The sequence below is a fragment of the Hyperoodon ampullatus genome (assembly GCF_949752795.1).
Source record: "Hyperoodon ampullatus genome assembly, chromosome: 2".
NCBI classification, from domain to species: Eukaryota; Metazoa; Chordata; class Mammalia; order Artiodactyla; family Ziphiidae; genus Hyperoodon; species Hyperoodon ampullatus.
In genome coordinates, this window is record NC_136915.1 from 25,884,825 (window position 1) to 26,021,430 (window position 136,606).

Sequence of the window (136,606 nt, forward strand, 5' to 3'; positions counted from 1 at the left end):
TGACATCTGGGGAAGAGGTGTCCCTTCATGGTGTGGCACAGGCAGTCTCTGCGTAGGTTTGGAGATGTTGAACAGGCAGCGGGCAGTGGGTGGATGCTGCGTGCTTGGGCGGGGAAGGGGAGAGGAGACCAGAGAGTAAGGTGCCATCCTGGCCTCCCCGCAGGCGTCCTGCCTCTGCGGCTCTGCCCCCTGCATCCTGTGTAGCTGCTGCCCCTGCAGCCACAGCTCCACACTGAGCCGCCTCGTCTTCACGGCCTTCCTCTTCCTGGGGGTGCTGGTGTCCGTCATCATGCTGAGTCCCAGTGTGGAGAGCCAGCTCTACAAGGTGAGCCACCGGCGGGACCTGGCCTCTGGCAAAGACTCAACTACCAGGGGCCCCAGGCTTGGGGGCCCAGCTGATCAAGAGTTGGGCAGGAGTGCCAGCACACTGATGATCCAAGCTTGACGATGGAGGGTCGTTTCTTCATATTGGGAGGAGGGTTTGAGCCTTATTGTTTCTCATAAGCCTTGGTCCCCTTGGGAAGTCTCATGAATCATTATCGCCATCCCCGCCAGACACTGGCCCAGGGTAAGCTCTCCCCACTTTAATGCATAAGCCCAGTTTGAGGGTCCTAAGTCTTCCCTACATCTCAGTGTTTCATAGCCAGTAGGATAGTTAGGCCAGAGGTTCTGACATACTAGTGTATAGAGAGCATGAATTCCCTGGGAAGTGTGCTAGTCATGCAGAATCTCAGACCCTGCCTTAGAGACTCTAGTTCTGTAGGAGAGGGGAACCTCCGGGGATTCTGATGTAGCTGGTGGGTGGAGAGCACTTTGGGAAATCCTGCCCTGGACCGTGCCATGCCTTCCGTTTGTCCCTGGGGGGCTCACTCATAGGGCTTCAGCCGCAGAGGTGGGTGGGAATGGAGATGGGCCATGGGTGGAAGTGGGAGGCTCGGGTGGCCCTCCTGGGAGAGCCTCCTGCCTGGCGGCCTGGGCAGAGTCAGCCCAGGTTCCGGGTGGGGTGGGGTCTTCCAGCTGCTCTGTCTGTCTCCACAGCTGCCCTGGGTGTGTGAGGAGGTGGCCGGGTCCCCCGTCGTCCTGCAGGGCCACATCGACTGTGGCTCCCTGCTCGGCCACCGTGCCGTCTACCGTATGTGCTTCGCTATGGCAGCCTTCTTCTTCCTTTTCACCCTGCTCATGATCTGCGTGCGCAGCAGCCGGGACCCCAGGGCTGCCATCCAGAATGGGTGAGGAGGGGTCCCACCTGCACCCTGGGCCCCTCCCGCTGTGGTTTTCCCTATCCTCTGCCTGTCTCCAGCAATCTCCAAACCCTAATCCTCAGACTCAGGAGCCGCTGAAGCCAGGAGGGCACAGCACAGAGGTCAGCTCATTTAGTAGTTCCCATTTCTCAGATGAGGAAATAAAGCTCAGAAAAGGCAACAGCATCCCTAAGGCCACACACCAATTTAGTGACACGGTTGGGGTTAGAACCCAGGTGACCATCCTCACCCATCATTGGTCCTTCCCTTTGCCCCTTGGGGCTTTTTCTAGGCTCAAGACAGACTTTCTGTGCCTGTCAGAGCATCAGGAAGTCTCTCTCACCTCTCCCAGTACCTGCTCTTCAGGGGTGGGGTTCTGGGGGTCCAGCCTTTCTCTCTCCCCCCACTCAGCCTGCTTGTCTGTCCTCCCCCTTTCCCCACCATAGGTTTTGGTTCTTTAAATTCCTGGTTTTCGTGGGCATCACCGTGGGCGCCTTCTACATTCCTGACGGCTCCTTCTCCAACAGTAGGTGGCCCTGGTGGGGAAGGATGGGGGCTACCGAGAAGGATGAGCGTGCTGGGGGCTCCTTTGCACACAGACCCCAGACTACTGGCTGGGTCCTTGCCTCCCACCCAGGAGGACAGGACTCTGGTGCTTGGCCACATGGCCTCTGGGCAACTCGGGGTTGGAGGGAACCCCCCTTGACCCCGACCCACACCCTGACGCAAGGCATCTCTGTGCGTGGCCAGGGGCTCCTGAGGGTGGGGACTTTGCTGCTTCTCAGTGTCCCCAGTGCAGGGTGTGGCACAAATGACTGTTGAATGTATAAAAGTGAGCGTGAGAAGAGACCCAGACACAGGGGCTGCTGCGCCCCTTGCCTCCTTCCCCTCTGCCTGCCTAGTCTGGTTCTACTTTGGTGTCGTGGGCTCCTTCGTCTTCCTCCTCATCCAGCTGTTGCTGCTCATTGACTTTGCACACTCCTGGAACCAGCGGTGGCTGAAGAAGGCTGAGGAGAGGGACTCCCGCGCCTGGTATGCAGGTCAGTGCCACCCAACGGCCTCGCGAGGGGGCTGGGCTACCTGAGGAGTCGGGGCGGTGTGGGGGGGTGGTCCCGGAAGCTGGACGACGGCCTGGAGGGCATGAGCTGCCTCCTAAGGGCAGGAACTAAGCCGTCCGTGTCACGTGGAGGGAAGGGTGTGTGGCAGGGGCCCGCTGACCCGGGGTGGCTGAGGTGGGGTCAGATGAGAGCTGCACTGGAGAGTTCAGAGGGATCTGGTTGAGCGAGCCCTGCAGAGCGAGCCGCGAATGACACCTGGTCATTGAAACCCCAGTGGCAGAACGGGTCCCTTTTCAGTTCTTCTGAATTGATCAAGAAGAAAGGCGCTCTTCAGGGTTGATTTGATTTTCACACCTCCCTGATCACCAGGCATCTAGTTCACTTTTTGAGAGATTGTTCTCTATTCATTGTCTTGTTTTTGGCTGCACTGGGGCGGCAAGTGGGGGCTACTCTTCGTTGCCGTGTGTGGGCTTCTCATGGCGGTGGCTTCTCTTGTTGCGGAGCACGGGCTCTAGGCGCGTGGGCTTCAGTAGTTGTGGCGCACGGACTTAGTTGCTCCACAGCATGTGGGATCTTCCCGAACCAGGGATTGAACCCGTGTCCCCTGCACTGGCAGGTGGATTCTTAACAACTGCACCACCAGGGAAGTCCCCTCTATTCATTGTCTTTATTTTTATGGTGACTTTTTTCTGCGGCAAGTGAATCATTTTAGTTCAGGGTGGGGCAGGAGCTCACAAAGCCTGGGTGAGGGACGGAAGTTTTTTTGTTTTTAATAAATTTATTTATTTTAATTCTTTTTGGCTGCGTTGGGTCTTCATTGCTGCGCGCGGGCTTTCTCTAGTTGCGGTGAGTGGCGGCTGCTCTTCATTGCGGTGCGTGGGCTTCTCACTGTGGTGGCTTCTCTTGTTGCAGAGCACGGGCTCTAGGCGCGCGGGCTTCAGTAGTTGTGGTGCACGGGCTCAGTAGTTGTGGCTCGCAGACTCTAGAGCGCAGGCTCGTAGTTGTGGCGCACAGGCTTAGTTGCATGTGGGATCTTCCCGGACCAGGGCTCGGACCGTGTCCCCTGCATTAGCAGGTGGATTCTTAACCACTGCGCCACCAGGGAAGCCTCCAGGGACTGAAGTTTAGTAGACACTCCTTGGAGGAGGAAGTTGGGGCCCGAGACCCAGTACACAGCTCGACAAGGGATGGGGGTCCTTGCACCACCTGACCCACCTGCCGCTGCCTCCCCCTTCCCAGGCCTCTTGTTCTTCACCCTCCTCTTCTACGCGCTGTCAATCACGGCCGTGGCACTGCTGTTCATCTACTACACCCAGCCCGGCGCCTGCTACGAGGGCAAGGCCTTCATCAGCCTCAACCTCATTTTCTGTTTCTGCGTATCCATTGTCGCTGTCCTGCCCAAGGTCCAGGTGAGCCTGCCTGTCTCTGCCCAGCCTGAAACCAGGCTCCACGGTGTGTGGGACTTCTTGTAGGAACCTTGGGGTCCTGGGGCCAGGGCTGTCAGCACAGAGGATTGGGCCAAGAGTGTGGGCTCCCAAGTCAGCCTCCCTGGGTTAGAGTCTTGACTCTCGCATTTATATGCTGGTTGTCTTTGGGAAAGTGCCTTAACCTCTCTGTGCCTCTTCCTTCTCAAATGTAAAATGGGAATAATAACACTATTTGGAGTTGTTCTCAAGATTGAGACCATGTTTATGAACACTTAGAACAGTGCCTAGCATATAGATATTAGAACAGTGAACACTTAGAACAGTGCCTGGCATATCCATCAGACATTGGCTATTGTTATCATTATTTTGATGTCATCATTGTTTTCATGCAAATCAGGAGAATATTAGGAAGGGTCACCGAGTGATGATTCCTAGATGCCTCAAGAAGTGGTGTCAGAAGGTGCAATTCCACAGTTTCCAATCCCAGACTATCTGGGATGGTGGGTGGGAGTTCCCAAGATAATCACTTGTTCTTCAGAAGGGAAGCCTTCTGAGTCCAGTGGTATTTCACAGTTTGGGATATCAGGCCACCAGGTGTTTCAGAGGTAGCTTAGATAGTCTTTGGGGGTCCTTAGTAGAAAGGTTGGGAATCTCCCTTCTGGCCAGAGCTTCCATTTCCCAGTAAGAAAACGGAAGCCCAGAGAGGGTGATGCCTCTGTTCCAGGTCACACAGCAATCAGTATTCATTCAGCAAATACCTCTTGAGCATCCAGTGTGTACCAGGCACTCTTCTAGATGTTGGGGGTACAGCTGTGAGGAAGAGGAGGAATAATAATAGCTAACAGTTAATGACATTTGTCATGTTATTTGGTCCTTGCACCATCATCATCCCCGCTTTCCAGATGAGGAAACAGAGGCTTAAAGGAGTAAAGAGACTTGCCTAAGATCACACGGCTAGTAAGGGGTGGAGCTGGGATTTGAACCCAGGCCGACTGGCTCCAGAGACTGTGCTCCTAATCACAGAGTTCAGATTCATATTTTCAAGCGTGTCTGTGTGGTGAGGAGTGGGAAAGAACAACCGGTAGGAGACGAGGCCAGGTGAAGTAATTTTGGAGAATACGTGCTATGTGGAAAATAAAAGAGGGTATGGGCTGAAAGGGAGGTGGGCAGGCCGGGCCAGGGTCTGCTGCAGTCAGGGTTTTCAGAGCCTTTTGGGGGGTCCTGTTTAAATATAAAGACACTGCTGGTGCAGAGATATGGGGGAGGAAGATGTCAGGGAGAGGGCAGGGTGAGTGCAAAGACCCTGAGGTTGGAGAGGATTTGGCAGGTTCCACGGACAGAGAGGTGGCCACCGTGTTTGGGGAGTAGTCAGCAGGGAGGGCTGTCAGGTGAGGATGCAGATGGGGTACACGAAGGAGGGCGTTAATTCAGAGTGTGAGGAAGTGCTGCCCTTGAAGGATTCTCAGCTGGGGAACAAGTCGGGTAATCTGTTAAGAGAAAAAAATCAAGACTCTACCTTTGGGTGGGCGAAGTGGCAGTGGGTGGCCCGGGTGGTATGTTTTCCTGAAGGGTGTGGGGTGGGATGGCCCTAGGGTGGTGGGGGTTTCTGAGGTCCCCCGGTTGGGCGTGGCTGGGCTGGGTGGGGGTGGGGTGTACCCAGGTTTGGCAGGAGTCACACTGTGGGCTGCTCTTGCCAGGATGCCCAGCCCAACTCGGGTCTGCTGCAGGCCTCGGTCATCACGCTCTACACCATGTTTGTCACCTGGTTGGCCTTATCCAATGTCCCCGGTGAGTAGAGGCCTGGGTTCCAGGTGGCCTGGTCTTCCTCCTGGGCTGGGGACCCTCAAAGATGACGGGGACATTCCCAGCCCATTCCAAGACTTAGTCCTTCAGGGAGGTGGGAGGACCCCATCTGTTCCTGGAGCTGTCTCTGTTGTTTTGTCTGCTGCGTGCTGTCGCTGGGACTTGAGTGGTTGGTTGTGTGTCTCTCTGTCCCTTGGCTGTCCATCTGAGCCCATCCTCTGGGCTCCCTGGCTACAGACCTGGCCTGCGTGGGCTGAGGGTGACCATGCTCCCATCCCCAGACCGGAAATGCAACCCCACCCTACTGACCCACTTTGGCAATGGGACGGCCCTGGCAGGCCCAGAGGGCTACGAGACCCAGTGGTGGGATGCACCGAGCATCGTGGGTCTCATCGTCTTCATCCTGTGCACCCTCTTCATCAGGTAGGGTGGGGGGCTGGTTTCTGGGAAGGAATCGTGATTGGGAGCCCCGAGGCACAAATGACGGGAGGATGTGGGAACTGGGACACCAAGCTGGAAGGCGCGCGCAGCAGGCAGCACATCCAGCCCCTGCACTGTGCTGGTGGGGAAACTGAGCCCCTCAGAGGGCACAGACTGACTGGGCAGCGGAGGCGGGGCTGAACCCTGCCTCCTGGCCCAAGGCCTTTCCTGAGCCCGGGTTGCCATGTGCCCAGCTCAGCTGTGGTGCCAGGGCAGGAGCCTGGACAGGGGCCAGCGGGTCCAGTCTCTATCACTCACACCTGTGTATGGCCGCTTCACCTTTCCAAGCTTCAGCTTCCTTTTCAGTTGAAGGATGATAACCTCTAATGCCCAGGGTGGCTTGTGACCCCACAGTGTCCCTTGAGAAAGAGCAGCTCATTCTTAAGATCACATGTGCTCTTAAGAGCACATTCTTTAAGGGGGTGTCTTAGCAAGTGCTTATCAGTGTGGACTTGAGCCAGATTGCCTGCAGTTGAGCCTGGCACCTTGGGCAAGTCTCTCAACCTTTCTGTGCTTCAGTTTCCTTATCTGTAAAATAGGAATAAAAATACTACTTACTGCATTGGATTTTTGAAGAGTTATGATGAGTTAATATGTACAAGGCACTTAGAAAAGAACATGGCAAGTAGTAGGTGCCAAATAAGTGTTTGCTATTATTGCAAAGAACTATTAATATTTGCACAGCTGGATGGCTGTGAGTGGCTGTTTTGTGTCACCAGATGGTAATATCGAGTATACTTATTATTGACACTGGCAGACTCAGGTATTGCCTCCCTGTGGCCTGGCATTTCTCCAGGTGCCACTTTGTTTGTCTGCACCTCTGCCCTGATCTTTTCTCCCCCAGTCACCCTTCCTGGGCAGTGCCCGTTTGCCTGTAAGCAGCACACCTGCTTCTAGGCTCCTGGGCTAGAACATTTTGAGGCTGTTTCACATTTCGTTTTGTTTTCACCTTTTTCAAAACATTTTCTCCTAGTTGAGTTGGGGCAGTTCACAAACATCTCTCTTCTTTGTCCTCTCCTTTGATTTCTTTTCCAACCCGGAGGGGCCCACATCACCTCCATCTTACAGATGAGGAGACTGAGACTTGGTGAGGAGCAGCCACTTGTCCGAGGCCATGAGCGCACAGTGGCCGTGGTGCTGGAGCTCACTTCCCTGCCCCCGAGCTCTATCCCTCCCCATCCCCAACGTGGGCACAGAGCTGTGCTTCCTGATGCTTCTCATACTCACACCTTCCTGGCCTGTAGTCACTGGGCTGCACCTCAGAGAGCCCACAGATCCCATCTGTTCTTAGCACAGTTCTTAAAACCCAGGAAGCAAAGAAGCATAAACAGCCACGAGGGCAGGGACCACTGATGATGGCTCTTGCCTCCGGCTAGATGGCCCAGATCTAGGCTCATGTGCACTAGATATCAGCACAGTATTTGGTGATTGGGGTCAACTGAAGCTCAGCAGGGGGTGATTTTTCAATTTGATGGAATGGGCTGGAATCCAGGCCTTTGTTCACTTTTTTCAGGATACAAGTTGGATCTTCAAAATTGTATATGTGTCTCAAACTATTAAATGTAGTTAAAAACATCAAGACCTCATTGTAGAAAAACAATGACAAAAATCATTACTATTATTCTCTCTTTATTATAAACATAGAGAAAGGGGAGGCAGTGGGTAATACTACTTAGCTAAAATGAATAAAAGGTAAACAAATGTACCAGCAAATGAGCATTATTATGAACATTTTAAATGAATGTAGTACCTGGTATGATCCTTTGCAGTACTAAGTTCTCAACACGTGTTTGTGGAAATGGCAAATAAACAACCAGAATAACAGGGGCCGTTTATTTGGTTTCTACTCTGTGCCAGGCACAGTGCTAGGGGCTTCAAACACCATTACTCCATTTAATCCTCCCAGCAACCCTATCAGGGAGGTACTATTATCTCTGAATTTACAGACAAGGAATCAGAGGTTCAGAGAGGTTGTGTCTTGCCCAAGGTCACACAGGGAGGAGGGGTAGAGAGAGTCAAGGCAGTTTGTTAACTCCAGGGCCCAGGGCCTAACCTCCAGGCCACCGGCTCCCGAGGCTCTGGGACCCTGGTGCCCATGGTCATCGTGGCCAATGCCGCGATGCGTGAGGCCCCCTGGCGCTGCCCACCCACCCACCTCAGTGGGGACGGCCTGACAGCCACACACACATCCTCCCCCTGCCTCCCCCAGTCTGCGCTCCTCGGACCACCGGCAGGTAAACAGCCTGATGCAGACGGAGGAGTGCCCGCCTGTGCTGGAGGCCACGCAGCAGCAGCAGGGGGCAGTCTGCGAGGGCCGGGCCTTCGACAACGAGCAGGACAGCGTCACCTACAGCTACTCCTTCTTCCACTTCTGCCTGGTGCTTGCCTCTCTGCATGTCATGATGACGCTCACCAACTGGTACAGGTGCGTGGACGGAGCCGCAGTGTCCGCAGTGCGCGTGCCGCTTCCCTTCCCCTCCAGCCCTGTGCTGGGGTTTAAGACTTGGGCATGGAGGTGTCTCTCTAGGACCCTCCAGGGAGCCTGCCTCATCTGTGCCCCAGTTTCCCTGCCAGTGCCTAGTCCATGCAGTAGCTGGTACCTTTGCTAAGTGCTGAGAAGTGGGGATCACGGGAGGTGAGGCTGGGCCTGTGCAGGGCAGACCAGGTTTACAGATCAGGGGTGGTGATTTGGGTTATGGGGTCGGATTTGGGATTCATGGTTTGAGGGTTAGGAGTGGGGTGTGGGGTCAGAATCAAAGTCACAGGGTCAAGAATAGGAGTCATGAAGTCGAGAGTTGGGATTGGGGCCATTTAAAGTAACAAATTTGGTCATTTGGTTAAAATTGGTGTTACAAGTCCAGAAAGCCAGGATTGAAGTGACCAGGTCAAGGAGCTAAGATCAGAGTAACTAGGTTAGCGGCCAGAACTGGGGTCACAGGGCCAAGGGTCAAAATTGAGGTCAGAGATATCAGAACTGTGGTCATAAGGTCAGGGAATGGGGTTATGGGATTGAAGGTCAGAGTCAACGTTAGAGGTCAGGACTAAAGTCAGGAGCTTCTGGGTCCCAAAGTCAGGGACCAGGAGTGCGGTCACAGAATTAGGATCACAAGGTTAGTGACCAGAATCAGGTCACAATATTATGCCTAGGACTGAGGTCAAGGTTGGAATTGAGGTCAGGGTCAGGTCTATGGTACAAGGCCATGAGCTCTATGTAGGGTCTTAAGGCCAAGTGTCAAAAATATCAGAGGGCTTCCCTGGTGGCGCAGTGGTTGAGAGTCCGCCTGCCGATGCAGGGGACACGGGTTCATGCCCCGGTCCGGGAAGATCCCACATGCCACGGAGTGGCTGGGCCCGTGAGCCATGGCCGCTGAGCCTGCGCGTCCAGAGCCTGTGCCCCGTGACGGGAGAGGCCACAACAGTGAGAGGCCCGCGTACCGCAAAAAAAAAAAAAAAAATCAGAGACGAGGCTAGAGTTTACAGGGTAAGAGCCAGAGGTGAAGTCAGGGGTCGCAGCTGGATCCTAAGGTCGGGGCCAGGACTGAGGTCACAGCATCAGGGACCAGGCTCACTGGGATGATGGTGTGTTCCAGACCCGGTGAGACCCGGAAGATGATCAGCACGTGGACCGCCGTGTGGGTGAAGATCTGTGCCAGCTGGGCAGGGCTGCTTCTCTACCTGTGGACCCTGGTCGCCCCCCTCCTCCTGCCCAACCGTGATTTCAGCTGAGGCAGCCCCCTGCAGCCAGCCCACCTGGTGCTTCGGGGCTCAGTGACAGCAGGCTGAGCACCCGCCGCGCCTCCAGGACTTGCCCCTGAGCTGGGCCCCTCTGTTCTTAGTGCCTTCAGGGAGGTGGAGCATCAGGCCCCTCCCTCCCACTGCCCCCCCACGCCCACCGTGGAGCTGCCTCCTCCTTCCCCTCACCCCCATTCGCCCACACTTGCCCTCTTGGGAAAAAAGGACCCCTTGTTCTAAGGCTCCCCAGGAGAGGGTCCTGAAGGAGAGAGACACTGAAAGCTGCTCAGAGAGCAGGAGTGCTCCCCGCGATGGGGCGCCCAGCACTGGGGCCCGGGTATTCCTGACCATGTACTCCAGGACACCCCGTCCCCTTCCTGGGCTCCGTGCCTTACTGAGTCTCTAAGACTCTGCCAATAAAGAAGCCGGTGTATGTGCCTCCCATGTCTGTGCCCTTCCCCCTTGGCACGGCCCCCATCCCGTCTGGGCCCAGTGCAGGGGCTGGAACAGAATGTCAGGGCAGAGGGGGCTGAAGGGCCAGACCATGAGGGGCCTTGAAGGTCAGACAGAGGGGCCCTGGCTCTGTCCTCTGGGTCACGGAGAGCCTGCGGGCTGGGGCTATAGCGGAAGGAGGGGCTCTGGCAAAAGGGAGCCTGGGGGTCAGAAAAGGGGGCTCTGGAGCAGTGTCCATATGCGGGGTGATGAGGCCAGAGTCGGGGTGGAGAGGGGGCTCACATGGGGAGGCTAAGAGGCTGGTCTTCGGGCCATCTTACCAGCGCCCATCCCGAGGTCCTGCCCACCTCTGACCTGCCTCTAGGGTCCTCCTGAAGAACCTGTCACCACCCTCCACTTCCCCCTGCTGTAGACATTGGCCCCTGCTCTGGCCCCAGGGTGTGGTGGGGAAGAGTGTGTGCTCTAAAGTTGGCCAAGCTGCCTGGATCCGCTGAACTGCAAGAGCCATGGGGATCCTGTGGGGCTCCGGGCAAGTCCTTCCCTCTGGGCCCTGGCTCCTCATTCAGCAGATGGAAAAACGCCACCTGTACCCAGGCTGCTGTGAGGCTCAGATGAAACAGGTTACCCATTTCTGAAGGCGCACAGCGATGTGCAGGGGACGGACGGGCTCCTGGCTGGGACCTCCTGAGCCTGCTCTTGACGTTGTGATGTCCATCCTCAGGTCATAACAGAAATCGAGGTGACGGGGGTTTGTTGGGGGCTGGGATGCAGTGGCCAGGGACGCAGCCCACTTCTAAGAAGCTTTAGGGTCATGGGGGCAGCACGGGTGCACCAAGGAGGTGCCTGCCGCAGCCCCTATCAGGACAGTGGGAGTCGGCCAGACCAGGGGGAGCGAAAACGCCCAAGGGACAGGACTCGGCATGTGAGCAAGCAGCAGGGTGTTTGAGGACCAATGAGAAACGTGGGGTGGTTGCAGTGCAGAGAGCATGTAGGGGTCAGGAGGTGGTGAGCTTTGGAGAGTTGGGCCGGGCCTGAGTCACCCAGGCCCTCGAGGGCCATGGTGAGGAGACCAGATACTGTCCTGAGGGTAGAGGGGAGCCATGGAGGGTTTCTGAGCAGGGGAGAGGCCGTGAAGTTGTGAGCTGACCAGGGGGTGGTCCTGGACGGTTTAGAGCAGAGTAGTGACGTGGTCAGATGGTTATTTTGGAAAGATTTTCCTGGATGAAGTGGAGGGTGCAGCAGCTAGAGGCAGGTACCAGGGCCCAGGGCGGAGTGGGTGGGGGCCTGGAGTCGGGCAGGGGCCGAGGAAGCCTCCTCTCACCTTGAGACAGATCTTGTGGATGCTTTTGTCCCCTGGTAGCTTTCAGCTGAAGGAGACCTCTCCACGGAGCAGCCTGAGCTTCCTCCCCGCAACACATGAGATTTCATTTCTCTCCTTATTTCACTTTAGGGAGAAAAAGCCCACTTTGTGCTCCCGATAACCTTTTTCAAAGGTTTGTAGAAGTGGGCACTTTTATCCTGCTTTTGTATCCTTGTTGCTCTACAGTTTTTCAATTATTCATTCAACAAACATGTACTGAGCATGATTTGTGCCAGGGTCTGGGCTGGGGCAGGCCTGGCAGGGAAGGAAGCCGGAACCAGACTGAAGAGCCTGAATGCTGGCTAAGGAGTTTCAGGTCCCAGTTTGGCTCTGAGAAGCCACCTCCTATCCCCCAGACAGGGAGCTCTCCCTCCGTGTTTCCTCAGCCCCTGTTCTCTCTGGCAAGACAGTGGTCACACTCCTGTACCTGGTGGTCGATGGGGGTGTCAGGTATCAGGCCTGACCCACTGCCCACCCAGGGGCTAGGAAGCCCACTCAGCCTGCTTGCTGTATCCCCCTCATCCCCTGCTGCTCAGCATCATGGCTTCCACACATCCTCCCTCCTCCATCTTTCCTCCATCACCTCCTTTCTCATTTCCTTCATATCCTCTTCTCTGTCCCCTCTCTTCTCTCTCACTCTCCTTTGTCACCTCCCTTCCTTTGCCAGTCTGTGGGACAGGCTGTAGGACCCCAGCTCTTTTTGTCCGCCAGCGCTGACAGGCTGGGCTTCCCTGCTGGACTGCTAATGGGGAAGCAGCTGCCCTCATCCCTGGAGACCTGTGCTCTGTCCCTGGACACCTGCTGCCCGACACCTGCTTCCCAACACCTGGGCTGTGGTCCCTGCAGAGATACCACCAGCAGCCTCAGCCCAGCCTGCTCTGGAGCAACTTTGGACAAAGTTGTAGAACAAATATCTGGGCAGAGTGGGTGCAAGACCTGCAGATCACGTGGGGAAACAGGCAGTGTGGTGCGCTGGAAAGGGCTCTGGGCTCGGCTCCAGTTCTGTTTCCATGGCTATCTCACCACTTTCTCGTCACCTGAAGTTAGGCAACTCAGTTGCTCTCTCTGGGCCTCAATTGCAGCTTCCGTAAAATGGCAATAGTAGCTGTTTTGTAAACCATAAAACATGGTGCTTTCATGAGACAAACACTGGTTAACCAGCAGACATTCCCAAACCCCTTCTCCCTTTCCTGCCTCTGTCACAAAGGCAGGAAAAGTCAACTGTCACTTTGCAGCTTCCCTGAGAGTTAGAAGTGGGTACCTGAAAACATTCTAGCTAAGTAGACCCAAGTGGGGATGCTAAGGAGCAATTCTAGAAGAGTTTCTGATTTTCTTTTACAAGGCACTACTCATTCCCCCTTTTCCTATGTTAACACAAATACGATGCCTGGAGCCACAGCAGCTATCTTGGGACAATGAGGCAATGAGCCCGAGGATAAGAAACCAACATGGTGAGGATTGTGGTACAGAAAAATGGAAGCAGTCTAAGTCCTTGATGCAATTTTGAGCTGCTACATCAACCCTACTGTACCTGACTGTACCTGACTGTACCTGACTCCAGACTTCTGTTGTGTGAGGAAAACAAACACCAATAAATTTAAGCCCCTATTAGTTGGGCATTAAGTTCCTTGCAGCTGAATGCATTTCTAAGTGATATAACATGTGAGATGTTTAGTGATAATAAAAATAATAAACAGGAGAAACTTACCTCCATTCCTCAGGACTATGGGCTAGCAACAGTATAGCACCCCCCATATATATGTGTATATTTATAAATAACTATATTGTATATGTTTATATATACATACATATATGTTTAGTAGCAGGAGAAATAGTGACAAGACAGTTGGTTTTTTTTTCCTGCCCCTGCCCTGGACTTCAGCCCTGCTCCCATGATCTGACTAACTTGGCACCTCTGCTTTACTCTTTCCCTCTTTCCCATGGGCACTATTATACTTTGTGATATTGTGATCAAACATATATCTGGTCTTTGCCCGTTTCTGGCACAGAGCTCCTAAAACCCCTGGAATTTCCTTAGTGATAAGAGTGAAAAAGTGGACAAGACAGTTTTTTGAGATATTAAATTTTCTCTCCTCTGCCAAACACATGGGAGAAGAAGGTTCTGGACCTCCTTGTCTTGGGGGAGGTCTGAGGAAGAGTGGGAATCAGAAGAGAGAGGTTACCTGCAAAATATGCTTCCCCTTCTGCCTTTGGTATCCAAAAGTCCAAGTTTGTTGAGCAGCTTCTGGGCAGTGGGGGAGGCGGGGTGTGTGTGTGATGGGAGCAGCAGAGACACCTCCTGGACGGAGAGGAGAGAGCCCCAAAGGAACTTGATTAGGGATGGGGGTGGTTCTTCCCAGACCCCAAAGAAGTTCTCTATGACTGGAAGAGGAGGCCGAGGGCTGTGAGTTCTATGAGCAAAGATGGGGGCACCCGTTCCTGCTGAGCTGGGGGAGCCAGGCAGAGCCCGGGGAGCAGGTGAGACCTCAAAGGGTGGAAGCACAGTTCCCTGACCTGCCCGAGCTGCCCACCCCATACCAGATCTTTCTTGCTCTGCCCACTGCCTTGCTGCTACATGCAACCCCAGGACTTTTGCACTATTTTTTTGCACTTTTGCACAGGAGGGGTCGTGTGTGTTGGGGAGGAAAAATGGCTGAGGTTGAATTTCCCACCAGCCTGGCTGGTTGGGGCTTTGCATAGAAAGAAAGTTGATATAAAACAAATGAACAGGGCTTCCCTGGTGGTGCGGTGGTTAAGAATCCGCCTGCCAGTGCAGGGGACATGGGTTCGATCCCTGGTCCGGGAGGATCCCACATGCCGCGGAGCAACTCAGCCTGTGCGCCCCAACTACTGAGCCTGCGCTCTAGAGCCCGTGAGCTACAACTGCTGAGCCTGCGAGCCACAACTACTGAGCCCGCATGCCACAACTACTGAGCCCGCGTGCCACAACTACTGAAGCCCACGCACCTAGAGCCCGTGCTCTGCAACAAGAGAAGCCACCGCAATGAGAAGCCTGTGCACCACAATGAAGGGTAGCTCCCGCTCGCTGCAACTAGAGAAAGCCCACGTGCAGCAACGAAGACCCAACGCAGACAAAAAAAATGTAAAAATAAAAAATAAACATTCTGTTTCTTGCACACCTGTGAATTGAGCTTGATACCCCTTTAAAATAGCTGTAGATATAGGCTGATTTATGGCAACCCCGTCCCCCCAAAAAACAGTACAGGAGTGTGGAAAGCACTCATCTATTTCATTTTTTCAAGCAGCAGCACAGGATTCTACTGAGTGGATATTCTATCATTAATTTAATCCTCAGTTAACAGGCATCCACATTGTTTTCAGTGGTTTTTTTGTTTGCTTTTGTCTTTCTTACTACCAGCCGCTGTGTTTATTCTGGCAGCTTGCTGAGCTGCAGGAAGAACGTGGACTCCAGAGCCAAGATCCTCTAGGTTCTTATCTCAGTTTTGCCCATGAGCTACCCTCACCTCTCTGGGTCTCAGTTTCCCCATCTGCAGAATGGGGATTGTACTAGCACCCACCCCATGGGATGTTGCCACGGTCAGTGAAAACACATCCGTAAAAGGCCTGGCACCATGCTCGGCTCACCGTAGGAGCCAAAGAAAGGGTGACTCCTTCCTTTTTCTGCTTATCAGTCCTTGGGGACTGAGTCAAAAGTCTAGGCGAAAAGATGAGGTCACCTTAGCCTTCCCTCTACCTCCAGAGACACCTGTCCTTTGCCTCTCTGGAGGAGGATGTGAGTGACAGGTGGCAGGAGGTAGGGAGAAAAATTATAACAGGAGCTAACATTTATTGAACAGTTCCTGTGTACCGAGCCTGGAGCAAGGAACTTCAACGCCTATAGCAAGTCTATTAGTGTACAGAGAAAGAAATTCGTAAGAGAAAAAGAAGATGGAGACCTTGACTCCCCAATCTTCTCTGATCCCCAGTCTAAATTAGCCTTCCCATTTCTCTTAGTTTTCTTTAAAACTCTACACTTCTCTGCATACATAACCTTTATTACAGTGTGTGATTATGTATCTATTTGTGTGATGATCGCTGTATTGTCTGACTTCCCCTAAGGTCAATGAGGGTGAGAACCTACTCCTGTTGTTTATCATCTCCCTGGTGCCTAGAACAGAGCCTGATCAACAGAAAATGCTCAATAAGAGAAAGGTTAGTTGATTGACTGATCATCTGAATGAGTATTAGTTGATTCTGGAGTAGCCATGAGAAAGCCTAGGGGACACAGAGTTTATAGCGGAGTAGGAAGGGCCAGAGCCCTGGGCTGAGGTCAAGAGGCCTGGGTTCTGGTACTGAACGTGCAGGGTCAGAGGAAAATTCCGAGGGATGGCTTTGAAGCTGAGACTAGCAAAATAGGTGGGAATTGGGTGGTTCAAAGAGCATAGGAAGACTGCCCAGGGCAGAGAACTGCATGGCAGCGGCTCTGCAGTAAGAGGACAGGACCATCCAGGAGCTGAGGAGCTCGAGCAGCATGGTGAGGGGTCAAGTGGTGGAGGTGGGGAGGTTCAGGCTATGCAGTTCAGAGGTCTCAGACTGGTGACCGGAATGCATGTCTGGTTTGGCCTTTGTTCTATGTTTAAAACAACAAGAACCTCAACAAAGATTATGGTGCCTTGCTCTGGAGCGCACCTTCTGTCTACCTCAGCTTCTGCTCCTCCTCAGCATCCCCCTGCTGCTTCATCTTTTTTTTTTATAAACTTATTTATTTTTTTATTTATTTGTGGCCGTGTTGGGTCTTCGTTGCTGCGCGTGGGCTTTCTCTAGTTGCAGCGAGCAGGGGCTATGCGGTGCGCGGGCTTCTCACTGTCGTGGCTTCTCTTGTTGTGGAGCACAGGCTCTAGGCACGCGGCCTTCAGTAGTTGTGGCATGTGGGCTCAGTAGTTGTGGCTAGCGGGCTCTAGAGCGCAGGCTCAGTAGTTGTGGCGCACGGGCTTAGTTGCTCCGTGGTATGTGGGATCTTCCCGGACCAGGGCTCGAACCCGTGTCCCCTGCATTGGCAGGCGGATTCTTAACCACTGCGCCACCAGGGAAGTCCCTGCTTCATCTTTTAAGTGACCTGGCTGACCATGAAGATATCTGAGTTGCAGCCTGATGCAGGGCCAGGTAGGCTGTGGACAGGGCACTGGGAAGGCCTGAGACCTGCCCACCCTCCTCTGAAATGCCTCCGGGGCTGCAGGCTTGGTCTGTCTTAGCCCTTCTCTGTTCTGTTTCCCAAAGGGTCCTGGGCTGGTGAGGTCCTGGCTTGTGAGGGCGGAAGGGCCCTTGGGGGGGGGAGGGGGTACCCTATGGTGGTCAGATCCTGAGCTGGAGTCCAGAAGGTTTGGTTCCCATCCTGGCCCCTCCACTTGCTTCACCTCTCTGAGCCTCAGCTTCCTTGCCTGTGAAAGGGGTGATAAGAGTCCCTACCCCAGAGGCTTAGGGTAGTTGTTTGACTTTGACTATGAGCAATTTAGGACAACCCACTCGCTTATTCATTTGTTCAACATGCCAGTGTGTGAGTTTAGTCCACTGTACAGTTTAAAGACAACACAGGCCACAAGACCACTGTCACTTCTGACACCAATTGCAGGTTCAGGGGTTTCCAAAACTGCCCTTAAGTTTGATCATTCACTAGAAGAACACACAGAACTCAGTGAAAGCTATTGTACTCACAGTTACAGTTTATTACAGGGAAATGATAGAGTAAAACCAGCCAAGAGAAGGCAGGAATAGAGTGGAGTCTGGGGACATATCCGCTGCTGAGCTTCCACTGTCCTGTCCACATGAAGTCAGGGTGTGTTCATTTCCCTGCATCCATGAGCGACAATATGCACAGAGCACTGCCAACAAGGGCAGCTCACCTGAGCCTCTGACACTCAGAGTTTTGATTGGGCCTCCACTGGGTAGGCATGATCGATTGATTCATTGATTGATGACTGATTGGTCGATGGATACTGTGTGACCCAAAGTCCGCCTCCTAAGTCATGCGGTTGGTCTTTCTGGTATGGCCAGCCCCCATCCTAACTGAGCAGAGCGGTGTGAGGGAGCCGGGCAGGAGCACACGGCCAAGCCCCCGCACAGGATGACGGCCCTCGGTAACGTGCAGAGTGGTGCAAGGTGTTTGTTTGAGAACTGACCCCTTCCCATCCCTCTCCTCAGGCGTGAGGCTCTGCAAAGGGAAGTCAGCACCCTGGCAGGACCACTGCCCTGTGGGTGAGCTTCCTTTAGTGGATGCAACCCACCAGCTCGCCTCCTCATCTCCCGAATGGACGGTGCTTGCAGGCTTTGCCTGCAAGCCCAGAGGCTGCTGGCCCAAAGGAGGCCCCACTGGCCCTTCTTCGAATCCTTCATCCGGGCCCTCATCATCTTGTGTGCCCCTCTGTCTGTGGTCCTCTCCTCCATCTCCATCTGGGATGACCACTGGCTCCTGGCCGACAACTGCCTCTTCCGGCTGTGGCGCTTCTGCACCGCCTCCAACCAGACTGGGCTGCACTGTCTCCAAGACCTGAGTCAGGCCCACGTGCCCAGGCTGGCCTCAGGCATGGCCGTGGCCCACAGCGTGGCCACCTTGGCCGTGGGGGTTGCCATCTTGGTCCTGGAGCTCCTCATGGTGTCCCAGGTGTGTGAGGACCCCCATTCATGGTGCGAGTGGGCCATGGGCTCCACCCTCTTCCTTGTCTCATTCATCTTCTCTTTCAGGGGCCTCCTGAGCTTCCTGATCCTTCTCAGGAACCAGGTCACGCTCATCGACCTCACCCTGATGTTCTGGGGCAAGTTCACGGCCTCCTTCCTCTTTTTCCTGAATGCCATCAACAGCATCACCCATTTCAACAGCATCACCCATCGTGGGGCTTGCCTACAAAATTTTAGGCCCCCCTCTGAGAATATCGAATGCTGCCAGAAAGTGTGGTCAAGATGGCACTTCTCCAATGTGTGACATTAAAACTGCCACCTCTTAGCCTTTGTCTGGTTGGGCCAGTGGTCCAGGGGCCTTTGCAGCTGGTCCACCAGCCCTGGGGTGCAGCTGGCTCTGTGCCACCAGCTGCAGTCCAGCTGCACTGGCTTAGCCAAGTTATTAGGATGTTGATTTTACAAGAAAAAGCATATTTTTAAGAAAAATCACATTGTTACTATCTGGCTAGTCCCAGACCCCCCAGGCAAACAAAGATTACCGTCCAGAAGGTGAGAGCAAAGGTCAGACCTCTTTTTGGCAAGGTTAAGTTTTATTTTATTTTTTCAGCTTCACTGAGATATAATTGGCACAAAACGTTGTGTCGGTTCAAGGTGCATGTGTCGATTTGACACATTTATAAATTGTAAAATGATTACCACCATAGTATTAGCTACCACCTGCATCCCATCAGATAGTTATCATTTCTTTTTTATGGTGAGAATACTTAAGATCTACTCTCTTAGTAACATTCAAGGATATGATACAGTATTATTAGCTATAATTACCAAGCTGTGTATTAGACCCCCAAACTTGCTAATCTTATAACTGGGAGTTTGTACCCTTTGACCAATACCTTCCCACCCCCAGCCCTTGGTAACCATTAAATTCTCATTACATACAAGGTCAGCCTGGAAAAGAGACGTGACTTCTGCATCTAAGAAGATCCAAGAAGAGCCACCTTGCCTCTATGCACACTTATAGCCTGAGCAGCCTGGAGCCAGTAGGTTGACTTAGAATAAACAGAGCTAGCACTTATTGAGGATTTCCTACGTGCATGGGCTCAACCGTTTCCGTGCATTAACTCACCTAACCTTCCCACCTTTTCCACAAGGAAGAAATATTCATGGCCTCATTTTATGTATGAGAAAACCAAGGCAAGGAGAGGTTTATAACTCACCCACCACACACAGCTGGTAAGGGGCTGAGTCTAGGATTTGGACACAGGTCTAGGAGACATCTAAGTCCACACTCTCTGCTACTTGCCTCCTATATTCTAAAATCACGGGGTTCGATTCAATTGTGAAAATTAATGAAAGAAGGGAAACCTCACTAAAATGGAGTCGGAAGCCAAAATGGGGAGCTCTCATAAGGGTATCACTCCATCAATACTGATTCCCAATGGGAAGAGACATACCTTGCATCTCAAGCAGGAAATGAACTACTTTACTATCTGCAGCAGGAGGAAGAAAGATTTTCTGCTCCAAAACAGCTGGGCCAATGAGAGACTGACACAGCTCAGCCAATGAAAAGCCACTATTCTTTGAACTCCCAGTTTCCTCCAATGGACTTTTTGTTTATAACAGCCCCTCCCAACTTCCCCTTCTCTATAAAAGTTTCCTCTCCTTCCCTTTACCTGACTTGCCCGTGGTTTACCATAGTTGCAATTCTTTGCTGCTTCCCAATAAACCCATTTTGCTGGTAAAATAACTGTTCTGTTGTTTCAGATTAACAAAATATATTGAGTCCAAATTCTGGGCTCAGCCACTTACGGGCTGTGTGACCTTGGTCAGGTCAGGGATCCTCTCTGAGTCTCAGTTTCCTTATTGACAGCAGTTAGGATGCCCCCTCAGTGCCCCCTCCCTCCCTTTGACCTCCTGACTCTGTCGAGATTATTCACCCGACTTGCCCACAAGGCTACGGACTGCTGGAGGGAAGAATCGCAACCTGTGTGTTCATACAGCTCCCACTGCCACCTGCCACCTTCCACACTGCCTGGCTCAGAGGAGGCGTCTGTAAATGTTTGCTGTTATCGAAGTACATTGAAATGTGCCCCGGAAAGACCAGAAATGAATCCTGCTGAGCAGGGGGAGGGCTGTGCAGCCAGGCATCCTCATCACTGGGTGCCCAGGGCAGGAGGAGCCCTTAGGTGATCCTCCCTGGGAACCTGGTCACAACTCTAGTGGAAAACACAGACTTTAACCCCCAGGGACCTTGCTGGGTTTAGGCCAGTGTCTCGACTTGCAGTGTGGCCATAGGCGAGGACATAACTCCTTTGGCCTTGCTTTTCCCATTAGTAAAATAAGGAAGTAGGACTAAACCATTGGACAGTTAAAGCCTGTTCTCCCACCTCGGCTGAAAGGCCCTCAGGAGCTCTGGTCCGGGTCCTCACAGAGGAAATGTCTGTGATGGTCTTTTTGAGAATGCCTCTTTCTCTCTGGTCTTGATGGCCTGTTCCTCCTCCTACTGTGCCCCATCACACACATGCACGCATGCATGCATGCATACAAGGCACACACATGCATACACACGGTGATGCATACAATGGACTGTCACTCAATATCCATTCACCCCTCCTCTCTGGACCTGCCTTAGCGCAGGAACTAGAAAGCTGAAAACACACTTCCCGGACGCCCTTTCACCTACAGCTAGAGTTCTGCATGTGACTTAGCTTCAGCCAATTGGAGACACTTACATGACCTTTTGGAAGGTGGAAGTGAGTTTCCGCAGACAAGCATTGTCTGTAGATGTTTGTGTTTTTTCCTGTGGCCATTTCCAGCATGTGGGCACCAGGTTCAGGTCGGGTGAGAGGTGGGGCTGGGCTGTACAGATGCTCGTGGTGAGTCTGCTGGCAGTGCTGATCCACTATGACAGGCAGTGGTGGCAGCCGGGGCTCCCTGATCCTGGTGGCTTCAGCAGGGGTGGTGAGGGTCTGGAGCCAGGGGCAGCTCTCTTGAAATAATCAGGTCTCCTGATTATTTATAATACATAACACTCTGTAATGGATCCCTTTCTGTTTAGCTAGAATACTTACTTTCTGTTCTCTGCACCTAAATCCTTCAAGTCTTAGCTCAGCTGTCCTGACCCCCAAGCTAGACCGAGTCCTCTGTTAGGTGCTTCCCATTCTCCAGTTACACCTGATATCTGACCAATGTCTCTTCTCTCAGAGCCTGGATGAATTCACATCCTCTCATCAGATATTTAATGGGCATGTGTAGGCTCTGTTCTTGGTGCTGGAGATAACAGCCCTTCATAGTGTGAAAATTAATAAAGGAAACCTCACTGCAATGAAGTCCGGAGGCCAGAAGGGGAAGCTCTCAAAGTACCACTCCAGGTCAATTACAGACCCCAACAGAATAATATTCAACAGGGAAGAATCATCAATTACAGGCCCCAACAGCAAAAGATGCACCTTGCATCTCCTATAAGAAATCAACTACCCTAGCAACTCAGCCAATGAGAAACCATCATCACCCTGAACTCTCACTTTTATCCAATGGACTTCGGTTCAAAACAACCCCTTCCAACTTCCTCCTTTATCTCTATAAGGTAAAGTTCCTTTCCTTTGTTTGCTGGACTTGCCTGTGGTTTTGGCTGCAGCTTGCTTGTCTGGACTTGCAATGCTCTGCTCTTCCCAAATAAACCCACTTTTGTTGGTAAAATAGCTGACTGTTTTATTTTTAAAGTCAACAATGTGACAGCACAAAGTAGGGGCTCAGTAAATATTAAGGAAACACACAAACAGGTCAACAAATTAATAAATCAGGTAATTTCAGATAATGAAAAGCATTATGAAAATAGAACAGAGTAAAGGAATGGATGGATAGTTGGAAAGCTATCTTTCCAACTATGTATACATTTCCTGAGCCAGGGTTAGGAAAGAGCTAGGGGAAGCCTCTTTGAGGGGGTGACATTTGAGCTGAGACCTGAAGGAGAAGAAGCCAGGCATAGGAGGGTCTGGGGAAGAGAATTCCAAACAAGTGTAGAGGCCCTGAGGTTGGAAGGAGCTTGGTGTATTTGAGGAACAGCCGTCAGGACAGTGTGGCTGGAGCAGAGTGATTTGGGGCGGTGGTGGAGCGGGAAGGGAAAACATAGGCTGAGTCACATCAGTTAGGGCCTTGGAGGCCATGCTAAGGAGTCGGATTTTATTCTGAGTACAATGAGAGGCTGTCAGAGGCCCTGTAGCAGGGACATGATGTGACTGGTTTATGTTTTAGTATTTGTTTTAGATTTTGGTTTTTTTAAAGGAACTAATTTTTTTAGATTTTAAATTAATTTATTTTTGGCTGCGTTGGGTCTTCGTTGCTGTGCGTGGGCTTTCTCTCTAGTTGCAGCAAGCGGGGGCTACTCTTCGTTGTGGTGTGTGGGCTTCTCATTGCGGTGGCTTCTCTTGTTGCATAGCACGGGCTCTAAGAGGCACGTGGGCTTCAGTAGTTGTGGCACGTGGGCTCAGTAGTTGTGGCACACAGGCTCAGTTGCTCCGTGGCATGTGGGATCTTCCCAGACCAGGGCTCAAACCCGTGTCCCCTGCATTGGCAGGTGGATTCTTAATCACTGTGCCACCAGGGAAGTCCCTGGTTTATGTTTTAAAAGACAGTATGATGTCAGGGGGTGGAAGAAGGTCAGAGTGGGATCAGGGTGGCCATTTGGGAGGTGACCATAGGAGACAGGGAAGGAGGTGACTGACTAGTGTGACAACCCAGGAGATGGTGCAATGTGAGCTGAGCTGGGAAATTTTTTGGAGATGAAACCAGTAGAAATTGCTGATGGGTTAGACATGGGGGTGTGAATAAAAGAGAAGAATCAAGGATGAGCCCTGGCTTTTGGCCTGAGCAACTGGGTGAATGTGATCTATTGCAATGTGGACAACTGGAGTTGGATTCGGAGAGGAGAGGTCATCAGATTTCTGTTTGGGATGTTAGAACATCCAAGGGGAGCTACTGAGAGGCTGCATAGTTCAGGGGTTGAGAGCAAGGGCTCTGGAGCCAGACCGGCTGGGCTGGATTCCTGGCTTTTTAGTAACTGTATGGCCAAGTTAGTTTAATCTACTTTAAACCAATGCCTTAATTTTATCATCTGTAAAATGAGAATAATTATGGTACTCATTTCATAGGATTAATGAGGATGGAATGAGTGAATTTATGTACAGTGCTTGGGACAAGTATGCATTATATGTGTTGTTGTTATGATTATGATGAGGCCAAGCCAGCAGTTAGATATAAGAGTCTCGAGCTTAGGAGAGACGCCAGGGCTGGAGCCATTGACTTATAAAAGATACATGTACAATTACTAGACTGGATGATTCTTCCTGGGGGAGAATACAGAAAAGTACATGGACATGCATGTCATTGTATTCACCACTGTATCCCCAGTACCTCACACAGTCTGCATATGATAGGTGCTCAATGAATGTGTGTCGAGTGGGTACGTTTCCCTTGGCAGAAGGCTCCTCTAGTGGCCAGACTGACCATGTCTGACCATGTCTGTCTCCCAGATGGAGTCCCCACCACCCTTGGGCCCTTTCACTGCTATATTCCCAGGGCTCAGCACGGGTCCTGGCACAATAAGCCCTCAGTAAGCACTAGTAGTAGTTGGAAGAGTAAAAGGATACCTACAGGTGTGCCTAGCTCAGGGGTGAACACAGAGTAGGCCTGACCTTGGAACCTGTGCATGAACGTGACAGTTGGCACTGGGTAGCCGTGCCACCCCATTCTGTGTTCTCACTGGGTTCCTGGGCTCTAAGCTCAGGAACTAGATGTTGCAGACTCTTTTACTGGCAAGATTATGGGTACAGTTCAGAGTGTCCTGAAGAAACGTGTTCACGTGATATTTAGAAGGTGGAAGAGGGTAGAATCCATCTTTCCTTCTTTGGCAGCCATGATAGATGTGTGGCCTTCTGCAGATGTAAGTTTTTACAGCAGCAGGATGACTCCATCCCCCGTCCCACTGCCAGTCTTCGGCCTCGGGACTGCAGGACAGCACTGACTGCAATGTGGGCCAGGATTTACTATAGTTTCTCCACTCCAGGCGGCAGCAACAACATTCTAACTCTTCATATCTAGCTACACTGTGACTCTTTTTTTTTTTTTTTTTTTTTGCGGTACACGGGCCTCTCACTGTTGTGGCCTCGCCCGTTGTGGAGCACAGGCTCCGGACGCGCAGGCTCAGCGGCCATGGCTCACGGGCCCAGCTGCTCCGCGGCATGTGGGATCTTCCCGGACCGGGGCACGAACCCGTGTCCCCTGCATCTGCAGGCGGACTCTCAACCACTGTGCCACCAGGGAATGTGCTGGGCTCTTTTCTAAGCACTTTACATGTATTAACTCATTTCCGATTTAGTTTATTACATTACATATAAACAAAAAAAAATCAAAGAAAAATGGTGGGAAATGGAAATGCAAAATAATATGGTATGTTTTATTGTATAGAAATTAAATCTCCATAAAGCCACATGAGACACAAAAATATAAGATAGTAGAAATAAATACATGTTTGTCATTAATCACAATAAATGCAAATGAATTTAATTAACCAGAGTTCTCTGATAAGATTTTTTTATAAAGATACATCTATATACTATTTTCAAGGGTCACACCTAAAACACAGTGGCACAAAAGAAGAAAGTACAGGCATATCTCAGAGATATTGCAGGTTTGGTTCCAACTACTGCAAAAAAGTGAATATGCAGTAAAAAAGAGCTACACAAAGTTTTGGTTTCCCAGTGCATTTGAAAGTTATGTTTATATTATACTGTAGTCTACTGTGTGCAATAGCATTATGTCTAAAACACAGTGTTTATACCTTAATTTAAAATACTTTATTGCTAAAAAATGCTAACCATCAGTGACCAAATGCTGTTGGAAAATGGTGCCAATAGACTTGCTTGACTCGGGGTTGCCACAGACCTTCAATTTGTAAAAAAAATGCAGTATCTGTGAAGCACAATAAAGCAAAGCAAAATAAAATGAGGTATGCCTGTAAACTGGTGGAAAAGACATAATAAGCAGACACTAACCTAAAGAAAGCTGGTGTGTCAATATCGATACAAACAAGGTAGATTTTAAGGCAAAAGTCTTTGTTAGGTATATAAGAGAATCATCATTTAATGATAAACAACTCACCAGGAAGTTATAATGAACTTAAAGCTCTATGGACCCAATAATGTAGCCTCAAATTATACTAAAGCAAAAATTAACAGACTAGGAGAAATCTACAAATCTACAATTAAAATGGGATTTTTAGACATGCTTTTCCAATAAATGATGTATGAGACACTAAAAAAGTAAAAATAGAGAAATTGGAATAATAAATTCAACAACTAGTGGGGATAGAGGTTGGGAAACAGATTCCTTAAAAATTAGTCTTTAAGGCTAATGACATTTGTGTTGGTAAGATGTGGAGAAACAGGAACTCACATATTTCCAGCAAGAGTGTATATTGGAGCCATTATTTTGGAGGGAAATGTGGCAATATTGGGCAAGCTTGAAGATGAGAACAATGATTGAGCAATTACATCAATAGATGTTTGTCCTAGAGAAACCTCATCCACATGCACAGGGAGACATGTACAAGGATGTTCATTGCAGCTCTGTCCATAATAATAAAAAGTGCAAAAAACCTAATCAGCACTCTGTTAAGGATGGGTAAATAACCTGAGGTTTGTTCAGATAGTGGACTATCCTATAGTATTTGAAATAACTTAAGTAGAGCTACATAAACCAATAAGGATAACATAAAAACACACTGAAGACTGAAAAAAATCAAGTTGCAAAATGATATGGTATGACACGATTTATGTTAGTTTTTTTGAAATGCACAAAATAATACCCTATATTGTTTGTGGATATATGCATATGCAGTAGAAGTACAAAAACATGCATGGTATTTTTTTAAAAATTATTTATTTATTTATTTATTTATTTTTGGCTGCGTTGGGTCTTCGTTGCTGTGTGCGGGCTTTCTCTAGTTGTGGCGAGCAGGGGCTATTCTTCGTTGCGGTGCATGGGCTTCTCATTGCAGTGGCTTCTCGTTGCAGAGCACGGGCTCTAGGCGTGTGGGCTTCAGTAGTTGTGGCACGCAGGCTCAGTAGTAGTGGGCTTGGCTTAGTTGTGGGCTTGGCGTGGGCTTAGCTGCTCCGAGGCATGTGGGATCTTCCCGGACTAGGGCTCGAACCCGTGTCCCATGCATTGGCAGGCGGATTCTTAACCACTGCACCATCAATTTGAAGATTTCCCTGTGAGGGATAAGGAAGAGGAATGGGGTTCTGGCCACGAGACCACTAACCGTAGCTATAACTCTAACCAGGACTGGGTCTCGAGCCTGGTGGGGGTCGGGGGAATCCCTCCTCATCCTTGTTGTGTGTTAGTTAGACTCCAAGATGACCCTTGCGCTGCTGTCCGTCACGTGGGAATTTGGGCTTGTGATCTTGAGCAATTCCCAGGATCTCTCTGGACCTCGATTTTCTCATCTGTGAAATGAGCTAAAGGTATTTTCCCTAGAGGTGGACTCAATCTTGACCTTCACATTGTCAGAGGCTTGTCACAGGGAATAGAATTTAGACTGATTTGTACTGTGTGGTTTCAAAGAGCAGAGCTAGAAGCAAGAAGTGGGAGGTCGAAAAAAACTGCTATCAGTCAGAGTTGCTGTTCAAGAACTGAAGGGGAGTGAGCTCTCTGTCTTCAGGAGTGTGCAAATAAAGTCAGCTAGATGAACATGTGGAAAGGAAGTTGGAGAGGGAATTCCTGGTCTGGGAGGAGTGGCTGATGTCCCAGGGACCGCCCCCACCCCTCCAAGGTCCTTGCTGGCTGAAAGCTTCCTTGATTCTAAGTTTCTATGATTATAAGCACCTGCCTACCTGCCAGGTAAATTTTATTTACCCCTATTTTGCAGATGGGGAAACTGAAGCTGAGAGAACACAAGAAACTGTTATAGGAAAGCCCCTACATGTGGCTTAAGATTCCCTGTCACCGTCACTGTCAAGTGACAATTTTCCTCTGCAGGGGAAGCACATGGAATTAAAAGATTGTGAGTGGCTATTGCTGTTATGCATCTTTTGCAAGGGCTGCTGCACCTCTTCTGTGAAGTCAGTTGAAGATCTATGATGGGGAGAATTATGTGGTGTCAAGGGCCTTTGTTGGAGATGTCTTTCTGCTGGATAAGTATGTGGTGGTGAAACATTCGCCCTCACCTCCCTCTGGTTTAGTCATCATGCTGGCTAAGTGCTCTGTTAATGTCCACGCTGCCTTCCAAGAGCTTGCACATCAGGGTCCCAGTTCAGGGACACAGGGGATCTGCGATGTCACCACAGGACTGAACTTCTACTCTGAGTGAAACAGTGAAAGGGAGGTGGCCCTGTTCCCCCTCCCCCACCCAGTCACCTGGTTGCTGCAGCAGGGGTTTGGCTGTGGGTGGTGGGTAAGAACCTTTGTTGGCTTCTGTGGCCATGTGGACTACACCAGCTCTGGGGATTGGATGCTATCAGGTGACTGAAGACCCCCACCTTCAGACAAGAATAAGAAAATGTGGGTAGCAGTTTGCATTGTAATTAACCGGGACTAAAGTGTTCCTTGTAGCTCATGATTTTTTGTTCACTGGAACCAAAAACAAAGTATAGTCCGGAACCGAGGGGGAGTTAGTCCCTATTTGGCTGACCCTAAAACATTTGGAATTGCATTTGCTGAATCTGGGATCCCAAAAGATCTTGAACCATTGGGTGGGTAATCACCAAGCTCAGATTCTTGTTGGATGGACTTGATCAGTGGGAAAGGGGCTCCCCCGCCCCTTCCTGCTGCCACCAATAGCTGAAGCTGGTGGTGGGGAGTAAGAGCCCAGGAGTCAGTCTGAGGCAGGAGGATAGAGGCAGCATGAGAAGCTGCCCTCAGTAAGATCTTCTCTCTGCCCAGTGGCCCCAAATGGACCAGAGTTCTGGTTTTTCTTAATTGTGGTAAAATATGTATAACATAAAATTTACCACTTTAACCCTTGAGTGTACAATTCAGTGTTATTAAATACACTCACATTGTTGTGCAACCATCAGCCCATCCACCTCCAGAACTTTTCTGTCATCCCAAACTGAAACTCTGTACTGGTTAAACCATCACTCCCCATTCTCCAGTCTCTTCCATGCTGTCCCCATCTAGCCCTTGGCAACCACTATTTTACTTGCTGTCTCTATGAACTTGACTAATCTAGGTACTTCCTATAAGTTGAATCGTACAATATTTGTCCTTTTGTGTCTGGCTTATTTCACTGAGCAGAATGTCTTCAAGGTTCATCCATGTGTCAGTGCTTTATTCCTTTTTACGGGTGAATAATATTCCACTGCACGGATATACCACATTTTGTTTATCCATTCATTTGTTGATGGACATATGCATTGATGGACTTTTGGCTATTGTGAATAATGCTGCTATGAGCATAGGCATACAAATGTCTGTTTGAGTCCTGCTTTCAATTTTTTTTTGGATATATACTTAGGAATTGCCAAATCATATGGTAATTCTGTGTTTAATTTTTTTTAGGAACTGCCATAATTTTTTTACACAGTGGCTGCCCCATTTTACATCCCTGCCAGCAATAGACAAGGGTTCCAGTTTCTCCACATCCACACCAACACTTGTTATTTTTTATTTTTTTGGTAATAGCCATCCTAATGCGTGTGAAGTGGTATCTCTTTGAATGGACCGGGTATTTAAACTATGAACAGGTACTTACCTTCCCTGAAAGTGCAGTAAATTTGGCTGTGGCCAGAGGACAATTGCCGTGGGCACCTGGATGGGGAGTAAGGAGACTGGCATAGTGAAACCCCTATCCTGGTTTTGGCCACCTGTCCAGTGGGTGGTTGATCATGGAGGGATGGAAAACCAACTCTGCACCTTGAAATCCCCTGATTGGTCAAACCATTTGTTATTGAACACAAGTTCGTGTGCCTGATGCACAGCAAGGCCAAACAATACAGAAACAATGAAGTTTGGAGCAGAGAAAGGTTTATTGCAGGGCCATGCAAGGAGAATGGGTGGCTCATGCCCCCCAAAACCCAAACTCCTTAAAGGCTTTCAGCAAAGCATTTTTAAAGGCCAGGTGAGGGAGGGGCATCCCAAGGTATGTGAACAGCTCATGCTCTGATTGGTTGATGGTGACCAATCCTTAGGCGCCAGAAGGTCTGGGAACTATGTGCTCGTGATCATCAAGTAGTTAATTTCTTCCATTTGGTGGTGGTTTTAGCATCTGAAAAACTCAGGAACTATGCATGAAATACTCTCTGGGTACTTCAGAGAGGAGCTACTGCAGAGGATATGGGGGAGGGGTCCATCCCAGGAAGGCCCCATAGGGTCCTGCTCAGTTATGTATTTACAGAGAGTCCTCCACAAGCCAGTGCAAAAAGACGTTGGGTCTAAAATGAAGTGGGGGTTTTTGTTTTTTTGGTTTTTTTTTTTGTTTATTTGTTTTTTAGGTCTTGATTTGTCAAGAGAATTTTGAAAAATGCTGAAGATCTGGTCCATATTGTCCCTCATGTTACTATTCCCTATGTATCTAGTGCATGGAGACTATTTGTGACACTAGGTGCCCTTGTTCTCCACCTTCTCTGGGGTTCCCCACAGTTCTCCCTCTCCTGTTCTGAACAGTTCAGCTCCTCCCCTCACTTGCAGCTACAGAGGAAAAGCCCTGCCATTACCCATGTTCAAGCATGGTTACCACTCCCACAAGTGACTTATCAATGCACTTTTTCCAACTACTCCAATGTGAGTTCCATGAAGGAGGAGACGTTGGTTTGTTCACTGCTGTATCTTCAGTGCCTACACTGTCCCAGGCCCATGGTAAGTGCGTGATAAATATTTATTGAATGAATGGATTAATATAGGAATGAATGAACAATGCATTGTACGTTCCTGAATAGTAATTCTGTAAATACCATGTTCTTAACCTTGTCACATTTCAGGTGGTATTTTAGTCCCCCTTAAAAATCAGCAGCTTCCTGACTGGTCAATCCCTGTGCAGTTCTGAGCACCTCCCGCTGTCCTCTGTCAGCACAGTGAAGTCTTCCAAAGGAGGTGTGTATTGAGCTGGACAGTCTAGCTTAGGCTGCAGTAACAAACAACCTTCAAACCTCAGTACTTAAACAATAAGGTTGTTATTTCCTCAAACTACATATCCAGGAAGGGTTGGCTGGGGGCTCTGCTCTACACTGTCCTCACTCTGGGACCCAGGCTGATGGAGTAGCCACCATCTACTGATTGCTCATATAGAGGAAAAGACGGCGATTCACACTGGCTCTTAAAGCTCCCTACTGGAAGTAAGGTATTGCTTTAGCTCACATTTCATTAGCTGAAGCAAGTCACATGGCCATACCTAACTTCAAGGGATGGGAGGCTGTGATAGACTGTATTATTGCCAAAATGTTTGCTGTCTCTCCCTGTAATCCTCTCCCCACTGACATCAGGCTTGGCCATGGGACTTGTTTTAGCTACTGATTTTTAGTAGAAATGTGCCATGAGGGTCTGCTCCTTCAGCCTGAATCCTGGAATGATGGCACAGAGCCAGAGCTGACCCACAATGGGAGCATAAGATGAGTGAGAAACAAATCTTTATAGTTATGAACTTGTATGATTTGGGCATGCTTTGTTATTGTGGCATAACTTAGCTTAAATGGATTGATGCAGTGGGGAAGTGTAATTTTACCAATTACAAGAGAATTGCGAATAGCCTATGGGGAGCGCTAATGACTACCACCCAGAGCCATTTGAGTTGGACATCACTGGAGATGAACAGTAGCTTAGCAGGCTGGAGGGAAAGGGTTTCAGGCAGAAGGAAACTTCTGCAAAGGTTTGGAACAGAGAGGGATGTGATAAGTGGGCTAGGTGGGACTGGAGAGTCTTCTGAGGTTGGTTGTGTGGTGGGAAGGGGGAGACTGGCAAGGACAGAAGGCCATTTTATTCCCCCAAGACTGGCTGTTTGTCCTGGTCTCCATCAGACCCAGATCTGAGGTCATCCTTCGAGATGACTTCTGTGAGTTCTGGAAGCCATTTTGTTGGGTGAGGTCCTGCTTCTCTCTGACCTTCAGGTTTCCATCTGTAAAACCAACATAATAATATTCACTTTGCAATGTTGTTGTGACTATTCAGTGACTATTTTAACTAGTAGTGGAAGAAGCCTGGGATCTGGAATCATACAGACCCGTGTTTGAATCCGGCTCTGCCACTTACTGAGAACCTCAGGAATTTGTTGTTGTAGTTTTTTAAAAAAATTTTTAGGAATTTTTTTTTAAACATCTGTGAGCCTCTGATTTCTCATCTGTAAAACAGAGATGGTACACAATGCTGTAAATCAACTATACTCCAGTAAAAATTAACTTTAAAAAATAGAGATGGTAATTAGTGTTTCATGGGGTTGTCATGAGGACTATAAGAAATAGTGAAACCATGCAATGCATAGTAGGAGTTCCATAAATATTCATTAACCCAACTGCAGGGCTCATAGAAATGTTGGGTCTGACTTATCTTTCTTTGATTCTAGACTTGCTACAAACCAGATGGTTTTGATGTATTTAAGGCAAGAGAATGTGGGCTTCATGAAGCTTCATGGCCTTTAACAGCACAGTTAAAGAAAATCTGAGGTATCTTGGTATTTAACCACATGGCCATCCCAGGATCTAACAGGACCTAACCCCAGTTACTCACCGAGGTCGCACCCTGCATTTCAATCCCATTCCGAGTCCATAGGATCAAACTATGAATGTTCCAGAAGAAATGTGCATATGATCAGGCAGGCTGTGCTGAGAGTCATGTACTCACCTGACCTCTGCACGAGCAAGTCCCAGCTCTCAGAGAAAGGTAGGGCTGTCAGAGCCATCTGCGGAGCACCTGCTTGTACTAAACTGTGTACCAGCCTTTAGAGGCCAGGTTATGGCACAGAAACAGTCCTCAAATCCCAGTAATTTAAACCAACAGGGTTTAAGCTAAGATCTTGATTTGGTTGTCTCATTCAATCCTCAAAATAGCCCTAGTGTCCTATCCTAATATTATTTCCATTTTTCAGATGGGGACATAGAGGATCAAAAAGGTAAAATAATTTGACCAGAGACGGAATTCAGATGAAGACCTTAAATTGTCTCATTACACTGCTTCTTGGGTTTTACGGTTGAGAGACTCAAAACCTGAGAGGGTAGACTTACTCAAGTCACACGGCCCTGTTAGCTAATCTCCATGTCAGCACCATGTCACAGGTCTCCTGATTCCTAGAAAGAATGAGTTCTGAGTTTATGAATGTACATAATTTATAAATCAGATGCCATCAAATCTGAATGTTTACACTATGATCTCTTTGGTCACATCCAAGCTTAAAACATCATCCCCCCTCCCAAAGATATGATACATAATTGACTATATTTTAATGTATTTTATGGATTGTTTAAAAGCATATATTTGACACTTTAAATCATTTTATATTTATATCAGTTAGAAGTGAGGTTCTAAATACATTTTATTTTCCAAACTGCTCACCTGCTGTCTGAACACCATTTGTTCTATAAAATTTTTTTTGTTTTTTTCGATGATTGGTGACTTTTTTTAAGAATTTAAAAAATTTTTTATTTATTTTTGGCTGCTTTGGGTCTTCATTGCTGCGCGTGGGCTTTCTCTAGTTGCGGTGAGTGGGGGCTACTCTTCGTTGCAGTGCGTGGGCTTCTCATTGCAGTGGCTCCTCTTGTTGCGGAGCATGGGCTCCAGTAGTTGCAGCACACGGGCTCAGTAGTTTTGGCACGAGGGCCCTAGAGCAGGCAGGCTTCAGTAGTTGTGGCACACGGGCTCTGTAGTTGTGGTGCACAGGCTTAGTTGCTCCGCGGCATGTGGGATCTTCCCGGACCAGGGCTCGAACCCATGTCCCCTGCATTGGCAGGCGGATTCTTAACCACTGCACCACCAGGGAAGTCCCTGGTGATGTGTTAAATTCTTTTGTTCTGAGCTTTGTTTCTGGCCTGTCGGTTCTGTCCCATTGATTTTCCTCTTCTTGATCCTGAACAGGTTGTAGAAGCAGACACACTTTGATATATATTTCCTAGATCTTAAGTGTCTTAGCTGTGACATCCTATATTTACTTATGCTACAAATATTCACTGAAGTAAACTCTGTGCCAAGTCTTATACTAGTGTGCATCACTGGAGACCCAGAAATGCAGAAGATGTGGTCCCTGTCTTCAAGCCATCATAATCTGGTGGGGACAATTCATAGGGACAGAAACGCAAGCACAAATACCAACAGTAAGAGTGAAGCACTTCATGTACATTATCTCACTTAATCCTCATCACTGCCACTTGAGGTCACTGCCCCTCATTTTTCAGAGGAGGGAACTGAAGCTCAGAGCTGTCAGGTAATTTGCCCACAGCCCCACAGTTAGTGAGTAGTAAACCAGGGTGATTTCAAGCCCAGGAGGTTAACACCTCTGCTATACCAGGTCACTTGGCAAACAGGAGGAAAGGAAGAATACTGTCCGAGTCACACAGCAGGTTATCTTCTGGGTAGAGACCCACTTCTTTGCCACTCAGACATAAGAGACTTGCCATCTCTGCCATCCTTGGGTCCTCCCCACCCTCCTGCCCAGGCAGGGCTGGTAGAAGAGAAGAGTCAGGGCAGGAGCCAGCTCCTTGATGAACTACCTTCCTGGAACAGGCAAGGAGGCTCTGGTTACAGTACAGAGGTGGGGCGTAAGCCTGCAGGAAGTGTCAGCTGACATTCCAGGGGCAAGGCAGCCTCAAAGTGGTGGCTTCAGCCTGAAAGGGCCAGCAGGTCACAGAGACCTCAGCAGCTCACATGGAGAGGGAGGGTGTGGCCAGGGAGGAGAGACGTGACTGGACACTGAGTGACATAGATAGGCTCATTTTTCCATCTATCAGGGTGACTAAGACACTCTTTTTGCAACTCAGCAACCTCTTCCATCAACGGCTAAGCTCCCCCAAGAAAGTCAGAAAGACTTGCAACCTCTTTCTGCCTTGGCCACATACCTCCCCCAAGGGTATAAATTACAGAAATAGCCACTGGCATCAATGAGGAGGAGAGAAGAAGGGAAAAAAATAGACCATATCTCAAAACAGACTGACATACAGGTCTCAGCTGAAGCCGTTCATTCTTGGGATTGAGTCTCAACTGTGCTGCTTCTCAAAGGTGAGAACTTGGGTGAGGTACACCTGCCCTCGGAGCCTCAGTGGCCACATCTGCGAAATGGGAATAATTTATACAGTACTTCTGCCCACACCACCCCCCGCCCCCGGCACAGTGCCTGCCACATGGTAGTTGCTTAACGAGCACATGTTGCATGAGTTCATACTTGTCTCCCTCTGGTTCAGTTGAGTAGGAGCTTCAAAGGGCAGGGATTTTGGCTTGGACTGTTCACTGCTGTTTCCCCAGCACCCAAGCTAGAGCCTGGCACAGAGTATGTGCTGGAGAAATCTTTGTTGAATGATTATAGAATAAGTAACCTAGAGCCTTCCCTAGCCCAACAGACTTCTCCTTCCTACTGAGGAGAGGGGCGTAAGTCGAAAGGGAGTAGAGAAAAGTGGTTAAAAGCAAAGCTCCCTGGACTTGGGAGACCTGGGCTCAGATTCTCTCTTTGTCATGCACTTGCTGTGTGACCTTGAGCCAGTAACTTCCTTTCTCTTTTTTATTTTTATTTTTTAAATTTTATTTATTTTTAGCTGCGGTGGGTCTTCGTTGCTGCGCGTGGGCTTTCTTTAGTTGCGTGAGGGGGGCTACTCTTTGTTGGGGTGCATGGGGTCCTCATTGCGGTGGCTTCTCTTGTTGCGGAGCACAGGCTCTAGGGGCACGGGCTCAGTAGTTGTGGCGCACGGGCTTAGTTGTTCTGCGGCATGTGGGATCTTCCTGGACCAGAGATCGAACCCTTGTCCCCTGCACTGGTAGGCATATTCTTAACCACTGCGCCACCAGGGAAGTCCCTGACTTCCTCTTTCTGAGCCTTCATTTCTCCATCTTTAAGATGGGACTTAAGAGTTATTGTGAGGATTAGCTGAGATAACCTGCTTCCCAGGCTTCCCTCCCTCTTTCCCTGTCCTGGCAGGACTGCCCAGACCCCTTCACGGTGGCCGACCTGGGCATACTGGCCAGCTGCCATCGGGTCTTCCGCCAGGCCCTGCCGTGGGTCTCACCCTTCTGTGTGGTGAAGTGCAACAATAGCCCCTGGGTGCTGCGTGTCCTGGCCACCCTGGGCACCATCTTTGACTGTGCCAGCCAGGTGGGTCTGGGCCTGCTAAGGGCCAGACTGGATCAGCCAGGTAGGAGTTGAATCCCACTGAGCTGCGGGTCATGCATAAGCTTCCCCTTGTCCGGTTGAGCACTTTATGTGCCAAGCGCTGTGTGAAGGGCCTCACACGGATTTCTGTCCTTGATCCTCCCAACAGCTCTACGAGGTGGCCAGGGGTATCCCCCCTTCATTTAAGGAGGAAACGGACTTAGGTGGATGACTGAGCCTGACCCAAAGGCTGTGCTCTTTCCTTACACTGGGGAGTAGAACATTCTGGAGATTTCTTAGCAGCAGGGGATTCACGGTGTTGAGACAGGTTGGAGCAGGAACTCAGTTGGTGGGAATAATATCCCTGGAGTTGGGGATATTTTACTAAGCCTCCCTCCTTCCCTTTCTGAGGATCCCTCAGCTAAGCAGGATTGAATGCACGAGCTGCCTACAGGCAGCCACCCTGATTTCTTCTCCCATGGGACCAGAGTTTATTGGAAAGGGGTTGGTTCTGAGCTAGAACTATCAGCATCTGGAACAGTGCCTGGCACATTGCAGGGACTCAGTCACGGGCACCTCATGGTCCCATCCAGGGCTCTTGCCTGAAAGTGGGAGCAAAGGAGTGGGTCACCAGTTGGGCTCTTGGCCATGCCAGGTGGAGCTGGAGCAGGTGCTGGGCCTGGGCATGGCCCCCACGTGCATCATCTACGCCTACTCCTGTAAGGCTGTCCCCCACATCGAGTGCGCCGCTTGCCAAGGGGTGAAGCTCCTGGTCTTTGACATCGAGAAGAAACTCACTGAGGTGGCCCAGACCACCTGGGGCCAGGTGTGACCAGCAGGGGTGTGCAGGCAGCTGGGGTGACGGTCAGGGGGCTGGGGACAAAGGCAACGTAATGAGCAAATTACCCAACACAGTACTTACCCAACAAACATTGGTCTAAGACAAATGAAGAGGAGGACCTGCAAGTCCCAGCCTGGTTTAAGGGGGTCTGGCAGCTGGTGGTATCTGGGAGCTCTATTGCATTTGGACTGAGACAGCCCAGGTTCAAATCCCAGCTCGGTCATTTACCTGATATATATATTGGGCAAGTCTCTGAACATTTCTAACACTTGGCTCCTCCGTTTTCAAAATGGAGGCACGTTGCCTGGCACAGAGTAGATGTACTATATCAACGTTGTATCTGTTTTCTACACTCCCTTCCCTGGGTGTAACTGAGGAAGAAGTAAATGTATACACGTGTGCTCTTGGGCTGGTGATGGATGTGGAGACTCGGTGGTATTGGACACCCTACCAGATCTGGGGGTCCGCTGGGCCTGGAAAGAGGGTGGGAAGCAGTGGTCTCGGCCCCCTGGCATCTCGGCTGAGTGCTCTTTCCTTGCCCTCCCCATTCACTGTGTCCCTTGCCCAGGCTGGTCCTCCAGCTGCAGACCAAAGACAACCAGAGCACCGCCCCCCGAGCGCCAAGTTTGAGGCCAGCCTGGAGGTGTGTGGGCACCTGCCCATGTCTGCCAGAGACCTGGGGTTGGCGGTGGCAGGAGTCGGGTGAGGGAGGCTGAAGACTCCAGAGCTGGGGGCGGGAGCCCTGGGGTCTAGTCCTGCCCTTGGCAAGCAGCCCCTGTCTGGGCTTATGGGACTCCATCTGTCAAAAGAGGAAGGATGGGATATGAAATTTACTTAGGCCCTCCGGCTCCAAGGCCCTGGGGTTTGGGGTCTGGTCATGAAATGTCCCTGAGGGGAAGAGGAAACCAGGTGGCTGTGCCGCCGCTGGGGTGTGTGTGCAGGTGTGTGTCATGTGGACCCCCGGGTCTGGAGGTGAGTGCCCCCCATGGTGCCTTCATCCATAGGTCAGCCCGAGTGCGCAGGTGTCTGTGAGCTCACAGCTGGGCCGGCACAGTCAGGTATGTTTCCAGGTGTTGGTTTCTGCATTTGGCCCCGGTGGCTCTGTGTCTTATATATGCCAATGCATCTCTCTCTGTGATTATCCATGGTCTTTGTGGCTTTATGGTTCAGAATATATGAGGCCATAGGTTTCTGCACACATTTCTCCCGAGTCACATGCACAGACCGTGCTCAGCTTCCACATGGGATCCGACTACCAGACACCCCAGAGCTACATGTAGGCCGACGCTGACTGCCCGCACATGTTCGAGATGGGCTGCAGGGTTGGGCAAGACATGAGCCTCCTGGCTATCAAAGGGAGCTTCCCAGAGTGAAGGGTTTGGGGCCCAAGTTTGAGGAGGTGAGCTGGCGAGGGCCCTGTGGCTGGTACCTGTGCTCCGGGAGATCACAGGTGTGCCCGGGCATGTGCATGAGTGTGGGTGTCTGTGTACACGTACATGTGTTTGTGTGTCCACCTCTCTTTGTGCCTCTGCGTGTACCAGGTGTGCATGTGTGCACATGCACGTCTTGGTTTGGTTCCGTCCAAAAGAAGACGCTGAGACAAAAACTTGGGTGCTGGTAGTTTCTTTGGGAGGCACCAATGAGGAAATCAGGAGAGTGAGACGGAAGGGAAGGAAGTCAAAAAAAGAAACGGTCAAGCTGGTTACCACCGTGGGCATCTGGACCAGCCCCTCTGGGGATCATCTGCGGAAGCAGAATCATCCACTAGAGGACAGGGAGCTGAGGCCTTTGTCCATCAACTCCTTTGGTTGAAGTTGTGGGCAAGGGATGGTAATTTCCCCACATCCAAGCTGGTTTCTGGTGAAGCTGGAGAAAATCGTCGGGGAGAGAAGAAGGTGTAGGTATGTGTATATGTCTGTTTGTGTGTGTACATGTTTCCCTGTGTCCGTGTGTAGAAATGTGTATGTCTATTAAATAACTATTCTCAGTCTGTCCCATGATCCAGCAACCAGAACCATGATATCTGACCCAGTGGGGCCTCCGGGACCCTCCTCCAGATGAAGGAAGTTGCCCCTCCAAACAGGTTGATGCTCAGGCCATATTGTTTGTAAATATGTGGACTTTCACTCCCAGCCAATGAATGTCTTAGTGTGTGCACAAATTTGCTTGTGTATACATGTGTGTCTGCATGGGTGTGTGTGTAAGTGTTTCTGGGTGTCTCTGGACGTGTGTCTTCATGTGTGTATTTGCCCCTCCTTCCATCAAGCTCGCATGCTGGAAACAGAGGTGCTCTAAGAGCAGAGGTTACAAACAAGAGACCCCCCAGGCTTGTTTGGCTCCCACCATAGTTACAAATTTTAGTTGCCAATATTCTTTGTTTTAAATAGACGCATTTCACAAATGCCTGAATTCCTCCGGCCCTCTCAAAAATTTGAGAGAGCTGATGATATAGAAGTACAGTCCATCTTGGCAACGAGTAAATCAAATTTATGGCGCATGTCCAGTATCTGACGGATCTGTGGGATCCTTTGCAGAGGCATTGACTCTCCAGTTTGTTGTAAGACTTAACTGGCCCATTTTCTCATTTATGTTACCTGCTCGGCCCCTTAGGTAACTGAGCTTTCAACCTTTCGATAATTGGAGCCAACAGCCTCATACTTTACAGATGAGGAACTGAGGTCTTATGTGTGGGCAGGCCCGACTCTCTCAGGTTGGGCAGTGAGGGATAAGTCCCAGCCAGTGCACACACCCGTGCCCCCTCCGAGTGCTCCGATGGCTTCTGGGCGAGCCGGTGAAGGGGAACAGGCCAGACCTCGGTCTTTTCTGTCTTCCACCCCTTTCTTCCCTCCCCCTGTGTCCATGCAGGAACTCTGCCCCGAGCTGCCCCTCTTCCCCTGCACCCTCTACAGAAGTCTCCCCTGGACATATGGGGAGCAAAGGGTGGATTGGGGTAACGGGTGCCACCCAGAGAAGCTAGAGGAGCCCAACGACCCCACTCAAACAAGGTTATCTCATGGACGCATCGCAGAACATCAAATTCCCCATCTGCAAAGTATCTTGGTTCTGTCCAGTCAGACACTCAGGGGTATAAGTAGGCTCTGGGAAAATGTAAGTTTAATCAAGATGGAAGACATTTCCATGAGTTTTCTTTGCTTGGGGAGGATGGGCAGGTCTGAGTATATGACTCGTAGGTCTCCAGGCCTAATCAGCCTGTAACAGACCCTAAACAAGAAGACCTTTGCTTTTTATTCTCCATAGTAAGAAGTCTCCATCACTTGAATCATGGGAAATTCTTTAAAAACAAAAAACAAAAAACACTAGGTTTTCATCCTCAAGAAAATACTGAAAATCCAGGAGAAGTGCTCATATGTCCCACAAAGCCATCCTGTGCTCCCTCTCCTGTGACATAATAAGAAATAGATATTTGGTCTCTCTCCCTAGTTTTCTAGCACAGCTCCTAAAACCCCTGGAATCTCTGAAGAGATGTGTCTTTTTGTATGCTAACGCAATGGCCTCAGGATTTAATCAATCATGCCTACATAATGAGGCCTCCAAAATCCCCTAACTGAAGGGGTTCAGAGAGCTTCCATAGGTGAACATGAGGTGCTGGGAAGTTGGTGCGCCTGGACAGGGCATAGAAGCTCTGTGCCCCTTTCCACATACCTTGCCCTATGCACCTCTTCCTTCTGGCTGTTCCTGAGTTATGCTCTTGTATAACAAACTGGTAATCTAGTAAATAAACTGTTTTCTTGAGTTCTGTGAGTTGTTAGCAAAACATAAAACCCAAGGAGGGAGTTGTGGGAACCTCTGATTTGTGACCAGTGCGTCAGAAGCACAGGTGACAACCTGGACTTTTGACTGGCATCTGCAGTGGAGAGGACAGTCTTGTGGGACTGAGCCCTTAACCTGTGGGATCTGACGCTTTCTCCAGGCAGATCGTGTCAGGATTGAGTTAGATTGTAGGACAGCCTGTTGGTGTCTGCAGAGAATTAGAAAATTGCTTGTTGTTGATGCCGAAAGCTCAGCCTCTGTGCACCAAACTGAATCTCGGAGACAGAGTTTTGGGTGAAGTAGAAAAGAATAACTTTATTGCTTTGCCAGGCAAAGAGGGACACAGTAGGCTTGTGCCTCTTAAAATTGTGTGTCCCAACCTGGGAGGATTTGGAGTTTTATAGCAGTAGTTCAAGGGTGGGGTTGCTGACAAGATTAGGGTGTGTGCAGGGCCTGCACTCCTTTATTTATTTATTTTAAATTAATTTTAATTGGAGTATAGTTGCTTTACAGTGTTGTGTTGTTTCTGCTGTACAGCAAAATGAATCTGTTATACATATACATATATCCCCTATTTTGGGATTTCCTTCCCATTTATGTCACCATGGTGCGTTAAGCAGAGTTCGCTGTACTATACAGTATGCTCTCATTAGTTATCTATTTTATACATAGTATCAATAGTGTATATATGTCAATCCCAATCTCCCAATTCCTCCCACCTTTCCCCCTTTCCCGCTTGGTACCCATACATTTGTTCTCTACATCTGTGTCTCTATTTCTGTTTTGCAAATAAGATCATTTCATCTCATCTCAGGTGGTCTCCTAATCTTGATGGGCTTCTGTGGTCCCTTTAATCTCGCCTCAGGTGGTTTCTTGGCTGCTCCTCCTTTTATTAGCAACTGTTCAGAATCTGCCCTTTGGAACTCAGGGAAGACCATGGAGGCTGGAGTCTTGCCTTCATATAAGAAATGGGGGACATGGGCTTCCCTGGTGGTGCAGTGGTTGAGGGTCCGCCTGCTGATGCAGGGGACATGGGTTCGTGCCCCAGTCTGGGAAGATCCCACATGCCGCAGAACGGCTGGGCCCATGAGCCATGGCCGCTGAGCCTGCGCGTCCGGAGCCTGTGCTCCGCAACGGGAGAGGCCACAACAGTGAGAGGCCCGCATACTGCAAAAAAAAAAAAAAAAAAAAAAGAAATGGGGGACAAAAAAGCTGCCATGCCCAGGAGCCCCACGGGGTCCTGCTCGGTTTCAGTGTGGAGCACCCCCCATATATCTGGTTACAGAAGTGTTCAGTGAGTGTAGAGAGAAAAGGAGTGTGGCTTTCTTTCATCATCCCTCTTCAACTGGACCCCTGCCCCTCTGGGCTCAGCAGGAGCACCCCTGCACCCACCTCTCTAACCGCCTCCTCCAGGCTGCTCCAGGCTGCTCTGGTTTCCTGCCCTCAGCCACTCTGAGCCTCCCCGCACCATCCCAGAGTGCAGCTCAGATCACACCATGGGGCTTTACAGACCTTTTCTGAAAGTTTGATGATGAATGGAATTGCTGTGTGGAGAAGAAAACTTATATTAGGTTTCTAGGCAAGGGGCTTGGTTTTTCTGGGCCTTAGTTTCCTCATCTATGAAATGAAGATAATGACAGTGCTTTCCTTATCAGATGGACATGAGGAATGAATGAAAACATGCACACAAAGCATGGTGAGCTGGGTCTTCCCTTGGTGGTGCAGTGGTTAAGAATCTGACTGCCAGTGCAGCGGACACGGGTTCGAGCCCTGGTCCGGGAAGATCCCACATGCCGTGGAGCAACTAAGCCCGTGTGCCACAATTACTGAGTCTGCGGAGCCCACATGCCACAACTACTGAAGCCCATGTGCCTAGAGCCCGTGTTCCGCAACAAGAGAAGCCACTGCAATGAGAAGCCCCCTCACCGCAACTAGAGAAAGCCTGCACGCAGCAACGAATACCCAATACAACCATAAATAAATAAATTTATTTTTTAAAAAAGCATGGTGAGCAGTCAATAAAATCACCTCATTACACGTGTATGTCATTGACAAGTATTTATTAAGCATCTGTTGTGTGCTGGGCCTTGCTGAGTGATAAGACAGAGCAGTGACTAAGGCTCCCCTTTTCAAATGTATAGTCCATTTGAGAAGTGCATCAGTTGGGATCTTACAGGAAAACAGAAAGGACCCCAGGTATTTCAAACAGAGAGGGATTTAACTGAGGAAATTAGCTGAGAGAAGGTTGCAAAAAAAGGAAGATGTGTTACCCAGTGTCTTAATTCCCCCAGGAGCTGACCCAGGGACAAGGATTTGAGTGCATACAGTTAATTTGGGAGCTGCAGGGGACACTAGCAGGGGGGTGGGGAAGCGAGATAGGGAAAGGAAGGCAGCCAATAGGGGGCAAAACACATGGCTATCACAATGGGTGATTAGTGTTCAATTCCACAGGCAACTCTGGGGTATAAAATACATGCCTCAGAGTCATCCCACATGAGGAGTGAGGGAGCTGGACTATTTAACCCCAACTCCCAAGAATCATTGTTTGAGGGCTCCTGGGGGAAGATGTTAATTCTCTTGTCATTTCTGGCCTGCCTTGAGTGCAGGGCATGTATCTGCCCCCAGGAACAGGGATGGCAGACACTGGCTACTGAAGTGGGCAGGTACATTCTGAGATAGTAGTGAAATGGAGCAGGACCCTGTGGGCCCCACCCAGGTAAAATTCTTTTCGTGTCCCCCGTTTCTTATTAGCAGGAAATAGGCTTCATTCAACCTCCTTGACCTTCCCTGAGTTCCAAAGGCCAGATTCAAACAGTTTTTTATCATGGAAGGGAGGGAATATAGAAACAAAAGAGGAAGGTCAAGAAACAATAGTGCAGCCAAGAGACAGGGTCCTAGTTACTCCTCAAGGAATATACATAAACAATACCTTTGAGTTCTTCTGCAGGAACTAAGGTCCCCACCCAGGTGGAGGATGGTAACTTCATGTTGATCACAAGATTCCTAGAACACTCCCCTGTTACCTCACCAACAGCCAATCAGAAGAAATTGGAAGACTCTGACCCCCTCCCCAAATGATTCTCCCTTGAAAAACTTTCATGACTGAACAGAATCTTTGGAGTTGGTTTTTGGACATGGGTCCACCTTCTTCCCAGGTTGCTGGCCTCCTGAATAAAGCAACCTTTCCTTTTCCAACCAATATTTGTCTCTCAAGTATTGGCTTTTGAGTGGTGAGCAGCCAAACCTGGGTTTGATAGCAGTAGAGTCTAAGGGCAATGGGTAAAACCCTGCAAGCTCTGAAGAGATGAGGAACCACAGAAAGCCCCTACTATCTGTGTAGGAGTCAGTGCTCATCTGAGCCCACAGTCCGATATTCTGCACTATGGTGCAGCTGTTCCTAAGGCCACCACCCAGTAGAAAGCTGCACTTTCCTACCACTGCCACTTCCTGTCACTACAGGAAGCACTGCCAGGAACAAAATGGCTTCTACCTTCTTCCCACTTTCTTCTCTGGCAGGAGTGCCTCCCATTGGCAGAATGCAGTTGAAACCCTGCTGGCAAGGGAATCTAGGAAATGCAGTCTGCAGACTTCCAGGTGGCACAGAGAATACCAAAAGGCACAGAAGGGCAAGTGTGGGGCTGAGTGTCAATGGACAGTGTGTGGTTCCTGTACAATGACAGAGAAGATCACCTGAAGACACTCTCACACAAAACACCTAGATTTGCTGGACAGTATGCAATCAACTTCCTTTTAGATGCATAGCTAAGCTCATGAGAAAGAGGAATCCTCAGGGGCCAAAAAGAAGGAGGAAACTAGACTCAGAACAGTAAGTGTGGAGTTAGTCTTGGGGCTGTCCTGGTGGTGACCGAGTGGCTTGGCTTTTAAAAGCCATCTGGGGATAAAATAGGAGAGGCCAGTGAAGAAGGAGATAGGTATTTGGATCTGAGACTTCCCACAGGAATCCAAAACCCTTGTAAAGCCACACTGTCAGTAAGAGGGTGGGCAAGACAAAAACCCAGGCTCAGCCCCTCACTGGCTTAGAAAGCTAACTTTGTTCACCTTGACTTTTGCTCTGAATTGGAAAAGAAAATAATTCTCCCTTGAGAATTCCCAACCACAGGCCAGACCTCCCAGGGTTTAGGATTTGAACTCACATTTTCTTTGTGGTCTGAGAAACCCCAAAGCTGAGAAATTAACCTCCAAAGTGATCTGTGGCTGGTAATATCCTGGGGATGCCTGGTAGAAGCAAGTAAAAGCTGCTCTGGACAGTCACACCCTCAACCCACAGAGAGAGATGAGCTCACAATCCCCGATTACAAAATGCACCATAAACAAATGATACCAAAACAGGAGGATCAACCCCACATAAATCACTAGAAAATAAAATTGGTAGAAATAAATCATTACATTTGAGCTGAAGGAGAAGCACAAAAAGTACAGGGTGTGATGGGAATAGACAAAAGTCTAGGGCCAGATGGCTTCACAGGCAAATTCTATCAAACATTTAGAGAAGAGTTAACACCTCTCCTTCTGAAACTATTCTAAAAAATTGCAGAGGAAGGAATACTGCCAAACTCATTCTATGAGGCCATCAACACTCTGATACCAAAATCAGACAAAGATACCACAAAAAAAGAAAATTACAGGCCAATATCATTGATGAACATAGATCTAAAAATTCTCAACAAAAATACTAGCAATTCGAATTCAACAATACATTAAAAGTATCATACACCATGATCAAGTGGGATTTATCCCAGGGATGCAAAGATTTTTCAGTATCTGCAGATCAATCAGTGTGATACACCACATCAACAAATTGAAGAATAAAAACCATACGATAATCTCAATAGATGCAGAAAAACTTTTGACAAATTCAACATCCATTTATAATAAAAACTCTCCAGAAAGTGGGCATAGAGGGAACATACCTCAATATAATAAAGACCATATATGACAAACCTACAGCTAACATCATACTCAATGGTGAAAAGCTGAAGGCATTTCCTCTGAGATCAGGAACAAGACAAGGATGTCCACTCTTGCCACTTTTATTCAACATAGTTTTGGAAGTCCTAGCCACGGCAATCAGAGAAGAAAAAGAAATAAAAGGAATCCAAATTGGAAAAGAAGAAGTAAAACTGTCACTGTTTGCAGATGACATGATACTATACATAGAAAATTCTAAAGATGCTACCAGAAAACTACTAGAGCTCATCAATGAATTTGGGAAAGTTGCAGGGTACAAAATTAATACACAGAAATCTGTTGCATTTCTATACGCTAACAATGAAAGACCAGAAAGAGAAATTAAAGAAAAATCCCATTTACCGTCGCATCAAAAAGAATAAAATACCTAGGAATAAACCTAAGGAGACAAAAGACTTGCACTCCGAAAATTATAAGATGCCGATGAAAGAAATCCAAGACGACACAAACAGATGGAAAGATACACTACGTTCTTGGACGGGAAGAATCAACATTGTTAAAATGACTATACTACCTGAGGCAATCTACAGCTTCAATGTAATCCCTATCAAATTACCAATGGCATTTTTCACAGAACTAGATTAAAAAAATCTTAAAATTTGTATGGAGACACAAAAGATCCCAAATAGCCAAAGCAATCTTGAGAAAGAAAAACGGAGCTGGAGGAATCATGCTCACTGACCATGCTACAGTCATCAAAACAGTATGATACTGGCACAATAAAAGAAATATAAATCAATGGAACAGGATAGAAAGCCCAGAAATAAACCCACGCACCTATGGTCAATTAATCTACCACAAAAGAGGCAAGACTATAAAAAGGAGAAAAGACAGTCTCTTCAATAAATGGTGCTGGAAAAACTAACAGCTACATGTAAAAAAATGAAACTAGAACATTCTTTAACACGATACACAAAAATAAACTCAAAATGGATTAAAGACTTAAATGTAAGACTGGATACTACAAAACTCCTAGAGGAAAACATAGGCAGAACACTCTTTGACATAAATCGCAGCAGAATTCTTTTCTATCCGTCTCTCAGAGTAATGGAAATAAAAACAAAAATAAACAAATGGGACCTAATTAAACTCAAAACTTCTGCACAGCAAAGGAAATCACAACCAAAACAAAAGACAACCCACAGAATGGGAGAAAATACTCGCAAACGATATGACCGACAAGGTCTCCAAAATTTACAAACAGCTCATGCGACTCAATATCTAAAAAACGAACCACCCATTACAAAAAAATGGGCAGAATAAACATTTCTCCAAAGAAGACATACAGATGGCCAAGAGGCACATGAAAAGATACTCAACATCACTAATTATTACAGAAATGTAAATCAAAACTACAATGAGATATCACCTCACACCAGTCAGAATGGCCATCAACAAAAAATCTACAAATAGTAAATGCTGGAGAGGGTGTGGAGAAAAGGGAACCCTCCTACACTGTTGGTGGGAATGTAAATTGGTACAGCCACTGTGGAGAACAGTATGGAGGTTCCTTAAGAAACTAAAAATACAGCTACCATATGATCCAGCAATCCCACTCCTGGGCATATGTCCACAGAAAAACATGGTTCGAAAGGATACATGCACCCCAACGTTCATCGCAACACTGTTTACAATAGCCAACGCATGGAAGCAACCTAAATGTCCAGCAACAGATGAATGGATAAAGAAGCTGTGGTACGTATATTCAGTGGAATATTACTCAGCCATAAAAAAGAATGAAATAATGCCATTTGCAGCAACATGGATGGACCTGAAAATTACCATATTCAATACTAAGTGAAATAAGCCAGACAGAGAAAGACAAATATTATATGATATCCCTTATATGCTAAATCTAAAAAAAAATGACACAAATGAACTTATTTACAGAACAGAAACAGACTCACAGACTTTGAGAATGAACTTATGGTTAGCAGGGGGGAAGGGTCGGAGGAGGGATAGATGGGGAGGTTGGGATTGACATGTATACACTGCTATATTTAAAACAGATAACCAACAAGGACCTACTGTAAAAAAGTAAATAAATAAAATAAATTAGTTAAAAAAAACCCAAATGATACCAAAACAGAAGTATCAATCCCACAAAAATCATTAGAAAATAAAATTGGTAGAAATAAACCATTACATTTGAGCTGAAGGAGAAGCGTGAGAAGTACAGGGTCTGATGGGAGGTATAGGTAAAAACCAGGCTTAGTCAGCATGCTGAGAGAAGGTGTTGCTCTAATGCTGGTGAGAGATGAGGGTCACCTGGGTCAGGATGTGTGTCAGAATAGCATGATGAGCAGAGTGGAGGAAGAACATTTGGTACGCCCTGTGGGGAGAGTCCTGTAGATTCAAGTTCCCACCACCCTCCTTCCCCACCCCATGTTGTCCTTTGGCCTTTGCAGCCTCCAAGCCCTCCTTCCATGCCCCTCCCCATTCAGTTATCTGAACAGTATCAGTTCAGTTATCATATGTTTACAATCATCATCTCCCTGGTACATCACAACGATCCTATAAATATAATTATATTTTAAATAAATAAATGTATTTATTTATTTTGGCTGTGTTGGGTCTTCATTGCTGCATGCAGGCTTGCTCTAGTTGTGGAGAGCAGGGGCTACCGTTCGTTGTGGTGCGCGGGCTTCTCATTGTGGTGGCTTCTCTTGCTGTGGCACAGGGGCTCTAGGCTCACAGGCTTCAGTAGTGTGGCACGTGAGCTCAGTAGTTGTGGCGCATGGGCTGAGTTGCTCCGCGGCATGTGGGATCTTCCCAGAGCAGGGCTCGAACCCATGTCCCCTGCATTGGCAGGCAGATTCTCAACCACTGTGCCACCAGGGAAGTCCCCTATAAATATTATTAATCTCCATGTATTAGAAGAGGAAACTGAGGCTCAGGAAGTTGGTGTCACTGCCCAAGATTTTTTGAGAAGATGATATTTGAGCTGAGACCTGAAAGATGAGAAGCTACTCATGGGAAGGGCTGGAGAAAGCACTGAGACAGAGGAGAGCCACTGCAAAGGCCCTGAGGTGTGGAGCGGTTTAGAATATTCTAGAAATAGGAAGGAGGTCTGTGAGGCTGGAGCTCACTTCTCAGACCAGGGTTACCTGGTGTCTGACTCCTCTTCAGGAATCGCCTCTCTGCTGGTGACTCTGACTTCTCTCTCCAGCTCTGGCCACACACTTGGTGACAGTCTGCACTCAGTCTCTCTGCAAGGGCTATTTCACATTTCCCTGACCTTCCTCAGACCTGGGGACCAGCGCTCTCACTGTAGAGCCTGAGGCTCCCGCCCCAGTCCCTGGACTGGCCTCAAGGGGGCAGCGGTGTACAGAGAATGCTCAGGGTGAGGCTGCCAGCCCAGCCAAGGCCTTCTTCCTCAAGGGCTCTGCTTCCTGCTGTTTCCAGACCAGAAGCAGATTTATCACAAAGTGAATGAAACTTAAACCTCAAAGTCCTTCACTCTGTTAAGCCACTTTCAAGGCCCAGGAATGGGCTCACAGAAATTTTGTACTAATAATTTTGCTTTTTTCCCCTTAAATCTTACAGAGGATCCCAATCTGTATAGCTTCAGATCCCACCACACCTCTCAGGGCTCCAGAGGATTCAGGAGGAAAAGTAAGGTCACTGGTCAACTGCAGTTGAGCCTGTGAGGGCCTGAGGGCTTCCTGGTGGGTTAGGACACTGGTCACAGCAAGTGCCTACTAGCCAACATCAGCTTTCGACCTCTAGGCCCCCACCCTGAGGGTCCCTCACAACCCTGATGTGGCTCTGCCCCCAGTGGGCTCTTGGTCCTTAGCAAGCCACTTTCCTGCCTGGGCCTGGGTTTCCACTTCAAAGTACAGCCAGAATGAAGACATGAATGAGAGAGGTGGCCACCTCAGCTCCTGACGGCTTCTCAGTTCCTGATTCTGCCTTTCCTGGGGTCTCTGAGATGCCTCAATTTCCTGCTAAGGAATCCCCTTTGAGTGACTGAGTGTGAAGGTGGTTTTCTTGTAACCCAAAGAACTAAGAAGGATCAAAAGATCTGCTGTATCTTTTAGCAGATTTTTATTGTTGCAGAATGCACTGAACAGAGCCGATGTGGGTTAGGCTGCCCAGCACGCAGACACTGGGACCATGTTGATTGCTCAGTGAGTGGCTCTTCTGAAACCAGGAGGAGGTTTTGTCGACTGAAAAAAACAATGCACAACCTAAAAGTTGAGGGTTAGGTTTTATTTGGTGGACATTCTGAGGACTTCATGCCCCAGACACAGCCTCTCAGATAACTCTGAGAAACTGTTCTGAAGAGGCAAGGCAGGGAGCCAGGATATATAGGAGTTTTTGCTACAAAGACCAGGTAGTTGGAACATCAAAATATTACTGTTAATAAAAGAAAACCAGACATCTCAGGTTAAGGAATTTAGAGCTTGTCTATATATGGGAATAGGCAAGAGTCTGGGCTCACTGAAGTCATTTGATATGCACCTCAGGTATCTGGGGCCAGCATCCTGTGCTTTCTCATCCCGAGTCTCCTCGGGGTGCACTGTTGGGGGTGGCTGCAGTAGTTGACTGCTAGATGGAGGGCATTCTTTGTTTCCATCCTAAGTTCCCTCGGGGCTCACCATTGAGGCAGGTGTAATGTGATGGCTGGGTGGCTGCAACATCCTTTGTTTACTGATATGGCAGACAATATTTTAGTTCACAGGCTGAAGAAAGTTGGAATGGTTGAAAGGATTTGCAAGCTTGAACTAATTTATTCCATTTTGATTTGGTTTGGGCCAGTCTGAGCTGGTTTTATCTGGTTAGACCCCATTTATTACAGGTTCATCAGGCAGAGGTGAGTCTTGGCCTGTTTGGACTAATTTTTGCCATTTGAGCCGACTTAGGCTGGTTTGATCCAGCTGCTCATCCATCACATTGGCAAAAAATGTTCAAACTAAGAACCCTTGGGGAAGGATACAATTTGGCAACATCTATTTGTCAAAGCAATTTGGTAATGGTTATTAAAATTAAAACCACAGACATTTTTTGGCCTAGCAATACCACTTCTAGAATCTGTATCACAGAAATGAGAATGCAAGCATGGAAGGGTTTATGTACAAAACATTTTTGTTGGCAGCATTGTTCATGATAACAAAACTGGAAACAAAATTCATGTTCATCTAGGGAGGAAGAGTTAATAGCTAAATAAATTGTAGTACCTCCTTACCATGGAATAGAATGTAGCCATTAAAAACAATGAGTTAGAGCTAGATCTATTGATTTGGAAGGATTTTCATGCTGTTTTGTGAGAATAGTAAGACACAGATAAATGTATATTTTTAATATTATTTTTATTAGACAAAAGGCCAAAACTGTATATATATGATTATATGAGCCTAAAAATACTGTGGAAGGATACATACCACTTTGTTAAACTAAATTACCCGGTGGGGGGTGGGAGAGGAAGGAAGGAATGAGGAGAAGAGAGAGGGAGGGGGAGGGGAACAAAAAGGCTGATTTTTAAAAGATGTTCATGATACAGAGTACACTCTGTTACTGTCCCAGCGATGGGATATTAAGTATATGGGCTTGTTAGACTCATAAACAGATGCATGTAAGGCTGGTCTGAAAACATTAACGGTTTTCATTGGGGAAATGGACTTTCAAGTGGTTTTCACTTGCTTTTCTTTAACTTTCTGTATTATTTAAGTTGATCACCGTAAGCAGGTACTATTTACATAAGCCAAAAAATAAAGAGCTATTTTTATTGTGGAAGAAAAAGGAAAAGAGATACCATAGTCTTCAAAGACTCTCTGCAAGGCTTTTTTTTTTTTTTTTTTGCAAGGCTTTTTAAATCTCTGGTCCACAGCTGGGTGAGCAAGAGTTTGGAGGTCCAAGATCACACAACTGAAAGAGGTGGGGGCACTCAAGCCCAGGGTCCAACACTGAAGTCCAGGCCACACCCACTCTCTGCCTTCTGCCTCCCAGCAATGTAAGTTCTGGAATCAGACAAACCAGTGCCATTCGCAGCTGTCACAGCAGGCCAGCCATCACTGTCTCTGAGCAAGGACCTGCCTCACATAATTTTGCCCAGTGAATTAATAGAACCACTGTGTCTCTCCATGGTCTGGATTCATGGCTGTGTCATAAAAGTGTTGCCAGCAGCCAGACTTCCTCCTTCGTGACCCTGGGCCCCGCCTGTCTGTGACCTGAGCCCTGTCGAACTAAGTGGCCCTCGTGTGGAAGGTGTCTCCACAAACTGTTTCAGCCGGTTTCAGTCCAAACTGTTTCAAGACAGAGCGGTCTGGGGCTTATATCCTGTCTCCTCTGTGCTCACAGAGCTGGTTTCATCTTGCTGTGTACAGGCAGATCATGCAGGGATCAGGCATCTGCTCTGTTCTTTCCAGAGTGTAAGCCAGGGATCCCTCCTGCTTCCTGATTTCTGAGGCAGCTCACGCTGTCTCTGAACACTCATTTCAGAGGCATCCATTGACCTTCCCAAACAGGTAATGAGTGACAGGGAGAAGGCAGCACAGCCAGGTCCTGCCGTTGGTCCTCTATGTGCATTGGCTCAAAAACCCTGAGAAGTGACATCTGTTAGTACCCACATTTGACAGAGAAGGAACAGAGGCAGAGGAAGGTCAAGTACTTACCCAGAGCAGCCCCAGAGCCATCTCAAACCTTAGGGGTCTGGCCCTAGGGTCCATGACCTTCACTACTACCACTCTCCATAGTAGCTGTGGGACCATGGACAGCTCATCTGAATTGTTGACCTTCAGTTTCCTCATCTATAAAGTAGAGATGAATACCCTGCCCTCCGCCGCCCAGTGAGTGTGTACATCCTTGACTCAGCACATAGACTTGGGTCTCCTTGACCTAGTCCTCTTCGTTCCTCTCCACCTGAACCTGCACCCCAGGGCCTGGCTCAGAGTTGGAATATCTCGTGTTTGCTGATATTGCAGTATGCAGGAACACACCCCAGAAAGGCAAGGGCACAGAGGCACTAGCATCGGGCCTGGCTCCAAATGTGCATTGTATCCACGGTGTGTCTTGAATAAGTCACTTATTCCCTTAACCTCAATTTCTTCATCTACGAAATGGGGCATTAACCTCCCCTCTGCCACATTGGCTGTATTCATGAAAGTACAGTAAGTCCCCTACATATGAACGAGTTACGTTCCGAGAGTGCATTTGTAAGTACAATTTGTTTGTAAGTCAAACAAAGTTAGTCTAACTACCCAACTAACACAATTGGCTATATAGTACTGTACTGTAATAGGTTTATAATACTTCTCACACAAATAATACATAAAAAACAAACACACAAAATAAACATTTTGGGACTTCCCTGGTGGTGCAGTGGTTAAGAATCCGCCTGTCAATGCAGGGGACACAGGTTCAATCCCTGGTCCAGGAAGATCCCACATGCTGCAGAGCAACTAAGCCCCTGCACCACAACTACTGAGCCCGTGCGCCACAACTACTGATGCCCGTGCACCTAGAACCCGTGCTCCACAACAAGAGAAGCCACCGCAATGAGAAGCCTGAACACTGCAACAAAGAGTAGCCCCTGCTCACTGCAACTAGAGAAAGCCCACGCTTAGCAATGGAGACCCAACACAGCCAAAAATAAGTAAATAAATTAATTAATTTTAAAAAATAAGCATTTTTAATCTTACAGTACAATACCTTGAAAAGTGCAGTGGTACAGTACAACAGCTGGCATACAGGGGGTGGCATTGAGTGAACAGGCAAGAAGAGTTACTGACTGGAGGAGGGAGAGGAGGTGGGAGATGGTAGAGCTGAAGGACCGTCAGCAGTAGGAGATGGAGGGCAAGCTGCAATTTCACTCACGCCTGATGTCGATGGCACAGGTTCTGGCTCCTAGCTGGATTCAATTCTATTTACCCTCTTGAAAAACAATCCAGTGATGTCTGGGCAGTAACTTTTTTTCTTGTCATAGATGACATGGTAGCACTGGATTGCATTCTGAACAGCTGCTGCAACCTTCGTGTACCATTCTACTTTCAGGTGCTGTGCCTCAAAAACTAACAGTGCCTCCTCAAATAAAGAAAATCCCCTTGCCATTTCCTGCATGGTGAAGCTCTTCGGTTCTTCAGTTACTTCTTCTTCCTCTGTTTCTCTTCATCCTTTCTCTGGGCCTCCAATTCCATCAGGTCTTCATTAGTAAGCTCCTTGAGTTGCACAGCAACAGTACTGTACAGTAAAGTACACAAAAGCACAACCACTTGTAGAGGATGCACGCACGTGACAATGTACACCAGACACATGAACTAACTTACGTGATTGGACACGTGAATGCATGTTCGAATCTTTGAAAGTTCGAAACTTGAAGGTTCGTATGCAGGAGATTTATTGTACCTATTTGCTGCTTATTGACATATGTAGGAACATGCCCCAGAAAAGCCAGATCAGAAGTCCTGCTTCAGGTGGGGCTGGGCGGGCAGTCTCTGCTCCCATGGGGCATCCTCAGGCAGGAGTCAGTGTGGGATGACTCCTCAGGGATGACTCTCCGTCCAGCCTACCTGCAGAGTCACCCGGGGAACTGAGTCATGGCACCAGGGAACTCAAGGGCCCTGCCCTGAGAGGTTCCTATTCTGCTGTCTGTCAAAGGAGCCCCAAATGTCACTCTGGACTGTGACACCTACTCTCTTTGTGACCTTGAGCAGGTTACATAACCTCCCAGGGAGGAAGGAAGAGGCCAGACCAATGGGAACTGGGGGCATTTGGCCTGGGAAAGAGCTACCTTGGGTGACATGAGCCTTGTCTGCAGATGACTGAAGGGCTGTGAGAGGGAAGGGGTTTGTGAGGAGAATGTAGCTCTTTAAGACATTTACTTTTTTTCAAAATTTTAACTTTTCAAAAATTTCAAATCTAAATGATGCCTGGCCCAAACTCCCGAGCACACCTCCCCTCTTTCTGGTTTTGCCCCCGGAGGCCATCACTTTGAACACTGTCAGGCATTTCTTCTGCTATTGACCTCAGTATTTCCAGATCACTAGCTTATGATGCTATTTCATGATTTAATGCGTTAAATATCATATACTTATTTTTCATGAGGTTCTTCTATATCTCCTCACTTCTCTTCAGTCTTCCCAATATATTTTATCACAATTTTATTTAAATCAGTTACCAACACTTACTTTAGTCTGACTATACAAAATATTGTTTATCATTTTTTTGCCTATTATTTTTTAAATTATTGGGTATACCTAGAGTTTCTTTTGGGGTTAAACAGATCAAATGGGATCTCAGTAGTCTGAACACCTACTTTTGTCCTGCAGAGCTCATGGTCAACTGACCACACCAAAGATCCCTGCAGACCTAACTATTCTGATCCCACTGGGGCCCTGCTGTCCACGATGGTAACCATGTTGCCTCTGCTGCCAAGTGCTGTTACTTGACCTGTACTATCCTCCAGGACCTCATCTCATCTTTCCCTTTGAGATAAGAAAGTCCATTTCTTTTTTTTTTTTTTTTTTTTTTTTTACAGTACGCGGGCCTCTCACTGTTGTGGCCTCTCCCGTTGCGGAGCACAGGCTCCGGACGCGCCGGCTGAGCGGCCATGGCTCACGGGCCCATCCGCTCTGCGGCATGTGGGATCTTCCCGGACCGGGGCACGAACCCGTGTCCCCTGCATCGGCAGGCGGACTCTCAACCACTGCGCCACCAGGGAAGCCCAAGAAAGTCCATTTCAATGGCAGAATTTCCATCCTTTATCTCTGGCTTAGAGAGTAATTTTCAAAGAAACTACTACTCCTTTTGCTGATGTGATTCTCAATGCTTTCTCAGTCCTTGGAGAAGCCATGTTCTCCTGAACCTCTACAGGAAACGTAGTTAAGTGGTGGATGAGCTGCTTGGATGCTCTCCTTAAATCTCTGGATTCCTTCCTCTGTATGAAACCAGGGAGTTTATGGCATTCAACCTCACTTACCGCAGGCCACCATGGAGTTCAGGTTTAGCTAATCAACCAAGCAGACCACTCCTGGAGGTCTGAGCGTGCACCTAGATGGTGACTGCAGGTAAGTGAACCATATGGATAAACTGGTCTGATCTAAAGTTATGTTCCTCCCTTCTGGGTCTAACACCCTCAGCGTCCATTCCCACACAGATTCTACAGGTTTTTGTTAATGTAAATTGATTAAACCTTTAGATTATTTTGGTATGGCAGTGCTCCCCTCTAGGGTTTGACATTACTGGGGTGCCCTTGGGGTGTGCTGCTAAAGAATTTGAAGCAATGAGGGGTGGGGGGGTGCATGAAGAGATTACTGTCACTTACAACCTTCCCGCAAGGTCATAACAGGGACCTTTAGAGAGTCAGAAACAGCCTCATCAGTGCCAGGAAAAGGGTTAACTGTGCTGACAAGGGAGGCCTGACGTATTCTGTGGGTTTGACGCACTTTGAGACATCGAAAACTCCACATACGTCTTTATTACAATTCTTAGGATGCATGTTTTCTAAGTCAATCCTTCAGCTTTCATATGTCACCAGAGGCCTGATATAGCTATGAAAATTTGAATCTTAAGTGTACAGCTCAATGAATGTATATACACAATATATACATGAATATATATGTATGTGTATATGCATATATAAAAAGGTGAATATATATGCTGATGATCCCCCGCTTGTGAGGGTTCGACTTACAATTTTTTGACTTTATGGTGGTGTGAAAGTGGTACACATTCAGTAGAAACCATATTTTGGATTTTGAATTTTGATCTTTTTCTGGACTAGCATATTTGGTTCCGTACTCTCTTGTGATGCTGAGCGTGGCAGCAACTGCAGGGACCGCAGCTCCCTCCCACGAGGTCACCAGGATAAACAGCTGATAAATTTACAACCATTCTGTACCCACACAACCATTCTGTTTTTCACTTTCAGTGCAGTTCTCAATACATTACATGAGGTATTCAACACTTTATTATAAAATAGGCTTTGTGCTAGATGATTTTGCCCAACTGTAGAATAATGTCAGTGTTCTGAGCATGTTGAAGGTAGGCTGGGCTAAGCTATGATGTTCAGTAGCTGAGTGTATTAGATGCATTTTCAACTTAAGATATTTTCAACTTGTAATGGGTTTATTGGGACATAACCCCATGGTTAGTAGGGGAGGATCTGTAAGTATATTCTGTATTACCACTGGTAGAACCAGATATAAGATATAGGACATTTCCAGGAACCCAGAAGGCTCTCTCACACTCCCTCCCTGCCAGTAGCCTCCTACCCAGAGGAAATGACTCTTCTGACTACTGTCAGAGTAGATTAATTTTACTTGTTTTTGAACTTCATATAAATAAAATCATGAAGTATATATGTATTGTTATTTTGGGTCTGTCTTTTTTTTTTCTCTACATATGTCTGTGAGATTCACTCATGGTTTTACTATTAGCATTAGTTTGTTCCTTTTCATTGCTGTGTAGTATTCCATGAGATATATATGAATTTATTTGTCAGTTCTATGATTGATTGACTTTTAGATTGTTGCCAGTTTGACGATATTATAAACTTGCTATGATTTTGTACACGTCTTTTGGTGGACATATTTCAGTGGAGTATTTCTTATTTCTTTTGAGTGTATACTCAGAAATGGAATTGCTGAGTCATAGGATGGGCGTATGTTTAACTTTAGTAGATGTGTGTGTGTGTGCGTGCGTGCGCGCATGTGAGGTAAGGCTATAAATTTAACTGATGTTGTGATATGGCAACTTGCATTCTCAAACTTTTATTTCCTTTATTGGCTCATTCATCTCTTCAGCAGCAAGAGATGAGAGATTCTTTACAGTTTAGTCATAGAAAGTTCCTGATTCTCTGGCCATGTCTTGTGCTAATAAATTATGCCTCTGAGCTTGCCATATTATTTCCCTAAATTCTCTAGGACAGGCAGAAGTTTCTCCACCCCAAATACTGGTATTCCTTCTGCCTTTTGTGCCATTTTATGGCACTAGACATTTGGTCCCTAAAGCCTTACTTTTCAACGGGAACTTCATTCCAACTGACAGCAGGCAACAATTTAATTAACCACTGCTTCACCATCACACACCATGGCAGTGGCTAGAGTCACTTTTGTAATACTAGCCAGTCCTCATTGCCTTCAGATCAACCTGATAGAGCCCAGGTCATGTTTTCACACATCCTGGCTGCAAGCGAACTTGGCAAAGTTGGTTTCTTGCTTCCACATTGGAGAGACGGGACTTCCAGGAGGGGTGTTCAGAGATGCCGGGCATCCACAAGACATGACAAATATCCCCTATAGGGTCCATATTTAATTTTTAAGACAAAAGGTTTAAGGTCTCTGGTTTAGATGATCTCTAAGGCCCTTATCTTATTATCATTATTGTTAACTACAGTTTAAGTACTTAACCAGTGTCATGAAAGCACTAAACTATGGGCTTTCCATGCATTACCTCATTTACTCTCCATGGTCCTATTAAGTAGATTTTATTATTATCCTGCCTCTCCCTGCCTTGGTTTCATCACCTTAAAATGGGGATAATAACTATAATTACATCCGTAAGATTTTGTGAGTATTGAATGAGTTGATACCGGGCAGGGTGTGTGGTAGTAAGCATTCGATAAATAATTATATTATCTTCACCTCCCCCATCATCATCATCTCCATTGGGCACATTAAATTCTATGTGTTTAATCACTGAATTATGCTGCCTTTTCATTCCCGGGAACAGAGCCTCTGAGGTCAACAGAACTGGGTTCAAATTCCTGCTCTGTCTTACCAACTGTATGACTCTGAGCAAGTCTCTTCATCTTTTAGTCTAAATACAATGGGAATACTAAGTCCTCCTCTCTGGTCTCTGGTTGTCTACATATCCATCGTTCCCACAAAACTGGGGATAACTTGCAAAAAGAGAGCCTGTTTCCCCATCTTTCTGCTCTTCCTGGGACTGGCATAATTGTTGGATGTTGGTGAGTCATTCCAGCCATGCTTCAAAGAGACTCAGGACACAAGCCCGACCAGGCAGGCTGAATGAGGTGGAGGCTCAGCTTGGAGAGGGGTCCTTGGTGCTGGGTGCTGTGTTAGTTATGATGTCTCTCTGATCAATCCTGCACTCATCCCCAAGCTAGGAGCCAACATATGGAACTTAGTCAAAGCCCCGGGGAAGACCTAGTGCTGACACATTCTGCTGTCTGTCGTAGGAGCTCTGGGTAGACGGGCTGGTCCCCCAACTCACCATGTGATCTCTCAGCCTCTGTGTTATCTGTGGTGAATCTCTCTGGAACTTTGCTTCTGCACTGGGAAAACCACAGAGTTATATTAGATGGAAATCAGAGGGAGTTTTTGACCCAGAAAAGGACAGACTCAGGGACATATTGATACAAATTTCAGGTCACTGAAGGGGTTCTGTGGGGGCCTGAAAGGGAGGAGGCAGGACCTATAAGAGTCACCCAGGGGCTTCCCTGGTGGCGCAGTGGTTAAGAATCTGCCTGCCAATGCAGGGGACACAGGTTCAAGCCCTGGTGTGGGAAGATCCCACATGCCGTGGAGCAACTAAGCCCGTGCATCACAACTACTGAGCCTGTGCTCTAGAACCTGCGAGCCACAACTACTGAGCCTGTGTGCTGCAACTACTGAAGCCCGCGTGCCTAGAGCCCGTGCTCCAAAACAAGAGAAGCCACTGCAATGAGGAGCCCGCACACCACAACGAAGAGTAGCCCCCGCTCACTGCAACTAGAGAAAGCCTGCGTGCAGCAATGAAGACCCAACACAGCCAAAAATAAAAAATAAAATAAAATAAAAAAGAGTCAACCAGGAAGAGACAGAGTTTAAAGAAAGACCTCATCATCAATCAGAGCTGTTCAAGAATAGGGCTGGCTGCCTCAGGAAGTGGGGTGAGCTCCCTGTCCCTGGGGTGTATGCAAGCAACCTAGTGGGATGATGACCTATTTAGGAAGTTGAAAAGAGGATTTATATACCGAGAGACAGGGAGGTTTGACCACATATCTTTTCAGGTCTAAGATGTTTGGTTTAGAGATTCTGACAATCTAAGAGTGTGTGCATTTAAGAATCTACCTTGTAGGTGTTTCTTATCATACCCTTTCCATGGGTGAGAATCCTGACGCTTAGAGTAGATAAATTGCTTTCTAGGTTTCTAGATTTGATTCAAACTCAGACTGGCAGGTTTGCAAGATCTATGTTCTGTCTGTTTTACTCAGGGCTGGACTGAGAGCCACTTTGTAGGTTAGTAATATTGTGGTGTCTCTTTAAGTGAATATTCTTTTTTTTTTTAATGGTGCTAATTTTTCTAACTTTTTAAAATAGATTTTTATTGGAATATAATTGCTTCACAATACTGTATTAGTTTCTGCTGTACAACAAAGTGAATCAGCCATATGCATACATATATCCCCATATCCCCTCCCTCTTGATCCTCCCTCCCATCCTCCCTATCCCACCCCTCTAGGTCATCACAAAGCTCTGAGCTGATCTCCCTGTGCTATGCTGCTGCTTCCCACTACCTAACTATTCTACATTCGGTAGTGTATATATGTCGATGTTACTCTCACTTTGCCCCAGCTTCCCCCTCCCCACCCCATGTCCTCAAGTCCATTCTCTATGTCTACGTCTTTATTCCTGCCCTGCCACTAGGTTCATCAGTACCATTTTTTTTAGATTCCATATATGTGTGTTAGCATACAGTATTTGTTTTTCTCTTTCTGACTTACTTCACTCTGCAGGACAGACTCTAGGTCCATCCACCTCATTACAAATAACTCAATTTATTTTCTTTTTATGGCTGAGTAATATTCCATTGTATATATGTGCCATATCTTCTTTATCCATTCATCTGTGATGGACATTTAGGTTGGTTCCATGTCCTGGCTATTGTAAATAGTGCTGCAATGAACATTGTGCTATATGTCTCTTTTTGAATTATGGTTTTCTCAGGGTATATGGTCAGTTAGTGGGATTGCTGGGTCTTATGGTAGTTCTATTTTTAGTTTTTTAAGGAGCCTCCATACTGTTCTCCATAGTGGTTGTATCAATTTACATTCCCACCAACAGTGCAGGAGGGTTCCTTTTTCATCACACCCTTTCCAGCATTTATTGTTTCTAGATGTTTTAATAATGGCCATTCTGACCAGTGTGAGGTGATACCTCATTGTAGTTTTGATTTGCATTTCTCTAATAATTAGTGATGTTGAGTATCTTTTCATGTGCTTCTTGGCCATCTGTATATCTTCTTTGGTGAAATGTCTATTTAGGTCTTCTGCCGATTTTTTAATTGAATTGTTTGTTTTTTTGATGTTGAGCTCCATGAGCTGTTTATATATTTTGGAGATTACTCTTTTGTCCGTTGTTTCATTTGCATATATTTTCTCCCATTCTAAGGGTTGTCTTTTCGACTTGTTTATGGTTTCCTTTGCTGTGCAAAAGCTTTGAAGTTTCATTAGGTCCCATTTGTTTATTTTTGTTTTTGTTTCCATTACTCTAGGAGGTGGGTCAAAAATGATCTTGCTGTGGTTTATGTCAAAGAGTGTTTTTCCTGTGTTTTCCTCTAAGAGTTATAGTGTCTGGTCTTACATTTATGTCTTTAATCCATTTGGAGTTTATCTTTGTGTATGGTGTTAGGGAGTGTCCTAATTTCATTCTTTTATGTGTAGCTGTCCAGTTTTCCCTCTCCCTTCAATAAGCGCCACTTATTGAAGAGGCTATCTTTTCTCCATTGTATGTTCTTGCCTCCTTTGTCAAAGATAAGGTGCATGGTTTATCTCTGGGCTTTCTATCCTGTACCATTGATCTATATTTCTGTTTTTGTGCCAGTACCATACTGTCTTGATTACTGTAGCTTTGTAGTATAGTTTGAAGTCGGGGAGCCTGATTCCTCCAGCTCCGTTTTTCTTTCTCAAGATTGCTTTGGCTATTCAGGGTCTTTTGTGTTTCCATACAAATTGTACAATATTTTGTTCTAATTCTGTGAAGGATGCCATTGGTAGTTTGATAGGGATTACATTGAATCTGTAGATTGCTTTGGGTAGTATAGTCATTTTCAAAATATTGATTCTTCCAATCCAAGAACATGGTATGAATATTCTTTTTTAAAATATATTTTGAGGGCTTCCCTGGTGGCGCAGTGGTTGAGAGTCCGCCTGCGATGCAGGGGACACGAGTTCGTGCCCCGGTCCGGGAAGATCCCACATGCCGCGGAGCGGCTGGGCCCGTGAGCCATGGCCACTGAGCCTGCGCATCCGGAGCCTGTGCTCCGCAACGGGAGAGGCCACAGCAGTGAGAGGCCCACGTACAGCAAAAAAAAAAAAAAAAAAATATATATATTTTGAGATATTCACACACCACACATTTCACCCATTTAAAGTGTACAATTCTCTGTTGTTTTTTTTTGGTATCTTCACGGTGTTGTGCAACCATTGCCACAATTTAATGTTTAAATGTTTTTGTCACCCCAGAAAGAAATCCTGTATACATTAACAGTCTCTCCCCATATCTAAGAAACCATTGCCTAATCCAAGGTCATGAATATACTCCTATCTTGTCTTCTAAGAGTTTTATAGTTTTAGCTCTTATATTTGGGTCTTTCATCCATTTTGAGTTAACATTTATGTATGGTATGAAGTAGCAGTCCAATTCATTCTTTTACATGTGGATATTCCGTAGTTCCAGCATTAAATAAATGTCCCTTAAATATCTGTTTAACATTCATTCAGAGGAAGTTGTACAGAGAGAGGGTAGAAGTATGGGCCTCCTGGTAACAGGGGCACCTGCTGGTGACCCTACCTCTCCCTTCTGTCTTAAGCAATTCAGCTCTGCCCAAACTTGCAACCTTTCTTACAAAGCAAAAGCCCTGCAGTTTACCACACCCATCCACTCCTGAAGCCAGGGTGATTATGAGAAGTGGTTACATGAGTGTCACCTCACCCCGTGTGACCTACCAAAGTTTGACTTCCAATCTCTTACTGAGTTTTGGTGACACTCAGTTTTCTTCTCTGGCTTTTCTTCTCTCCCTTCATTTCCTGGGTGTTTTGGTGCCTCAGCAACTGAGCTGACCCACTCTTGAATTTAACCCTGAACAAATGATTCCTGTAAGCAAAAGAAAGCATGATTTGAACATGTGATGGAAGAGTGTTCCCAGCAAAGGGAACACACAAGCCAAGAAAGCAAGCACTGCAGCTCTGGAGAGAGAGCGCAGACATCACCAGGGTGGCGTGTATAGCTGGCGAGGCTGGGAAATGGACAAGGAGCATCCCTCGGGGTTGTGCATTTAGGAGGAAAGGGGGAGCTGGTACAGAACTGAAAGCCTCTCCATCTGCAAGTGTCTAGCTCGCTCGAGATCAGGTCTGGATTTGAGATCATCTTATTAGAAGGGTTCTTTGTATGCTGGATGCCACATTTTGCACCTCCCCTCCCCATTTTCACATCTGTAATATCAGGCTAATACTTGACTTGTATTATACATCGACTTTGAAGCCCAGCAAATTCCCACCTCCTTTCTTCCACTGCTACATTCCTTTCTACTCCTGGGGCCCAAGCTTGTTCCCACCTCTGAGCCTTTGCACCAGCAGTTACCGACACCTGGAATGCTCTGCCCAGTATTGGCCTGGCTGGCACTTTCTCACCCTCGAGGGCTCAGGTAAATGTCTCTACCTGTAAGAAGCCACCAACCACCTGTGATCATCCTGGGTCTGCTTGCCCCCCTCCCCATCCATTCTCTGTCCCTCCCTGACTCTATCCCAACTCCCAGGGGGCTGGCTTCCGGCAGGGGTCAGCCACTGGGGGGCACTGGCATGAGTCTGGGAGGCCACAGGAGAAACCAGGCTGTGTCTCCTCCACCTCTCTGTCCCAGGTAGCTTCCTAGGCAGTGGCTGTGTCTCCGTGGTTCCAACTTCCACGAAGTGACCTCCGACTCCAGTTTGGGAAACATCAATTTTCCCTTTGCCCCTCCAGTCCAGGCATGGGAATAACTTCCTGCCAGGATCCAGGTTGCTTCACTGTTCCCTGTTTGGCCCTCAGCTGCTCCATCACCTGTGGAAACAATCCTCTGCATTAAATTGTCTCTGTAGTGAATAGCTGAAGTGGCTTTATTTTCCTGCTTAGACCCTAACTGACCTCCCTCCAAGCTAAATTGTGTCCCCAACTGTCTTCTTGAGTTCAAGGGATACAAGGCCTTCCTCCTCAAGCTGCTTTAGGGGTAGGACTGAGGGCCCAGGTTCTGTATCCCTGAGATCCTCAGTACCTCCTCCACCCAGGTCTGGGCTGAGCAGCAGTCAAGAGAGGCCCAGGGACCACACAGGTGGGCCCAGCCTGAAGGAGGAGGGGCTGCCTGGGCTGGCGGAGGCAGTTGGGAGAGACAAGCAGGTGACAGAGTGAACCCTGGCAGCCTGCATGGGAAGGTAGAGAGACAAGGAGATGAGGGGCCCAGGTGGTGGGTGGGAAGGGCGTGGGAGGAGGGGGATGTGGCCCAGCCCCATGGCCTGATGGGGTGTGACTGACTTTCCCATTTAGACAGATTTTCAAAGAAATATTTAAACCCACAGAGAAAGGCAAGAATCTGCACATAAGCAGAGGCCAATACATCCTCCAGGGCAGTGGACCCGGAACCAGAACCCACCCAGGATCTGCAGCGTGCGGAGGTGGCCTGAAGGCCAAGTCCATCACCAGCTCGCCAGGGGAGTTTTGGCCCTTTTCTCCTTCTGGCCTCTAAGCTTTCCCATGTACAGGATGGGAGAAGAGGTGGAGAAGGAGCCTATGTCCCTTCTGGTTCTGACAGGGCTCTGATGGTCACACATTAGCAGGAGTCTGAGCTTCACCCACGTACCTGTCACTGTGGGCAGAGCAGGGGTAGGAGAGTTACCATGGCTTGGGGGGGAACAGTTTCCGGTTGGGCTCCACTGCTTCCCGGAGATCTGGTCGGGGCCAGCTCTATCCATATGGATTTGCCTAGAGTCAAGAAGTCGGGGTCAGGCACATGGCCTCACAGGTCTCAGTGCAGGGCAAGGTGGCAGCTGTCCTCACCCCAGGCTGGCGACACCCCGCACGTTGTGTAGGCAACTCACCAGGAGCGTCTTGTCCACCACTAATCCAGGTACTGAGCTCGTCCTGGTGTTGAGGTTGCAACCCCATGGGGGTCACCCATCGGACACAGATTCACTTTGTCCAGGTCCCACAAATGTGTAGCTGGCTCTGGGTGGAATTTGCCTCATAAGCTGCTATGAAGACTCTATGACTGACCCACATAAAGTACTCAGCGTAATGCCTGACACTTATTTAGGGCTTAGTAATATTGGCAATTCTTGTTGCTATTATCATGGTTACTGGTATATGCTGGCACCTGGCTAAACTCTTTTCATCTCATTTAATCCTCATGACCACCTGCTGGTTTATCCCCGTCTTGAGGCCCCCAGAGGTGAGGTCATCTGCCCAAGAACTTACAGCATCTAAGAAGCAGAGCTAGAAGTCAGTTCCAGCTGAATCAGTCTGGGGTGAGAGTAGGCGGGGGTCTCTGTAAAAGCCTGGACTTTACTATCTTGTTTGGAATCACAGATGGGATTAATGAGGCTCTAGAAGTTAAGGGATTTGTCCTGGTCCTGCAGCAAGTTCCTCCCTCCAATCCAGGCTCTACCTGTTGCCCCTTCCTAGATGTTTAAGCTCCCAGAGCCTAAGGGGGATGGGAGGCAGGGGGCATTGACCCCTGGTGGGAGGGAAAAAGGTTGGAGGTTGCAAGTGAGCAGAAGGCCAGGCAGGGCTGGCAGAAAAGAAGAGTCAGGGCAGGAGCCGGCTCCTTGCTGAACTGCCTTCCTGGAATGGCAAGGAGGCTCTGGTCACAGCACAGAGGCGGGGTGTGAGCCTGCAGGAAGTGACGGCTGACATCCTAGAGGGTGGGCGGCCCCAAGGTGATGACTTCAGCCTGGGAGAGACAAGAGGTCACAGAGACCTCAGCAGCCCACATGGAGAGGGAGGGCAGGCCCAGGGAGGAGGGACGTGACTGGACACTGACTGATGCAGATAGGCTCACTTTTCTGTTTGGAAAAACTTCCAGCAAGGTATTTAAATCTGCCATGGAGGGCAGAGGCGCAGCACCAGGAGAGACCAGCTCTTGCTCTGAGGCAGTGGAACCGGCCCGTGATTAGAGTCTGAGATCCTGATTCTACCCCCCTCCAGGTTTGCTGAGTCTTCCGGAGACCTCTGGGCCCCTCAGTGTTTCCATCTGTGAAGTGGGAAGGGTGGACGCCGGTTCCCAGGGTCCCTCTACTCTGATTGTCTCTGATGTTCACTTATAATTGGAGGCTGACTTCACCTGTGATCCTGTCATGTGGGTGACAAAGGAGGGTTAGTTCTCGGGGCCTGGGAGGTCTGGGCTGAGCAGGCAGGGCTGGCCGAGGTTTGGAGGGACAGCCTGGGGTGGTATTTGCCCTGGCCCCTGAGATCTGGGCTGAGTTCTGCTCTTCCCATGGGATTTACCCGAAGCCCAGTCGCCACAGATCCTGGCCCCCTGGGTTGTGGCTGGGGAAGCAGGTCACAATAGGCACCAGGTGAGTCTGCGTGTGGCGTGGGGGGCATGGGTGCAGTCCCAGCTGAGGAAGCAGAAGGCCTCTGGCTGCAGGCCACCCTCACTTCGGTCTCAGGGAAGTGTGGCCAGCAGCAGGTCCAGTGGCTGCTCTAGGGAGCCCATGTGCCAAGCCTAGCTCTGCCACTGGCCATTTGGTGACCTCGATCAAGTCCCTTTGTCTCTCTGGGCCTCTCATCCCTGTGCGTAGAATGGGGACCTTGGACCTAGATCATCTCCTGGGCCCTGGCTCTGAGCCCTACAATCTGAAGATCCTGGATTCTGCACTTATCTTTTCTGGCCTCAGTTTTCTCATCTGTGAATGGGAACACGTGTGTGGAGGAGCCCGGAAGAGGATACCAACCCTCTATTGTGTGTGCACAGCCTGTGTATCTGGCTTGGTTCCCCACCAGGTCTCTGAAGCAGGCTGGACCGGGCCAGTGGCCCATTTTACAGATGAGAAAATTCATGAGGGCTCTGTGGAGCTCTTGTGGCTGAAGGGGAGGGCTGAGAAGTTATGGCCTAGGAACTCTGGCTCCGGGGCCCTCCGGGAGCTGGGAGGAGGGAAGAGGCCCCATCCTCAGTACAAGCCCTTTCCAGGATGTTGGAACTGCGCCTGGCTGAGGGCTTCGTTGGAGGGTTGGGGTTGAGTACCCCCGCTGGGAACCCAAAGGAGAGTGAAGAAAGCCCTGGAAGCATGTGGCCAAAGGATCTCATCAATCTGGAGGCTGGGGAAACTGCCTGGCAGGTGGTCCTGAAGAAGATCAGGGAGCTCTCTGATTTGGTAGGGAGGGAGGGGGAGGGGAGGAAAGGGAAGGGACGGGAAGGGGGTGAGTAGGGAGGGAAGAGGGTGTCTCAGTCTCTACTTAGTGGACAAGCAATAAGACTTTCTGTTTTACAGTCTTATGTCAGTCTCCTAGGTCTTATTCCAAGGCTCTGTTCTGCTGGGGGTGATGGAATATTTCTGTCCCCTTTTAGCTCCCTCCCCACCCCACCACTTGGAGTTTTACCCACTGCCAAGCTGTCTGATTGAGGGTTGGAGCTTTGATCTACAAAGACTGTTGCCCTCTTGTCCCCCTATTTTAAGAGTTAGAAGGCCTGGCATCAAATCCTATCTTTGCCATGTACTTGCCCTGTGACCTTGAGCCAGTGAATTCCTCTTTCTGAGCCTTTGTTTCCCGATCTCTGAAATGGCAACAGCAATAGTACTTACTGCATAGAGTTGTTTTGAGGATTAGATGAGATAACCCACTACCCAGCCTTCTCTTCCTCTTTCCCTGTGCTGGCAGGATCGCCAAGAACCCTTCACGGTGGTTGACCTGGGCATGCTGGCCAGCCGCCATCAGGTCTTCCGCCAGGCCCTGCCTCGGGTCTTACCCTTCTATGTGGTGAAGTGCAACAGCAGCCCCTGGGTGCTGCATGTCCTGGCCACCCTGGGCACTGGCTTCGACTGTGCCAGCCAGTTGAGCCTGGGCTCAAGGCCAGTTGTCTCATTCACAGGCCTGACACTTCCTGGGAAAAAAAGGCCACTTGCCAGGGGTCCTGGAGTGGGGACTGCAGCACCCTGAACAGGAGATGACACTCGTAGTCCTCAATTGTTTGGGAAGGAATAAATGAATGAACTATGGGTGTGGTCGACCTCCCTCTGGTCCACGTGACTAAGGCAGACAGCCTGAGCGAATGAGTGGAAGCACAGGCTTGAAGCCACAGACCCCATTCCTGTCCTGGCACAGCCATTTCACCTGAGCCGCAGTTCCTTCCTTTTGAAAATGGGGCCAACTATACTTTCCTTAGAAGAGTCTAGAAGCTTAAAGAGCACAATTTGTGCTCAACACACTGCATAGTAGGGGTTCAGTCAAGGGCAGCCCCTTTTACTTATGCCCAGGCTTCCTGTCCCCAAGCAGTAAAGGGCAGTGAGGCAGCCCCCTACTCTGGCTGTTACCCATGCCAGGTGGAGCTGGAGCAGGAGCTGGGCGTGGCCCCCTCTCGTATCATCTATGCCAACCCCTGCAAGCCTGGCTCGCACATCTAGTATGCTGCCCGTCATGGGGTTCGGTTCCTGAACTTCAACAGTGAGGGGGAGCTAATCAAGGTGGCCCAGCACCACCCCGGGGCCAGGTGAGACCAGTGGAGGAGGGGCGGTGCAAACAGGTGGAGACAGGTAGAGCAAGGGGCCTCAAGCCTGGGACCCCGGCAGACGTAGTTGGGCTGCAGGAACCAGATGAAGGTGGTCCCATATGGTGACTGGCACAGACCCAAGCAGCAAAGTACAAGAATTTGGGTCAGTGGCCCGATGCCTTCCCTGGTGCACATTGGTGCTAAACAAACGTTGCCTGTGTCTGCATAGACACTAGGCAGAGCCTAGCATTAGGCAGTCTGGCATTAGGCGACATCATGGAAAAGGCACTTGTATTGGAGTCGGGGAGACCAGGGCTCACATTTCAGTTTCATTTGTCACATGCTGTGTGATCTTGGGAAAGTTATTTAACATCTCTGATCCTGTAACGTGGAGACCTGTGGAAGGTGTATTTATAATTTTATCCTTTTCCTGCTTTTTCTTGCCTGGGAAGAAGTCTGTAAGTAGTGAGTGTGTTCACTCCTTGGGACTCCATGTTTGGACAGTCCAGAGGAACTAGGCAGGGGGTGGGTGGGAAGCTGGAGGGAGGTTGGGTCGGGGGCATTGGGGCTCATGTGCCTAAGAACCCCTGGTATCCTTTGCACCCCTCTCCCAGGCTGGTCCTCCGGCTGTGGACCCAGGACAGTGAGAGCATCTTGCCCCTGAGCGCCAAGTTTGGGGCCAGCCTGGAGGTGTGTGAACATATGCTGAAGTCAGCCAGAGACCTGGGGTTGCCGGTGGTTGGAACCAGGTGAGCGCACTGGCTTTCCCTGCCCGGGAGGCAGGAGTCCTGGTTTCCACTATCGATCTCCAGCCTTTAGCTTATTGGACACCCTCTGGTCAGCTGAGGCCCCTCTGGACCTCGTGATGCTCCATCTGTCCTCAGCGAAGAACCTGGATCTTATCTGGGATTAGGGTGGGACAAAGGAGGCACAGGCCCTGGGTGCAAAATTTAAGGGGATGTTAATGAATAAGCATTTTCAGAACTCTAATGGAAAACTGATGAATTCATAAAAGTGCTAACAAAAGATCAAGATGAAAAAAGAATTAATTACATGGGACTGAGTGAACTGATGAGGATGATTTAATTTTTGTGACTTTCTGTTTGGATAAAAAAAAAAGGGGGGGCTTCCCTAGTGGCGTAGTGGTTGAGAGTCTGCCTGCTGATGCAGGGGACGCGGGTTCGTGCCCCGGTCTGGGAAGATCCCACATGCCGCGGAGCAGCTGGGCCCGTGAGCCATGGCCGCTGAGCCTGCGCTCCGCAACAGGAGAGACCACAACAGCGAGAGGCCCGTGTACCGAAAAAAAAAAAAAATCCCACAAGGACTCAGAGGCAACAAATATACAAAGCAATTTTCACTGCAAAGTAAAGGAGCTGTTACAGTGGAGGATTACTGGACTGAACGTCAATATTATGACATAGTATGAGTGTGTTTTGTGTTTGGTAATTGCAATCATTGTTGCTTTTGTTGTGGTCAGCCATTTACAATGCTTGGTGTCAATTTATTTATCTCTTGTAAAAATAAAATACAGTGTGTATGTGTGAAAAAAAACCACTTAGTACTCTAGATAAATAACATTTTAATACAATATTTGAAAAAATAAAAAATAATGCAAAAAAAATTCATAATGAGGAAAATATCAAAATTTTAACTAAAGACAGGATTGGCATTTCTGATTTTTCCTTTTGCTTCAGGGTTCAATTACTATTATCAATCTTGTCTTTATTTACATTATTTATTTATTTAATATTTAGGTATGTACGTATGTATGTCTTTATTTTGGCTGCACCGGGTCTTTGTTGTGGCATGAAGGATCTTTGTTGCAGCACGCAGATCTTTAGCTGCAGCATGTGGGCTTCTTAGTTGCAGCATGCATGCAGGATCTAGTTCCCCGACCAGGGATCAAACCCAGGCCCCCCGCTTTGGAGGCACCGAGTCTTACCCACTGGACCACCAGGGAAGTCCCTATTTCCATTTTTAATGTTTTATTCATTAGCGATGTTTCTGAATCAATATTGCTCTTTACAACGATCGCATTTAATGTTCTTTATCTTGATTCCTTAGTGTTGTGGCACCCCCTGGACTTTTGCACCGGCCTCACCCGACCCAGCCCTGATTGGTTCCTCAGCCCACCCTGCCCTCCGGCATGGGGATTCGGGGTTCTGAGCACACTCCTTCCAAGGTGGAAGAGAAAGGGAGCCCCTGCAATGAGACACTGGGAGGGGCCTGCTAAGAGAGGTGACCACCCCCCAAACGTGAGCGCCCCAACTCAAGGATGACCGTGTGTCGGTGTTTCTGACCCTGTCTCTCTTCCTACTGACCCTTGCTTTTTCACATGTGTTTCTCTACATGTCACTCAACATGTGTTTAGCTTCCACGAGGGCTCAAGATGCCAGGCACCCCATAGCTTCACGCAGGCCATCACCAACTGCCGGCGCGTGTTTGAGATGGGCTGTGGGGTCAGGCATGACATGAGTCTCCTGGACATCGGAGGGGGCTTCCCTGGAGAGGAGGGCTCTGACTCTAAGTTTGAGGAGGTGAGAGGGGAGGATGAGAGGGAGCCAGGTGTCCCAGCCTGGGTTTAGGGGACAGAGTGTGTGTGTATGGGGAGCTCGTGGAACTGTGAGTTGTATGCGCGTATGTAGCTGGGATTTGTCTGACTATACTTACACAGCCTGTGTGCATATATTAGCACGTGCATATCTGGCTCCATGTCTTTCTTTAGACATGTTAGTTGCTATCCCCGGTTAAGCTACAGTCAGGTAGAAGTTTGCTATCCCTGAGACCCAGGGAACATTTCATCTTCACTGACTGTGTATTAATTTAAATGGTTCCAAATTCAGACATCTCAGGGTGCTATGTGCTACGTGCCCTTGGACAAGTTACTTCCCCACTCTGGGCCACAGTTTCTACCTGTTTCCTCCCTAGTAAAATGGCACACAGCTCCCACACAGCTGTCATGGGAATGAAAGGAGACGATGCAGGTAAAGCTCCCACAGAGGGACTGGCCACATTAGGCTCTGGGTCTACCCCTGCAGATGGTGGGAGTGATCAACACGGCCCTGGCCCAGGGCTTTCTCTAGGGGAGAGGCGTCGAGGTCATCGCAGAGCCCGACCGCTTCTAAGCAGCATCTGTCTGCATGATTGCTGTCAACATGATTGCCAGGAAGGCTGTGCTGGAGCCCGGTGGGTGGGCAGGGCACTATCCAGGCGTTCCCCGGCCCTCAGGGGAGAGGATGGGCAGGGAGTCTGGGCTCCAACCCTGGACGGCTAATTAGCAGGAAACAAGCTTCAAATTGGGTCTAGGGATGAACCTGTTAGTATCACTATTTTGTTGCTCTGAAATAGACTGGGAGGTGAGAACCAAGACAAGGGGTCTTCATTATTCCTAAGTAGCCAATGGATTTATATTGTGTTTATGGGGGTAAAGTTACAAAATACAGCCCATGAGGTTCACAGACACCATGGTGCTGGTGTGTACCTTAAATTCATCCAGCAGGCATTTTCTAACAGGTGCAAATTCTTATACCAAAAATATAGTGAGTAAATACAAATTCTTACAACAAATATAAGAAGGCACTATCGTTGTTGTCATGGCCTGAAGGTTAAGGGTGACATCTATAGGGTAATGGTAAACCTTTGACAATTGAGATTAACCACCACAGGAGAGTTTTTTGATTGTTATTTTTGCAGCAGGAGTGAGGTGGGTTTGCTTTTATCACAGTGAGCTAACTAGAAACTCCATTTCATGATGAGATGGAGAATAGATGTCTCCCGCTGGCTTTGCTTTTATTCTCTGTGGCTTTATGATAACTGACATGTAAATATTTATAACCTGCTTTAATCTCCTCCCTTATCCTTTTTGACAAATGATTGGCCCACAGCTTTGTAATCCCTAAGGCACTTGTGTCAGCCGATTGCCATTTCTTCACAAAATGTCTCATTAAAGATTATTGTGATAGGAAGCGTATGATTTCAAGCCATCATTTAACAAAAGTCTAAGTATTAGGAGCTTATAATTATTATTTTTAAAATTTATATCTTTATTATGGTAAGGAGTAATTTGTGTGTGTGTGTGTGTGTGTGTGTGTGTGTGTGTGTGTGTGTGTGTTTTGGCTGACCCACATGGCATGTGGGATCTTAGTTATGGGATCAGGGATTGAACCCGTGCCCCCTGCAGTGGAAGCGCTGAGTCTTAACCACTGATCCGGCAGGGAAGTCCCTAGGGGCCTGTTATTTTTATTTCCACAATAACAAGAGATGCCAATTATTAAGTATCTGTTATGTATGAAAAACATATTTTCTCTCATTTCTGCTCCACAGCCCTGTGAAATAATTTGGGGGCATTCCCATTTTACAGGTAGAGATAGTGAGGCTCAGAGAGAGGAAGTAACTTGTCTGAGGCAGCACAGCTAGCTAGTGGTGCAGCTGGACCTGGATCTGTCTGATTCAAACACTGGTGCTCTTGGATTTGTACTACATGCCAAGCAGAGTTGGGCTCTTGACCTTAGGGATGTCTTGACTACCTCTCATGACCAACTAGTTTAGGGACAACTGGGGCTGTGGCTACAGGAGATGGGATCAGTGATGGCAGCTAAGAAAGCAGGGAGGGGATGGTGGGAAGTACACCGGGGAGGGGGCAGAAAAACCAATATTCAGAAAGATCTGGGCATAAAAATGCCCAAATGTTATGAAATGCTCCAAATGTTAAAAGAAATCAGCACAAAATCCTGAGTTTAGATTCAAGAAAGCAGTGTTCTTAGAACAGATGAAGAGTGGTTGTGAAGAGACCGGCTTGTAGGTCCTGTCCAAAGGATCTGGGGGTCATAGGTGACCACCAGTGCAATGTGCATCAGGAGTATGATGGAGCTGGAGAGAAAGCTGCCACACGTTTACTTCGGTAACATCAATAGAGGCAGAATGTTTAGATGGAGGGAGGTGACAGTTATGCTGTACCCTGTGCTTGTCAGAGTTGGGCACTGTTTTTGTTCTAATCAGGTTATGTAAGACACGGAAATAACTGTCATGAAGGAGAGGTTATTACTCACAAGTCTCCTCTGGAGAAACCAGACGCGTGGCAGGCCACACAGGGCCACAAGGGGAAGGACCGGAGTGGTTCAGCAGGCAGAAGGACAAAGGGGAAAGCCAGGCCAGAGCCTCTACTGTGGTTTTCAAGGATAGGAGTGGGTGAGGCAGGGTGGGCTGGATCGGCAGGTGTGGGACTGGCTAGTTTGAGCAATTTCAGCGGGTTGTGGGGGTAAGGACTGCCCTGGGGCCACTAGCCAGAGGTAGTGCCTCAAGTTCTGGGAGCTCTGTCTAGCAGGCAGTTTGTAGTATGGATGCTGGATTGGTTGGCTTGCCCAGGAAAGGCGATCTTGTAAGGCAGTCGTTTGCTATCTCTAGGAATTAACCAGCCTGGGGAGGAGCAGTCTCTTCACGGTCAGCAAGGCCCCAGGTGCCAGAGCATCAAGAACATGTGGTTTGGGCTTCCCTGGTGGCGCAGTGGTTGAGAGTCCGCCTGCTGATGCAGGGGACACGGGTTCGTGCCCTGGTCTGGGAAGATCCCACATGCCGCGGAGCGGCTGGGCCCGTGAGCCATGGCCGCTGAGCCTGCGCATCCGGAGCCTGTGCTCCGCAACGGGAGAGGCCACAGCAGTGAGAGACCCGCGTACCGCCAAAAAAAAAAAAAAAAAAAAAAAAGAACATGTGGTTTATATGGGCACCCCCTTGAGGAAGGAAATTAACAAATTAGCACATCCCTGAGGAGCAGCCATGATGGAATTAGGTCATGAAGAGGCCGTTTGCCCCCAGTTTTGACTCATGCAGCAGGGGCTCAGGGAACCTGGTCTAAGGTGAGGGCAGAGTACCCGAGACCTGCGACCTGGGGACAAATCTCAGACCTGCCACAATCTCCTGTGTGACTTCTGACGAGACTCAGTTTTCTCAACTGTAAACCAGGGCTCATTGTACCTACTCAGAGTGTAGTTACAAGTTAAATAGCTTAGTACATGTAGAGAGCTTAGAACAATGCCTGGGCTATATCTCATGGTATGTTAGTTAGATTATTCTTATGAGGAGAGGAGGAAGGGGGGCAACACTCTGATGTGGGGAGCAGGGGGGCAGTGGGAGAGCAGAGGACAGGCCCCAACCGTGCATGGGTTCAGAGAAGACTCCTGGAGCAGGAAACAGGGGTTATCCAGCGCTGGTCAGAGGGTCAGGCCTCCCCCAAGGGTGCTGGGCTCGGGTCAGCGGTGAGACCTGGCTGAGCACAGCTCGGCCCTGCCATCTGCCTGCTCTCAGGAGGCTACTGGAAGCTGCTGTTCTATCTCAACAACGGCCACTAGGGCACATTCTGCATTTTCCCAGGGAGCCTGAACCCAGGATGCCCATTGTGGTGAAGGTAAGGAGAACTTTTTGTGGCTCTGGCACCTCCCAGACTCTGAGATCCCCTAGTCCAGCCCTCTTTCGGCAGGGCTCCCTGCTGCCAGAGGAGAGGCAAAAGATCTCAGATTATCGGTGGCTTGACAGATTGTCACACCTCGTGCATGTACCAGGATGCGTACATGTGTCTATGTGTATTGGCAGGTGCACTTCTGTGTGTGTGCATTTCTCTGTGTGGGCCTGTCGATTTACACCTGTGCAGGAAGGTGGGTGTCCAGGTCCATGGGTCTGTGAAGGGGTGTGTGTGCAGCTGTTTGGCTGTTTGTGTTTCCCTGTGCATTTCTTTGTGTCATTATGTTTGTGGTTCCAGAGTCCTTGAATCTTGGAGATGCAGGAGACTTAGGAAGTAGAGATTCTCAAACTTTGCTTCACATTAGAATCATCTGGGAAACTTTAAAACACCCCTATGCCCAGACCATGCCACAGACCATTGATATCGGAACTTCTCATGGGTTGGGACCCTGACGCGATCCTCAGGCGTTTGCAGTGCAGCCAGGTGTGAGGCCCGGTATTTTGAGTGATTATTAAATAAAATATTCCCACTTTATAAATGGAAAAACTGAGGTCCCATCTGTGTCTGCACTTGTGAATTGGCAGGGCAGGAGTATGTCTCTAGAGCATAAGCTCCATGAGGGCAGGGTCAAGAACAGTGCCTGGCACATAGGGACCACTCAGGAATTGGTCAGAGTGGGTGAATGACAGAGTCTTTGCTGGTACCTTCCCTCTGGTGCCCTGGGGGCATGTCCTGCAGGCTGGGGAGTGAAGGGGGGGTGTCTTCCTTCTCTGATCCCACCCCCCCTGCCACCATGTCCCTGCAGGACCTCTGCCCCAAGCTGCCCCTCTTCTCTAGCACCCTCTACAGCCCCACGTGCAATGCCTTTGACAAGCTTTTCTTGAAGGAGGTGCAGCTGCCCGAGCTGGACGTGGCTGGTCTTCCCCTCCATGGGCGCCTACACGTCCACCATGAGCTCCGTCTTCAGTGGCTTCCCTCTTCCCTCCCATCTGCTGTGCCACGGGACCCGAGCTCAGGTGTCTGGGGGGAGGTGGAAAGGGGCTGGGCAGTGAGGGGCTCTCACCAGGATCTGAACTTGGCAAGGGGAGCTGGTGGCTGAGCTCTGGGGTCCCAGGTCCCAGAAATACCCTACTCCCCCAACTGGCCCCAGCAAAGCCCAAGATGTCTGGTTGACCTTTGACACTGGCCTCTGCCTGTGGGGTTGCCCTGTTACAGCTTCTCCACAGGTAAGTCCAAGGTAGCCCACCTGGACAGTTCTGACAGCCCTGATGCGTACGTAGATGCCTTTGTGGGCAGAATCAGGCAGCCCTGAGTCCCCAGATGACCCTCAGCCCCTTGACTGAGGTGCCCCCACCCCGCTCGGCTCTGACCATCAGCAGCTGCCCTCCGGGTTCCCTCCTCAGGTGTCCCTTCCCCCGCAGCTCCAGGCTCCCTCACAGCCCCGCCCCAGGATCCCCTCTGGGCCCAACCTAGGGTTTGCCTCCTTAGGTAGCAGAGGGTGCCCTAGAACACCTCTTTACTGGCACATTCCTTCCACAGGAGCCTGCTGGAGACCACGCTGTAGGCTGAGACAAAGCCAGAATGGAGGGGCTTCAGACACCTCGGTGCGCCCACGTGGGGATGCTTGGGGGCAGGGATCTGGGGGGAGGAGTAGCGTGGAGGAAACAGAGGTTTGGGTGCCTCTGAAATGATGCGACAACCTAAGGTTCAAAACTGTCTTCTCCCTAAGTGGGCCTGAAGCCTAGGTTAGCTCTTCCGGGAGGCTGATCCTACCCTCCCTGCTCCTAACCCCCTAGACCCTGGGGTGGGGCAGGGAGAGGAACCTGCGCTATTACAAGAGTGCCCCCTGAAGGCCGTGCCCTGGAATGTGAGGCAACCTGCATTGACCAGCACCTTGTGACGCTTTGGTCCTTCCTTTCCTCCAGTTAGTGACCCCTGCGTTGTTCCAGAAAGGTTTACGTGAACCATAGGCACCCACCCTAGTGGAGAGAGCAGGGGCATTGGAGTCAAACAGGTCTGGAGGGAATCCAGGCTCCACCACATCCTGGCAGTGTGGTCAGAGCCTCAGTTTCCCCATCTGTGAAGTGAGGGTGAGATTAGCATTCCCCTTGTAGGGCTGTTGAGAGGATTAAGCCAGATAATGCAAATCCTCATTCAAGGTCAGTTCATGTTCACCTGCCTCTGGCTGCCCTGATCCTGGCCCTGGCCTGCTCAGAGGCCACCCCTGCCCCCACGGTCTGGCCATCCTCAGGGAGCATGCATACAGCATCTGGCCACACAGCTAATGCGCCATGTGGGTGCCTTAGACCTGACCTTGGCCTTAAGAAACGCCCAGGTTGGGAGGTTGGATGGACAAGGTGTGGATACAGCCAACTCCGAAGCAGGGCAGATGCTACTACATGTCCCCTGGACACACTAAAACTTTAAAAACAACAACATTTGGGGAGTTGTGAGCTCAAAAAGACAATGTATCCTACAGGGAAGGATGATGACAGAGGTAGGGGTCGGGACACATCGGGATGACCAGTCACCTTGCTGCAGCGAGGGAAAGGGAGAGAGGGCCCCCGAGGCCAAGTCACCCACCTCCTGTGTCCTGTGTCCTTTTTTAAGCTTCGCCTGATAAGACAAGACATTCTCTGATCTCCAGCTTCTGCAAAGGGTCCTCCCCATCCACCAGAATCAGCCTTACCAACCTTGCTGCTGCCTCCCCAGCCCAGCCAAGACCAGAGGAATCTGCCGGCATCCTTGGGCTACAGAGATTTCCCGGCCAAACATCTGAGGAGAAGGGAAAGGTATCTGCACATGCCACCCAAGGAAGCCAGAGGGTTCATGCAGGCTTTGGATTATGTGTTATCCATTTGTCTCCTCCAAGAGCCTGAAAATTGGGAGTGGAAACGTCTACCCTTACCTCCCCAGAAATATCTGGAAGTACAAATATGAGTGCGCTTTAGGGGAAAAATAAAGTTGTATTCAGATGCAAGAGATGTTGGTGTGTTTTGTGTTTTGCCCTCTGGGTGCTGTACTGTGTGACTGTGGATATTCATCCATCCATCCACCCATCTGTCCATCAATCCACCCATCTATCCATCCATCCATCTATCCATCCACCCATCCATTCACCAGTGATCCATCAATTGATCCATCCATCCATCCATCCATCCATAAAATAAAATGCGAGGGCCTAGACTGTGTCTGGCACAGGCGACACATGATGAACAAGATGGACAAAAATCAAGTTCATGGAGCTAAACTACCAGTTGGAAAAAGAGCATAAGCAAAGACATAAATCAATGATAAAATGAAGTGGAAGCAATAAGTGCTGTGAAGAAAAATAAAACAAGCAAGGGGCCAGTGTGTGTGAGAAGACAGTGCTGTTTTAGGTAGAGGGGCCTGGGAGGCCTCTCTGAGGATGTAGCAGGTGAGCAGAGACCTGAAGGGACCGTGTGGTTAGCTGAGTCAGAGAGTTCCAGGCACTGGAAGCAGCAAGTCCAAAGCCAGAGATGGAGAGTGTTTCCCCAAAGGCAAGAAGCCCTGTGGGTGAGCAGAGTGAGTGAGGGGAGGTGTTGGGAAATGAGGCAGGAGGAGGGCCAGGGGCTGATCTTGTCAAGCCTCAGATAAGTCAGGGATTGGACTTTCTTCTGAGTGGGGGGGAGGGGGGGAAGGCGGGGGAAGGGGGAGGGGGGAAGGCGGGGAAGGCGGGGAAGGGGGAGGGGGAGGGGGGAGGGGGGAAGGCGGGGAAGGGGGAGGGGGGAAGGCGGGGAAGGCGGGGAAGGGGGAGGGGGAGGGGGAGGGGGGAAGGCGGGGAAGGGGGAGGGGGAGGCCCTGGCAGGTTTGAGCAGGTGAATACGGTGAGAGGATGCAGAGAGAACTTGAGGGGTTCCTGCCAGTCCTGGGAAATGATGGTGGTCACAGTACGGGTGGTGAGAGGTGCCAGGTTCAGCACAGGCTGCAAAGGTCAAGTCGAGAGAATTTTTGAGGGGTCAGATGTGGGGTAAGAGACAAAGAGAAGAGTCAAGGACAACTCCAGGGCTTTGGGCTGAAGCTGCCGGGACACAAAGGGAGATGCAGGGGAGGAGAAGCAGGTTAGGAGGGGTTAAAATGGAGAGTTCAGTTTCGGAAAGGTCAGGTTTGAGAAGCCTATTAAACCTCCAAATGGAGTCAGATACAAGCATTGGATTTCAGGGCAAAGGTACAAGCATTGGATTTCAGGGCAAAGGTCAGGACGGCAGATAGGAACGTGGATGGGGCGTGGTCCACACTGGATGGACTTTACATTCCTGGGGTCGCCCAGCCCAGTCAGGAAGTGAGCATACAGAGAGAGGACACAAGGCACGGGAACTGAGAGGAGAAACACTCCAAGAAGGTGGGAGCCCTCAGCTGGGTCAAATACTGCCCAGAGGTGGGTGAGGTGAGGGCTGAGAACGGCATCAGGAAAACGGAGGTCATTGGTGGTTTTAACCAGCGGGTTTCAAAGCCAAGGAAGGTTGGTGGAAGTGGAGTCCAGAGAGGATGGTGGAGAGGGTGGGGCGTGGTCACCTCTTCCGGGGAGTTAGTTGTGCTGTAAGGGGAACAGGAAATGGGAGGGTAGCTGGAAGAGGCGCCCCGTAGAGTCAAGGAGGGGTTTGTTTTAAGATGAGAGATATTATGGCTTGTTTGTAGGCTCACAGGGATGACCGACAGAGGGGACGATAAGATGCAGAAGAGAGAAGCGACAGCGGCAGAGCAAAATCCTTGGGTGGGTGGGAGGGGCTGGCGTCCTGGGGGCGGGGGCGGGGGGAAGGTGCGTCCAGATGGGAGCTCGTGCCGCACCTCCGCGGGGACAGGCAGGTCGCTGGGAGAACGCAGAGCTCTCTACTGATTGTTTCTTTCTTAGCGGAGTAAGAAGCAAAATCATAGTGCAGAGCAAGGAGGCAGGAGAGGGTCCTGGTGTTTTTAGGAGAGGGCCGAGTGGAAACGTCACAATGCGCGTGGGAGGGTGAATGGACCAATGAAATGGGTGGGATTGCCAGCACAGGTGCCCACTCGAGGTTTGTGGGGATCCATTTAGAATGAAGCCTGTCATCCGGTGTGTTTTGTCTTCAGCCACGTGGGCACCTGTGCTATGGGTGCGGGTGCAGAATGGGGGGTGGGGTGGGGAGGAGGAGGGGGAGAGCCAAGGGAGGTGGAGACAGCTTGGAGAATGAGGTGCTCCCGGTGGCCTCTGCAGGTCCAGGCTCCACACGCAGTCCTGAGAGCCTTCTCCTGAGAGCACATGCTGTCCTTCCACAGCCTTTACCTGCTGGAGACTCATAATGACCCAGTGAGCTTATAATGCCCCCACGTTAGAGAAGCAAAGCCAGCGGTCGCCTAGCCGGTAAGTGGCAGAGCTGGGATTTGACTTCAAACGTAGTTCAGTCTTCTCCCTTTAGGGCAGCAGGGGTATGCACACTGTGTTTAAGAAAGTCTTGCTTTCAGAGGCACATGAAAAGCTGCTCAACATCACTGTTAGAGAAATGCAAATAAAAACTACAATGAGGTATCACCTCACACCAGTTAGAATGGCCATCATCAGAAAATCTACAAACAACAAATGCTGGAGAGGGTGTGGAGAAAAGGGAACCCTCTTGCCCTGTTGGTGGGAATGTAAATTGATACAGCCACTATGGAGAACAGTATGGAGGTTCCTTAAAAAACTAAAAATAATATTACCATATGACTCAGCAATCCCACTACTGGGCATATACCCAGAGAAAACCATAATTCAAAAAGACACATGCACCCCAGTATTCATTGCAGCACTATTTACAATATCCAGGTTATCGAAGCAACCTAAATGTCCACTGACAGACGAGTGGATAAAGAAGATGTGGTACATATATACAATGGAGTATTACTCAGCCTTAAAAAGGAATGAAATTGGGTCATTAGTAGAGACATGGATGGACCTAGAGACTGTCATACAGAGTGAAGTAAGTCAGAAAGAGAAAAACAAATATCATATATTAACACATGTATGTGGAATCTAGAAAAAGTGTACAGGTGAACCAGTTTGCAAGGCCGAAATAGAGACCCAGATGTAGAGAACAAATGCATGGACACCAAGAGGGGAAAGTGGTGGTGGGGGGAATGAATTGGGAGATTGGGATTGACATATATACACTAATACGTATAAAATAGATGACTAATAAGAGCCTTCTGTATAAAAAAAAAAGAGAGAGAGAGAGAGAAAGAAAGTCTTGCTTTCACCCAGATGGTGAAAAAAACCAAGCTTGGCTGTTGGGAGGTTGAACTTCAGGTGTTTGCCGTGGCCCAGGCTTTGTCATGGTTCAACCATAGTGACTTGCTGCCACCCACTGGCCACTATCAGTATTGCATCCAAGCAGAACCTGCATCGCATTTGCACAGCTAAGGATTCAGTATCTGGGTCCAAAGATGCCTTATTGGGGTTTCCCTGGTGGCGCAGTGGTTGAGAATCTGCCTGCCAATGCAGGGAACACGGGTTCGAGCCCTGGTCTGGGAAGATCCCACATGCTGCGGAGCAACTAGGCCCGTGAGCCACAACTACTGAGTCTGTGCGTCTGGCGCCTGTGCTCCGCAACAAGAGAGGCCACGAGAGTGGCCCCCACCAACGAAGACCCAACAGAGCCAAAAATTAGTTAATTATTTTTTTTAAAGTGTCTTAAAAAAAAATGCCTTGTTGAAAAGGGCTGCAGAGGAGTTCTCTTCCCCCTTTGACAAATAAGGAGAGAGAAGTCCAGAGAGATGACTTTAAAAAGCCATCTGCACCCGCCTACTCCATCCACTCAGTTGCTCATTCATTCAATAAATATTCACTGAACACCTCTGTGCCAGACACTGTTCTAGGCGCTGGGATTCAGCAGAGATCATTGCTGTTGTAGAGCTGACATTCCATGGGGTGGGCAGGGAGGACAGGTACCAATCAGGTAAATAAACCAGATAATGCTAGATTGTGATGGGTGATGTGAAGGAATTAGAGTGACTGGAGAGGGTGGTGGGAGGTGACATTTGAGGAGAGACCTGATGACTGGGAGGGTTCGGGAAAGATGCTCCAGGAAGAGGGAACAGCACTGCAAAGGTTCTGAGGCTGTGAAAGGTGTGGGCAGGTTCCAGAATGGGTGGAGCCCACCAACACCCCAGCCCACAGCTGTCTCTGTAGAACGAGTAGAAGTGGGAGCAGAACTTTCTAGAAGGAGGGTCATGCCATTGACCTTCACACAATCAGTCCACAGCCTTGATCAGCACCCGTCTCACTCACACAGCTGACCACTCTCTCCTGGAAACTCTCTCTTCTCTTGGTTTGTATGATACCAACCTCTGGTGGTAGGAAAAGCTATGATTATTCTCCTGTGAAAATTAAAGCTTAAGGATCAACATAAAGAAGTTTCTGGTTTGAAGGAAGCCACTGACATGTCAAAAGCTAGAGCAGGAAATACTGGCATGTGGAGCCAAAGGTCAAGGTCGACATTTCTGGGCTCTGGGACAGGAGCATGTAGAGGAGAATTGGTGGAGATGTAATCTTTCTTGCTCATAGCTGTTGCCATGTTATAAGTGTGTGTTTGTGGACCTGTTTGCTGCTAATCTGTGAGCCATTCTTGGCAAAAAAAAATGAATATTTATAAGTTTATATATATAATATGAGTAAGCTTTACTCAAATCCTATGAGTGGTGTTCCAAGAAATAATAAGTTTTGGAAGCAAAACAAGTCCCTAATTTGGTAATTTCACCATGTTACTCGAATACTACCCAATTATGTTAGCTGGTATTTTCCAGTGTTTGAATGTTTGCTCTAGGCTATAGTTCTCTGTAAAGCAAAATTGTTCATTACTAAAAAGAGGAAAGTTATATGAAGTAACATGTACCTAATACCCAGCTTGAAGATGTGTTTGAACACACTCAGTTCAACCAGCATCAGTGCAAAGTGAAATCAGTTCCTCCACACCAGAAATATTTATCATAAAAACAAAAGATCAAGGGCAATTAATACTTTGTGTTTTAAATTTTCATTTTAAGACCCTTTTAAGTAGTAAGCATTTATGATATCGCTCAATTTTTTAAATGACTTTTATTTGGCATTTACGTTAAGTTAATGTTTCCCCTTTTTAATTTTTAAAGATATTTTATTTATTTTTGGCTGCATTGGGTCTTCGTTGCTGCGCGTGGGCTTTCTGTAGTTGTGGCACGCAGGGCCTACTCTTCGTTGTGGTGTGTGGGCTTCTCATTGCGGTAGCTTCTCTTGTTGCGGATCACGGGCTCTAGGCACGCGAGCTCAGTAGTTGAAGCATGCAGGCCCTAAAGTGCGCAGGCTTCAGTAGTTGTGGTACGCGGGCTCAGTAGTTGTAGCGCAGGGGCTTAGTTGCTCCGCGGCACATGGGGTCTTCCTGGACCAGGGATCGAACCCGTGTTCCCTGCATTGGCAGGCGGATTCTTAACCACTGCGCCACCATGGAAGTCCCTAATTTTTTTTTAATGATCAAGTGTCTATACGAGGTAGAGGTCATTGTTACATGTTACTGAAATACAGTAGTACCCCCTTATCCAAGGGCGATATGTTCCTAGACTCCCAGTGGATGCCTGAAATTGTGGAGAGTACTGAGCCCTGTATGTACTATGTTTTTCCCTATTCATACATACCTATGATAAAGTTTAATTTATAAAGTAGGCACAGTAGATTAACACCAACTAAATAGAACAATTATAATATACTGTAATGAAAGTTATGTGAATGTGGTCTCTCTCTTTCTCAAAATATCTTATTGTTCAAATTTCATGCCTTAACTAAGCACTTATCTTGCACTGTGGCCATAACTTTTGCACTTTGAGGTGTGACATCCAAACTAGCATGAATTTCTTTTTTCTTCTTCACAATTTCAGGGATAGAAAATTTATTCTTACCATAGATCTTAGCAACCTCAGCATTTTTTCATTCCCTATAAGTTTAGGACTTTTGCTTAAAGGAAGGACTTTACAGCTTCTGTTTGGCATATCTGAATTGCCAGCATCACTACTCTTGGGCTTTGTGGTCCTTATTAAGTAAAAATAAGGGTTATTTGAACACAAGCACCAAGATACCACTACAGTCAATCTGATAACTGATGGATACTGAATGACTCATGGGCAGGATTACACTGATAAAGGGATGATTCATGTTTCCTGTGGGATGGAGTGGGACAGCTAGAGATTTCATCACGCTACTCAGAATGGCGCTCAATTTAAAACTTATGAATTGTTTCTGGAATTTTCTATTTAATATTTTTGGACCACGGTTGACTGTGGGTAACTGAAACTGTGGAAAGCAAAACCATGGATATGTGGGGGTTGGGGGATTACTATATACCATCCTGTCATATAATGGCTCGTAATAATAATAAACCATGCATCTATAATCCTGATTTTTTAAACAGGAAACCTCTGAAATGTTTAGTATAACCCTCTTACAGAAAAATTTTCACTGTTTATTATTATGATCGATCATTATTTTTCCAAAACCCATAAAGTGTTGGGGAAAATACAGAATAATGTATGATTTCAGGAATTCCTGAGAATTTCCTGGGATTCTGACATCTCATACCCAAATCCCAAAGAATATCTGTTGGGAATTTGGAAATGCTCTTTGACGTTTTACCTCTGTAACATCTCTCGACTCTGCATCCCTTCCCATCCCCAAGGCCACTGCTCTGATCGTCAGACCTTTGTCATCTCTTCCGACCTTGTGAGTCAGACTCCAGACTCCTCCAGGCCATCCTCCACGCTGCAGAGGGATCTTTCTGAGGCACAAACTCAGCCTGTCATTCGGCTGCGAAATCCATCCCTGACCCCCCAATTCCTTCACCAATGTTTTTCAAAATGCATCTTGGGACAGTGGTTACATAAAAACATCTGGCAGTTTCTAATAAGTGGTGGTTTAGGTAGCTTCATTCAGAGATTCAGAATCTCTGGGAGTTGAAGCCTAAAAATCTGCATCCACATCTTCTGAATGATTTCTTTAAATCCTTTTTATGGTGAAATACAACATGAATACAGAAGCCACATAAAACAAAGGTACAGATTAGTGAACCATAATTAGGCAAACTCCCCTATAACCACCACCCCTGTCTGAAGGCAAATCCTTGCCCGCCACCCCAGAAACTCTCCGCACGCCCCCTCCTTAATAACCCCTTCCCACCTCCACCCCCAAGAGCAACCAGCAGCCTCTCACTTTGCCTGTTTTTGCTTATTTTAATGTCATTAAATTTTGTTTAATCCTTGGTTCTCTTTCCATCTTTTTTTCTTCTTCTTGTGATTCATTTGCTAATGAAACCAGATCATTTGTCTTACAGAGTTTCCCACAGTCATTGCTAATTGCATCCCCATGGTGAAGGTAGCATATTCCTCTCTTCTCTGAATTTCCTGTTAATTGGTAACTGGATCCAGAGACCTAATCAGATTCATATTTCTTTTTCTTTTTCTGACAAGCCTACTTTTATAGGTGATGTGTGTTCATCATCAGGGGCTCATGACTATGTTTTCACTTTCTCATCTTGTACATTTCCCACCCCAGATCTGAAATCAGCCCCGATATCTGGGGTAAATACCTAGGAGTAGAATTGCTAGTTCGTAAGGCAGAAAAATGTTTAACTTTCTAAGAAGCTGTTAGTCTTCTCAGGTGGTGTACTTATTTACACTCCCATCAGCAATGTATGAAAGCTCTAGTTGCTCTAAATCCTCACCAGGATTTAGTAGGTGAATCTTATTTTAGCCATTCTAGTGGTATGAAATGTTATTTCATTGTGGATTCAGTTTGGAGTTTCCTAACAACCAATGATGTCGAACACCTTTTCATGTGCTTATTGGCCATTTGTATATCTTCTTTTGTGAAACCTGTTCTGCGTATATATTCTGTATGTGTCAATTGAGTCATACTGGTTAACTACTTTGTCCGAATCATCTATACCTTTACTGATTTTGTTTATTTGTTTGATTGAGTTTCGGAAAAAAGTGTGTTAAAATCTCCAACTGTGGTGGTATGTTTGTTTATTTCTCTTTTAGTCTCAACAACTTTTGCTTTATGTACTTTTAAGCTGTGTTACTTGGTGCATACAAATTTAGAATTATAATATCTTCCCGTTGAATTGGACTTTTATTGTTATAAAACATCTGTTTTTATTTCTAGTAATACTTTCTGTCTTAAGCTTATTTTATCTGGTATTATTATAGTGACACTAGTTTTTTTTAAAGTAGTTTGAATGGTATACCTTTTTTCATCCTTTTGTTTCTGTGTTTTTATATTTTTTAAGTGTTTCTTATAAATGAATACAATTGGGCTTTTAAAAAATCCATTTTAATGATATCTGTCTTTAGTCAGTTTGTTTAAACCATATATATTTAATGTAATTACTGATAGAGTTGGATTAAGGTCTACCATTTGCTATTTGTTTTTCTGTCTCATCTGTTCTTTGTTCATTTATTCACCCACTGTTCTCTTCTTTTGGATAATCAAGTTGTTTTTATTATTTAATTTTTTTCCTTTATTAGGTTCTAGTTATACATTTTTATAAAATTCTTTCAGTAGTTACTATAGAGATTTAAATATGCATCTTGGACCTATTACTCTATGTCTTAGTTCAAGCTGCTATAACAAAATACCATAAGCTAATTGGCTTAAACAACAGAAATTTATTTCTCACAGTTTGGGTGGCTGGGAAGTCCAAAATCAGGGCATCAGCATGATTGGGCTCTGGTGAGAGTCCTCTTCCTGGTTTGCAGACAGCTGTCTTCTTGCTGTGTCCTAGCATGGCAGAGAGAGGAAGCAAGCTCTCTTGCCCCTCTTTTTTTTAAAAAATTAATTAATTTATTTAATTCATGTATTTTTGGCTGTGTTGGGTCTTTGTTGCTGCACGCAGGCTTTCTCTAGTTGTGGCGAGCAGGGGCTACTCTTTGTTGCAGTGCACAGGCTTCCCATTGCAGTGGCTTCTCTTGTTGCGGAGCATGGGCTCTAGGCACGCAGGCTTCGGTAGTTGTGGCTTGTGGGCTCTAGAGCGCAGGCTCAGTAGTTTTGGTGCACGGACTTCATTGCTCCGTGGCATGTGGGAACTTCCCAGACCAGGGCTCGAACCCGTGTCCCCTGCATTAGCAGGCAGATTCTTAACCACTGCCCCATCAGGGAAGTCTGCCCCTTTTCTTATAAGGGCACTAATCCCATGAGGACTCTATCTTCATAACCTAATTAATTCCTAAAGGCCCCATCTCCAAATACCATCACATTGGAGATTAGAGTTTCAGTGTATGAATGGGGGGGTGGGGTGGGGAGGGAGAGACACAAACATTCAGTCCATATCACAGTATTACAGACTCATTGTAGTATTAAATTAATATGTTTACCACTGTTTTAACAATGTAAGAACCTTACAACAGTTCAGCTCCTTTCACTCCCTTCCACCTTTTGTGCTATTATTCTTTATTTCTTTATTATGTTTTACTTCTATATATGTTATAAACCCTACAAGACATTTCTATTATTGTTTTACTTGTCAGTTTTTTTTTTTTAAGGGAACGCTATTTATTTATTTATTTTTGGCTGTGTTGGGTCTTCGTTTCTGTGCGAGGGCTTTCTCTAGTTGTGGCGAGTGGGGGCCACTCTTCATCGCGGTGCGCGGGCCTCTCACTGTCGCGGCCTCTCTTGTTGTGGAGCACAGGCTCCAGACGCGCAGGCTCAGTAGTTGTGGCTCACGGGCCTAGTTGCTCCACGGCATGTGGGATCTTCCCAGACCAGGGCTCGAACCCGTGTCCCCTGCATTAGCAGGCAGATTCTCAACCACTGCGCCACCAGGGAAGCCCATACTTGTCAATTTTTAATTTTTACCCACACATTTGTCCTTGCCAGTTACCTGTATTTCTTTCTGAAGGTCTGTGCTTTCATCTGGGATTTTACTTCAGCCTGAAGAATTTTCTTTAATGTTTCTTGTGGTAGAGGTTGGCCAGCAATAGATTTTCTCAACTTTTCTTTGTACAAAAATGTCTTTGTTTCACCTTAATTCTTAAAAGATTGTCCCTCCTCTGTAGAGAATTCTAGATTAGCAGGGTTGGGGGTTTTTTGTTTTTTTGTTTTTCGTTTTCATTTCTGACCTTTTAAAATGTCATTCCATTTTCTTCTGGATTTATAGCTTCTGTTGAAATGTAGGCATCAGTCTTATTACTGTTGCTTTAAAGATAATGTGTCTTCGTTTATCTAGCTGCTTTTAAGATTTTCTCTTTGTCTCAGTTTTCAGCTGTTGACAATGATATGTCTAAGTGTGGTTTTCTTTAGTGAAACCTGTTTGGGTTTTACTAAGCTTCTTGAATTTGTGGGTTGATATCTTTCAACAGTTTTGGGAAATTATAAGTCATTTGAAGTAATCCTCAAATATTGCTTCTGTCCCAACTCTCTTTTCTCCCCTTCTGGGATTCTAATTACACAAATGTTAGAACTCGTTATGCTCTGTTCCTGCTATATTTTTCTCTGTTTCAGCTTGGATATTTTCCGTAGAATTGTCTTCAAGTTTGCTAATCCTGTCTTTTGTCTTTCTGCTGTACCCTTTTGTTGTTGTTGTTGTCGTCATTGTTGTTAAATATATCCAATAAGTCTTCGGACTTCCCTGGTGGCGCAGTGGTTGAGAGTCCGCCTGTCAGTGCAGGAGACACGGGTTCGTGCCCCGGTCCGGGAAGATCCCACATGCCGCAGAGCATCTGGGCCCATGAGCCATGGCCACTGAGCCTGTGCGTCCGGAGCCTGTGCTCTGCAACGGGAGAGGCCACAGCAGTGAGAGGCCCACGTACTGCAAAGAAAAATAAATTAAAAAAATAAAAAATAAAGTTTCCAATCCCATAGCATTAAAAAAATATATATATATACATATATATATCTCCAATAAGTTCTTGATTTCAGGTGTTGTATTTGCCAGTTTTAGAATATTTGATTATTTAAAAAAATTTATTCCACTTCTCTATTGACAATCTCTATTTTATATCCACCTTGTCAATCTTTTTTTCTTCTATGTTCTTTAACATATTATCAGAGTTATTTTAAAGTTCTTGTCTGCTAACTCCAGCATGTGGATCATTGTGGTTCTGACACTATCTTCTATTTTTTTCTCTTGACTACCAGTCATGTTTTCCTGCCTCTTTGCGTGTCTAGTAATCTCCAATACATGATATTGTTCAAATTGTAAATTATCCCAATATGATAAGTGTGTAGTAGCATCTTACTGTGGTCTTAATTTGCATTTTTCTGATTACATATAAGGTTGAGCACTTTTTCATATGTTTATCAATCATTTGGTTTTCCTCTTTTGTGGAGGGCCTGTTCAACTTATTATTTATTATTTATACAGTGGTCCCCTCTATTCCTAATAGTACTTCTTTTTTATTGAAGTATAGTTGATTTACGATGTTGTGTTAGTTTCAGGTGTACATCACAATGATTCAGATATATTCTTTTATATTCAGATATATTCTTTTTCAGATTCTTTTCCCTTGTTATTAAAAATATAGAGTATAGTTCCCTGTGCTATACAGTAGGTCTTTGTTGGTTATCTATTTTATGTATAATAGTGTGTATATAATAGTGTGTATATGTTAATCCCAACCTCACTTTCTCCTTTGGTAACCATAAGCTTGTTTTCTATGTCTGTAGGTCTATTTCTGTCTTGTAAATAAGTTCATTTGTATTTTTTTTTGGATTCATATATAAGCTATATATATACCAGAAGCCATTAACAAATAAGAAATATAAATGGCTTTTAAGCTATATCATATGATATTTGTCTTTCTCTGTCTGGCTTACTTCACTTAGTATGATAATCTCTAGGTCCACCCATGTTGCTGTAAATGGCATTATTTCATTCTTTTTTATGGCTGAGTGATAGTCCTTTGTATATATATACCACATCTTCTTTATCCATTCATCTGTCAATGGGCATTTATGTTGCTTCCATGTCTTGGCTATTGTAAATAGTGCTGCAACGAACATTGGGATGCATGTATCTTTTCAAATTATAGTCTTCTCTGGATATATGCCCAGGAGCGGAATTGCAGGATCATACTCTATTTTTAGTTTTTTAAGGAACTTCCATAGTGTTCTCCATAGTGACTGTACCAATTTACATTCCCACCAATAGTGTAGGGGGGTTCCTGTGACTGTACCAATTTACATTCCCACCAATAGTGTAGGGGGGTTCCTTTTTCTCCACATCCTCTCCAGCATTTATTATTTGTAGACTTTTTGATGATGGCCATTCTGACTGGTATGAGATGATACCTCATTATAGTTTTGATTTGCATTTCTCTAATAATTAGCTAATGTTGAGCTAATTATTAATTATCTTTTCATGTGCCTGTTGACCATCTGGATGTCTTCTTTGGAGAAATGTCTATTTAGGTCTTCTGCCCATTTTTTGATTGGGTTGTTTGTTTTTTTGATATTGAGTTGTATCCTAATAGTACTTCTCGCCTTAAAGTCCACTCTGTCTGATGTTAATATGCATAGGTATTTGGTTGGTAACCTCACCCAGAGGGGACTTCCACTTCCTTTAACTGACTTGGGAATTATGCTGTTTTTATTGTGTTAATGTTTATCCTAGAGGTTATAATCTACACACTTAACTTCTTCAAATGTAGAATTAATCAACCCTCCCTCCAAAGAAGATTTTCACTTGCTTTTTCCAGGAGGCTGGAGGCACACAGTCTGGGGGCACATCAATCTAAGTTCAAGACTTGAGTTTACAGACCATCCAACCGATATAAGCTGGGGCTGCAAGTCCATACTAGGGCTGGCTTCTGGAAGCATGGCTTTCAGGATTCCTGGCTTATTGTGGGGAAGGTTTTCTATATGATCATTCATTATGTACTCTAACTTTATCTGTGCCCCTTGCGCAGGGGAGTCGGCAAAACAACAGTTCCAATTGGCCAGAATCAGAAAAAATGACTTTCTTGCTTGGTTTATCTGTCAGACTTTCTGTTTTCCTTCCATTTTGTTCTGGTAATTCCGTACCCTCTGGTTACACCAGTTTACCAGCGTTTTTAGTTGTTTTCGATGGGAGAATTGATCTGAGTAACTTAGCCTGACATTACCAGAAAAGAGAAGTCTACCAGACCCCAGACTCCATTTGACAGAGATGAAACTGTGGATCAGTGGGGGGTGAGGCCACTTTCCCAGGGTCTCAGAACCAGTAAGAAGTGGCACCAGCCTGCAGACTGAGGACTGTCCTACACCAAGTCTGGTGATCTCTCCACTCATTCCCTGGCAGTACCCTCTTTGAGACTTGGTTTCTCCATATGTAATGAAGAAGTCAGACCAGACGGTCTTTGAGGGCCCACTGGACTCCGAACAGAATTTCATGGTTTTTTAATCCTCTGAGACCCACCCAGCTTCCTCCCCAACCTTCAGTTCTGGATTGGCTCTTCTTAGATCCGACCCCTGAGGTTAGTCACAGATAATTCCCAAGTCAGCCACAAGGGGGCAGTGGTGTGCAGGGATCGCCCAGGTTCTGAGATGATGGCTGAGCCAAGGGCTTCTTCTTGGAGGTCTTTGCTTCTCACTGTCAGAGTAAAAGGGAAAATGATTTTGCCTGGGATTCAAAGCCCCCTGTCCCTTCTGCTTCATTGCATTTGACACACTCTGGCTGGTGCACGGAGATAAGTCATCCCCTGCCTCTACCCTTGAGGACTTCATGGTCCACTAAATCCTTCTCTCCAGGCTAGATTAAAGGCTGATTTTTCCACCTCCCTGTTTTTGCTCCTGCTGTTCTCCTTCCCCCATCGCTGCCATTTCTCCTCATTCTTAATGCTCAGCTCAGATGCCAACTCCTCCCTGGAGCCTCCTAAACACTCCCATCAGAGTCCCCCTCTTCCTTCCCTGTGCTCACAGCCCTGGCTCTGTATTTCGAATCCTGGTCTGGCCATGTCCTTGTCTCATTCCTCAGGCAGTGCAGTGTCCCCCTCAACTCTGGGCCCCCTGTGCCAGCCCAGGACACCATGAGTGCTGGAGGGAAGGAGGTGGAAGGTCTGCTGGATGGGATTTCTGGCAGAGCTGCAGTAGATTGGAGCCCAGCACTGAGAGGGCTCCACCGTGGAGGCTCATTTCTCTACCTCAAACCCCAAGCCTTTTTGGGATCCAGCTTTGCACTCACTGCTAAGGAAATGACAAGAAAAGCTTCTAGTTCCAAGAACCAGTGAATATATAATGAAACCATAAAAACAGCAGAAGAAAACATAGAAGGGTTTCTGATTAACTTTGGAGTTAGAAAGACCTTTCTATGACTCAAAACCAGAAGCCATTAACAAATAAGAAATATAAATGGCTTTTAAGCTTTTGAAGAAATCCTCAGCCTTTTTTTTTTTTTTTTTTTTTTGCTGTACGCAGGCCTCTCACTGTTGTGGCCTCTCCCGTTGCGGAGCACAGGCTCCGGATGCGCAGGCTCAGCGGCCATGGCTCACAGGCCTAGCCGCTCCGCGGCATGTGGGATCTTCCCAGACCGGGGTACGAGCCCGTGTCCCCTGCATCGGCAGGCGGACTCTCAACCACTGTACCACCAGGGAAGCCCTGAAGAAATCCTCAGCCTTATTTGTAAGAAGATAACCACAGATTAAAAATACATTGAGGCCTTCCCTGGTGGCGCAGTGGTTAAGAATCCGCCTGCCAATGAAAGGGACACGGGTTCAAGCCCTGGTCCGGGAAGATCCCACATGCCGCAGAGCAACTAAGCCCGCACGCCACAACTCCTGGGCCTGCTCTCTAGAGCTCACGAGCCACAACTACTGAGCCACGTGCCACAACTACTGAAGCCCAGGCGCCTAGAGCCCATGCTCTAGAACAAGAGAAGCCACCGCAATGAGAAGCCCACGCACCGCAACGAAGAGCAGCCCCCCCTCGCCGCAACTAGAGAAAGCCCTCGCACAGCAACGAAGACCCAACGCAGCCAAAATAAATAGATAAGATAAAAGAAATTTTTAAAAATTATAATAAAAAAAGCAATGTCCTTTAAAAAATACAGTGAGATTCCATTTTCACCTATCAGATTGGCAGAAATCCAGAAGTTTGATATCATTCTTTATGTGACACTGTGGAAAAGCAGGCATGCTCAGCGTTGCTGGTGGAGGGGAGATCCCATGGGGGACCAGATGGCAATATCTATCCAATTTACAAATACCCGTGTTAGATTGGATTCTAAGGTGACCCTCCTTGGCTTTCAACTTTGTGTGATCCTTTGCATGTGGGCAGAATCGGTAAATATGATGAAAATATGGGCTCAATGATCATGTTCCATTATATGGCGAAAGAGATTTTGCAGATGTAAGTTAAGGTCCCAAATCAGTGGATTTTAAGGAAGAGAGATTGCCCTGAGGGTGCTGGACCTGATCAGCTGAGCCCATTAAATGCAGAGAATTTTCTCCAGCTGGTCTCAGGAGAAAGAGATTTGAAGCATGAGAAGGATTCATTGTGCCATTTGGAGGAAGCCACATGGTAGAGTATGTAGGTGTCCTCCAGAAGCTGAGGGAGGCCCTCAGCTGATCGCCAGCAAGAAATCAGAGACCATAAGGAAGCCATCTCTACAAACGACAGGAGTGAGCTTGGAAATCGATATTCCCCCTGAGGCTCCAGATGAGGACTAAGCCTCACCAACACCTTGATTCCATCCTGAGCAGAGAACCCAGCTACACCGTGCAGGACTGACCTATAGACTCTCAGGGTGTTATTTTAAGCTGCTGAGTTTGTGATACTGTTATGCAGCCATAGAAAACAAATACAGTACCTTCAACCCAGCCATCCACTGCTGGGAATTAATTCTGCGAGTACACCTTTAACATGTATTAAACAAAGTATGTACGTGATTATTTATTGCAGCATTATCGTAATACCAAAAAGAAAAAGAAAAACTAGAAAGGACTCAAATGTCCATCAATAGGGAATTGGTTAAATGAATTATTTCAGTCTACAATAGAATATTAGGCAGTGATATAAAAGAACAAGAAGCTCTATTGGCTGATTAAAACCTCTAAGATGTGTGGCTAGTGGGAAAAGGTACAGCACAGTATATATAGTTTGTTACGTTTTATGTAAAAAGGGCGTTCTGAACATTTATTCATTTTTGTACGTGCATAAAGCAACTCTGCAAGAAAACCTCAGATACTAATAAAAACTGGTGATCAGGGCTTCCCTGGTGGCGCAGTGGTTGAGAGTCCGCCTGCCGATGCAGGGGACACGAGTCTGTGCCCCGGTCCGGGAAGATCCCACATGCTGCGGAGCGGCTGGGCCCGTGAGCCATGGCCGCTGAGCCTGCGCGTCCGGAGCCTGTGCTCCGCAACGGGAGAGGCCACAACAGAGAGAGTCCCGTGTACCGCAAAAAAAAAAAAAAAAAAAAAAAACACTGGTGACCTGTAGGCGGTGGGGACAAGGAGTCAGAACAGGGCAAATGAGGCACATGCATCCGAGTGAGACTTTTTATTGTATGCTTTTTATACATTTTTTTGGAACAATGAGAATGTATTAATTAATGAAAAATCAAATTAAACTAATTGTTTAAAAAAAAAAAAAGTCAGTGGGGGAATTCCCTGGCTGCCCAGTGCTTAGCACTCCACACTCTCATTGCCGAGGGCCCAGGTTCAATCCCTGGTTGGGGAACTAAGATCCCACAAACTGTGTGATGTGGCCAAAAAAAATAAAAATAAAATGAGTCAATGGGGGCTTACCTGGTGGCACAGTGGTTGAGAGTCCGCCTGCCGATGCAGGGGACGTGGGTTCGTGCCCCGGTCCGGGAAGATCCCACATGCCGTGGAGCAGCTGGGCCCGTGAGCCACGGCCACTGAGCCTGCGCGTCCAGAGCCTGAGCTCCGCAATGGGAGAAGCCACAGCAGTGAGAGGCCCGCGTACCGCAAAAAAAAAAAAAAAGAGTCAATGGGCGTTACCTCCCTAGATTCTTTCTGGGCCTGAGCCTGCTCCCTTGTTTTTCCCCTAAAAGTTGATTCTGGGGCATGTCCTCCACGGCACCCTTGACCTCTGGCATTCCATCCTCATTCTCCCTTCTGCCCTAGGGGAACTAGAGAGACAGATTCAAATAGCTGTGTCTGAGCGCGTCATGTCTCTGGAACTCAGTTTTTCCATCTGTGAAATGGGGATGATAATACCTCTGAGGATTGTTGGGGGATTAAATGAGATAATCCATGTCAAGTGACCCACCTGTAGAAGGTGCTCCTGGCATTTGTGCTGGCTGGGATGCAGGAAAGGGCAGTCCTCGTGGAGGGAGTTTATCGAGCACATAGTAAGGTGGACCACAAATGACAGTTCCCTCCATTTCCCTCTCACTCACTATGTGACCGTGGCCCAACTCCTCCCTCTGTCTAGTCTCCATTCCTTCAGCTGCAAATGAGAAGTTTGGACTGAATGAGCTCTCCGTCTTGTGTATGAGTTTGGGGCCCTCGGTGACCATGGAGAGCTCTCTCTCATTTCAGATATGGGTTAGTGAGGCCCAGACAGAGCGACGACTTGTTCAATGTCACACAGCATGTCAGAGGCAGAGCCAGGACAGGGACTCCCACCCAGGCCCTTGACCTCTCTCTGCCCAAGCTCATCTGTGCCAGAGCAGCCATGTCATCACACAGACACTCTCCCCTGGGCCTCTCCTTATCTCCCCACCTTCTGGTTGTTACTACAGAAGGGCTGCTGCCCACCCAGCCTTGAGTTGAGAGGCTCCAGCTCCCTTGCAAGCCCTGAGGCCCAGCCAGGTGTCTCCCCCAGCCCCTCCCCACCATCTGCCCCCTCCAGCAGGAGACACAGAGTGCCACAAATGCCCTGGAGGGAGCACCCCTGGGGAGGCATGGAGCCAGTGAAGGGCCAGGGGAGCGCCTGTGACCACTGGAGTGAGCTGCCCCACAGAGGCCTCTAACTTTTGATCTCTCACCTGAGACTCCCAACCTCCCGAGGGTCTCCCTCCCCTCATCCTGCTGCTCACTGAGCTACTGGCCTTGAGGGAGTTGCCTCCCCTCCCTGGGCCAAAGAGAAAGTGGCCTTGGGTTCTGACAACCTTCTAGATCTCCATGGACTCTGAGCATACTTTTTACCCCTGAGTTTCAGGAGATTCTTAGGGATCCTGGGTCAAGATATCCCATCTTCTGTCTAATTAACGTGAGGTTGGTTCTGAACATTTGAGGCTTGACCTAGGATAAGTAATTTGAGTGTTTCTTTCAGCAGATGTTGGTTGTGCTTCCGACAGGGAAATACGTCTCGGTCTCTCTTAGATGTGGATTTACTTCCATGGCCTCTGCCTATGCATCATTGTCACCCCTGGGAGATGTGTGGGGCTGTTTGTTACCGTCCAAACTGACACACACAGAGAACAGAGACCCTTCGCGTGTGCAAATGCATGTACAGATTCCAGACCTGCTCTAATCCTATTTGACTGCTTTAATCTGGTTTTTGTAGGATTGACCCAAGAGGTTTGAGCAGGTTTACATTAGCTTCAGCTAGTTTTAACTGGTTTGACTCACTATATGTAGGCGTAAGCACATTTGCATCTATTTGACTATTCTGAGCTCATTTGTGGCTGTTTTGATTTGGGTTATTGTAATAATAGCAGACACTCATATTGCACCCGTGATATGTTGGCACGGTCAGTTCCAAGGGCTTTACACTAAGTCATATAATTCTTACAACTACCCTGCAGGGGGACTGCTATTAGTATCTTCATTTTACACGTGGATAAACTGAGGCACAGAGAGATTCAGAAAACTGCCCCAGGTTTCCTGGTCCCTGAGAAGTAGAGCCAGGATTTGAACCTACTTCATCTGGCTGCCAAGTCTGTGCTCTGAACCTTGACGTTAGGCTCTATCACTGCCGATGAGTCTTTGAACCACTTCTTGATAAGTCAATTCTGTCTGAGCCCATTTGTTCTGCTTTTGCCAGTACGAGCTGCTTGGTGCTGGTTCTGTCCGCAAACAGACTTGAATTTGGCCCATTCTGATTGACCCACAGATCTCAGGCCTCACAGAGCCTAGAAAGGGAAGACCACTATATTAGTTTCTTGGGGCTGCTGGAACAAACTGCCACAGATTTGACCACTTAAAATGGAAATGTGGGGCTTCCCTGGTGGCGCAGTGGTTGAGAGTCCGCCTGCTGATTCAGGGGGCACAGGTTCGTGCCCCGGTCCGGGAAGATCCCACATGCCGTGGAGCGGCTGGGCCCATGAGCCATGGCCGCTGAGCCTGCGCATCTGGAGCCTGTGCTCCGCAACGGGAGAGGCCACAACAGTGAGAGGCCCACATACCGCAAAAAAAAAAAAAAAGGAAATGTATTTTCTCATGGTCTGGAGGCCAGAAGTTCAAAATCAAGGTGTCAGCAGGGCCATTCTCTTTCTGGAGGCTCAAGGGGAGAATCTGCTTCTTGCCTCCTCCAGCTTTTGGTGGCTCCACGTGTTCCTTGGCTTGTGGCCGCATCACTCCAATCTCTGCATCCATGGTCACATGGCTTCCTCCTCTTCCTCTGTGTGTCGCTTATAAGGACATTTGCCAGTGGATTTAGCACACACCTCCAACCGCCCCCCCCCCCCAGATATTCAGGATGATCTCATCTCAAGATCTTTATCTGCAAAGACTGTTTCCAAATAAGGTTACAGCCACAGGTTTTAGGAATTAGGACTTGGACATATCTTTTGGGGGGGCTCCATTCAACCTATTACAACCGCTAGGGTCACATCACAGCATTTCCCCCTGAGACCCTAGATCTTAGAAGTGGCTCTATCAGATCGGGGTTTTACCCAACCTTTAGGGTTTTATTACTTTCTGCTTAGGGATTAAAAGGCAAAAGTGTTCAATGTGCTTGCAGCCGTGGAAGAGCCTCTTGTACTTTTCAAGACCCCTTTATTAATATTCCTGGCCGGGAAAATCAGGAATTCCTGGAAACACCAAGCAAGGTGTGGAAATGTTTCTGTAAATAGGCACCGGAAGACAGAACCGGCTTTCTAAGATGTTTGCTGATGATAACACCAAGCTTACTGTTCCCTGGGGAGCTCTCTTTAGTGAAAGTAATGCTGAATCGAAGGAGGGCAGATAATTAAGAGATGAGGGGGAGCCGTTAATCCCCCCCAAAAATCTCCGCACTCCTGGCCCAGGGTTGAAAGAAGCTAGTCATTTAGATAGAGATGAAGAAATGGTGTCCTTACTCAGCAAATAGACCTTGCAAGGAAGCAGTACTCGGGGCGCTTTGTACTTAACTGGCCCCAGCACCAATATACAGAAATATAACAGAAAAAGGAAAGCCCTGTTTCTCTTTTCTGCATTTCCCCACTTGCACCCATAGCGGACGACCATGAACACTACCGGCTGTGAGAGTCAACTTAGTCCTTGGATAGTTTTGGCATCTGCAGAGGCTTCAGGGATTGGGCTCAAGGTCCCGCTCTGCCCCTCTCAGCTGTGTGACCTTGGGCAAGCCAGAAAGTCTTTCTGAGTCTTGACTTTCCCATCTGCCAATTGATTTAATAGGATTACCTGGGAAAAGGCCCGCGTTTGGCACTTGCCGTGTATGGCAGAAAACACACTAGTAAACAGACTGGCCGGCCAGGGTCATTACAAATTCACGGTCAGCAACTTCGAATGGTCACTCCGCACTGCCGGAAATCCTACTCTGTTTCTTTAGTGGGCTTGACTGTGATAACTATTTCACATTTAATCCTTGATCCTCCGTCCCCTCCTCTTTTCCTGTCTCACTTTGGCTGCAACTTGCTTCCACTCCACTGGCAAAATAGAAACCATCAGAGGAGGTTCCCTCAGCTTTGCATGGCTGATCCTACAAATCCACCTCTTCTTCTTCTGCCTCTCAGATGGCTCCTATCCAACGCCAGCTCTCTCCTCCTGTGCTCCGGGTCTCCTCCCTCTTACTTTAGCAAGAACTTTGATCCTGGGAAATCCCCTCTCTCTGTATCATCCGTTCCTCCCCAGCTCCTTGCCATCTGCACAGAGATACGATGTTATAGTGTCCATATTTGGACAGAACTCTCCCTTCACCCTCCTTACTTCCTTCCAGCCAAAGCCCCATTTCTCAGCTTCCCTTTGCATTAAAACGTTCTAAAAAGTGGCCAGTGGTGGTTCTCTCTGGTTCAGTGGCTCCTATTTGCAGTTCCACCCCTGCCATTCAGCTTCCATCCTCATTCTTCCACTAAGGCTGCTCCGTCAAGGTGGCCCCGAGGTCCTTGCTGCCACATCTAGTGGACACGTCTCTGTCCTCAGCTTACTCGACCTTTCCACAGCATTCCACACGGGCAGCTCCCCTGCTAGGTCTCGAAGCACTCTCTTCCCCTGGCTTCCTGACAGCTCTCTCACCTGGGCTCCCCCTTCCTCCCTGACCGATCCTGCTCAGCCTACGGTGCCCTCTCCTGCTCTCTGCCCAGCTCCTGATAGAGGAGCGTCCCCAGGCTCTGTCCTCCCGCTTTTCCAGTCTGAGCTGGAAACCAGCCTAGGTCACACAGTCTCTGTGGGTCCAACTGGTCCCCAAGCCTGCCCAGACTCCAGGAAGGGGAATAGCAGAGAATTTGGGACCATCCTCAACCCACCAGGTATAAACCCAGAAGTCCTCCTCAATTCCTCCCCTCTCTCACCCATCACCTCTGACCTGCCAGCAAGTCCACAGTAGGTCCCCAACAAGCCTGCTTCTCATGATCTCCACGGCCCCCAGCCTTGTTCAGGCCTCAGCATCTCTAGCCTGGGTCACACCATCGCCTCCTACCTGGGCCCCCTGATTCCACCTTGTAGTCATCTGTTCTCCACAGAGCAGGCAGAGTGGGTTTTTGCACGTGTGAATCAGATTATTTCACTGCCACGGTGAAATCTCTTTAGTGCTCAGAAGACAATTCAAGCTCCTAACTACAGCCTGAGGGTCCTGCGTGACGGCCACGCAGCCTACCTCCCAGGCTCATGCTGCTCCTCTGCCCTCCTCGTTCACTGTAGAGTGGCCACTCTGGGCTTCCTTCTGTGTCTCAAACAGACCGACTTGTGCCCGGCCTCAGGGCTGTTGCTCATGCTGGCCCGGCTTCCTGGAACACCCTCTAGGAAGGGCTGCCTCCTTCTCATCCTTCAGCCTCAGCTCAAATGCCATCTCCTCTCTGAGACCCCCTTGACCATCACATCACTCCAGGTTCCCACGCCATGTGCACGGCTTCATAACACTCAGCACCTAGCACAGAGCCTGGCACATAGTAAATGCTCAATAAATACGTGTGGAATGAACGAGAAAAATCAAACAGGAAAGCATTCCACGGCTCAGTACAACAGACTTCCACATGGCCCCGAATCTCATCTCCCACAAGCTCCAGCATGCTACGGCAGCGCCACACTTTGCCACACAGCCCTGCGGGCAGTGCTTTGATAACACAGTCCAACAGGCCCCAGGAAGCCCGACATGTCACGACAGGGCCCAACACAGACAACATTAGGCCTGGATCTCAGACTCAGCTCCAGGTATCACTGCTCCAAGCTCTGGATGTGTCCAGCTGACCACAGGGGCCCACAAGGGACCCAGAGCTCTAGCTGTGGTGCCGTTTGGGACCCAAACATCTGAGCCCCCATGCCTCAGGTGGTGGGTAGTCAGCCACAGACCTGGGCTGAGCAGAGTACAATGGGTCTTTGTCTTCCCAGGAGGCCCTGCTCAGCCTCCAGAGGAGAATGGTCCATTCTGAGCACCCAGAACAGCTGGGGAAGGGGGAGGTGGAGGAGGGGCAGCACTGGACTCCCGGGGAGAGGAGAGGAGGCCCAGGTCTCTGTTCTGCTGTGCAACCTTAGGCATGTCACTGCCTCTTTTTAGCTTCGCCTCCCTTTTGTAGAAAGAAAAGAGCATCAAAGGGCCTCTAGGGAGCATCTGAGTACAGATGGGAAACCAAGGCCCAGAGAGAGGCAGGGTCTGCCCAGGGTCACAAGTGAGGGAGGTCAGAGTCACTGCAGAGCCCCAGGCCACCTGCCTCCCAGGAAGCCAAAGGGCTCAGAGGGTAAGGCCTGCTGCTATCTCCTCACCTGTTGCTCTGCCCTAGGTCCTTGGACAAGAATAAAGACAGAGAATGAGTCACCAGGAAAGAGAGGGGCCATGGAAAAGGAAAGTGGTTTCCAGCCCCTCCCCCAGAGCCCTGCCCTTTTCCTTTCCTCTTTGGCCAAGGAACCCAGTGAGTCACAAGATTCCACTGGGGCGGGCTCAGTGCCAAGCTCAGCGATGACGAGGGACCTCGGAGCCATGCTTTTGGCTCTGCTCTTTCCCCGCTCTGTGTTCCTGCTTCCTATGCATGGACAGACAGGCAGGCAAGGACAGGCAGATAGCTAAAACCCGTGAACAGACACGAACAGACACCTACACAGACACACAGACTCCTAGCAAGACAGACACCTAGTAGCTAGGCAGACACAGACAGGGACAGTCACACAGCTATACACAGCGACACACAAGCCAACAAGCACACAAATACAGGCAAACAGTACACTGATGGACAAGACAGACAAACCCATGACCACACAGACGCAACATCCAGACAGATATGCAGGCACATAACAGACAGGTAACAGAGAGACAAGCAGACTCAGACACGCTCAAGCAGAAACACCTCACAGACTCAGATACACGTACAACACTGACAACATGGGTGGCCTACAGGGGGGTGATTTGGGGCAAAGAACAGGCCAGATGCCCCCGGGCCAGCCCCAAGCCGCAGAACCACACTGAAACTGACTCATGAAGGTGGGTTCTCTGGGCATGAACTCTTCTGAAGGCAGCCTCCATCTCCTTCCCAATACGAGGGGCCCACCTTGCAGTAAGATGAATGGAGGTTAGACATGGAAAGGGACTTCCCGACCAAGAGGGTGTTGAGACCTGCAGTGGGTGACTAAGGGTGACAGGGGAAAGGAGTGGAGTGGTGGTAGGTAGGGAGACTGCATTCTTGCTGTGTGCCCTTGGGCAGCTCTGTCCTTCTGAGCCTCAAGTGTCTCATCTAGGCCCTGTCCTCCGGGGTCCCCGCAGGGAGCAGATGGCCAGCTCCTGTGAGTGTTCCCGCCAACTCTGGACATTACTCCTCCATCCTCCGCATGCGCACCCAGGGCAGGATTCCCTCGTTGACTCCCTGCCCAGTACCCCCTGGCAGGGGGTAACCCAGTCAACCCAGTCACAGATGCCCGTTGTCCTGGTCCCTCCCCTCCCCCTGGGGCTGGCCAGCTGAGGATGCCCCAAGGCTGGGGGAGGGGTGCAGGGAGGTCAGAGAGAGGGCAAAGGGAATCCCCGATACTTGAAGCTTCCCTCACCTAGGGGCGGCTGTGAGGCTCAGGCCAGGGATGGGGGGATCTGTCCAGGTGGAGTCTCTTTCATCCTCCCGCTGTTAGAATCCTCTGGCCCGGACCCAAACTGCTGAAAGAGAGGGGACTGCGCGATGGGGAGGTAAGAGGTGATGGGCAGGCCTGGCGGGACAGAAGCCCCATTGTTTGGGGCCCAGGCCAGCCTGGGCAAAGGCAGGGTTTATAACCAGAGCAGGAAGGGGGGGCTCTGCAGGGGGCGCCAGCTGGCAGGGCTCTTCCTTTGGACCCTGGATGGGGGACAGGTCCCGAGCAAGCAGGATGCTCCCTGAAGGGGTTGATAGAGGCAGCAGTGTTTGGCGAGCTGCCGGAACTGAGTGGGGAGGGCGGACGCAAAGAAGGGTCTCAGGGCAGGGAGGCAGCTCCCACCCCACACCCACCCCGCCCCCTCGGGAGGATGAGCAGCCCAAGGGTCCTAAATCATCCTCCTCCAGATTCCAGTCATTCCTGGGAACGGAGGCGGCTTGGGGCGGCTCCAAGCCTAGTGGGGGCGGGGGACACTGTGAAGAGGGGTGTGCATGGCTGTCTTTATTACTGAGGGGTCACGGGGGGCTTAGAGATTTTTGCCGCCCACACTCTCCCCATCATTTCCCACACTTAGGTCCCCAACTCGGAGCTCCGCTGCCCCCTATCTTCCCTTGTCCGCGCGAGCCCCTCAGCCCCACGGCGAAGCCCACTGGGCAGTCCTTACCAGTGTCACACCACAGTTGTTTCTGCTTCGGTTGGAGTTCCGCCCCTAAGGGAACGGCTTCCACCGGAGACCCAACAAGGTCAGTCACGTGCTCACGGTCCCTCTCCCTAGTCCCAATTTCGGAGTTACGCGGGGCTATTCCAGGTGCAAAAGAGCCGGGGCCCCTCCCTCCCGCCGCCGGGGCCGGGGCGGCGCGCAGGGCGGGGCGGTACAAAAAGCGATCCCGCCCCGCGTTCCTCACTTGACTTTGAGTGTCCGGCGGTCGCAGGAGCGGGAAGGCGGAGACGAGTAGGGCAGCCGGGCTCAGCCCACACCCCTCACCAGGTAGGGACGCTCCCCTGCTCAGAGGGGAGACGGTGTAGACAGAAAGATCAGAGAGCATGAGGGGCCAGGTGGGGGGACCAAGACAGGTGGCAGAGAGGGAGAGTGGAGGGGGGCAGAGGGGCACAAAGTCAGGGACCCCCATCAAGGACGGAGGCTAAGGGAAGCACAGGGATCCAGAACAGGAGGAGACTCCGGGTGCGAAGCATGGGTGTCGAGTGGGGAGCACCAAGAATGCCACCATCCCCACCTCCTGTCCTTGAAGGTCCCCCGGCAGGTCAGGGAGGGGCTCCATTTCTTGCCTAAGCCCCTTCCCCCGGTAAGCCAGGGCACGTAAACTGTGGCTCCTTACCCCTGTCCTGCCTGGGGACACAGGAATCAGGGTCCCTGCTGGAACCCCTTGGACTCACAGCCCCAGGAAGCTGGGAGATCAGTCCCTGGGGTGCCAGGGAATATCTGTTGCCCACCACTTCTGACCCCTGAATTCTGCCCTCCCTGGGCCCAGGAGGCACCATGTGGCGATGTCCACTGGGGCTGCTGCTGCTGCTGGCTGGCGAGTTGGCCCTGGGTGCCCAGCGGGGTCGTGGGCGCCGGGAGCTGGCACCGGCTCTGCACCTGCGGGGCATCCGGGACGCGGGTGGCCGGTACTGCCAGGAGCAGGACCTGTGCTGCCGCGGCCGCGCCGATGACTGCGCCCTGCCCTACCTGGGCGCTACCTGTTACTGTGACCTCTTCTGCAACCGCACCGTCTCCGACTGCTGCCCTGACTTCTGGGACTTCTGCCTCGGCGTGCCACCCCCTTTTCCCCCCATCCAAGGTGGGCACCAGACGGCCAGGGGTGGGTCGCTTTGTCAAGCCCAAACTCAGCAAGGCTCAGGAGCAAGGCTGATGCATTGACATTTCCAGGGGGAGGTTTTGTAGAATCTGGGAAAGAGACCCTGCCCCTCTCTCTGCGCTTCCGGGAAGTCCCCACTCTGGTCTAACTTGAATCTCTGCAGTAAGATGGAAAAAGAAGAGCCTCGGTCTGTGGGATTTTAAGTTGGCCCAGGAGAAGAGCAGCCTCCTGCCCTTTCTCCCAGTCCTGCCTGTCTCCATATTCTGGACTTAGAAGGTGCTGGCCACACCTGCTGACTCACCCTCAGACTGATAAAGCACACAGGGGTTGGTCAGCGTCATCTTAACAATTCCTCTGCCTTTGCTCAGGATTCTCTACCCCTGAGATGGCTGGTCACTCCTGGGAGGTGGGTTAAGTCTGTTCCTGCTCTCAGCTCTCACCACCATCCACTCGCCCTTATGCAAGAGGAGAGTCACTTGAATTCTTTCCCACAATTCCATGTGGCTGCGGGTGTGAGACTGCATACCTGGGTCGTCACCCCAAAGTGCTGTGTCATCTTAGGGGAGTCACTTACCTTCTCTGGGCTTTGGCTTCCCCATACCCCTCCCACTCCCCATCTCCAAACCCCAACTCATTTAAATGGCATAGGATCTAAGGAATGTTGTGGCTGGCATCCAAGTTAAGCAAGAGGGATCCAGGTTGGAGTCACTGAAGAACTTCCCAAGTAGCAGTTGGTGTGTGACCCTGTAGGAGATGTCTTAAGATATAGCTTGGCTTTAGTTTCAGTGAGGGCTGGTGTGTGTGAGTGTGTGTGTTTGGGACGATTCGGGACACCTGACCTCTGAGGACCTGGCCATCTCAACCCATCGTCTCTGGTCTTGGCTCCACTTCTCTTTCTGACTTTCCTCCCACCAGGATGTATGCACAGGGGTCGCATCTATCCAGTCTTGGGAACCTACTGGGACAACTGTAACCGTTGGTGAGTGTTGGGGGCTTGCCTTGTGGGCTTTGTGGAACAGACTTGATTCAAACCCTATCCCTGTCACTCACTTGCTGGGGGCAAGGCCTTTCCCTTTTCTGAGCCTCAGTTTCCTCATCTGTAACATGGGAATTTTTACACGGACCATGTCAACTTCTGTGCCAGCATTCCAACAGCAGTCCCCAGGAGCAGTCAACCATGGATGCCCAGCTCCAGGTGCAGCCCCTCCTGCCTGGGGCTAGGCTACTGCCCCTCCCAACCTTTCTCCCTGTCACGGGAGAGTCCAAGAAGGGGGCGCCAGGAAGGAAACCTCTGACTGCAGCATCCGTTGCCCTGGACCGGATGAGGGTCAGGGATGGCTGAGCTGGCAGCCAGCCAGACTGTGTAGCAGGGCCTTCCCTGGAATGTGGCCCCTCCTCCTCCCCCACCCCTCCCCGCCATTCCCAGTAGGAGGATGAAGGGGTTGGGGTGCCCCCCTACCCTAATCTGAGGCCTGAGATGGGAGGTGTGAAGGCTTGAATGCCTTAATGGAAATAATGGGGACCCTAAGACTTAGAGGAGGAGGCCCTGCACCCACTCCACCCCATGCCCTGGGACTGAGAGGGCCCCAGGGAGGAGGAAACTTTTTGGAATGCATTACGCATAAGCTGTTTCCATTGCCTCACTGGCGTGAGGGGTGCCTGGGTCACAGTGAGAGTGGGGACTCTTGCATTTTAGCGTGTGTCTGGATAACAGAGCATGTGTGTGTGTGCATGCTTTGAGTGTGTGTGACATGTGTGTGTGTTTCAAAAGATGGAGCATGCTTGCATGATTCTGCTGTTACTGATAGGGTGCCTCTGGACATGGAGGGGTTAACACTCTCTCTCGGTCCCTTCCCTAGGGCCTGGCCACCCAGGCCCCCTCTGGAATGCTGGGACCTGCTGCCACTAGTCCTGCCTAGACCTGCTTGGACAGCCCTGGGGGGCAAAGAGGGAGGTGGCAGGAAAGGACTGACCCAGCCACTGCCCTCCCAGGCCAGTTCTGGCTGTGTTCCCTGCACTTGACACCTGAGGGAGGGTGTGGGACAGTGTCTGTGGGCCTCCCAGGCTCTGTGAGCCCTCGAGGATGCTTTTGAGAGCCAGAGGGGGAAGGGAAGGACGAAAGCCTCTCTGAAAGTGCCCCCGCAGCTCCTGGGACTGGAGATCCCAGCCATACTGGGTCTTCGTCCCCTGAGGCTCCTTAAAAGGGAACAAGGGAGGCGGGAGCCTTGGGCAGGCTTGAAAGGATGCAGTTTAGCATCTTGTCATAGCAGAGTTATGAGCTTGTAAAAGCACTATAGAATTCATAGAATTCAACTGTTCAGTCGACACCTATTAGAGACCTACTATGTGCCAGGTGCTGTGCTGGGCCAAGGAGATGCAGCCAGAATGAGGCAGACAGTCCTTGTCCCTGCACTGGAGCCTCTAGTCTAATGGTGACACAAATAGTAAACCTGTCTTTACAACCTTACAGGTGTGATGATGGGGGGAAAAGATGTTAACTGGGGGACCCTAGTTTAGAGTGGGGTGGGGGCGAGGGAAGGCTACTCAGGAAGGGATATTTATGCAGATACCAGGGAGATGAGAGCATGAGTGGCCCAGGCCCAGAAGGAGGGAACATGGGGGGAAATGGCTTGTGGAACGGCCAGGAGGTGGGACCGAGCTCATTGCAGCTGGAGCTGTGAAATGGGGAGAGAGGCCCCGAGGAGGGTCAGGCCGCGTCCCGTGGGTCTCATAAGCTGCGCCAAGGATTTTGCATTTTGCTCTAAGTGTCGTGCACAGCCACTTAGGGAGCACACAGTCTGATCTGTGTTGTTCAAAGATCTCTCTGGCTTTAAGAGTGGGGTGTATGTATTGGGCAGAGGGAATCACAACGAAGCAGGGAGCCTGGTTAGGAAGCCACTGCCGGGGTCCAGGTGAGAGGGGATAAGGGGCCAGAATAGGGTGGTGGTGGTGGTGGTGGAGGGCTGAGAGGCAGGTGGATTCGGAGTCTTTCATGGCCGGCTGATAGGGCAGGCTGGTGGTAGGTGGGTATGGGTGAGGGGCAGGCGGTAGGGGAGGCACCACGGACCACATGGAGTTCTGGCTTGAACAGTTGGGTAGATAAGGTGCCATTTTCTGAGTTGAGGATGTTAAGGGAGGAACAGGTTTGGGGGGAGATAGTTTGGCCATTCTGAGATGCCTTTCACCTACCCAGAGGAGCTGTCAGGAGGCCAGCTGGATATGAGTCTGAAACTCAAGGGGGTGGGGAGCTGGGGTTCCTGTAATGAGAACAATCATGGAAGATAACAATTCTTGAGCACATCACATGCGCCAGGCCCTGGGCTGAGTACTTTGCAAGCTTGCCTTTTAATCCCTGGAAGGTGGTACTATTATTATCCTCATTTTACAGACAACATTGAGGGAGAGTTTAAAATAACTTACCTAAGGTCACATGACTAGTCAGCTAGACTCTGAACCCTGGATTCAATTCAGAATCCATGCTCTTAATCACTTCACTGCACTGCTCCATTCATTCATTCATTCATTCATTCCACAAATATCTATTGGGTGGCTACTATGTGCTAGGTTTTGTTTTTAGGCACTGAAGGTATCAAACAATACCTGCCCTCAAGAACCTTTGATTCTGTGAAGAAACAGGTATAGACAATATAAATAACTAAAGATATAATACGTCAGATAGTGATGACAGGCTGAGGAGAAAAGAAAACAGGGAAGCAGGGTAGGAAGGGTGGAGGGTGCTGAGATAGGGTGTCCAGGGCAGGCCTCCTTGAGAAGGTGACATTTGAATAAGGACTTAGAAGAAGTGAGAGGGGCCATGAGGATGTTGGAGGAAGAACAGCGCAAAGGCCCAGGGGCAGGAGCATGGCTGGTGTCAACAGTCAGGACCAGCCTGGCTGGGACCTCAGGAACCAGGACGGGGATGAGGGGGTCAGAGAGGGGACAGGAGGACAGATCGTGCAGGACCTTGTTGGCACTGGAAGGACTTTGGCTCTTATTCTTGATGTGAAGCCAGTGACAGGTTTTGGGCAGGGGAATGGCATGATATGATTTGGGTTTAACAGGATCGCTTGGGCAGCTGTGTTAAAAATATACCGAAGCAGGGGAGGGGGGCACAGGGCAGAATCGGGGAGAACAGTGAGGAGGCTACAGCAGAATCCAAGTGAAAGGTGATTGGACCATGGTGGCTGCGGAAAAGAATGAGACGTGGTTTGGATTCTGGATGTGTTTTTAAGGTAGAGTCAACACGATTTGCCAATGAATTGGGTTAGCATGTGAGAGAGAGTCAAGGGTGCCTCCCAGGCTTTTGGCCTGCGCACCAGGAGAGGATGGAGTGCCGTTTTCGAGGACTGTGGCAGGCGCAAGCCTGGGAGTAGGGGAGAACAGGAATTTGGTTTGGGATGTGGTGAGTGTGACCTGTTAGACACCCAGGAGGTGATGTGGTGTAGCAGTAAGATCCTTGAATCTGGAGTTTAGGGAGAGATCTGAGAAGCAGATATAAACTTGAGAATCATAAATTTGAAATTGACATTTAAAGCCACCAGGCTGGATGGGATCATCTGGCGGTCCTCTCATAGGTGCTGATGCAGAATTTCAGGCCCATGTTGACCTCTGAGGCCTCCTCCCTTCCAAGGATGCCTAGCACCACCTCACCTCTTCCTTCCCTCCTGTTCTTCCAGCACCTGCCAGGAGAAAGGGCAGTGGGAGTGTGACCAGGAGCCATGCCTGGTGGACGAAAACATGATCAGGGCCATCAACCAAGGAAACTATGGGTGAGAGGCCCTAAAAATGCCGCGAGTGGGTACCCATGCACGTGCACACGCATACACACATATGTTCTGCACGAGATGCATGTCCTGCCAGGCACACCCACACTCAGATCTTATTCATGTGTACATTTAGCTGGTAGGCATCTCTCCCACCCACATGCGCATACCTCCAGGACCCCCAGCCTTGGCTGGTCTGTGACCTCCATCCCCTCTCTTTCAGTTGGCGGGCTGGGAACCACAGTGCCTTCTGGGGCATGACCCTGGATGAGGGCATTCGCTACCGCCTGGGCACCATCCGCCCGTCTTCCTCCGTCACCAATATGAATGAGATTCATGTAAGTCCATCCCTGCCCACAATCCTGCCATCTCCTCTTGGCCTACGACCCCAGGGACGCTGGCACCCTGTGCCCTGCTTCTCCAAGGGTCTAGGCCTGTCCCCCACCAATAGGCTGTGTATCCCTGGACAAGGGACTCCCCTTCTCTGGGCCTTAGGTTTCTGCCTATAACAAGATATGCTGCACTGCAAGAACTGAGGCTCAGATTCTGAGTTTTGTGGTCCCAGCATCTGACCCTCCCTAGCTTCTCCGGCCTCTCCGGCTTGGGAAAAATGTCATTGGTCCCAGTATGGCTGGGTTAGGGCCCTAAGGGCCAGGAGGTCACCTTAGTATTTTGGGAAGGGAGGGACAGGCACTCCTCCAGCTTTGGCCAGAGAGCAGCAATTCTCGGAAACAAACGCCATCTCAGCAGAACCCCCAGGGAGGAGGGGGTTTCACCCTTCCCACCAGTGGGACCCTCCAGAGGGAGAAATGAGAACCAGACCCAGAACAAAGGGTGAGGAAGGGGAGCTTCAGCGGGACAGGGCTGGGGCACATGCCGGAGGCTCCTTCCATCAGTGGCCGGCAGGGAGGAGGCGGTGGCTGGCCAGAGCGGCCCTCCCTGCAGAGGGAGCTCAGCTCAAGGCTGAGGTGACCAGACCCTGCCCCTGCCTTTACTCCCCTGGGCCTCCGGCTATTTTCTGCCTCCTGCTGTTTGCCTTGGCAGCCTGCCCAGTCACAGGACCTTACTGCATCTTCCCTCCCCTGCCCTTTGGGGCCTGAAGCCCAAGGTCCTGGTGGGAAGAAGGATGTAGCAGATCAGAAGATACAGAGGAGGGAAGAGGCAGGGGTTGAGGATGGAAAGTGGCCCGACCACTTCCCTATTCCTGGCTTCAATTGCCTCACCTGTAAAACAGGACTAGTCACCCCCCACCTGACACTAGAGAGGCACTAAATGGTGCCTGAGTCTTCCTCTGGGTCACCGTGGAGGTTGCTGGACTCTGTCAGCAACAGAGGGCTCAAGATCAAACTGCAGAAGGCCCTGGACTCTTTTTTTTAACATCTTTATTGGAGTATAATTGCTTTACAGCGGTGTGTTAGTTTCTGCTGTATAACAAAGTGAATCAGCTATGCATATACATATATCCCCACATCTCTTCCCTCTTGCGTCTCCCTCCCACCCTCCCTATCCCACCCCTCTAGGTGGTCACAAAGCACTGAGGCCCTGGACTCTTGGGAGACCTCCAATGCCTAGGGCCCCTGAGGGGCAGTCTGGGGCAGAGGCAGGAGGCAGACAGAGTGACCTTTTCCTTGCAGACGGTGCTGGGCCCAGGGGAGGTGCTTCCCAGAGCCTTCGAGGCCTCTGAGAAGTGGCCCAACCTGATCCACGACCCTCTCGACCAGGGCAACTGTGCAGGCTCCTGGGCCTTCTCCACGGCAGGTACGTTCAAGGGCAGGGGCTGGCCGGGTGGGAAAGGAGGGCAAAGGCCTGAGCCCCCTGACAGCCCCTCTACCTCCCCTCCCACCAGCCGTGGCATCTGATCGAGTCTCAATCCATTCTCTGGGGCACATGACACCTGTCCTGTCGCCCCAGAACCTGCTGTCTTGTGACACGCACAACCAGCAGGGTTGCCGCGGTGGGCGACTTGACGGTGCCTGGTGGTTCCTGCGCCGTCGAGGGTGAGCAGCAAGGGGGTAGGGAAGAGGGCATGAGGCGGGGGTCTTAGGAAGGGAAAGCCTGCAGGAAGGGCCTGGGCCAGGCTGCCCCATGCCCACTCTGTCCCCACTCCCTCCTGCTGCCCCTGCAGGGTTGTGTCTGACCACTGCTACCCGTTCTCGGGCCATGGGTGGGACGAGGCTGGCTCCGCACCCCGCTGCATGATGCACAGTCGGGCCATGGGTCGGGGCAAACGGCAGGCCACCGCCCGCTGCCCCAATAGCTATGTCCATGCCAATGACATCTACCAGGTCACTCCTGCCTACCGCCTCGGCTCCAACGTAAGTCTGCACTGGGGTGAGGGGGCAAAGGCAGGAGAGCTGGAAGGTTGGCCAAAGGCTTGAGCCTCGCGCCTGATGGATACTCTCCTCCCCACCCCCTCACCTTCCAGGAGAAGGAGATCATGAAGGAGATGATGGAGAATGGCCCTGTCCAAGGTAAATGCCCCTCATCCTGCCCCCTGATTCCAGAAGCTTGTGCCTGCTTGAGACTGGGCACAGAGGCACAGGTGGTCCGTACAGCATTGAGCAGCAAGTCCATTGGGGCCAGGAGTGGGGGGACCATGTCCCTTCCCCAGGAGCAGCACCTGGAGGGGGCACTTTGAGTCTTGGTACCAGAGGCCCCGGGGCCTGGGCATGCATCTCCAGGCTTGGGTATCAGTGCCTGTGCTGATGGGCTGAGCCAGCCCCGTTTTGACCTCTGCCCACAGCCCTCATGGAGGTGCACGAGGACTTCTTCCTGTACCAGAGCGGCATCTACAGCCATACACCAGTGAGCCTTGGGAGGCCGGAGCAATACCGCCATCATGGGACCCATTCGGTCAAGATCACAGGGTGAGGGGCTTGGTGGAAAAGGGGGTTGGGGGCAGCAGGGCTTGCACTGGGGCCTCTGAGTCTGCCTTGAATCCTTACCACTTCTCTGCAAAGCTCCATTTCATAGGGGAGGAAACCGAGACTCAAAAAGAGGAGGTACTTGCCCTGGGTCACACCAAGAGTTAGGGGCCTTTTAAGGTGTTCTAGAACTCTTCCTTCCTTACACACTGGGAAAACTAACTCCAAATGAAATACAGACAAGGATTCAAGAGCTGCTCAACCTCTCCCCAGCTCAGCACCTGTCCCAGCTCTGCCTGACTCACTCTCCCAGCCCTCAGTTTCCCCAGCTGATACAAGAGGCAATGCTAGAGCCACTGATTTCAATAGTCCAACCAATGAAATGTACTTTGCACACACACCCCGCCCCCCGCCCCCCATCCCCCACCAGGTGAGGAGGGAGGGCAGGCAGATGTGTGAGGTCCCAGAGAACTGGTCGCTGGGATGTGGATCCCTGGAGGGTGGAGGCCCAGTGTCCCTCCTTTTCTGCTTCCCCCTTCAGTTATCCCTTTGGGACTGTCCCCACACCGGGCACAGGTGCACAGAATTAGAGATGTGGAGACTGAGGGAGGTGCAGAGAGGGACAGAGAGCTGCCCAAGTCCTGAGGGTGCACCCAAGTCACCAATGGCAACAGGGGCCTGAGCAGGGAAGGCCGCGGGTGGGAGCTCCTGCAAGCAGGTGAATCAGCGCCCTTCCCCCTCCGGCTCTGCCCCGCAGGTGGGGGGAGGAGACGCTGCCCGATGGAAGGACGCTCAAGTACTGGGTGAGTCCCTGCGCCGCGTGCCCTGCGGCCGCTGTCACCTTCCCCCGGGCCTCCTGTCCTCCTCCCTCACTCCGATTCCCCTCCTCACGGCTCCTCCTCATTCCCAGACGGCGGCCAACTCTTGGGGCCCAGCCTGGGGAGAGAGGGGCCACTTCCGCATCGTGCGCGGCGCCAACGAGTGTGACATCGAGAGCTTCGTGCTGGGCGTCTGGGGCCGCGTGGGAATGGAGGACATGGGTCACCACTGAGGCCGCGGCCACCACGCCGGGAAGAGCCCTCTGTGGGGCAGCAGCCCCCGCCCCGCCCGCCCCACGGAGCTCCGGGCCCCCGGGGCCTAATCCTCGCGCGCGCGCGAGGGTTCCGCTGACCCAGCGCCTGGCTTGGGAGCCTCGGGCAGGCGAGGCTGGCGGAGCCCCCAGACCTCCCAGCGGGGGCCGGGCAGGGCCTGGTCGGGAAGGAGCAAGACCACCGAAGCTAGGAAACCCCCTTCTCTGGCCCCACCACTCCACCCCATCCTTGTACTCTTATTTCTCAAAGATATTTATTTTTCTTTTCACTGTTTTAAAATAAAAACAAAGTATTGATAACTATGTATCTTGGAACGTCTGGGCGTGGAGAGCCAGGCCAGAGTTTGTGTGGCATATGGTTAGACATTAGAAAGGACTGCCTGAGGCCATGCTGGTAGGCAGGGGTGGGGGGTGGGGTGGACCAGAAATCTTAGCCTCCATTCAGCCCTAATTGTCAGTGGCCCTGGACACTGACCCACTTGGAGGTGGGGCATGGATGGCATGGCCTTTGGCCCCTAGAGAGTCGTGGGCTCGTGGGAACCACTTCTCAGACGCTGAGTCAGCACCGCCTGAGGCGGGGGAATCCAACCCACCGATCAGCAGAACTGGTGCCAGTGCCCAGCAGGCAAGGGGGGCACAGCCCCACAGAAGCTGGAGCCTCTGTCTCTGCAGATCAGCCTCTCCAAGCCACCCAGGCAAAGAGGACGTCCCTGCTTCTCCTACCCCTAGGCCAGGCTGGGCCTGCCTCTCTGAGCCCTCTCCCTACTCCACCTCCCGATGCTCCCAGTGCCAGGAGAACTAAGTCCAGGCCGAGGCCTGGCATTCAAGGCCATCAGGACCCACCCCACCAGCCTCCTCACCAGCTTCTTCACCCAGTGCCCAGGCGACTCCAGAGTCCTCACTGATCGCTAATGTCCAGTGCACACACAGACCACTGGGCATTTGTACGTGCTGCTCTCAGTCCAGATGCCCTTCTGTTCCACCCCCACCCCCACCCCCCGCCCCACTGCTGTTTCAAAGCCAACTCCAGGGTTTCTTCAATCAGACAGTACTGGTGGAGAGTAACTGATGTGCCAGGTGCCGTGCAAGGGACCCATGAGTCCCCAAACCACCGCCACCCCACTTAGCATGGCTTAGACACCCCCTCCCTGAGCTCATCTGCATCTTGCCCTTTCACCAGTATTTCACGTTTCCTTCTTATGCTGGAAGTTCCTTGGGGGCAGCGACTGGGTCTGGTTCATTGATGAGTCCTGGTACCCACACCTGTACACGGGATAAGGTGATGTTACAGTTTGTGGAATGGTTGAATGAATATAACCCACTCTTTTCCCCCCATTCCCTTCTCAAGACTCCCAGCCCACCCCTCTAGGCACCGAGGTCAGTGTGAAGCCCTGCCTTTCCCGGAGCTCAGCGAGGCTGTGCCTGGTGATGGGGCCTCCCATGGCAGGAATCCTCCTTGCCCCCACCCACAGCTGAACAGGAACGCAGGGGAGCCAGAGTCGCTGAGCAGAGGCAGCAGGGAGGTCTGTCCCCTGGCAGGCATCTCCTCAGGGCCAGCCTTGTCGCCCGGGGCCGCTTGGGCATCACCTGAAAGGAATGCGGGGTGACCGATAAGCCGCTGCCTTTGTTTCGTTTCCTGTTTGCTAGGACGTCCCAAGCCGGCCCGCCTGTCCCCAAGGAGCCAAGTCTGGCCCGGGGCCCTGGGGACAACGAAGGGAGGGGAGTCCTGAGCAGGGGTGACGGGGGCTGCCCAGTTACTACCCGCCCTACGGCTTTGGCTGCCAGACGCGCCCACTGCTCCCATCCCGCTGGAAAAACCCCGGTCCAGGGGCGCGGCTGGAATTTTCTACAAGGACCTTTGGCGGAAGCAATGGGGGTTGGGAAAGGGAGGGGAACAGGGACGCGGCCGGGTCTCCAGGCTCTTAGCTCTGCCAGCCCTGCTGGGAGGCCTGACCCTGTGGACCCAAGTGGGGTCGGCCCAGCTCTGTTCCTGGGCCAGGGGCCCCAGGCCCGCAAGGTCCGCTGTGGAGTGGGAGAGCGTGTGAATGGGGCTGGGGGAGGGCTTAGCGGGTGCCTCGTTAGCCACCCCTGGTTCTCTCCATGAGAACCAACACTCAATGAACATGTTGTTGTAAAGGGAGAGGCAAACCAAGGACCTCCAACCAGATTACTGCCCTTGAGTGGGTCCAGAAAGAAATTCTGGCACCCCAGCATCCTGCTCTGTGTCCTGAGGCTAGTCCCTTGCTCTCTCTGGGCCAAGGGCATCCTTAGACAAACCTGAGTTTGAAAGCCTACTCTGCTTGTTCCCCACTGGCTATGTAATCTTGACCTCTCAGAGCCTCTGTTTTTCTATCTTTAATGGGAATAATAGTACTCACCTCCTGGAGTTATTGGGAGGATTAAAAGAGACAAAGTATGCTAAGCATTTAGCACCATGCTTGGAGCTTATTAAGGGCTCAATAAATGGTAACAGCTCCAGTCTTCTAAAGGTGGGGGTGGACTTGATAATGTAAATGTTTTTCATAATGAGCTAAACATTTATTTAGTGCTTAACCACAGCCTTCTGACAACACGTTGTTCTGAGTGTTTTACATATATTATCTCATTTAATACTAAAAATAAGCCCCTATTTCCTTATTTTGCAGATAAGGAACAGAAGCATAGAAGAATCTGAAGGTTGGTTGAGGCAGGATTAAACCCAGGCTGTCTGACTTCTCATACTAATCAGCTTTGTACTAATAGTGGTTGTTTGGTCCAATGTCTTTTTCCAAGTCCTTTCCCTGTTTGACAAACTCTTATTCATCCTTCAAAACCCAGCTCAAATGTCTCTCCTCTGGAAAGCCTTTCCTGGTGTCCACCTTCTAGACCTCCAGTGACTCCAGCATACATCCCTAGCACAGACAACTTTTCCTCCCACAAAAGGTTGGGGCAGGAGTTTTTTTCTTAGTCCCGTCCTTTCTTATGCACCAAATGTTCCGCTTGGGCATTCATTCTGGTCTCCCATGGAGCTCTGCAGGGTCCCGAGGCACCTGACTTTCGTTTCCCTGAGAGCTGCTGAGTTACATCACTTCACTAGTGCTGATAATTCACATCTTCCTGGTATCTTGCCAAACCCCATCCTTGCCAGGTGCCCATTAAGGGAAAGGAATCCATGCCTACTGAGTCTGCAGTGGGCCAGGCCTTGGGCTGAGAGCTTCACACACTTTAGCTCATTTGATCCTACAAACAACCCTGTGAAAAAGTGTATCTTTAGAAGCCAATGCCAACAAGTGAGGTGACCCTGGGAATCTAAGGGGGGGTGGTGAACTTCCAGATTGTGAGCAGGGCTAGTGGACCCAGGCACAGCTGGAACTAGGGATCCAAATCCTGCCAGGACTCACTCTCCCCTGCCTCTCCCTCTCTAGACTAACTCTGCCATGAGGTAGGACATTTGACCAGTGACAACTCCTGAGCCTCTCACATTTTCACAGCCATCTTCTCAGTTTTGACTCAAAACAGAACAGAACAGGGAAGGCTTCCAATTGGCCCAGCTCTAATCAGGTGTCCACCTGTGGGCCAACCATCTATAGCCAAGGGACAGGATCATACATGCCATGACTGCCTTGGCTGAACCAGTGTTTGGAGGAGAAGATCCTAAAGAAGGGGAAGACTGCTGTTCCAGAGGAAAGGAGGGATGCTGACCAGATGATGGAAACAGTCCATAATAGCTAGGGACTACTGTTACTACCATTGGACAGATAAGGAGATAGAGGCTCAGGGAAGCATGGGATTGGTCAGGTCACTTAGCTGATAAGTGGTACAGCTGGATACAGCCCACGCTGCCTACCACTGAATTTGTAGATCAACCCAGAAAGAGGACTTTGTGGGTCAGAGAATGAGACGTTCCTCCCCCAGCTTCTCCCTGATGACTCATTCCTGAACGCTGGGAGATAACTCTTCTAGAATCCCACCCATTTTGTGAAAATTCTGTGGCTCTGACACTAACACCCGAGGCAGTCTTCCCAAAGTAAAGCAAAGCTGAGTCTGAGCAGGCCTTCCAGGAGAGCATCCTGCTTCCTGCTCCAAGGGGAATAGCACGGTCCCCACCGTGGGATGTGATGAGATGGTTTGACAGGAGCTGTTTGTTTTGAGAGCAGAGGTATGAGTGAATGAATGGGTGCACACAGGCAGGGCCCAGAAGCACGGTCAACGTTGGCAGCAGGGCCCCCTGCTGGCTGAATCTGCACCGCACCCACCACAGCCCAGAGAAGCGAAGAGCAGGGACCTGGGAGACACCTGGAACTGTGCAGCTACCCACATGCACATTTCACAGACTCCCTGGGTGAGACCTCATAACTGCTCCATGAAGCCTGGAGACCGGCCCAAGGAGACAAACAGAAAGGGGCAGAACTGGGAATGCACCTCATTCTGTTGGACTCCAGGGCCCCCCACTCTGCACCTCTCACCCAGATGTTGTGCCCCAGCCTGGCCAGGAGAGGGCTTGGAGGTTCCTGTGGCTCTGTCACCTGTGGCTCTGTCCTCCACTCAGGCTCCCCTGTCTCCCCCCAGCACACACAACCTCCTTAGGAAAGCCTCTAATTCAGAGCCAGACAGACCCAGGCTCAAAGCCAGGCCCCACTGGACTCCCCGAAGCTCACTTTCCACTCTGAACCTCAGTTTCCTAGTCTGTAAAATGGGAACAGTTATCTCTGCCATCTCTGTGTGGGAGCTGACCAAGACTGAACATTTCCCTAAGAATGAGGAAATGAGGGAAACAAGCTGGGCCCACGGAGAGTCAGACTGAAGAAACTGGTACCTAATGAGTCAGAGCAGAGATGTGCAGTCACCTTAAAGGGCTAGGCTGACTCTGAGTCCTGCAGAAGCTGACAGTCCTAGGTGAAAGTACTGACCCATCTAAAGTAATAAAGCACCCTCAGACAAAGGTGAGTCCCCGTGATCCTGAGATACTGAGTTTGTCCAGGGAGAGGCTGCTCTGGCCATCAGACCAGTGGCCAAGCTGAGTCTGTGTTAACGATGGACAAGGTGGGTGTTATTGATGGGCTTTGAGTAGTTCCTTCCCCTGAGACAAGGTAGTGCTCTGGAGACCTGGATGTGGGGTCTTAGACTGGGGCCATTAACCCAGGGTCTCAGCCTCAAATGTCTTTGGGACTAGGCAGATACAAGGTGAGCCAGGAGTGTCGGAATAGGGAATAGAGGGGCCTGCGTCCAGCATGTATTGGAGAGTGCACACTTGCCTAAAGGCATTCAGAATCAATGAGTTTTAAGCACATGATGCCAGCCTGCATCACTCAGGGTCCCAACAGGAAATGGCGTGTTCTAATGAAGAGAACTTGGGCAGAGTTTATTTTCAAAAGGAATAATGACAAAGTAGGGCATAGGGGAGTCGCAAGAGCTCTGAGGCTAGCAATAGCATAGCTTTCATTCCCCTAGGCTGCAGGGTCAAAGGGAGGGAGCGGTGACCAGGCTCTGATGGAGAGTTATGTAGAGCCGAGGTGACCTCATGGTGAAGGGGCAGGGGAATAAATACCTCAACCTCACTCTTTCCCCTCCCTCTCCTCTCCTGCTGGCTCCTCATTTACCAAACCCCACAGGAACCGTGGCTGTGGACTTTCACATGGACAAGAAATAAAGTTCTATCTTATTTAAACCACTGTTTTTTAGGGTCTTTTGAAACAGCAATCTAGCCCTAACCAACACACACATAAAAGGAAACATCTGCCAAGAAGATATAATAATCATGAACTTATATGGATCATAAACTTATATTTATTTTGATGAAACATATAAAGCAAATCTGTCAGAACCACAAGGAGAAAGGCAGGAATTTATAAACAAAGTGGGAATTTTATTTTTCAAAGTGGGAAATTCTAATTAAGCTTTCTTAAAACCGGTGGATCACATAGCAAAACATTAGTAAAGATACAGAAGTTAGGACAATGTAATTAAGAACTTCATCTGCTAGATAAACATAAACTTTACACCTCCTTACACACAGAATACCCATTGTTTTCAAGTTCACATGGAGCACTTTTTAAAATACCACATATATGGCCATAAAGGAAGTCTAAAATTTTTTTAAAGAATCAGTTTCATTGGGACTTCCCTGGTAGCAGGGTGGTTAAGAATCCACCTGCCAATGCAGGGGACACGGGTTCGAGCCCTGGTCCGGGAAGATCCCACATGCTGTGGAGCAACTAAGCCCACGTGCCACAACTACTGAGACTGCACTCTGGAGCCTGCGAGCCACAACTAATGAAGCCCACGCACCGCAACGAAGAGTAGCCCCCGCTCACCGCAACTAGAGGAAGCCCGTGCACAGCAATGAAGACCCAATGCAGCCAAAAATAAATAATAAATAAAATAAATAAATTAAAAAAAAGAATCAATATCATTCAGTCATGTTCTCTAGTCCCAATATGATAAAATTAGAAACCAACAATAAAAAGTTGGCCAAGGAAATCCAATATATTAAGATAAAAACTCATTTCTAAAAAAAACAAAAACCAAACTCGTTTCTAAATAATAACCTCTGTATGAGACAAGGAGAACATTATAATGAAAATTACAAGATATTTGAAACTGAATAACAAGTTAAAGTGGAACTTGGAGGAAAAATTATAGCCTTAAATGCATTTATTAAAAACAGGAAAGATTGGGACTTCCCTGGTGGTGCAGTGGATAAGACTCCATGCTCCCAACGCAGGGGGCCTGGGTTCGATCCCTGGTCAGGGAAGTAGATCCCACATGCATGCTGCAACTAAGAGTTTGTATGCTACAACTAAGGAGCACGTGAGCTGCAACTAAGGAGGCCAGGAGCTGCAACTAAGGAGCCTTGGAGCCGCAACTAAGGAAGCCACATGCTGCAACTAAGGAGCCAGCGCTCCACAACTAAGGAGCCTGCCTGCCACAACTAAGACCCGGTGCAACCAAATAAATAAACAAATAAATAAAATTTTTTTAAAAACAGGAAAGATTGGCAACAAATGAATTCAGCATCCAACTCAAGATTTTAGGAAGAGACTGTCAGAAAACCCAAAGAGAGTAGAAGAAAGGAAATAATAAAGCAGAAAATAATGATATGGAAAATAACAAAAAGTGGAACTAATTCTTTAAAAGTCAATAAAATAAATTATTAGCACAAAATACACAATATTGGGAACAAAAAGAAGGCTATGACCAGAGATGCAACCAAGGTTTTAAAAAAATCACTAAAAAACACCATGAGGACCTAGTGTTCTGGCAAGATATCAGATTAAGAAAATATGAAAAACTCAGGAAGTAAACCCAAAAGGATGGAATAGATTACAAGAAGTGGGAGCAGAAAACCAAAAAAGATTAAATGTGGGAAATTCAAACAAGCATGGACTTTATAAAAATAATTTTAAAGGCTGACCTGGGGGATAAAATAAACAAGGTAGACTAAAAACTGGAAAACAATCGAATTATAGGCAGGAAGCTATGATCAGAGTTCAAAAGCATTCTAAGGTCCTTGATTGCTCTAGAATTAACTTTAGACTTTGTTAACTGAAGTATGCACGTTAAAATTTTAAGGATGACTAATGAAAGAACAGAAATAGAATGCATTCTAAACCAGCAGAGAGGAAACAAAGGGAGTGCAGACAGTCCAATCAGTTCACCCCCAGGCAGGAAATGACAAATGGAAGAAGCAAAGGTAGTCAGTTTCCAAGATGGCCCCAGTGATCACTGCCTCCTGGGACCCATACCCTCATGTTATCCCCTCCCATAATGTGTAGGCTGGACTTAGTGACTGGTTTCTGTTCAATAGAATGTGGTAGAAGTGATGGTATGTCACTTCCAAGCAGGGCTGGCTTTCTGGGAGTACAGCCTGTGCTCTCACACAGGGTAACTTCCTCAGAAGGGCTCCATGCTCTGTTTAATGCTCTGCTCTCACTGACTTGAAATTCCTAACAATTTTTAAATAAGGGGCCTCCCAAATTTTGTAGCCAGTTTTGCTTCCAAGATCAGATTATAAAAAGGGTTACCAGATGTTATTCAGGAAGCCCAGTCAAATTTGAATTTTGAATAAGCATGAATGATTTTTTAGTATAAGTATGTCCCATACAAATGTTGAAATATTATCTGAAATTTAAATTTAGCTGGGTATCCTGTGTTTTTATTGGCTAAATCTGGCAACCCTATTAGAAAGGGATGGTGGCTTCCATTTTGGTTACTCTTTCTCTGAGCTCTCTATCTCTCTCACCTTTCTCACATCACTCACCTTGGGGAAGACATGTATAAGTTACCCTACAGAGAAGCCCATGTGGTGAGGAACTGAAGACCCCAGCCCCCAGACATGTGAGTGAACTTGGAAGCTCACACTCAACAGACCCTTCTGATGGCTGCATCTCTGGCTGACAGCTTGACTGCAACCTTCCAGAGAGCCTGAGCCAGAATTATCTAGCTACATGGTTCCCGGACTCTGACCCCAAGAAACAGTGTGAGATAGTAAATGTTTGTTGTTTTGAGCTGCTCAGTTTTGGGGTAATTTGTTACAGAGCAATCAATAACAATTGATAATACTCATAATAAATGGGAAACACAAAATAAGATATAGAAATAAAATCTTAAATGCTGGCGATCACACTAAATGTAAATGAACTGATTTCATCATTGAGTAGATTATCAGTGTGAATGAAAACACACAATTCAGCTACATGCTGTTCATGAGAGATACACTTAAAACAAAAATATGTAAATATTGAAAGCAAAGATATGAAAAAACATACCCCAGGTGTAGCAGACACAGTCTATTTTCTGACCAACAGCATGCCCCAAATCTTTTGCTCTTTGCTGTACAATCCTGATTTTGTTTTTAAGGCAGTAGGCAGAGATCTGTTGGTCCAGGAGGAGTGCCTTTACCCCAGGCCAGTTTATTTCTTTTTTTTTTTTCTTTTCAAAAGTTGAAGTAGGACTTCCCTGGTGGCACAGTGGTTAAGAATCTGCCTGCCGGGGCTTCCCTGGTGGCGCAGTGGTTGGGAGTCCGCCTGCCGATGCAGGGGACGCGGGTTTGTGCCCCGGTCCGGGAAGATCCCACATGCCGTGGAGTGGCTGGGCCCATGAGCCATGGCCGCTGAGCCTGCGCGTCCGGAGCCTGTGCTCTGCAATGGGAGAGGCCACAGCAGTGAGAGGCCCGCGTACCGCAAAAAAAAAAAAAAAAAAAAAAAAAAGAATCTGCCTGCCAATGCAGGGGACACGGGTTCGAGCCCTGGTCCAGGAAGATCCCACATACCACGGAGCAACTAAGCCCATGTGCCACAACTACCGAGCCTGTGCTCTAGAACCCACGAGCCACAAGTACTGAGCCCGCGTACCACAGCTACTGAAACCCGTGCACCTAGAGCCAGTGTTCTGCAACAAGAGAAGCCACCGTAATGAGAAGTCCACGCACCACAACGAAGAGCAGCCCCTGCTTGCCACAACTAGAGAAAGCCTGCTCACAACAACGAAGACCCAACGCAGCCATAAATAAATAAATAAATAGATTTATTTTTAAAAATTAAGTATAGTTGATTTACATGTCATGTTAGTTTCAGGTGTACAACACAGTGATTCAGATAAATATATATGTATATATATCTGAAATATATATATGTGTGTGTGTGTGTGTATGTATATATATATATATATATACATACACACATACACACACACACACATCTATATATATATTCTTTCTCAGATTCTTTTCCTTTATAGATTATTACAAAATATTGAGTATATTTCCCTGTGCTATACAGTACCCAGTTTATTTCTTGTAGTGTAAAAGTACCAGCTCCAAAAGATTTATTATGATTTGGTCTAAGCCAATTGTGGAATCTCATTTCTCTTGGTCAATGATTAGGGAAAATGTGCTCATGTGACCCAGTTCTGGGAAATGAGATGTATAAGGGAAATCTTCTGGGAAATGTTTCCTTCCTTTTCCCTTTCTCCTGCCTGGTACATGGACACAATGTCTGAATGAGTAGCAGTCTTTTTGCCATCTTGACATAACACGTGAGCACTAAGGCTCACAAGCTAATGCTGATGAAGAAGAAATGCAGAGCCAGCCTAGGTACCTGATGGCATCACAGAGCAGCTAAAATAATGCCAACAAGAGCCTAACTCTGGAATTTTTGTTGTTTAAAGGAAATATACCCCACTTTGTTTCATCCTTTGTAGTTGAGGTTTGTTATTTGCAGCTAAATGCATTCCTAACAGGAACATCAGATGAATAATAAGCCAAAGGAAACTGGTGTAGCTTTAGAAATATCAGATGAAATGCATTTTAAGTCAAAAGGCACGATTTTGAGGATGAGAGGATCATTACATAATGGTCAACAAGTAAATGTTACCAGGGATATGTAATTCTGAACTTCTTTGAATCTAACAGCGTGGCCCTCAGATTATATTTTTCCTATAAAAGGACAGATAGTAAATATTTTAGACTTTTCAGGTAATACAGTCTCTATCTCAACTTATCTTTGCAATAGTAATAAGAAAGCAACCACAGATAACACATAAGCAAAAGAACATGGATGTGCTCCAATAAAACTTTATTTACAAGAACAAGGAGTGGGCCAAATTTGGTCCACATACCATAGTTTGATACAATGCAAAACTTGAGACAATTTCAAAGAAAGATGAGTGGATTCACAACTCTCCCAAGGATTTTATCTTTCCTTTCTCCATAGTTACTAAATCAAGCAGCCATAAGATTAATAGATATGCCGAAAATTTGAATAGCATAATTAAGAAGCTTGTTCAAACAATCAGAAGATTGACATCCTTCTCATACAATAAGGGAAATTTTATAACAATTGATCACATACTAAGTCATGAAGCAAGTCTGCCCACAGAGTGAAGAAATGATATTGTATAGGCCATCTTCTATGATTACAATAAAATGAAATGAGAAACCCATCACAAAAAGATAACCCTAAGTTTGAAAATTAAAATCATACCTCCAAATATTTAATAGGACAAGAAAAAATACAAAATTAGGAATTAGCTGACAATGAAAGCATTACATTTTGAAACTGAATGCAGCTAAAGCAATCCTTGATGGGTATGCATATTCTTAAATACATTTATTAAGAATTGCACATTGGGCTTCCCTGGTGGCGCAGTGGTTGAGAGTCCGCCTGCCGATGCAGGGGACATGGGTTCGTGCCCCGATCCGGGAAGACCCCGCATGCCGCGGAGCGGCTAGGCCCATGAGCCATGGCCGCTGAGCCTGCTCATCCGGAGCCTGTGCTCTGCAAGGGGAGAGGCCACGACAGTGAGAGGCCCATGTACAGTAAAAAAAAAAAAAAAAAAAGAATTGCACATTAGTAAAGATTTCATATTAATGAGCTGAGCATCCAACTTAGGAAACTGGAAAGAAAACATAATAACATCCTTCCCAAATAGCAGAAAATAGTGACAGATTCTGGGAGGGCTCACGCCAACGAGTACTTCCCAGAACTTCTGCTGCCAGTGTCCTTGTCCCCACGGTGAGCCACAGCCCGCCCCCCACCTCTGCAGGAGACTGTCCAACACTAGCAGACAATAGGTAATCATTGGTCTCTGACTGCGACACATATACTTCATGCATTTGTCACTGGTCTCTGGCATTTGAGGATGATGCTGCTGAGAATGGTTACCAACTACATGTGCAGTTGCAGCTACAAATTCTGAGCAGGGAGAGAAAAACCTCCAGGGGAATATTATTGAGAATTTTACATGATGGCAATCTATCAGGAAAGGCCAGTCCACGTTAAGGAGAATGAAAACTGAGAAGAATTGTTGGAAGTCACCTCACAAAGGTAAATTGCTGTGCACAGAGGAGAGAATTTGAAACCAAGAGCTCCTAGAAAGAAGAACATTCTAAATATACGCACAGCCATCTCACCCTCAAGAGTCAATACTGAGTTTGAAGTGATTGAAGAATTAGCCTTTAGGAATAGCCTGCATGGAATAACCACAGATTCTCCAGAGGGCAGACAGCGGAAGCAAGAAGAACTACAATCCTGCAGCCTGTGGAACAAAAACCACATTCACAGAAAGATAGACAAGATGCAAAGGCAGAGGGCTATATACCAGATGAAGGAACAAGATAAAATCCCAGAAAAACAACTAAATGAAGTGGAGATAGGCAACCTTCCAGATAAAGAATTCAGAATAATGATAGTGAAGCTGATCCAGGACCTTGGAAAAAGAATGGAGGCAAAGATTGAGAAGATGCAATAAATGTTTAACAAGGACTTAGAAAAATTAAAGAACAAACAAACAGAAATGAACAATACAATAATTGAAATGAAAACTACACTAGAAGGAATCAATAGCAGAATAACTGAGGCAGAAGAACGGATAAGTGACTTGGAAGACAGAATGGTGAAATTCACTGCTGCGGAACAGAAAAAAGAAAAAAGAATGAAAAGAAATGAAGAGAGCCTAAGAGACCTCTGGGACAATATTAAACACAACAACATTAGCATTATAGGGGTCCCAGAAGGAGAAGAGAGAGAGAAAGGACCATAGAAAATATTTGAAGAGATTATAGTTGAAAACTTCCCTAACATGAGAAAGGAAATAGCCACCCAAGTTCAGGAAGCGCAGCGAGTCCCATACAGGATAAACCCAAGGAGAAACACGCCAAGACACATAGTAATCAAATTGGCAAAAATTAAAGACAAAGAAAAATTATTGAAAGCAGCAAGGGAAAAATGACAAATAACATACAAGGGAACTCCCATAAGGTTAACAGCTGATTTCTCAGCAGAAACTCTACAAGCCAGAAGGGAGTGGCATAATATACTTAAAGTGATGAAAGGGAAGAACCTACAATCAAGATTACTCTACCCGGCAAGGATCTCATTCAGATTCGATGGAGAAATCAAAAGATTTACAGACAAGCAAAAGCTAAGAGAATTTATCACCACCAAACCAGCTCTACAACAAATACTGAAGGAACTTCTCTAAGTGGGAAACACAAGAGAAGAAAAGAACCTACAAAAACAAACCCAAAACAATTAAGAAAATGGTCATAGGAACATACATATTGATAATTACCTTAAACGTGAATGGATTAAATGCTCCAACCAAAAGACACAGGCTTGCTGAATGTATACGAAAACAATACCCATCTATATGCTGTCTACAAGAGACCCACTTCAGACCTAGGGACACATACAGACTGAAAGTGAGGGGATGGAAAATGCTATGCCATGCAAATGGAAATCAAAAGAAAGCTGGAGTAGCTATACTCATATCAGATAAAATAGATTTTAAAATAAAGAACGTTACAAGAGACAAGGAAGGACACTACATAATGATCAAGGGATCAATCCAAGAAGAAGATATAACAATTATAAATATATATGCACCCAACATAGGAGCACCTCAATACATAAGGCAACTGCTAACAGGTATAAAAGAGGAAATAGTAACACAATAATAGTGGGGAACTTTAACACCTCATTTTCACCAATGGACAGATCATCCAAAATGAAAATAAATAAGGAAACAGAAGCTTTAAATGACACAATAGACCAGATAGATTTAATTGATATTTATAGGACATTCCATCCAAAAACAGCAGATTACACTTTCTTCTCAAGTGCGCACGGAACATTCTCCAAGATAGATCACATCTTGGGTCAAAAATCAAGCCTCAGTAAATGTAAGAAAATTGAAATCATATCAAGCATCTTTTCTGACCACAATGCTATGAGATTAGAAATGAATTACAGGGGAAAAAACGTAAAGAACACAAACACATGGAGGCTAAACAATATGTGACTAAATAACCAAGAGCTCACTGAAGAAATCAAAAAATACCTAGAGACAAATGACAATGAAAACACGATGATCCAAAACCTATGGGATGCAGCAAAAGCAGTTCTAAGAGGGAAGTTTATAGCTATACCAGCCTACCTCAAGAAACAAGAAAAATCTCAAATAAACAATCTAAACTTACACCTAAAGGACCTAGAGGAAGAAGAACGAACAAAACCCAAATTTAGCAGAAGGAAAGAAATCATAAAGATCAGAGCAAAAATAAATGAAATAGAAACAAAGAAAACAATAGCAAAGATCAATAAAACTAAAAGCTGGTTCTTTGAAAAGATAAACAAAATTGATAAACCATTAGCCAGACTCATCAAGAAAAAGAGGGAGAGGACTCAAATCAATAAAATTAGAAATGAAAAAGGAGAAGTTACAACAGACACTGCAGAAATACAAAGCATCCTAAGAGACTACTACAAGCAGCTCTATGCCAATAAAATGGACAACCTGGAAGAAATGGACAAATTCTTAGAAAGGTATAAGCTTCCAAGACTGAACCAGGAAGAAACAGAAAATATGAACAGACCAATCACAAGGAGTGAAATTGAAACTGTGATTAAAAATCTTCCAACAAACAAAAGTCCAGGACCAGATGGCTTCACAGGTGAATTCTATCAAACATTTAGAGAAAAGCTAACCCATCCTTCTCAAACTCTTCCAAAAAATTGCAGAGGAAGGAACACTCCCAAACTCATTCTATGAGGCCACCATCACCCTGATACCAAAACCAGACAAAGATATTACAAAAAAAGAAAATTACAGACCAATATCACTGATGAATATAGATGCAAAAATCCTCAACAAAATACTAGCAAACAGAATCCAACAACACATGAAAAGGATGATACACCATGATCAAGTGGGATTTATCCCAGGGATGCAAAATACATTTGCATTTTTTTTTTTTTTTTTTTTTTTTTGCGGTACATGGGCCTCTCACTGTTGTGGCCTCTCCTGTTGTGGAGCACAGGCTCTGTACTCACAGGCTCCGTGGCCATGGCTCATGGGCCCAGCCACTCCGTGGCATGTGGGATCTTCCCGGACCGGGGCTCGAACCCATGTCCCCTGCATTGGCAGGTGGACTCTCAACCGCTGCGCCACCAGGGAAGCCCTCATTCTTTTTTTTTTTAATTTATTTTTAACTTTTTAAATTTTTATTTGAGTATAGTTGCTTTACAATGTTGTGTTAGTTTCTGCTGCACAGCAAAGTGAATCAGCTATACATATACATATGTTGATGAACATTTGGGTTTTTTCCAGAAATGTGTTTTTAAATTCCTAAACATGTGGGAATTGTTTATTGTTATCAATTCTTAACTTAAGTGCATTTTGGTCAGAGAATATTTATGTGTATGACTGATTCTTGACCGTAAGACTTGCTTTATGGCTTGGTATGTGGTCAATGTTTGTAAATGTTTCATGCGTGCTTGGGAAGAATAAGTGCTGGGTGTTGGAGCTGCTTTGTGTCAATAAATCAAGCTTGTTACTTGTGTTGTTTAGATCTTCCATATCCTTACTAATTTTTTTCCAGTTAGAAATATGTCAATAATGGAGAAAGGTGTTTTGAACTTTCCCACTTCAAACTGTGTATTGTTGACTTACTATTATTACTAATGTATTTGAGTCTCCACCATTTTACCATTTGCTATTTGTCCCACTTTTGCTCTGTTTTTTGTTCTCCATTCTTATTTTTTTAAGAGTAGACTGAGTTTCTGTTTTCTGCATTTTTACTCCCATTTAATGTTTTTGACACCATGTTTTACATCTTTTTGTGTCACATATCCCTTAACTATTTATTGTGGATATAGATGGTTTTACTACTTTCGTCTTTTAACCTTCCTACTAGCCTTTTTATTTGTTTTATCTTATTTTATTTTTTATTTTTGGCTGCGTTGGGTCTTTGTTGCTGTGTGGGGGCTTTCTCTAGTTACGGCAAGCAGGGGCTACTCATCCTTGCAGTGTGTGGGCTTCTCATGCGGTGACTTCTCTTGTTGTGGAGCATGGGCTCTAGGCGTGTGGGCTTCAGTAGTTGTGGTGTGGAGGCTCTAGAGTGCAGGCTCAGTAGTTGTGGTGCACGGGCTTAGTTGCTCCGCAGTATGTGGATCTTCCTGGACCAGGGATTAACCCGTGTCCCCTCCTTTGATAGGCAGATTCTTAGCCACTGCGCCACCAGGGAAGTCCCCCTACTGGGTTCAAAAATGGTTGATCTACTACCTTTACTGTGTTTGCCTTTACCAATGAGATTTTTCCTTTTGTAATTTTCATATTTCTAATTGTGGTATTTTCTTTTCCACTTAGAGAAGTCCCTTTAACATTTCTTGTAAAGCCGATTTCGTGGTGCTGAACTCTTTTAGCTTTTGCTTGTCTATAAAACTCTTTAACTCTCAAATCTGAATGAAAGACTTTCTGGGTAGAATATTCTTGCTGTAGGTTTTTTCCTTTCATCACTTTAAGTATATCACACCACTCTCTCTGGCTGGCAAAGTTTCACTAAAAAGTCATCTGATAGCCTTATGGGTGTCCCTTGTACATAACTTGTTGCTTTCCCTTTGCTGCTTTTGAGATTCTCTCTTTATCAATTTTTGCCAATTTAATTACAATATCTCTTGGTGTGGACCTCTTTAGGTTCATCTTGTTTGTGACTCTCTGTGCTTCCTGGACTTGGATGTCTGTTTCCTTTCCCAAGTTAGGGAAGCTTTCAGCTATTATTTTTTCAGATAAATTCTCTGCCCCTTTCTCTCTCTCCTCTCTTTCTGGGACCCTTATAATGCAAATGTTAGTATGCTTGATGTTGTCCCAGAGTTCTCTTAAACTATCCTCATTTTTAGAAAATTTTTTTCCTTTTCTCCATTCAGTTTGGATGATTCCCACTACTTTGTCTTCCAGTTTGCTGATCTGTTTCTCTGTATCATCTAATCTACTATTGATTCCTTCTAGTGTATTTTTCATTTCAGTTATTGTATTCTTCAGCTCTGCTTGGTTCTTCTTTATATTTTCTCTTTGTTAAACTTCTCACAATGTTCATTCATTCTTATCCCAAATTCATTGAGCATCTCTATGATCATTACCTTGAACTCTCTTTTGGGTAGATTGCTTATCTCCCCTTTGCTTAGCTCTTCTGGGGATTTATCTTGTTCCTTCATCTGTAGCATATTCCTCTGTTGCCTCATTTTGCCTAATTCTCTATTTTTCTTTCTTTCTTTTCTTTTCCTCTTTTTTTTTTCTTTTTTTGGCCATGCTGTGCGGCATGTAGGATCTTAGTTCCAGGGATTGAACCCGTGCCCCCTGCTGTGGAAGGGCAGGGTCTTAACCACTGGACCACCAGGGAAGTCCCTCTATTTTTATTTCTATGTATTAGGTAGGTTAATTACATTTCCTGATCTTGGAGAAATGCCTTTATGTAGGAGACATCTTATGTGGCTCAGCAGCACACTCCCCTCTGGTCACTCAAGCTATGTGCTCTAGTGGTGCCCCCTATGAGGGCTACATGGGCCCTTCTGTTGTGGTGGGACTGACTACTGTAGGCACACTGGTAGGTGAGGCTGGCCCCCAGACCAGTTGGCTGTCAGGCTCTGCCTTGTGTGGAGGCTGCTGGCCCACTGGTGGGCAAGACTGGGTCCTGGTGCTAATGAGCTAGAGAGAGGATTCCAAAATGGTGCTTGCCAGCACCAGCGTCCTGGCGGTAAAACAAGCTCTCCACAATGACTGCTGCCAGTGTCTGTGTCCTCAGGGGGAGTCCCAGCTGCCTCCTGTCTCTCCAGGAGGCTCTCCAAGATCAGCAAGTGGGTCTGAACCAGGCTCCTTTCAAATTCCTGCCTCTGTGCTGGGTCTTGAGACCGTGAGATTTTGTGTGCACCCTTTAAGGGTGAAGTCTCTGTTTCCTATAGCCCTCCGGCTCTCCTGGACACAAGCCCTACTGGCCTTTAAAGCCAGATGTTCTGGGGGCTCATCTTCCCAGTGGGAACCCTGGGCAAGGGAGCCCGATCTTGGGCTTGGACCCCTTACTCCTTGGAGACAAACTCTGCAATTGTGATTATCCTCCTGTTTGTGGGTCGCCTAACTGGGAGACGTGGGTCTTGACTGTACCTCGTGTCCACCCCTCCTACAAGTCTCTCTGCGGTTCCTTCTTTATATCTTTAGTTGTGGAAAATCTTTTCTGCTCGTCTTCAGGTTGTTCTCATCGACAGTTGCTCTGTACATAGCTGTAATTTTGGTGTGCCTGTGACAGGAAGTGAGCTCAGGGTCTTTCTACTCCATCAACTTGGCCACAGCCTGAGTTTTTGTTTCCTTACTCCACTTTTCCTGTCTATTGGCTTGAAAATTAACTCTTATTCCTTTGAAATCATTGACTCTATTCTTAGAGTGCTTATTTTTAAAATTTTACATTGCACACTTAACAAAGCCTGAATTTAATATTCCAGCTCACTTTCCAAACAATACAAGAACCTTGGCATACTCTAACTGCAATGGCTGTCCCCTTCTACCTTGCAATCAAGTTTCGTTTCAGTCTGTCCTTTTTTTTTTAGCCCACAAATTTGCCATCATGCTCATTATATTATAAAACATTTGTTTAGATTTATCTACATGTTTATCATTTTCTTTTCTCAACAATCCTCCTTGCATCTCAGGTTTGTCTTCTTCCATCATTTTTCTTCTTTCTAAAGTACATACTTAGGGAATTCCCTGGTTGTCCAGTGGTTAGGGCTAGGCACTTTCACTGTCGTGCACCCAGGTTCACTCTCTGGTCAGGGAACTAAGATCCCAAAAGCCATGCGGCCACCCCTCCCCCCAGAAAAGTAAACACTTAGACATTCTTTTAATGTAGGTCTGTTGGTGGTGATTTTTTTTAATGTTTATTTTGAGATAATTGTGTCTGGGAACTAGGGAGAGCCGCTGACCTGAAATCACTTTAACACACTTCCAGGGTCCCTGTTCAAGCTGGAATCTCAGACTCAGGTCTCCCCACTTGCTACTGGCCCCATCTGTGCTCCTGACTGTGGGGCTGAATAGGCATTCACCATTACATATCACCCCTCCCTAAATGTGTACCCCTCATAGATGTGCGTTCAGGTCACAATTTTGTTTTGTTTCATCTCCTTGGGGATTTCACTTGCTGGGTTATAAAATAACAAGTTATTGGGTTTTGTTTGTTTGTTTGCAGCATCTGGTTCTTTTGGAGTAGGAAGGCCTTTCAGAGTACCTAGTCCACCGTACTGCCAGAAGTAGATGTCCTATTTTTTTTTTTGAAGTATAATTACTTTACAATGTTGTGTTAGTTTCTGCTGTACAACAATGTGAATCAGTCATATGTATATATATATATATCCCCTCCCTCTTGGACTTCCCTCCCATTCCTCCCATCCCTCCCATCTAGGTCATAACAGAGCACCAAGCTCAGCTCCCTGTGCTAAACCGCAGGTTCCCACTAGCTGCCTATTTTACACATGGTAGTATATTTATGTCAAAGCTAATCTCCCAATTCATCCCACCCTCCCCTTCTCCCTCTGTCCACACTTCTGTTCTCTACATCTGCATCTTTATTCCTGCCCTGGAAATAGGTTTGTCTGTACTATTTTTCTAGATTCCACATATATGCATTAATATACGATATTTGTTTTTCTCTTTCTGACTTACTTCACTCTGTATGACAGACTCTACGTCCATCCACATCTTTGCAAATGACCCAATTTCATTCCTTTTTATGGCTGAGTAATATTCCATTGTATATATGTACCACATCTTCTTTATCCATTCACCTGTCAATGGACATTTAGGCTGTTTCCATGACCTGGCTATTGTAAATAGTGCTGCAATGAACATTGGGGTACATATGTCTTTTTGAATTATAGTTTTCTCAGAATATATGCCCAGTAGTGGGATTGCTGGGTTGTATGGTAGCTCCATTTTTAGTTTTTTAAGAAACCTCCATACTGTTCTCCACAGTGGCTATATCAACTTACATTCCCCCCAACAGTGTAAGAGGGTTCCTTTTTCTCCACACTCTTTCCAGCATTTATTGTTTGTAGATTTTTTGATGATCGCCATTCTGATCAGTGTGAGGTGATACCTCATTGTAGTTTTGATTTGCCTTTTTCTAATAATTAGTGATGTTGAGCACTTTTTCATGTGCCTCTTGGCCATTTATATGTCTTCTTTGGAAAAGTGTCTATTTAGGTCTTCTGCCCATTTTTTGATTGGATTGTTTTTTTTTCAATATTGAACAGCATGAGCTGTTCATATATTTTGGAGATTAATCCTTTGTCCGTTGCTTCATTTACGAATATTTTCTCCCATTCTGAGGGTTGTCTTTTCATCTTGTTTATGGTTTCCTTTGCTGTGCAAAAGCTTTTAAGTTTAATTAGGTCCTGCTTGTTTATTTTTATTTTCATTACTCTAGGGGGTGGGTCAAAAAAGATCTTGCTGTGATTTATGTCAAAGAGTGTTCTTCCTATGTTTTCCTCTGTTTTTTGTTTGTTTGTTTGTTTTGTTTTGTTTTGCGGTATGCGGGCCTCTCACTGTTGTGGCCTCTCCCGTTGCGGAGCACAGGCTCCTGACGCGCAAGCCCAGCGGCCGTGGCTCATGGGCCCAGCCGCTTCGCGGCATGTGGGATCTTCCTGGACCGGAGCACGAACCCATGTCCCCTGCATCGGCAGGCAGACTCTCAACCACTGCGCCACCAGGGAAGCCTTCCTCTTAACAGTTTTATAGTGTCTGGTCTTACATTTAGGTCTTTAACCCATTTTGAGTTTATTTTTGTGTATGGTGTTAGGTAGCGTTCTGATTTCATTCTTATACATGTAGCTGTCCAGTTTTCCCAGCACCACTTGTTGAAGAGGTTAAATCTCCTGCATTCCTATACACTAACAACAAAAGATCAGAAAGAGAAATTAAGGAAACAATCCCATTTACCACTGCACCAAAAAGAATAAAATAACTAGGAATAAACCTACCTAAGAAGGCAAAAGACGTGTACACAGAAAACTATATAACACTGATGAAAGAAATCAAAGACACAAACAGATGGAGAGATATGCCATGTTCTTGGATTGGAAGAATCAATATTGTGAAAATGACTATACTACCCAAAGCAATCTACAGAGTCAATGCCATCCCTATCAAATTACCAATGGCATTTTTCACAGAATTAGAACAAAAATTTTGCAATTTGTATGGAAACACAAAAACCCCGAATAGCCAAAGCAATCTTGAGAAAGAAAAATGGAGCTGGAGGAATCAGGTTCCCTGACTTCAGACTATACTACAAAGCTAAAGTAATCAAGACAATTTGGTACTGGCACAAAAACAGAAATATAGATCAATGGTACAGGATAGAAAGCCCAGAGATAAACCCACGCATCTATGGTCACCTAATCTATGACAAAGGAGGCAAGAATATACAATGCCCTTTCCATTTGAGTTTTTATAATTTTGCTCCTCTTCTTTGTATCCTTGAGCAATTGATAGTATTGTTTTGCTTGTTTTTAAGCCTCATATAAAGTTATCACATGGTACATATCATTCTGCCTTTTATGTTCAGTATTACAGGTGAGATTTGTCCAAGTTAACACACAGCACCTCCCTTAGATTCAGGTCCTCCTCTAGGGGTTAAAGTGTCAAGGATCAACCAGGAGCCTTCCCTCGCCCTTCTAAACCACATCTGGGTACCCAGGATCCTGGAATTCCCTTGCTCCAGGGGCCCAGAACCTGTTTCCAAGGCCAGAGCAGTCATTTTGCTAGTTTTTCTCCTGAGGTTGACCATGAGGCCATGTACCCCCTAATCCTAAGGGGTGTCCAGGGTGTCTGTTTTCGGGGGATGGGTTTGGTGGACAGAGTTTAGACAAATTGACTGATGTGTGAGGTCCTTCACTGTGTAGGATGGATCCGGAGTGAGAACAGAAGAGGCATGGGGCCTGAGCCTCCAGATTATTCTTGCCCTTGGCCTCATAAATGTTAGGGGCAGGACTGTCAATAAATATATATATAGATTTTTCAGTGCATTCATCTTTATCTTTTTTTTTAGCTCTAACATGATTTAGTTATGCACCATTCTATTGTTTTTAATTTTTCACTACACACAGCATTGTGATGAACATTCTTATACTTGTCGAGTTAGAAGTTATTTCCAGAAGTGAATTGCTAGGTTAGAGGGTACGCACATGTTGAACTTTACTAGATTTTGCCATATTGTTTTTCAAAGTGGTTAAAAGTTAAACCCTCTTTAGCATTAACAGGAATGCCCATTGTTCCACATGCTCACCAACACAATATATTCAGCCTGAAAACGTTGCCAATCTTCACATTACCAATTTGAGATATAAAATTATATCGCATTGTTGCTTTAATTTGTATTCCAAAAATTTCAAGTAAGGCTATAAACATTTTATAAATTTGTATGGTTTCCCTCTTTATGTCCTTTACTCACTTTTCTTATGAGTTGTTTATAATCTTTTATTGATCTGTAGTTCTTTATGTAACATGGATACTAATGCTTTGTTGTATGAACCATATATATGTATATATATACATCTTCTCCCAGCCATGAGTCTTGGCTTTTAATTTTGTTTATATTTTTACTATACAATACTTTGGAATTTGAATGTAGTCAAATCTATCTGAGGGTCAATCTGAGGGTCAGTCTCCTCGCCTTGTATTTTCTTGTTTATGCTTCTTGTAGCTTGAAATCTTTACATCATGACGTCTAGAAAAGATTTTCATTTAAAAGTTTAAAATTTTGGGGCTTCCCTGGTGGCGCGGTGGTTAAGAATCTGCCTGTCAATGCAAGGGAGACAGGTTCGAGCCCTGGCCAGGGAAGATCCCACATACCGGGGAGCAACTAAGTTTCTGCTCCACAACTACGGAGCCTGAGCTCTAGAGCCCACAAGCCACAACTACTGAGCCCACGTGCCACAGCTACTGAAGCCTGCAAGCCTAGAGCCCGTGCTCCACAACAAGAGAAGCCACGACAATGAGAAGCCCGCGCACTGCAATGAAGAGTAGCCCCCGCTCACCGCAACTAGAGAAAGCCCATGCACAGCAACAAAGACCCAACACGGCCAAAAATAAATAAATAAAAATTTTTTTAAAAAGTTAAAAAAATTTTTTTTCACATTTAGTATCCCTCTGCATTGACTTTGGTAACCAGAATGATAGGAGGGTGCAAGTCTCTTTTTTTCCACATGAAAAACCAAATTCCCACCATTTATTGGAGGGAACTGGTTTAAATATTATCTCTAACATATGTTGAACCTCCAGTCTTCATGGCTCTGCCTCTGAGCTCTCAATTCTGCCCCATTTATTTATTTGTACACCATTCTGCCAATCTTTCCTTGTCTTAACTACTTTAGTTGTATAATAAGTCTTGTTATCTGAGGGTCATTCTCCTCACGTTGTTCATTTTCTTCAAATTTGCCTTTGTTACTCTTGGCTGTTCTTTAATATAACTTCAGGATAAGCTTGACATGTTTCCGAAAACATTTTTTTTCTGAAAACATTAATTTTAAAAACATTTTATTTAACCCTTTGAAACTGAAATAGCTTTATAGATTAATTTGAAGAGAACTGACATGTTTACTGTTGAGTCTTTCCTTCTACAAGCAACTTATACTCTCTATTGATCTAAGTCTCTTGAATGACCACCAATCAAGTTTTCTAATATTCTCCATAAAAATCTTGCACATCTCTTAGATTTATTCCTAATCACTTAAGAGTTTTATGTGCTTTTATGAATGGTATCTTTTATAAATAGCATTTTCTATATGTTGCAAGTATTTAGAAATGAGATGGCAGAACTACCAAGAATGTGAAGCGCCTGGGATTTCGCACTACTCAGACCCTTAGCTACCACTGTGTCCTGGATGCTGGCAGAAGACATGAGACTCCTGGGTCAGAGACAAAGGACTTTGTTCCTTGTGGCTCAGCAAGCAACATTAGCTTCATGTTTAAGTCAGTGGTTCTACTTGCCTTCAAAGTCCCACAAGGATGCAGCTCATGCAATGATTGCGTTTGCATAATTGCTGAGGACCCCTGAGTTGAGGGGACCCAAATGTCTGATCTTTGCTGCAGAGGGAGACATTATCTTCATTACACTGGACAGTAAGCAAATCTGCCTTCTGTTCCTGAAGGAGACACTTACTCTGTATTCCAAAGATGGTTGACATACAAATATTCTTAAAGAGATTGTCAAGAAAAAGACCAAACAAAGGGCAGTTAGTGCCTCTGTTTGCAAGTCATCCAGGAATGCAGCAGACCCGTGGAAAATTGCCTCTCAGTGTGAATTATCTCAAGTGTTTTAAGAATTTGTCTGTAGGATCTCTTAGATTTTCTGGGTAAACAATCACATGACCTACAAATATATAATGACTATTTTGTTTCTTCTTTTTCAATGGTTTATAACATTTATTTACTGTTTCTTTTTCTTATTGCATAAGCTAAGAAATCCGGTACAGTTTTGAAGAGAAAGAGGGATAGTGAACATCCTTTTTAGGTTTCTGACTTTAAAGGGAATGCTTTTTAAGTTTTTATCATTAAGTGGTATGTTTACTGCAGGTTTTAGAAAGATCCTTTATTATGCATCATGTTAAGGAAGTTCCCTCCTATTCCTAGTTTGCCAAGAATTTTAATAAATTGCTTAATTTTATCAAATGCTTTTTCTCCATCTGTTTTACATGATCACAGGATTTTTGTGTCTGTTAACCTATTAATGCTGTGACTTAAAAATGACAATATTCAAATGTTGAAATATTCTTGCATCCCTGGAATAAACC

At 48.0% G+C, this 136,606-nt stretch overlaps 2 protein-coding genes, 1 long non-coding RNA gene and 2 pseudogenes across 6 annotated transcripts; 4 read left to right on the forward strand and 1 right to left on the reverse strand.

Annotated features, from left to right (window-relative positions):
• The first annotated feature begins 207 nt into the window (after positions 1-207).
• Positions 208-10,179, forward strand: SERINC2 (serine incorporator 2). Its single transcript, XM_079698550.1, has 9 exons — positions 208-325; positions 1,039-1,229; positions 1,688-1,767; positions 2,144-2,281; positions 3,539-3,708; positions 5,424-5,514; positions 5,811-5,952; positions 8,219-8,434; positions 9,600-10,179. Exons 1-9 carry the CDS (start codon positions 290-292, stop codon positions 9,733-9,735), a joined length of 1,200 nt encoding a protein of 399 aa, XP_079554676.1. The 5' UTR covers positions 208-289; the 3' UTR covers positions 9,736-10,179.
• Positions 10,180-17,636: 7,457 nt separating this feature from the next.
• On the forward strand, positions 17,637-18,424 carry LOC307063986 (voltage-dependent calcium channel gamma-like subunit; annotated as a pseudogene). Its single transcript has 2 exons — positions 17,637-17,649; positions 17,800-18,424. The product of its transcript is annotated as a voltage-dependent calcium channel gamma-like subunit (transcript).
• Positions 18,425-30,929: 12,505 nt separating this feature from the next.
• On the forward strand, positions 30,930-74,021 carry LOC307063995 (antizyme inhibitor 2-like; annotated as a pseudogene). The gene is made up of 12 exons: positions 30,930-30,991; positions 31,195-31,255; positions 35,289-35,462; positions 36,115-36,285; positions 36,869-36,943; positions 37,305-37,358; positions 66,849-67,043; positions 67,526-67,677; positions 68,292-68,426; positions 70,049-70,214; positions 70,716-70,863; positions 73,978-74,021. The product of its transcript is annotated as an antizyme inhibitor 2-like (transcript).
• Positions 74,022-90,566: 16,545 nt separating this feature from the next.
• LOC307049200 lies at positions 90,567-102,266 on the reverse strand. Its single transcript, XR_013810738.1, has 3 exons — positions 102,144-102,266; positions 93,833-93,966; positions 90,567-90,681 (listed from the first exon to the last, which is right to left on the reverse strand). It is a non-coding gene; the product is annotated as an uncharacterized lncRNA (long non-coding RNA).
• Positions 102,267-102,977: 711 nt separating this feature from the next.
• TINAGL1 (tubulointerstitial nephritis antigen like 1) lies at positions 102,978-112,309 on the forward strand (the record flags this gene model as incomplete). Of its 2 annotated transcripts, XM_079698629.1 has the most annotated exons (11): positions 102,978-103,281; positions 104,215-104,278; positions 107,976-108,068; positions 108,286-108,400; positions 109,697-109,820; positions 109,909-110,059; positions 110,188-110,377; positions 110,488-110,533; positions 110,806-110,929; positions 111,684-111,729; positions 111,837-112,309. In XM_079698629.1, 11 exons carry the CDS (start codon positions 102,978-102,980, stop codon positions 111,975-111,977), a joined length of 1,398 nt encoding a protein of 465 aa, XP_079554755.1. In that variant the 3' UTR covers positions 111,978-112,309. The 2 variants fall into 2 exon arrangements, with proteins under 2 accessions (XP_079554755.1, XP_079554756.1); XM_079698630.1 differs by lacking the exon at positions 107,976-108,068.
• Between the last annotated feature and the right edge of the window lie 24,297 nt (positions 112,310-136,606).

What these genes read in the sequence shown, in the direction of transcription:
- SERINC2 (XM_079698550.1), top strand. Translation starts at nt 290, where the DNA reads ATGCTGAGTCCCAGTGTGGAGAGCCAGCTCTACAAG. An exon ending in TGACGGCTCCTTCTCCAACA is followed by an intron (nt 1,768 to 2,143) that starts GTAGGTGGCCCT and finishes CTGCCTGCCTAG; the next exon opens with TCTGGTTCTACTTTGGTGTC. An exon ending in CTCCCGCGCCTGGTATGCAG is followed by an intron (nt 2,282 to 3,538) that starts GTCAGTGCCACC and finishes CCCCCTTCCCAG; the next exon opens with GCCTCTTGTTCTTCACCCTC.